This window comes from Xenopus laevis, chromosome 3L (genome assembly GCF_017654675.1).
Source record: "Xenopus laevis strain J_2021 chromosome 3L, Xenopus_laevis_v10.1, whole genome shotgun sequence".
Classification (NCBI taxonomy): domain Eukaryota; kingdom Metazoa; phylum Chordata; class Amphibia; order Anura; family Pipidae; genus Xenopus; species Xenopus laevis.
The window spans coordinates 108,648,184-108,792,362 of record NC_054375.1 but is presented as its reverse complement, the minus strand read 5'-3'; positions in this window follow the sequence as shown (position 1 = coordinate 108,792,362).

Sequence of the window (144,179 nt, the reverse complement as noted above, 5' to 3'; positions counted from 1 at the left end):
TTTAATATTCATTTTTTTTTATTTTACTTTTTTTATTTTACTACCGCTGTAGTAGTGTATAAGTTGACCTTTTAGGCATTATTTGCCCTGTAGGCATTATTTGCACAGTGTTTTCTTCAACCCGCCATCTAGCTGTGTGACCTTGTTCACATTCTGTCTAAATATCCATAATATTACCGTCTCCAGAAAAAACACCGGAGTGACTTTTTTCAAGCAGCCATAATATATTTTACGTAATCCGTATCCACCGCTGTAGTAGTGTATACGTTGACCTTGTAGGCATTATTTGCACAGTGTTTTCTTCAACCCGCCACCTAGCTGTGTGACCTTGTTCACATTCTGTCTAAATATCCATAATATTACCGTCTCCAGAAAAAACACCGGAGTGACTTTTTTCAAGCAGCCATAATATATTTTACGTAATCCGTATCCACCGCTGTAGTAGTGTATACGTTGACCTTGTAGGCATTATTTGCACAGTGTTTTCTTCAACCCGCCATCTAGCTGTGTGACCTTGTTCACATTCTGTCTAAATATCCATAATATTACCGTCTCCAGAAAAAACACCGGAGTGACTTTTTTCAAGCAGCCATAATATATTTTACGTAATCCGTATCCACCGCTGTAGTAGTGTATACGTTGACCTTGTAGGCATTATTTGCACAGTGTTTTCTTCAACCCGCCATCTAGCTGTGTGACCTTGTTCACATTCTGTCTAAATATCCATAATATTACCGTCTCCAGAAAAAACACCAAACAATGCCTACAAGGTCAACGTATGGCAGTTGTTTAAAGAGAACAGTAGATTACTAGCCAGCAAAGCTACCTAAGCTAAAATGTCCCTCAAATCCCTGCAGACTTCTGTCCCTCCAATACAGAGCAGTATCAAGCAGATTACTAGCCAGCAAACTTACTATCATCTGTCCCTGAAATCACTAACAGCTCTCCCCCTACACTATCTCTTCCAAGCACACACAGGCAGATTTTTCAGATACATTTTTGCCCTTGATCCCCCTCTGGCATGCCACTGTCCAGGTCGTTGCACCCTTTAAACAACTTTAAAATCATTTTTCTGGCCAGAAATGTCTTTTCTAGATGTTAAAGTTCGCCTTCCCATTGAAGTCTATGGGGTTCGCGAACCGTTCGCGAACCGCTCGCGTTTTTGCGCAAGTTCGCGAATATGTTCGCGAACTTTTTTTCCGACGTTCGCTACATCCCTATTTTGGAGCACAATAACCTGTTAGCCACCCAGCTGAGCATTCATTAATCCTGTTGTTTAGAAGAACAGGAAGGAGGGCTTGGCTATAGCAAATCATGCCAAATAATAGTTATGTTGTTATTTGTAATTGTATTGAATCACAAGACAAATAAATATTATTTTAACAAATAAAGTCTCTAAAATCCTACATTTTCTTTTTCAAATTCGGGGTAACTTATATGATAGACATAATTTGATATTTATCAACAGACTTTGTAGCGTAGGTTACATGCTGCTAAACATGCTTAACACATTTTTTAAAGCAGATAATGAGGGTTGTGGGACAAAAAATTAAAAAGAGTTCCTTTCTAAGAAATGTAAAATAATTTTTTAAAAATGTTAGGACATTGTGTAAATCATCATAGATGATTTACAAATCACGAACCATATATTTAATTGCAAATAGTACAAAGACAACAGATCAAATGTTGAAACTGAGAAATGTTGTTTGCATTTGACATTTGCTTTTGAAAAACTTCAAAACTACTGGTGGAACATCTAATCAATTGACAACAGGTCAGTAACATGATTGGGTATAGATGAGCATTCGAGAGAGGCTGGGTCTCTCAGAAGTTAAGATGGGGAGAGGTACACCACTTTTTTGAACACTGTGCAGGGATTCAGGGGATCTGCAGAAATCACTGTAAGCCAGGACAATGCTGAAAGTGAAAATTGGATCACCATTATTTCGGGCCCCTAGGCAGCACTGTATTAAAAAAAGATGGAATTCTGTAGTGGAAATCACTGCATGAGGTCAGGAATACTTCCGAAAACCATTGTCTCTAAACACAGTTTGTTGTTACATCCACAAATACAAGTTACACCCCCACCATCCAAAGAAGAAACCATACATAAACATGATCCAGAAACACCACCAGCATCTCTGGGCCCAAGCTCATTTAAGATGAAATAAAGCAAAGTGGAAAACTGTCCTGTGGTCTGACGGTCTGACAAATAAAATTATTTTTGGAATTCATGGATGTCACATCCTCTGGACTAAAACAGAGAAGGTCCATCCAGCTTATCAGTGAAGAGTTGAAAAGTCGAAGAAGAAGCAGGTGGTGGGTGTCCCCGACGCCCCAATAAACCAACAGGTACTCTTACAGGTGCATAAGTGCACATGGCATGGGTAGCTTGCACATCCAGGAAGGCACCATTTAAGCTGACTGATATATATATAGGTTTTGGAGCAACATAAACTGCTGTTGATACAATATCAGGGACATTGTACGGGGAAGGTATTCTTTCGGCAAAAAAATGACAAACAATATTCTGCACATATTATAACAGCTTATCCCCAAAGTACAAGAGTCCTGGAGCTAAACTGGTTTGCTTGCAGTCTAGCACACTATAAAACAAAAAACATGACCCCAAACTGCTGAGTAGTTGCAATCTTATATCAGACAAGGATGGAACAACATTTAACTTTCAAAACTACAGGAGTTGGTCTTCCCAGTTCTCAAATGCTTGCACTATTTACAAAAAATCTAAAAGTAAGTATTGGAAAGTATGTTACTATTTATTACCATTTTATGTGTTACATCTCTTGATTCTAAAAGTATGGTGGCAACCATGTTCCATCTTCTGACCTGTCACAGAAACTGCATTGCCATGACACTTTCAATGCCTCTTTTGTTAAAAACACATTCATATTTTAAGGACATTCTTTTATGAAAGCAACACACTTTGTTATATGACCATAAAACATAAAAATATTTGTAATAATGCACAAATAACCTGTGGGGGGAGGGGGGTTCTAGCAGAGCAATTTAATTAATATTATTTGAAACATTTTATAACTCACATCTTGCTGCTAGCATTGTTAGTCAGGTCTACAGTAATTCAAAAATAATAAAATGTTATCTCTGATACCCTTAAGATGTTTCTTATAAAAATACAAAGTCTGGACATCTTTTGAATTTATCATGCACAGGTAGTTTTTAATTTATAGTCTGCACAATGGCCTCTGACTCCTGTCTGTCTCATATATAAGGGGAGACTTCTGCAGGGGTAAAATATTCTGAACAGTAATATGAAAACCAGCTGGAGAAAAATTGTGAGGTTACAAGCAGCAGACAAATAGGTAGTTTACACAAAAGGTGCACACAACTGAAAATAAGCTGTTTATAATTTTGCAGCAAATAAAACTCTGAAATGAACAGCATGGCAGCTGAATGAAAGGATATTTTTTATTAATTAGTAAGCGCTTCAGCTAGTTCAGATTTGTTTGTCATTCAATTTATCATGTTCTCCAAAACAAAGGAAACTAGTTGTTAAATAAATGCAGCTTTTTATCATTCACTAAGGACAAGTACAAAAGTACAGGGTAAAAATAGAAATTATATTTCACTCCATAACTATCACAGCTGGCAAAAGCAGTAATCACATGGGGTTAATGCTGCCAGTAATGGAACCACAGAATTTTTTCTTGGTAGACTTCATATTTTCAGCAGGCAGTCAAAGTTCTAGCTAAATATGCATTGACTTGGTTTGTATTAATAATGGTATGCCATAATCATAATAATTTACCCTTTCAATTTAACACTTTTGCTTGGGGGGTAACTAACCAATGCCCTTATCCCACCTATCTCCCCTGCAATCAATCTTAAACTCTGCTACTAGGGTCCTTCTGCTCTCTTCCAAAGAGGGAACCTGTTCAACCCCAAGTAAAATCTTTAGCATGGCTACCTGATAAGATAAGGATAGCATATAAAACCCTTCTGCTGACATGCAAAGCCCTTCACTCCTCTGCTCAGGCTGTCTCCTCCACTTCTCTCAGAGCCACTGTCTTTTCACACCACCCACAGACTGCCACCTCTTGTCTTAAACCTTTCTATCTTGCTGCTCCTTACTTCTGGATTTCCATCTCTGTATCCCTCCGTAAGGAGTGCCCTGTCAATATCTTTAAGAACAAAAGAGCACTAGAACGTTAGTCTAGTCCTTAGTAAGGGACAATGTCTTTACCTTGTGCACTTTTCCCTTCCAATTTGTGCCTGTATGTTTTCCACCCACTTAGATTGTAAGCACTATGGGGCAGGGACCTCCTCAGTAGCAGAACTACTGGGGCTGTAGGGGGTGTGACTGCACCAGGTTTCACAGCCCCTCGGGTTCAACCGGCAGTTCACACTCTTGCGAATCCAGGCTTCCAGAGGGGCGATGTGGGACCCCGGCTGCATAACCCATACCCGGGCCCCATCCCTGGTAGTTACTGGATCTTCTTCCTACCTCATCGTACTGTCACTCATACCACATGGCATTGTGAATTCACAGTGTAATAGTTTATTAGACAATTGTAAATGCTGTAGCACATTTTTAAAATTAACATAAAATTGTGTATTTATATAGTGCCAGCAAGTTACACAGTGCTTTACATGAATTTATAACAAATAGGAGTCTTAAAATAAAGTGACATACAAGGGCTACAGAATAAAATGAGAAGAGAGAATATGTTGGAGGGGATATTTAAAAATGTAAATTATATTTAAGTTTGACTGGACCGAGCAAAACATATTTGCATCACACATATTATTTATATCTATTATATACAGGTACTTATTTATGCAAATTTTACCTATACAACTTTTATTATACGTATCCCATAGTGTTAGCTAAATTCGACACATAATGAACAGCATGATGGTTCTAATGAAGACTTTTTAGATAGCTGCTGGGGTGGAACATATCGAATCAATTAAGAAATTGGATGGCAGGGCAATTGCAATTTAGAAGAAGTTCCTTATTGAGCTGGTGGAAGCTCTTAGATATGTAGATCTCCTGTGGTGCATTAACAGGAATTGCCTGTGTGTATGGTATTTATGGTTGTTGTCTATTGAAAAAGGGCCAAGTGAGGCCTGAAACAGTGTGGTGCTGATCATATCGAATCTCTGCTGTATTTGCTGGTGGGAAGTGGCCACTGGAGAACCTGCACCCATACAAAGTAAGAAGATTTAACAAAGTTGTGCTGACTATTTTGATTATAGATTGGTTGTTGTCTATTGTTCAGTCTATAAAATGGGCCCAACACTTTTTTAGGCCAATTTTGTTCTTAAAGGGGAAGGAAACCTAGTTGGCGCAAAGCCCCGACCCCCCCTCCCGTTTGTTGCCCATCCTCCCTCCTCCCCCCTGGCCTACCCGTCCCGCTGGGCAAATGCCCCTAACTTGTTACTTTCCCTTCTGCGCAGGTCCAGTCCAGGGAGTTCACAGACGACATCTTCTTCCACGCAATCTTCTTCCTGCTGTGAACGGCGTTTTGGCGCATGCGCAGTAGGATCATTTCGCCGGTACAGATCTACTGCGCATGCGACAAAAGTCACGCGCATGCACAGTAAATCGTACCGGCGAAATGATCCTACTGCGCATGCGCCGTTCAAAGCAGGAAGAAGATCGCGTGGAAGAAGATGTCGTCGGTGAACTCCCTGGACTGGACCTGCGCAGAAGGGTAAGTAACAAGTTAGGGAAATTTGCCCAGCGGGACGGGTAGGCCAGGGGGGAGGAGGGAGGGTGGGCAACAAACGTGACGGCGGGTGGGGGGTTTGCGCCGACTAGGTTTCCTTCCTCTTTAAAGATATAATGACACTAAAAAACTACTTTTAAAATATGAATGTACATTAAATGTTACCTATAGGTTATGTTGATAATTTTGTTGCGGTGAGGTTTTGTATTGTTAGTTGAAGGTTCTAAAACTGACTGTTTTTCCAACCTTACTGTCCCATCTCAGCCCCTCAGTTAGAGATTCTAATGCTAACAGACTCCTGCTGCACAAATATGGCAGCCCCCTCATACAGGAACATAGAGCATCAGACTTCAGACATCAGGTAATGTAAAAGCATTGTGCAAATACTTTATGGCAAAGTTATAAGTTGCTTTCAAAGGCAATATTATGATAGATGTAAAAATGAGTTTAATTTCTGGTGTCAGTATCTCTTTAACCACAAACATATATAAAATATCCTGTAACACTGAAATATAACACGAACAGCAGGCATGATAAAATCTAATAGATGCAGCTTGACTCAACCCAGTGCCCATCATAACAATAAATAAAAAAATCTAATTTATTAAGATTCATTTATTAAAATTCAATAGTAATAAATAACATCCCAATGTTAGTTAAACAGAATTTTAATTCAGGTTTGCAATGCCAGTATCCAGTAGACCTCAGTTTTACCTAAAAGTCAAAATTGGGCCTTTCCTTGGTAGAGCAGAATACACATTTCCAGTGGTGACTTTATATTCCTTTCTCAGCGGAATGTAAATGCTCATCGATCCAGTCCTTCAGTTTATGTGTACTATATCCCATACCTTGTTTGTAACATCCCATTCATTCAAGAAGACGAATCACAAAAAACAGACAATATATCCCCTTATTACAGCATTATGTTTTCTCCAAAAAAGTGTTAATAAAACTGCACCAGATATATGAAGAAACCAGACAACATATTATTGGCTCACAACATATTTAAAGGTACCACCATCAAGCAATGAATTCTCAGGCAAGCAAGAGGCCTACTTGTAGGCGCTACTATCCGTATAATCCTCATATATAGACACTGAGCCAATATAACAAGTGTTATGCTGGAAGGGTTTATAGCGGAGGTCATTAATGAAAATTATTTCTATAGGAAGTAAGTGGAAGGCTGACTTGAATGCTCCAGGACATGGAAAGAAAAAGCAATAAGTATATAGTGCACATTTACCTGGGGCAATAACTACAATCTTCCTCTACTTTATTTAATGTTAAGTAAACTGTTCAATTTGGTGGCAACAAAGCTTGTACAGTATCTAATTATCAAGAGCAGACACAAAGATGTTAAGAGATACCGGTATTAACCCACACAGTAGAAGGCAATGGATTCTATAGACATAGGGAATGTAATAAAAGTCGGTAACGGAAAAACTATTCGCAATGTGAAAAGTTATGCTTTTGCGTGAACAAATTTTACTTTGCGCATATTTAATATAGCTTTTGCGAACCCGGAAACTATTTAGCGACCACTTCCGAATTTTATAGTTTGCACCAATGCGCAGTAAATGTAATAAAACTTCTTACTGAAAAATTCGTTATGTTTGCGCCAAAAAAACTTCAAGCACTTCTTAAGAGTGCGCAATTAAAATTCGCAATGTGCAATTACAGTTAGCAATGCAATAACAGTTTAAGGAACAATATTAAATTGCGAGATGTGGATTTTTATTGTTATTGGTGTGAATTGTTTTGCTCTTTTGCTCTTTTAATTACATTCCCCCCATAGACCACCCACCTACACTACCTATAGTGAATTAAAATAAGGTCCCTATAAAAAAACAATATGGAGTCACTTATTATATTGAGGACTAAGGTATACAGTATTTGAAGTTACATAAGCCAATGAGTTATGACCCAAACTATAATAACCAGAATATAAAGAAATTGATGAATCATCATGCCCAAGCTTATACCTATATAATTTCATTCTGAATAGTAGTATAGTAGTATTTGCTTTTGAATTTTGCACTAGTAACGAAAAGGATTATTTGTTTACTAGTCACTTGGGGAGGTTGTTTTACACTTTACAGGGGTGTATACAGGTTTAAATACACTACCACAGAGCAATACATTTAAAATTTTCATCTTGCAAATTGGCAAATAAAAGGACATGGAAATTACTGCTATAAAAAACAAGATAAACTGGATCCTGAGGAGTTCACTAGTATTCTAAACGATAAACACGATTCTAAAAGATAAGGGACCCATGGGTACTATATGCTGCCCCGTCTTGTATAACCCATCCTCTCTAATTAGATAATTGGATAATTAGATATGGAATGGTTCCTAGTGCCAGTAGGCACAAAGAAAACCAGAAAACAGGCAGGATTACAACCTAGCACCACCAACCAAGAGACCTTACAGGACAGGCAATAGTTAATGATAAGATACCCAATGGAGATAAACAACAATATGATTACATAAAGGAATATTTCCCCTACTAGAACTTGGAGGCCTCAAGAAGAGTTAAAGGAGGCACCATATTGCATTGTTTGAATGTTGCGATTATTATGAAAATGTTTTGATAATTGTTTGACTTGAAATTTTGATTTCTGCTCACCCTGGATCCATAGTTGGAAATGATCCAGGATTTGATTATTGGAAGCAACCTGAACTATCCCTTTTCCCAATTATATTATCTTTCCCCCCTCCACTAAAACAAGAGACATGAGACACAAATCTTTAGAACAATGCAAACTTTACCAGTGCTTCCATCTATACATGTTTAAGATGGCATTTAGCAAAATATTATTATTAGTTTATCTTTAATGAAAAATAAAAAGTTTAAAAAAAAACAAAACAAAAAAAAACACAATATTATACTGGCTGTGAATGAATGAGTATTATTTTCCAGTGTGGCTTGCAAAGTGATATGTGAACAAGAATTGCCCAAACAGTTGATTACATAGTAAACAATAAGATAAAATCATCACTGATATAATCTACACATTGTTCAAGGCATTCACTGCTGTCCCCCAAATAACTAGTAATTACTGCTGTGTATTGTTTATATTACTCAGCATGCGGTTTTCTGAAAAAAAAAGTGAAATAACAGGTTGAATGCTTCAATTTATTAAGAAATGGATCCTGAACTTATTTTCCTTGTGTTTAATTATTGCAAATATGTAATTATATGTCATTATTTAGTTTTTTAGGGACTTTCTCTAAGACTGTCAACTTGCCAAATACAAATTCTGCTTTGGTTGTAAAGATCAATATATACAATGTTTATCCCATAATCCTCTATATCCATTATGGTCCTCGTTTCATGTGTAATAATCCCTTGACAAAATATGGATTGGAGGCATGAAATTGTGGATGGGGTCAGGTCTACTGAAATTCTGGGCATAATCACAACCAAAAAGATCAGTAACAGCAGAAAGCTTTCATTGTAAATATGCATAAGCTCCTATAAGTGTTGTAGCAACACAGGGAGGAAACATCAAACTAGGTCGAGCATATGGATTCTTCTGTACTAGTTACTGTTAAGCAAACATTTTATTTCAAGGAAGAGTACAATTATATTCATAATAGCAAAGGACTACTGTGCTTAAACAGTAAACTAGGGCACATGTGTTAAGAAGTATATTTAGTACAGGTATGGGATCCGTTATCCAGAAACTTGGCCATCTTGACATGGGGCAGCTGGGAAATTGACAACATGTCTAGCCCCATGTCAGATTTCAAAATTGAATATAAAAAAATCTGTTTGCTCTTTTGAGAAATGGTTTCAGTGCAGAATTCTGCTGGAGTAGCACTATTAACTGATTCATTCATGAAAACATTTTTATTTCCATGACAGTATTCCTTTAAATGGTTCTACATATTTCCTTTCACATTCCCAAATATCAAAAGCAGTTATGGGAACCAATTGTCACAGGTTATTTTATCCTGTATCCATTAGTCCAGGTTTATATTAAAACTGAAATTTGGGATTTTTAGTGGCAAAGAACCGATCATCTGTGAATCATATAACTGCATTCATTTTTAGCATTCCCTCAGTTCCCCTTTTTATAAGTTTCTGTTAAATTTCTGAAATCTGACACCTACATCTCTACAGTAGGTATCACTTAGTTAGTTGCCAAGGCTCTGGCTACAACTAAAATTAAGTTGGAAATTGAATTAAAAGAAAATTAGCCTCTCTGGTTTCAGATTAGACATAATTATCTATTTCAAAGAAATTGAATAATGCATATTGTGCAGATCATTATTCCAGTCCTGCCAGAGCTGTAAAGAGTTCAGCAAACTCAATTTTGCAGTTTATTAACAGGAGCTTAACAATTTGCTGTCTCTTCACAAGTTCTAATAAGATAAAGGGTTAAAAAAAGAATGACAAGACTGACCAACAGGTAAAATCTTTCCCTAAAGGCTGCTAGCATGTCACACCCAGCATATTGAGGTTCTGGATGTTATTTTGCATTTTTGTATATAACATGGTATTAAACTAAAACTGTCATCAACAAATTAAGTAGGATTAATTTGACAGCTTGTTTTGCCGTTTCAATAGCTTAGTTGCTCAGCAAGAAATCTTAAATGTTAATTCAGTCCTGTGAAATAAATAATCTAGTCCCTATTTTCAATGCCTCGCCTAAAATTCTCTGTTCAAGAGCCAAATTAGACATACGCAGGGGCAATACAGATTGCGTAACAGTAAATTTAGTTCTGTTTCATCCCTATAAAAGTATTAGGCTCAGAAATAACCTTGGCGATGTTGATCAAAAAGTTTGACTAAATTAATTCACAGGCCATTTACAGAACGCATTTAATACTTGCTGCTATGAAATCTGGTTTTTGCGAGCTTTGCATTTATGGTGTGCATATATCAGTCATACAGATTCTCGTAGGGCCAAAAATGAGTAGTAATATGACATATTCTCTTAATATGAGTGTGTTAGAATATTTTCTCTGGCATCAAAGCATAATTGACTTTATACCAAACATCATCAAGTTCTATGGATGTTTTCTACTCTGTTCTGCCAGTTAACACCACCATACATGTGTGCCTGAATATTCATTCAGCATCAAAGATGCCCCTCAAAGTAGTATCAGCAGTTTAATAAAGTATATATTTAAAATACAACCTCAATGGACAATGGTGTTTTCCCCAAAGTTATAGATCTGATACAGGAAATCAGCCAGCCTGGTTAAATGTAATCTAAAAAAATGGATGTTAACTAATTCAGAGATGTCCTCTATGCACTTTTGCAATTTATATTAATTTTGTATTTTTAGTATCAGGAGTTTTAGGCTGCTAATAACAGGCCTTTAGCTCACAGCTTTCTTTAAAGGTCAGATTGTCAGCAACCCTAAAGGTAGCTATACATGAGTGATTAAAGTTGACAATTCAGTCCTTTGGGACCATGTCAACTGTCAAACAGATACCTGACTGAAAATTTGGCAGATATCAATTGTGCATGTTTAAAGATCTCATCAGGCTGATTGACTCAATGAAGTGGCCCTAGCCCCTACAGCCTGCATTTACCAACACTGTGATCCGTTCATTTAGTCCTAAAGGCGGTCATATCAGGGAAAAATCCACTGGTTTGGTGACCTCACCAGATAGGCAAATCTTTAAGTGTATGGCCAGCATTACCACCTATGCACTCCCCGTATTGAGTTAACACTAGGGTTGCTGACTGTCAAGCCTCAATTTTACATACCCTAATTTTAAGTTTTCCCTAATTTTACAATATTTTCTGTGGTCCCACCAATATAATGTATAAGCATTTCTCTGATTTTTTCCAAATTTTATACCGTTTTCTATTGTCCCATGGAAAATAGGGGGTTCTACTGTATTATTTTAATTCAGAAATTAATTTAGAAATAGAAAATGAATTTTAACAAAAAAAGTGCTCAGAGAAGACCTCTGAATAAGTTTACATAAATTCATGTTTTGGGTTTATATGCCCTTTAAGGAATGCAGTTGACCTACAAAATACAACAGTAGTGACATGTAAGTGGACTTAAATGCAGGTATGCCTCTGCCCACCTGGGACCCCTAAAGGATCCAGAACCTAATCTAGGCATAACTTTAAAAACCATATCTCGCAATGTAATATTGTTCCTTAAACTATTATTGGATTGCAAATTTTAATTGCACATTGCAAATTTTAATTGCGCACTCTTAAGAAGTGCTTGAAGGTGTCCTAATCTTTGGAGCAAACAAAATGACTTTTTCAGTAAGAATTACAAATTTTGTTTTTCAAAAAGCAGAGAACTGTGGTATATAAATTGTGCTTGTTTGAGGGCCCAGTAACTGCTGTGAGAATACCTGGTGGTATAGTTGGCGGGGAGGTGGGGACACCTCCTCTTCTGTACCGCTGCACCGTTGTGCGTCATTTTATTTTCGGCACGGTACACGTGAAGTCATCGTTGATGCAAAATTCTATTATTTAAGGGGGCCGCAGCCAATTACTCATTGCTCATTACTATTTCCTGATAGTTCCTGGGTGTGATTAAATTCTGATTACTGTGTTTTGACCCCTGCCTGTCCCGGACTACTGCTTGTTCGTTGCCTTGTGACCTGACTTTGTACTCTTTGGTTTGACCCCAACCTGTGTCCTGAATATGCTCCTGGTACCCGATTCTGTACGGCAGTGCCTGATTGTTATTGACCTTGCATAATTGAAAAAGAAAAATAGTAAAGACAAACTGCCTGTTTTGCCCACTAGCGTACAACAATCCTCTTCTAGAAGTTTGCCTTTGTGCCCACACAGGTCTTATAAAAATGTAAAAAAAATCCTCACAAATTACAAATCATGTTTGAAACACACACAAAACTGTGTGATAACTTTATATAACCTTTAGGGTTACCATGTCATATAGAAACAAAACCTCGTTGAAGCTGTACCAATGTCATGCAGAAAAAATAATCGCTAATAATGACAAGCTAAAAATTATTAATATACTGTAAGCATTCAGATATAGAAACCAATTTTATAACCCAAGTTAATACTATATTAAGCATTGCTTGAGGAAGCAAAATGAAAAGCTTTAGGAGATTTATGAATGATATTTGAAAGCTTTGGATCAAAACTAGCTGTGGGGCCACCCAAGTTCGCAGGATGGCATAAAGCCAAATACACAGAATCCAGAAAACCCCTAGCAAGCCCTAGAGACCTCGTCTATTTTATACTAAACATGAAAAAACACTTCAATGTGAATGGCAATAACAGAAGCCAGATAGATAATGTCTATGAAGATATACTTAAAGGTTTAGTAGGGATTGATAGTTTTAAAAATAATCATCAAATTCAGACATATAAAAAGCACCCATGAGCACATTTGCCCTAGGCTATGAATTTATGTGAGATAAAACCCCCTCTTGTCAGAGTGTTGTCAGGCTATTGACCACTGTTTCAGGCCAAAAAAAGATTGTCTCCCTTCAGTATCTCAGTGTGGTTCATTTAGATATCATGCAGATGGTGGTGGTGGTGTTAAACTCAGAAAATACATATGCTGGGGAATGTAATAAAAGTCGGTTATGGAAAAACTAAAAAAAGTTTTCTTTGCGCAAATTTAATATAGCTTTTGCGAAATCGTAAACTGTTTAGTGACCACTTCCGACAGTGGAAGACCGTTTGCGAATTTTATAGTTTGCACCAATGCGCAGTCAATGTAATAAAACTTCCTACTGAAAAAGTCATTATGTTTGCTCCAAAGATTAGGACACCTTCAAGCACTTCTAAAGAGTGCGCAATTAAAATTTGCAATGCGCAATTAAAATTTGCAATCCAATAATAGTTTAAGGAACCATATTACATTGCGAGATGTGGATTTTGTATCTTATTGGTGCAAATTGCTTTTCTCTTTGCGGCTTTAATCGCATTCCCCCTATTGTCTTCTGATGACAATCTTTTATAGGATTGTAAAAACTTGATTTGGGCCGCTCCTTAGTTGCCCTAATTGGCACTTTTACAACAAAATTTTCTCTGACAGGTCAGGAAAGTGTTAATACATATGAAAACAGTTGAACTGCTGGGAATCGAGATCAGCTGAATGTTCAGTCATCTGCCCCTAAGTGTTTTTTGGCTTTCATTCTTATAAAATATATATTTTTGTGTATGTTTGTTTTTTAATTATTTAGCATCTTTATTCTGTCTGCATGCTGTGCATTTGGCCACCTCAACCCCTGCTTGAACTCCAACTCCATGATGAAATGTTATTTGAGATGCAGCCATCTAAATAAAGTAATAGTGGACAACATGCTGTTGCATTATTTGTGCCTTTGCTACTGGTTTAAAGGTCTCTATTTGAGTAGTTTTTGTTCTGCCAAAGAATAATACTTTGCAAAGAAAAGCCTAACTTCATTCCCCATGTGTAAGCTGTATTGAAACAGATCAAAGCAAACACGTACATGTGGCAATCAAAGTCTCAAAATCAATTTATGAATTTTTACATACCTTTGTTTATCATCATTATTATTAATAACAATTAAACTCCACAGAACTGTAAAATAGAAGTGTATATACCCTGAAAACTATATAATATATACACTGAAAACTATATATATATATATATATATATAAATTTCCCTTTTAGTTATATAAGTATTTATTTCATAAGGAAAAGGTTACAAGTTTGTAAGGAACCACACAGTCAAACTCTGCTGCTTCTCTTCACTGAAAATAAGTATTCTAGTGAGCCGCATGCTGCCATATTGTTTCCTGTCCTGACCAGACTACCTGCAAGTGATTGCTAGTAGGGATGTAGCGAACCGCCGATAATGTGTTCGCGAAAGCCGTTCGCGAACACCGGCAAAAAATGCGAACAGTTCGCGAACAGTTTGCGAACTTCGAACATCCGAAAATCGTTCGATTCGAACGATCGAAGGATTTTAATTGTTCGATCGAACGATTTTCGTTCGAATCGAACGAAAATCGTTCGATTTTAGCGATCGAATGGTCGAATGGTCGAACGATTTTGACGTGAACGCCTATTGGCGAACGTCGCGCGACGTTCGCGAACTTGCGGCGGACGCGAACAGCCGATGTTCGCGCGAACAAGTTTGCCGCCGAACAGTCCGCGACATCCCTAATTGCTAGGAAAGATGATGGTGGTGTGTAGTGATGAGCAAATTTTTTCGGCAGCATGACGAAATTCCGCATTTCGCCATCTGCGATTTTTTTTTCATGAAACTGTGGCAAAAATTTGCAAGTGTAAAGATTCACTGCGACGAAATAATCGCCAAGACTAAAAGTCTCCAGAAGGAAAAATGCCCATTGACATGCATTTGGACAAAAAAGTCACCAAAAGAAAATACGCCGATTGACTTTAATGCATTTGAAGCGAGAAAAATTGTCAGACGTGTAAAAGATTGTTTGAAGCCTATTGACTTATGCTCACGCTAATTTTCCTTACCTTCACAAATATTTTGGCTAAGGGACAGATTCACTAGTCACTAGTGGTGTATTTTTCAGCACAGAAGAGGATTGGCCTGGGTTCTGAGTTAAGCCATTGACTGTCACTACTATTTGTTGGACATAACTTTTGTAGGATTGCTGTCTGTCAATTCATGGCCTGAACATCCACTGATTTGTTATTTCTACTACTTTATTTAATCTGAATGGTTAGTTGGGGTTAGATTGCACATCTATGGCCAGTTTTAGTTAGTAGCTAATTAGCCTTGCAGTAGCTTATTTAAAGTTGATTTTAAACCTGTGACTAAACCTGTCATTTATTTTATTGGAGACACTTTAAAAATACCAGTGCATTACGTATTATAATTGTTCTGCCATGATGTTTTCACAAGACACTCTCTAGTTAATACTGAAGGAATTGTTGGTTACATGTAGGGCAATGTACTAAGGTATACATTTAGTCATGTGTCAGCTAGGGTCATGTGGGGCACAACACTATGGAACTGGACACATTTGCTCAAAAATCTGCACAGATATGCTTGTCAGTGACATTGCTTCACACTTTGGAAAAACGCTAATGTGAACCTGTCATGTTAGCTATGTGTTAGCATAAGCATATTGACAGCTAATCCTATTGCACTGAGCATTTCTGCCATGTGTGCAGTAAAGTCTGACTTAAAGCATCTCAAAGGGTGAGTAAATCCAGTCATGTGGTTCTTGCTCTGACGCAACTGGGAACGAGACATACTTGAGTCAGGTATAGTTAATACAGGTTTACAAATGCACCAATATTTATTTCACTAGACTATCATGTGCCCTACCACAACAAACTGAAAACAAGTCCAAAGTTACTGAACAACTTTCATGGAGCTTAATGTCACTTAAAATCATCACTTATCAATATTTCCCTTTACACTCCTACTGCAGTTCCAAAGTTGGGAAGTAAGCAATCACAAATACAGGTATAGGATCTGTTATCTGGAAACCCATTATCTAGAATGCTCCAAATTATGGAAAGGCAATCTCCCATACACTCGACTCCATTTAATCAAGTAATTAAATTTTTTAAAAATTATTTCCTTTTCTTCTGTAATAATAAAACAATACATTGTACTTGACCCCAACAAAGATATAATTAATCTTTATTGGAAACAGAATAATCCTATTGGTTTTATTTCATGTTTAAATAATTTTTTAGTAGACTAAAGGTATGGAGATCCAAATTACTGAAAGACTACTTATCCAGAAAACCCCAGATCCAGAGCTTTCTGGATAATAGTTCCCATACATGTACTATCATCTGCAATACCATAGCTTGTGCAGATTTGGGTCATCTCTATTCATGAGTAGTGAATTAGTCCATTTTTTTTTTACGCTGGTGAGTTTTCGCTGCGGTTTTGTGAATCATGGGAATTCGCCGCTTCAGTATATAGGCATGGGCCCAAACGTCATGAAATGGATTGTGTCCCTATATACTGAGCTGACTGCCAAAATCAAAATAAACAACTCTCTTTCAGAACCTATCTCACTTCATAATTGTAACAGACAGGGGTGCCCCTTCTGTTTATATTATCTTTGGAGCCTCTATTGTGTAAAATAAGAACTAATCCTAATATCCATGGTATTTCAGATGGCAAGATACAACACAAAATATGTGCATAGGCAGATGATTTGCTTTTCACGCTCACACAGCCTATTGTCATGCTGCCTAATTTGTTGCTAGAAATAAAACACTTTAGCAGGTTAAGTGATTTTAAAATAAATTATGATAAGTCAAGCCTCTCTCATACTACCTTTACGGCACATACAGACAAGTTTCCCTTTAAATGGGCAAAGGATAAACTTGTATATTTGGGTATCCAACTGACCCTGAATTTCGCAGATTGGGCTCGTATTAATTACCTTTCTTTGTTGCAGACTATCAAGAGTGACTTGAATGATTGGTCCAATAAGGCGTTGTCATGGTTTGGCAGAGTTAATACAATAAAAATGAACATTCTTCCACGATTGCTATATGTATTTCAGGCCCTTACGATGAAACCTCCGCCGACTTCTTCAAACTTCTGAACTCCTTGATCCGGAACTTTGTATGGAATAACAAAAACCCTTGTATAAAATTTGAAATTCTGACGCGCCCTAAAATTTAAGGGGGTATTGGGTTACCGGATTTCAGCATGTATCATCAGGCAAGTGTATTGCTAAGGATTTTGGACTGGACTTACCATGGCCAATCTAAAGCTTGGGTCTCTATAGAGCAAACCTTGCAACTTCTTCCTTGTCTATCTCCAAAAAATGGAAATATTGCTTTAACACATCACCTTTTTACCTATGCTCTCAATGTTTGGGATATGCTCAGGACAAAAAAAGGTCTTATGTCAGCGAAATCCTTGCTCACTCCTCTTATACATAATGCTGACTTCCCTTCAGGCCTATCTAAGGGTTATCTGACTCTTTGGTAACAAGGCACAATTACACAAATCTTTCATTCAAAGGAATTCTACCCCAATGGGTGCAAATTAAAGAGTCATTACAACTGCCTGCGGTAGAACACTTTCGATACCAACAATTGGCACTTCTACTTTTACAGAATTTGAAACCTTATGCTGTCGTGCAACTCCCGCCAGACGTAGCATCTCATCCATCTACCGGATATTTTTAACAGGTACGGCTGAGCAACTGCCTTCACAACCACATCTTACAAAGTGGGGCAACACCCTCAACCATCCATTTTCAGAACAGGAACAAGAGGAGATGATCCTCAAATCTTGTACTGGTCCTAGGAGTTGTCACATCTTGGAAAGCAACTATAAGATTTTAACAAGATGGTACAATACCCCTACCAAATTGAGCAAAATCTTCCCAGGGGTTTCGGATATCTGCTGGCGTTGTGGACTTGGTCGGGGCACATTGCTCCATATTTTTTGGGACTGTACAGTAATTCAGGAATATTGGACAAAGATTCTGTCTATATGCAAGGACCAGCTCAAACTTGATATTGAGATGACAGCGGCAGCGATACTGTTGCACCACAATAACACTTCTACACACCTATACAGTAAATCCTTGGCTTAATATGCGTTGAATGCTGCAAAAATCCTGATTCCACGCAAATGGATATCTACATCTGTGCCTACTGTCTCTGAATGGTGGACAGAAATGGAAGAAGTCCCTAAGTTTAAAGAAATACATGCAGTAACCCAAACAGCCATTTGGAAGCATTGGGCCACTTGGCTACTGTGGACTCAGTATATGGAAGGGGCTAGACCCTGTGGTTAAGTCGACTATTTTTTTAGAACATACTGTGTTTGCTAATATTTACATCTGTCTCATTTGGTAATTTTGACCCACCTAACCATATCTGTAATGTCATAATATTCACTCTCTCCTATGACTTGATACTTTTTCGGAGTATATACTGTATATAAACCTGGAATGTTTCCCCTCTTTTTTCCCCTTTAAATAGTTCTAGATCTTAAGTTGCACAATACAATAATTGCATATTACTGACAGCGCACCGAAGTTAGATCTATCTGGTTTATGAAAGGATTAGTGATGGGCGAATTTGCGAAACGGCGCCAGCGTCTCGTTTTTGATGCCGGCACCCGTTTTTACGATGCCGGCGTCCGTTTTTTTTGCAGCGAATTTTCGCGGGCGTTTCGCGAATTTATTCGCTGGCGGCAAAACGTGCAAATTCGCCACGAATTTGCGCCTGGCGAATAAATTCGCCCATCAATAGAAAGGTTACATTGCTTAACCTATATCTGCGATTTTCTATCAATATGCAAGAGGTGATAATAACAATAGCAACATATGTAAAATGTTTTAGCAATGTTAGGCTCATATGCTATGTCTTTGATAAAATGTGCAACTGCTATGATGTCTTTTATGCTTGACAAAAAAAAAAAAAGCAGCTTGCTCTGGTCAAAACGAGAATTATTCATGGCCCTTACCTCTATACCTATATATGCACATATGTTTAGGCTTAGCCTCTCTATTAAAAGCCATCTTGTTTTAAACTGTACTGTTGCTTTAACATGTTTATTCCCACACCATATTTCGTAGCACAGATAAACAACCAACACTGGTATCTTCATCACAGTATCATTTCCATCGCTCCGGGACTATGGATGTGAAGCTGCAATTATATCAGGTGCCAAACTGCCTGGATGCATTTTAGAAACGCTAACAGATGGGACATATTTCAAGGTCACAGTCAACAAAACAAAGCTAAAATTGAGTAAATAATGCAAACTTTTTGTTATTTAATAATGAAGGAAAACAGGAAAGCCATTTTGGGATTAAAATAAAATAATGGAAATGAAGAACATTATTTATTTTATTTATAATTGTAGCATTTTTTTTGTAGCATTTTTTTAGATGTGATTGCCATGTTATTTAATTTGTAAGGCCTAGCTTCAGGTTGTATATAGTTTTACGACAACTAAGCACAGTTTGGTAGGAATGGTTGGTCGGTAGTTTTATCGTTTTTATTTCTAGTGATCTCAACTGGCAATGAGCTGTTGAGCTGCATCAATGATTGACAAACACAGGTTAATAGCCCTTGCCTCAGACTATTTTATCTTTAGGATTGTGCCACACAAGGTATTTGCCATAGCACTTAAACTAGTCTTACTACTGAAATGGCAATGTGGTGTGGAAGTGAGAACAGTGAAGTATCTTTATCCTGGCCTCTGTCGGGAAGAGATCAAATGGTCCAGTAAGGAGGTAAAATTTGGCAACCTGCAAAATGTTAACGACAGGGCCATGCAATTATTTAGCCTAATGTACCTAATAATAAATTAGGCACAATGTCTTGTAATAAGTAGAAGGGGATCAAATGAGTTCCCATCTTTTACCACAGCTGCTGAACAGTAAAATTTTGTTACATTACAACCGCTCCTCTCTTAGTTGGGTAGGGAATGGAAGGTTTAGGAACATGGTTTAGTAAATGGTAAGTACAGAGGCTCATGTAAAATTACAGTAGAAGACAGTAATTGTGAAGGATTATTCTTAGAAGTAGAGAGAAACCCCTCCAATGGAAGCCTTTCAGGGATAGTGTCTATTTTCTCTAGTATACGTTATGTGCTCTGGGAGACCTGCACAGCTTCCTACATTTTGTTTCTCCATTCCCCATAAGTATTCTTCTTCTAAGCTTCCATGATCTTCCTCTATGCCAGGTTTCCTTGCAGCAGTGAATCGTTTAGTAGGGTGACTTGCAATGCTTTTGTGTAAATGGTCAACCATTTACACTCCTTGCTGTCTGACCAGAACCTTTTCCTGATACTGAAAAATTTTAGCCTAGAAAATTAGAATCACTGTGGAAAGTTCAGGGGCCACAAAGGGAATTGATGAAGACCATTACTAGTGGGGATTTCACCTTCTAAAGTATCCAGATATAACTGGTTGTTAAGCACAGGTTCCTCAGGTTCCTATCATGACAGTATGAGTGATACTTCCTCGCTACTCCTCCGTAGTGGAACAGATGCTGCTCTTGCAAAGATGGTCCATCAAATTCACAACTTGTCATGTATGATGAACCTAAACCCCAGGTGGAGTGACTGGTCAAGGCTTGCTCTTTTGCCTGCAACAGCCACCTTTGGCCTCAGACCTAGCCTACTCGGGTGTCTACAGGTCTTACCATAAGAGAATCCAGAGACTCCACAAAGGCAAGCAAGGGAACCAAATGTAACCATAGAAAGGAGCCATGAAGGCAAAACTAAACATTGTCAGGCAGGCCAGGTCAGTGCCAGAAAACAACCGCAAGATCGTGAGACAAACCAGAAGCCTGGGACAAGCCAGGGCCAAAATCAGGAACTAGATCAGGCACCTAGGGACAAGCAAGCTTCTCCTACAACAGACAGTGAATGAGCACAGAGCTGGCAGCTAACTAAGCACCTGTGGCCAGATTAACAACATCTGAATTCATTATGCCTACCTAGAAACTAAAGGAAACACTGCATAAAGCTAAGAGCTTAGCTGTCTGCTCAACATTGGTAAGGCCGGCTGCATAACAAACAGCAGGTCTTCAATTTATATCCTGGCAGAATCCAGGCACAACTTCTTTAAGAAACTACTATTAACTACCTTTATTTCTTTCATGGGGCACCTATCAGGTTGCTGGTTTACTTTGAGTCTAAACTTAACACTGGGGTATTATGTTCCAGGCTCTCAGTGGATACTAAAGGGAAGAGCCATGTGCACTCTCTCCTTATATAATCTAGGAACATGAACTGGCCACAAGATCCCTGGGCCAGTTTGGCGAAATGTCAGTCCCACAGGACATAAATAACAGAACTGGGACCTCCTGAGCCAGTAGGAGAGTTAACCTTTGGGTCTGTATAGTCTGCTTTTATTTCTCATTTCAACCATCACCATAAATGTACAAAAGCCTGTGAAATGTAACAATGGAGAGATTTGCCAATTAATTATAAGACAATCTTTCATATCTATAGGGAGAAAAAATCTATATAGTGCCACCCATCAAAAAACAGTTCAATAGAGAAACACTGGTTTTTCAGTGGTTTTCAGGCCCCAATAATAAATGTGCCCCACAGGATTTCTGTCCTTCCTCTGGTGCTTGCTATTAGAGTCATATTACCCAATGTGTGTTTTTTAACCCCAAAGATTAGTAAAAATGTAACAAAAATCATCATCGTCAAAGCTGACTGCTACTTATAGAATCTATGCACATACAAAATTATTTCCCTGCAACATCTGACTTAACACTGATTGTCAAATTACAATTTATTACCCATTTCATTTGTAAGCTAATTTGGTGCTCTGCATATGCAAGTTTGCCTCTATGTAAAGATGATGCATCCGCCCGAATATCTGCTACTATCATTGTTGCTTTAGCTTGCCCTTGAGCGTCCAGCTGTACATAAAAACAATCATTTTCACTGCTTCTGTGAGGATCACTCCCAGTGACTACTGTCTGTGTATAGATGTTCTCAGGGTTAGCTTGCTCGTGAGGCACTTTAACCTTGAGTCCCTGGCGTATATTAAATCAAAGATAGTAGTGGCACAGCCTAGAAAACCAAACCTGAAGCTCATATAGCATGGGGATTATTTTCTATCTACTGTTGTTATTCAGATATGCAGCATGGGTTATAGCATGCAAACAAAACAGAGCTCTTCTACAACCGCAAAACACAAATAATATGCATAGTTGCTCTTTAAGGACTCGAGGGAAAGTTGAATTAGTCGAGGAATGTTTACTGATGGAGATATATGTATCCATTTCAGATGTCTCCATATGTTTGGGGGTTGTTTTTGTTTTCATACTTTAATATGCACATGATATACTGTGTACAGAGATTAATGTAAGCACATATTGTATAACCACATCTCTGATATTGATATCCATGATTTGACCTGTTAGAAATATATTGGGATTTTTTTTACTACATAGTTATAGAGAGCTATGTGGGTTCATACTATGTTACATCGTAACACTGCATAAGATCAAATACTTTGCTGATAAAGATGCATTTAATTATTCACCACCATAATGTTTTGAAACAAGAATTTATTTACATTTGCTTTGCTTTTTTCCCCGTTCATGAGAAAAGAACTACATTTTCTTGTCTGAACTATTAATTTTGTGTATTGGAACCATCACATTCAGCACGGATTCTTTCTTTTCTGATTCAAACATTGGAGGAAAAGTGCGGAATATAGACTGCGATTGCCTAAGGGATTAGATTTAATTGGTAACCGAGCATCAGAAAGGATTTTTGTCGAGGAACAATGACAGATTAAAACTACAGCTTCGTCTTGTGCCTGTTAACTATCTTTTCTCTTAAAAGTAGTGGTTTGTACTGGTCAGTCGGCTTAAATTTGCTCTATGTTTAGTGAATTTGCTCGGAGTATATTAAGGCTTTTTTGCCAGATGGGCAGAGAACCAAGCCCAATGGTTCTAGATTTGTAGGGATCAGAATATATAACCATGTAACCTGTTTTTCTACTGCAAAGCATTTTTTCAATTGATCCCTTTGTCTCTGTCATTGCAAAGCTTTTCCATGGAATATACTAATAGAATGTTAGTGTTTCAGCTTAAAGGACCAGTAACATAAAGTGATTTTTACTTTATCATTGAACATTTTCAGCTGTCATTGGACACCTACAAATAAACAATTTCTTGGCAACAAAAGGCCTATTTTATTTAAGAAAGGTTTTCATTTTATAGTTCTGTATCTGCTATACAAGCTTGTGCTCCACAAGCCCAAGTCCACCTTACATGTGTAACTAGGATTGCCACATCACCCCTTTATTATCAGCCACATATTAAATCCACATCCTGCATGGCTAAGTAGCAATTAAGTTAGATGCATGCTGCAAACTGAACTGATTTATGTGCAGCCATGCAGCAGGCATCTAAATTGCTAATTAGCCATGCAGGATTTAGATTCAATATGTGGCTGGTATTAAAGGGGTGAGGTGGCAACCCTACATGTAACAATCAAACAATTTACACAGTGAGAAAAAAGTTTAAAGGGGTCCTCCACTAAAAAAAATATTTTTAAAAAAATTTAGTAATAGTAACTCCTCCTTGATGACCCCATCCACTACACTGTGTACACCCCCCAACGTAATCAGCCCACTCTATACCTGGTTTTATATATGAGCAATGGGTGGCAACCAGATATGTATAAACGATCACAGATTTAGCCAAGATTTTAAAAAAGTAAAAAAATAGCCATGCAAAATGACAGAGGTTCCTCAGTGCTCCATGGTCCCTGAATTCCTTTCTACTAGGTTTTGAATCATTGGACACCTCATCAGAGTAGTTGTATACTCTTTATGCAACAAAAGGCCTGTAATAAAAGCCTTTATATGAGAGTTTTTATTCTATAGTTTTTGTGCCCTTTTTGTTGGTAGTGGCCCTTTAAAAGTCTGTTTCTAAGAAAAAGAAAAAGAGCTTAAATAAACCTCTCACTGTCATCATTATATCAACAAATATATGTGCTGATTTTGAGCTTGTTTAAAGAGCTTGCTTTATGTAAGCAATGTAATTATGTAATTCCCATTACGTAATTTTTTTCAAACCAAGTTACATTGCTTACACAGACAGCAAAATGAGCACAGACAGCATCTATTTAAATGTATACATTTAGAATTACACACCTCCAGTGTGCCGATTACATTCTAATAGTCGACTGTAGTGCAGCAAACTGAAACACTCGGCACCAAGATATTTATTTCACTTTCCTGGAAACAGGGCCATCTTCTAGAAACTCAGATCACAATGATCTCTCTTCGAAATTAATTTCAGCCCAAAGATTCCTGAGTGCCACTGTTTGCAAATTATTTGCTTAATGGGAAAATGATAAATGCAGAGTAAAATGGTCAACTCTACAAGCAAGCATTTAATCTGCTAAAAGACCTTTTATGCTGCCCGTTAATGATGCTTCGGTGCCTACGAAAGAATAGATTGTGCAGAACATAATTAAAGAAACCTGATTAGGATACACTGCTTCTTTCATGGTTTGATAGCAATAAAACCTCTGAGGCAGGGAGCAGAAAGAGAGCTGGCACCCTTTGCATGAACACCGCCAACCAAATAAAAGACATGTATTGAAAAGGCAGGTGTAGATAAATACATTTATCAATAGGCAAACACACGCTGTGTGATCAGATTACCCAGTCAATTGCTCATGCACTTGCTCTCTCTTTGGCTTCAACACCTGTACACACATTTGTGTTATCTGCATTCGCCCACATTATTTAGGCAAAGGTTAAGTCTTTCCCCAAAAGATCCTGTGTGTATTTACTAATTCCACATTATCTAAAAATGACGCCACCAAGCAAATCCCCCGCATGTCCTCCTTGCCACCAACCCACTGCCAATTTCTTACACATTATATGGGCATGCACAGTCATTGAAAACATTTGGAGGAAAGTGATCCAATGTCTTAGTGACCAACTAAATTGTCTACAAAACCTAGTAGACACGCTTCAGGAAAGATGACTTGAGGCAGGTCTAAATGGTCACTGACCATTTAGACCTGCCTCAAGTCATCTTTCCTGAAGCGTGTCTACTAGGTTTTGTAGACAATTTAGTCCCCTACAACCACACCAAATACTCTACCATACTTTTTTTACGCAAGGAAAGCTATCATTCTCCACTGCCTACAACCTAAACCGCCCTCCTTTATGTTTTAGCTAAACTTAGTCAACCACATACTTCCATTAAAGGAGAACTAAACCCTAAAAATGTATCTGGTTAAAAATGCCATATTTCACACACTGAACTTATTGTACCAGTCTAAAGTTTCAGCATCTCTATAGAAGCAATGATCTAGGACTTCACACTTGTTAGTAGCAGCTAAGCTTAGGGGTTGTTGCAAATTATCAAGCAGAAAATGAGGTTTGTATGTAATATAAGCTGATGCTACAAGGCTGATTATTAAATTCTAATTCAAATAGTGCTGGTTTCTGAGCCGACATGTATTAATTATCTGTATTAAGTACTAGTCTGCCTTATATGGTGACATTTTTATTCTGAATAAACAGTATATATATATATTTTTTTTTGCGCTGATTCCTAAGCTCAGTAACTGACAAAAGCGCAGAGCATGTACAGTGAATCAGCAGAAAAGAAGATGGGGGGTTACTGGGGCATATTTGGAAACACAGATCTTCACTGCTAAAGTGCTGTGGTTGCCTTGGGCTGCTATAGATGCCCAAAACATAATGTACAACATTTCTAGTTACTTCTTTAGTTGTAGCTCCTTTAATTAAACCTACATATGAGGCACGCGGATCACCAGATAAATTTATCTTCATGTTTACCCACTACCAGTTTACTTGTAAATAGTACCCTATATATAACATTTTGAATGTGTAGACTACTATTTTGCGATTTCCCTGTATTGATATCGGAATGCGAGACCATGCTACATTGCTTTGTGATATAACCTTTTCTGCCAACTGTTAAATAAAAAAAAACTATAAAAGAAATGACGCCAAGTAATGAAAGAAACTGTTGAATCGGACACAAAGCTTACAAATATTTGCCATTTTGTTTCCCCCCCCCATGTACAGACCATCATTACAGATGATAAACAATATTTAATAAACTCATTTTGAGAAATAAAGAGACTATTAAAAGATAAATCTTTTGATACAATTAATTAGATTATAATTGCTTAACAATGACTTTAAAGAATTCATTTTAATATAATACAAGATCCCACTGGTAGCTGCTGACAAAAAAATTATATATAGCACTAGCAGCCCTAATTATCAGCTTCACTTAATGTGTTCTGAGGGGGTGAAAGATGAATAAATAAGGTGGGGAATTAAAGAATGGGGAGGGAGAATAAAAGGGAAATACAAGATGACTGTGGCAGGATTACAATGCATGAGTTAAACTATCAACAACTAAGTCTTTCTTCAAATAAAGGCCTCAGAGAGAGGAGTGTGTGATAGCCAAGCTGCTCATTATATAACATATTCAATCATGCTTTTCCAAGCTGTTTCAGCCCTTGCAACATTGAAGGGATTAAATAAGTAGTTAACATTTCTTAGGAACCATCTTTGCTTGTTCAAATAAAGTACACCTGCATAACAGTTGATTCTGCAGATTAACTTCATTAAAGGTACAACAATACTCATAGGTCTATTGACAGAAGCACAAAAAGCAATTGCGGTTACAACAGAAGCATTAATGTAAAGATTGAGACTGCCAGAACTTCATGGAAAAGAATCTTCAAATACCAAAAAAAAAAATAAATCCAAAATTACATTATGTGTATTTTTAAGTGCTGCAAAGAATTAGGCAAATATAAACCACTGGTCCATGTTCAAACTAGTTTCTAATTCTGGACTGAGATATAAATGCACCCTACTGAAATTAGGAAAGATATACAGGTATGGGATCTGTTATCCAGAATGCTTGGGACAAGGGGTCTTTCTGTAATTTGGATCTTTACTACAAAATAATTTAAATATTAATTAAATGAACTAGGATTGTTTTACTTCCAATAAGGTTTAATTACATCTTAGTTGGGATCAAGCACAATGTACTGTTTTATTATTACAGAGAAAAGGAAATCATTTCTTAAAATGTTAATTAAAATAGAGTCTAAAGGAGAGTTTTGACTCCCCCCCATATGTTTTAAAATGCGATAACTTTGCTCAGGTGCAGTAACTGACAGCAACCAATAAGATGACTATAAGGATTTTTATTTTAGAATTACTTATACTAAATAGAACCAATAAGATGTTTGCTTGTAAACAGCTAACAAGCAAATGCCAGCTGAATAGTTGCTATAGGTGACTAGACGTGTAACAAACATTGCACTTTTTATTACATAACCCAATGAATGTAAAAAAATGTATTTCTTTCTATTGCTTTCTATTTTCTATTTGTGAACTTTTCCTAATATTGAAGATAAAAGTTAAATTTTTCACTTCCTTATTTCTTTCTAAAGCAACTCTGGAAGGGGGTCACTGACTATAAACTGTTCTAAATGATACATTCAATGATACATATCTTATCTTTGGTCCATTAAAGCAGGGGTCCCCAATCACCGGGCCGCGGCCCACAAGCGGGCCGCGGACAGTCCTGCACTATTCCCGCAGCTAACGCCGGCGCGCCAAATTGGACGCACAGTTGCTGCTGGCCCCCCAAAACCCCCAACCCCCCCAGTCCTTGCAAGAAGGTTGGGGACCGCAGCATTAAAGGTTACATTTGATATAAATGTTCCAGAGATGCTGCTGAGAAATATATCAACTAATGTAGCAAATTGTAACAGTTCAGAATCTGCACCTGTCTTTAAACAGACATCCGGTTCTAAGGATATTTAGGAAATCAATAAGTGCTCACCTCATACTAAATGGCCTGTGATTTCAGGAATATATAAAATATCAAAAAAAACTGTGATCCCAAGTATCACGCCAATTGACCATCAGGCTGCTGCACAGCCTCTACTTTGTGCTCACCTGGACCTCCTTCACCTCACTGCATGTAATCCATCAATAGAAAAAACACTATGCTTACAGAAAGATTTCTCCCTATTGAAATATGCAGGATATAGAAGTGTAACCAGAAGTTATTTTTTATTGGCCCTCTGATCCACTATGCTGCTGTTGAACCTATAATCGGGCAATGGTTACGGGGCTCTGGCATCTATTTAAAGGTTGATTTTTGTGCCAAAACGAACGCACTGACATCTCGTTTCACACACTGATGCTGCACATTTTAAACATCGTGACTTGCTATGCCTGCCCGCTGGGTATCGCCATCTTGCTGGCGTCACCAAGAGGAAAGCAGCGCCACCAGCGCTCCCTACAGCTACAACTGCTTTTTATAGCAGAAAAGAAAGACTCATGTTGACAAATTTGACTGTGGTTTCCGACATACTGGTGTAACGGGAACTACTACCACTACTACACTAAGTCATTAGCTTACTAAGCTACTAACTAATACATCTGACATTTTTCTCCCACATTAAAATAAATAAGACATATACGTATGTGTATTGAATCTGAAATACTAAGTTATGTATTGTTACATTACAGTCATTGAGTATAATCACGGTTGTGTTAATACGCCAAATAACTGTACCGACTGAGAAGTCAAATGAATATATAGCAGAAAAATGTCTTTACTATAAATAAAAGCACAATGGTGCTTAATAGAAAAGATATACACATTTTTACATAGCAGGAGGAGGGGTTCCCCTAATAGTCAGGTAAATGGCTTTAACCTCCTAAATAGCCTGCCACAAAGGGGGGAGGAGATTTGTGAGAAGGGAGGGATCAATCAATAAAACACTCAACTGACTCAGCAAAACAACACCCAAAACTCAGCAGTAGTGTGTGCGCCAATACACACAGACAGACAAACAAACAAATGTAGCCCTAAGATTGACTCTCATGGGGGAGCAGGCAAGCAGAAGAGGGAAAAATAAACGAAATCCACAATTTCTACTTGCACTGAATCAAATAGATAGCTTTACAAACACCTACTCTTCATTTTCAGAATTTTGCCCTGTTTAATGCAAGAAATAACCCCCCCTCTAATTAAAACAATAGGAAAAAAGTATGTTCAGCACTTGCCTTATTGAATGCACCAATGTTGAAAACGTGTCCATTTAATATAAAGCTATAGATTGATATATTTAAAAAGTCCTTTGTAAATGTGCAGTCCATGTGGTAGGAGAACATTATTATTCTTTTAACTTTTTCAATGTTATATATAAGGGCAAACAGTGGAGGAAAATCCATGTTACTACTGCTCTTATAAGCATTTAGATATACTGTACATTTATAAAAAAAGGACCCAACTTAAGCAAGGTCATCTTGCACTGGTCCTCTGTTGTCACATCATTTTTAAATTTGCCTGTCTTTCCCAAAACCTCCTTCACAAAACCTCCTTCAGAAATAATGATACTGTGCATTAGTTAAATTCTTAACCAGCCCTAGTGAAGCCATGCTTCCCTACCATCAGTAAGAAAGCTGTCCTGTACTAATGGAAAGTGTATTTATTAGATCCACAGAATTACTGAAAAACTGATGTAATAATCTAATTCTTTTACATAAGGGCACTATTGAGCTTCTTTGTTCTACGTGCATTTATACAGTAAGTATTAAGCTCATTTATGAAAGCTGTGCAAAAAAGTTTGCGTAATTTGATGTTATTATTGTCAGGCACGGATTTGTGGTGAGGCCTCAAAGGCCATGGCCTATGGTGGCAAGTTCTTAGGGGCGGCATGCTGCCCAGCCACAATCTAAAGAGCACTGGGTGCTCCAACACTCGTGAGGGTGCTGGACAATAGGACACATTGAGCCTAGGGGCACACATGCCCAAAATCTGGGCCTGGTTGTTGTTTGTTCTTGCCCCTGCATATGTGAACCGCGCTATCCGTATGTGCCAAAAAAATTTTTTAAAAGCAAGTCTCAGGAGAGGAGGTCTGGCCTGTTTTTTGTCTGACGCTGAAGGATTGTAATATCATGGCTGGGCTTTGACTTGATAAAAGACTGAAACGTTGTTGAATGTTTTAATGTCTTAATAAAGGCATTTTAAAGAAAAGAAACCCGTGAATGGTGCTGTCCATGATACAAAATTTGCTGTAACAAGTTGGAGGTGCAATCTATTGGACGTGCACCAGATTGATGCAATTTAGAGGGCACAAGTGCTGACTAAAGAACCTGTTGAGAGGGCTGTGCATATCACACTCACACAAAAGATACAAAGTGCTTTCACATTACCATATGGTCCAGTAAATGTTCTGCATTTTGTAAATAGCTGTTAAACTATGAAAATGGCAGAGACAGAAAGCCTAGTGGTTAATAATTGCAAATTACAGTATGTTTTTTTAGCATAATAACCATCTAATTTATTTAGGGTTTTTATTGTCAGAATTAGACAAATATCACTGGGAAGGTTAGTAAAGGGGGCAGGTTTAACAAAGTTAAAAGTGATGTTAACATTTAAATAGATAAAGAAGGCTTGTGATTATCTATAATTTTGTCCTTAATTGCTCATGGTAGCATTCTTGAATGTATCTTGAATGCCAGAAGTGAGAGAGAGTTAAAAAACTGAGCAGGAGAATCTGAAGTGTAACAGTAACTCAAAGGAAAGCCCTGGTGCCATGTATGCAGGGGCTGCATGGAAAGGGATCTGAATGACCAGCAGCCAGATTACACTGGTTTATGTTTGAGGGGGAACTATCTTGAAAATGAAATTTTAATATAAGCTTCATTATACTGAAACAAGAAACTTTCTAAATACAATCAATTAAATGTCCTGCATAGTTTCTGAAATAATGAAGTTTATCTGCACTATCCCTCTCTCAGCATTTGTTGCTATTCATTCTGTCTACTTGCAGCATTTGGGTGTCAGATCTTCATTGACCATTAGATCAAATATATCTTATAGGAGGGCTTCTTTTCCTAGCAGATGAATTAGAGCTCACTCAAATAACTGGTTTCAGTACAAACACAAATCTAACAAAATAACTGCCTTTTGCACAAATTCTGCATGTAGAGAGACACGATGATTTTAATAGAGTGAGCTCTAATACATCTTCTAGGCAAAAGGAGCCCCCCTAAGATATATTGGATCCTACTGTCAATTAATATCTGGCACTTAACTCTTGCATGAAGAGAGAATGAAAAGAAACAAATGCTGAGAGAGGGATAGTGAGGATAAACTTGATTATTTCAGAAACAGTACAGAATTTTTAATTAATTATATTTAGAAACATATTTTACTTTTTTAGTATGCTGAAACTTATATTAAATTTTCATTTTCAAGATAGTTCTCCTTTAAAGACTGGCTGAATCAGAGGTAGCTGTGATTGGATGATAGGCATTGAGTTAAGGCAGGGAGAAGCTGGGTTGGGGGTGGAGAAATAGAGGGATATGAGGTCAAAGAAAGAAGCAATTCACTTTATTATCTTCTGAGTAGGTGCTGTAGAAACTTCCCACTGTTAGGAGTTTTCCCAATGTCAGGAGTTTCTCTTCTTATGTTTTCATATTCTCTATTAATAACGAATGTGGATGTTTTTCTGCATGCATTGTTATATTGTGGTTTAGGTACAGTTATACAGTATAAATGTGAGAACATGCATAATATCATTCATTTATAATGAATGTCAAATGCTTGATCCTAGGAAATGTTTCTGATCGCCATTGGGGTCAGGAAGGAATTTTTCCCCTTGAGACGTAATTGGCACTAGCTTCAAGTTGTTTTTTTTTGCCTTCATCTGGATCAAAACAGTAGATAAATGTACTGTATGTATTTAAGTTTTGTCATAGCAGCGGTAGGACCTTGCCAGAGTACTGCCAAGGAAATTTTAGAAGGGAGAAAGGAGGTTTTCTCCTGTGACTGCACAGTGCGTTGATTGATACATACTTTATGCTACTACTGCTTGTGCTAGGTGACAGCCTGCTTGCATTTCCTATCATCGACACATTGCAGATTCAGGACTGGGAGCATAGCTGTTGTACTTCTCTCATGGTGGGAGATGCAGCTCCTGTTGGTAGCAGAGTTTGGGGACCATTCTCTCTGTAGGTAAAGGCAGCCTAATGGTGGATATAATGATGTAGAGCTGTTCTCACGTCTTCAGTGAGGAATGGCAGAGCAAAGTAGTGATCACTTATGGAATTCTGGCTTTAGAATATTGCCTTGGGGTGAGGTTGGCAAGAACCTATTTATTTGATAAAATGTGAATAAATGCTGTGGACATCTTACCCCATTTCTGGCTCCTGGTGTTTCATTAAGGTATGTAACAATGGGGTTCAGCGGGATGGCTACAAGCGAGGGGGCAATTGAGGAATCCCCTTGTCAAGCTAGAGTATGTATTGATGAATGTTTTGCATATATTTTGTATATTATGTATGTATTGGGTACATACATATTGTCCATAATTTTTACGCAATCAGAAAAGTATGAGAATGGCACATTTTGAGATAGAGGAAGGGAGAAAAGGGAGCATGGCATGAGGAGTACAGAGAAATGTAGGAGAGATTTGCACCAGGAAAGGAGGTGAAAGGCCAGAAAATGGGGTTAAGAAGACTTTCAGAAGACAGGTGGAGCATGGAACGGGACATATTGGGTTTTGATTAGAAAACTTAACACAATCTCGACTCTTTAAAATATTTGCTTTTACTTAATTTTTAATGCATTTGAAATTCATTATTTAATTCATAAGGAGGCCAGCTTCCTTTGTGCTGGTAACTTTCTTTTGTCATGAATAAATGACCTGCTGTGTTTTGCTATAGAAAGCCAGAGCACAATGAAATATATATCAAATATGTTAATATTAAATGTGTCAAAGGAATAGATGGCCTTTTAGCATGACTTTCACTGTAAGTTACAGTATCTAACTATTGTGCCTAATCAGTATTAAGTATTGAACAGTGTCGCTGCTGTACAGCATTTATGGCACAAAAGAAAAGTATGAGGTTCGAGTATTACATATTGAATTTCAACTGGTACTGAATGGTTTGGAACAATTATGTTAATGAAAGGCATATAGGGCCTGGCTGATGCCATTGTTAGCAATAGGGTTAGCAGAACAGCTGCTATCATCACCTATAGACTTGATGGGGGTACACAGAGTTGTGTCATGTTGACCAAATCTGGTTTCTACCAAGTATCATAACTGAGCCCAGGCATCAAAGAGACAGGACATGTGTATATCTGTAACAGCTCTGTGCAATTTGTTGGTGCTCTAAAAATACTTGTTAATAATATTAATAATAATATACATATGTTTTTTCTTACTTAGGTTTTTGTTCAAATGATTTGTATGCAGGTACAGGTATGGGACCTATTATCCAGAATGCTTGGGACCTGGGGCTTTCCAGATAATGGATCTTTTTGTAATTTGGATCTTCATACCTTAAATCTAATAGAAAATCATGAAAAAATGAAAAACCCAAATGGGTTGGTTCTGCTTTCAGTAAGGATTAATTATATCTTAGTACAAGGTACTATTTTGTTAAAACAGAGAAAAAGGAAATCAATTTTGAAAATTTGGATTATTTGGATAAAATGGAGTCTATGGGCGGTGGCCTTTCCATGATTCGGAACTTTCTGGATAACGGCTTTCCAGATAACAGATCCCATACCTGTACAACAAAAATATCTAATGTAAATATCTAATAGGAGTCCCTTGAGTGTCTGCCTTGCTCTGCATTCCCATTAATTGGAAAACTGTTGCATCAGTACTAGATGCAAGTGATTAATAAATGGTATTTTATGTACGAGAAGTCTGTTAATATGACCCAATTTGTCATCATCCCTTTTTGATATTAATATTTTAGTATATGATTAATCATGGGCCATCTTAACTCTGACTACCCATCCTAAAAAAAAAAAAAACATTAATAGATAATGACAGACCCTTTATTCATCCTTGAATGTAGAACTGTACACAACTTATGACTTATATTGCATTAAATTAACATTTGAATAATCATATATATCACGGGGCAAATTTACTAAGGGTCGAATATCGAGGGTTAATAAACCCTCGACGTAAAATCCTTTTACTTCGACTATCGAAGTCAAAGGATTTACCGCAAATCCTACGATTGAATGATCAAAGGAAAAATCGTTTGATCGAACAATGAAATCCTTCGAATCGAACGATTCTAAGGATTTTAATCGATCGATCGAAGGATTTTCCTTTGATCAAAAAACCCTTAGAAAAGTAATGGGGAAGGTCCCCATAGGCTAACATTGTACCTCGGTAGGTTTAAACTACCGATGTATGTAGTCGAAGTTTTTTTTAAAGAGACAGTACTTCGACTATCGAATGGTCGAATAGTTGAACGATTTTTAGTTTGAGTCGAAGTCATAGTCGAAGGTCGTAGTAGCCTATTCGATGGTCAAGTACCCAAAAAAATACTTTGAAATTCGAAGTTTTTAACTTCGAATCCTTCACTTGAGCTTAGTAAATGTGCCCCCAAGTGTTACATAATAAAATGCTTTAAATATATTTTTTATGATTTTAATGGGTAAACATTGTATATTGGACACCAGTGGACATATAGCATTTTAACTGTATTAAATAACAGTGAAGCCTAAATGGATACAAAAAAAAAAAAAAAGACAAGATTTAAAATAACCATTAATCATTTAGGTCCTTGTCAATGGGACATGATTTTGAAGCCCATAAACCTGTAAATGGTCTACCATTACCATCACCACTGAAAGCTTGCATCCCATGGGTAGACAGGGGTTCCCTCTTTTAAAAATACTCAATCTGGAGGGGCGTGGCCGACCACGCAGCTAAGCGGCCGCATTTTTTTGGCACTCTCGGGGCTCCAGCCTTCATCCAAGCTTCACCCACCCTGCTTAACCCACCATCCACCTACCAAGGCATCTCAGAAGGGTTGGGAGCTGTCCGGTAGTCAATCCTTGCCACTCCGACCTTTACAGCACCTGTAGAAGCAGAGATCCGGTCGGGGCCTAGTGGTTTGCCTGAAGCCGCGGCCTAGAGTACTTGCGGACCCGCCCGCGGCCCTACCATTGGCGCGGTTCTATCTAAAGAATATCGGACGCCACAGAGGAGACGCCAGACAGTGGGGTGAGTGGGGCTGGAGCCCTGGGGACCCATTTACAGGCAGAAGCAGCCCATATATAGCTGTTCCAGCACTCAGGGCCCTGTGCATAATACCTCATCCCCACTGGCTCCAGATAGCATAACTCTGCAGGATAGTGGCCTCTTATAAAAGTGGGGGAATGCCCTAAGGCACTGTTCTTACCCCACACCGGAGTCCTCCTGCTGTAAAGGGAAATCTGCCCTGCACACATTAATCCTTCACTCGGAGCAACTATCCGTGACTATACTAAGCAGTCATACTAAAAAGACTATACCATAGAGTATACACTCTCTTCACCTGAGTTGTACAACTGCACTCCTGACACCTATACCAATTTCCCAGGGAGTAATCTGCAGGTTGAGGATACTATCCTTTCCCTAGTTACCTGCCAGTTTGCGGCTTAAAGACTGAGACTCTGGGTGGATACGGTCCATTTGTCATGCTGGCTATTTGAACTGATACTAAACCCGTGTGCCCATTGCCCAATAGCCTCCAACAACTTACTATCAACTTACCTAAACGTATAATATACCTGTAACCAGGGGGGCGTGTCCACACGCGAGCAGGACGGAAGCATAGTGGAATAGCTCCGTGCCCGTGCTTAATTTATCCTGACATAATCCGGTTCCCAGTGGGGATACAAATTTCTAAGGGATTACAAACGCAACTGAAGACTGTCACAACTCTCGATGGCAAGCACAAAAAAGAATCGCGGACAGGTGAGCCGCAACGGACCAGATCTCTTGCACGCTGGTTCCCAAAACGGCACTTGCAACTCCGCAGCACCCACTAACACAGCACATCGGCTCCATAGTGCTTCTGAAAGCACTGGCAGAAATATAGCAGCTTCCACGGCTAAGAAATTAGGGAAATATGCCAGGGACCAGATGGAGACCAACACAGCTCAAGACAGTGGAAATGCTACCACTCCTCCGGCTTCTCCATATAACTCCCCCGCACTCTCCCCATATCATGACCAAAGTGAGGACTCTCAACAAGCTATACCAGGCCAGCCCACGCTAGCAGAGGTAATGGCACTTATTTCTGCTAACCATGCAATCACGATTAGCAAATTTGACGACCTTAAAGCAGATCTCGCCTTACTTAAACATGATGTGCAGAAAATCAGAGAGCGCACCACGGAAGCAGAACGACGCATAAGTACTCTGGAAGACACCATAGTTCCCATACCTGACAACATCCATAATATGACTCAGCAAATAAGAGATCTCACAGCAAAAACAGACGACATGGAGAATCGCCTGCGTAGGAACAATATCAGACTGGTGGGCCTCCCTGAAAGGGCAGAGGGGGGTAATCCTGAACTGTTTGTTGAGAATTGGCTCAAGGAAAAGTTCGGAGCTGAGTCTTTCTCCTCATCTTTCATAGTTGAGAGGGCACATAGAATTCCTGCCCGCCCCCCTCCGCCAGGTGCACCTCCGAGGCCTCTCATTGCCCGTCTTCTAAATTACAGAGACCGTGACCGAGCACTCTCCGAAGCCAGGAAACGTCAGGAAATTATACATGACAACGCAAGAATATCCATTTACCCAGATTTTTCCATTGAAGTACGCAAACAACTCCTGAAATTTACCGAAGCCAAGAGAAGATTGCGCCAGCACAATTTGCCCTACGCCATGTTCTTCCCGGCCAGATTAAGGGTCCAAGAGAATGATCAAACACATTTTTTCACAAGACCAGAGGATGCAATTCATTGGCTCGAGTCAAAAGCCAATAGATCACCACGCCGTTAAAGCATTCATTTGTGCAATACCTACAACCTTCAGTTTGCCCGATCCGTTGGGAATGATTATTTTACCTGTGAGCACGGGACACAATGCTCAATAGACTCCGAGACTTCATATTCCTGCTAAGTCAGTAGACCGTGTCCATAAGTATATCTGTTATTTTTTCTGGGCGATAAATCCACTTCTAATGTTGGGGTCAGTGGTGGATGGGGTGGGGGCAAGGGTATGTTCATGGTTTATGTTTTTTCCCCAATTTCTCCTTACCTGCGTAATTTCTAAATGTGTGGGGTATCAGTACTTGTCTTCACAAATTATGCTAAGTAATACTGTGCTTTGGTGGCCTTTACTATGCTTTATATCTTCTATAATATACAATGGCTAGATTGTCTTGGAATGTCAGGGGTCTCGGCAGCGCTATAAAGCGTAGCTTGGTGTTTCAATTTATTAAACAACACAATCCTCATGTAGTGTTCCTCCAGGAAACACACTTAGACGGTAGCAAGCTCATGACACTTAAAAAACGATGGGTGACAGCAGCATACCATGCCACATACTCAACCTATTCGAGAGGAGTTACGATCCTAGTGAACAGAACGTGTCCCTTTACTCTGCTGCATCTAATATCTGACCCAGAGGGCAGATTCCTAATAGTCCAAGCCCGCATTACGGGATCCTTAATTACCCTGGTCAATATCTATGTCCCCCCACCATTCTCAGATGCACTACTATATACTATTATGTACAAGATAGCTAACCTACCTGATGCCCCGCTCTTATTAATAGGAGACTTTAACGCAGTGTTGGATGAACAAATTGACAGGCTCCCTATACCCTCCCGAACAGATAATGCATTTCATAGATGGTTCGATGCATTTGGGCTTATAGACTTGTGGAGATATAGGAACCCAGGGGTTGCTCAGTTCACATGTTACAACCAAGCACATTTTACCTTATCACGCATTGATATGGCCTTAGGTTCACCTGAAGTTAATCAGATAGTGTTGGACATTCAACACCTCACAAGAGGGATATCAGACCACTCCCCCATCTTCGTGAGTGTACAAATGGGGCGAGAACCAAGCAATAATATCTGGAGACTGAGTCAATACTGGGTTTCTCATACGGATCTATGTGATCACATTGAATCTAGTATTAAAGAATTTTTACGCATAAATGAGCACACAGCTGAATATCCGGTAGTATGGGATGCTCTCAAAGCCTTCATAAGGGGGGAATATATTTTGCACATCAAGCGCCTCAATATACAACATAGGCTAGAGTTAGCCGATCTCACACAAACTGTGGTGGATCTGGAGAAGGCCTATATTCGAACTCCCACTGAGAATACCAGAATAGCTTGGCAACTCTCCCAAACTAAGCTGTTGACAGCTCAAACGGAAGGGGTCAAAAAGTCGCATATTTACCACAGAGCAAATCTGTTGGAATCTGGGGATAAATCTGGGAAATTATTAGCCCAACTAGCAAGAGACCCAAATCATATTACAACAATACCGGGCACACGGGATGAGCAGGGGAATGTTTACACACATCCGGGGGAAATAAATGCTGCCTTCTATAGCTACTACCAATCCTTATACACGACTAAATTAACTATACCGGAACCAGCTATCCAAGAGTATATCCATGATATTGATATGTCTCCCCTACCAAACACGGATAGTGATAATTTGAATACGCCCATAACTGACCAAGAAGTAACCGAGGCCATCAACTCCTTTACATCTGGGAAAACTCCGGGCCTAGACGGCTTACCCATGGAGTGGTATAAAAGGTTCTGTCCGCTCTTGGCACCATGCCTAGCAAAAATATTCAATGCCATTTGTGATAATGGTACCCTACCAATCTCTACCAACAATTCTTTGATTATCCTGATATTGAAGCCAGGTAAAGACCCCATGCAATGTGCATCATATCGGCCTATATCGCTTATAAATAGTGATGCAAAAATATTGGCTAAAGTGCTTGCCCGGAGATTATCCCCTATCCTTCCTGCCATTATTCACCCAGATCAGTCCGGATTTATTCCAGGTAGATCAGCGGATATTAACCTGAGGAGACTTTATACTAATCTAGCAATCAAACATGACAACTCAGGCGAAAGAGTCATTGCTTCATTAGACAATGAGAAAGCTTTCGACTCGGTTGAGTGGACATATCTATGGTCTATCATGTCATATCTCAAATTCCCTGTTAACTTCCTGAAATGGACGAAAGCCTTATACACTGCGCCTACAGCATGTGTTAAAACTAATCACAATGTCTCCTCAAAATTTGCCCTCACAAGGGGCACGAGGCAGGGATGTCCGTTGTCCCCCTTGCTTTTTGCCATTGCAATGGAACCATTGGCCTGCCTCATTAGAAAGGCCCCTGAAATTGTTGGACTTAAATTGGGCCCGCAAACAGAAAAATTGTCCTTGTTTGCGGATGATGCACTCCTATATCTGGCCAACCCTACCTCAGACTTAGAAGCGGCTCTGTCTATTATCAATAAACACACAACCTATTCCGGCTTAAAAATTAATTGGGCAAAATCTACCTTGTTCTTTATTGACACCCCTAATTCTCCAACATCGTCTGATCTGAAAGGGCTGCAGCTGACCCCATCCTTTAAATACCTTGGGATTACTGTCCATACAGATCTTAAACAGTTTATGGATCTTAATCTCCAACCTTTGATGCTCATCCTGGAAAACAAAATCAAAGCCTGGGATCAACTGCCTTTATCTCTAGTGGGACGTATTAATTTATTTAAAATGGTTATGTTACCAAAATTCTTGTATATCTTCCGGCAAACCCCTATTAGTATCCCGTCACAATTCTTCCAGAAGCTTAAGTCGCTCCTGACGCATCTATTTTGGGGGGCTACCCAACCCAGAGTAAAAGCAACGAAGCTGCAACTCCCCGCAGACAAAGGTGGACTAGCAGCACCCAACATGTTTTTATATTATCTAGCAGCCAGGTTAACGACAGCATGGTGGTGGGCCTCTCCAACAAGGGAAAACCCATCTACTACTTTGGAGGCTCGGGTGATAGGATCATACGAGGGACTAAAAAACTTGTTATATAGAGGCATTACCAGTTCACGCAACATCACAGTACCAATGAAAGCGGTGGTGCAGGCCTGGCGTACAGCTCTTCAGCTATTCCCGAGACCTCCCAACCACATGTCACCCTATGCCCCCCTTTGGTGTAACCCAAACCTATCACAGGTACAAACAGTGCCAGACCCCCAACTGTGGGCCAGTTTCAATATTAAGTATGTTAAAGATGTTTGTGTAAATGATGCTATATGTGATTTCCAGTATTTGAAAGACAAGTTCCAAGTCCCGAACTATATGTTATTTAGGTTTTTCCAGTTAAGGCATGCCTTATCCGCTCAAGTCAAGGGCCACACCGTAGACACATCCTCGAGACGCATAGAAGATGGGGTGCACAACCCTCAACTCACTAAACCACTGTCTACGTTTTATGCCCAATTAATTTTATCGTACTCAATCTCAGACCTTACTCCTCTTCGTCACTGGTCGCAGGACATTCCTAGTATAACTGAGGAGGTCTGGCTAGATATTCTGGACTCACACCACGAGTATCTGGTTGCAGCTAGAGACAAATTACTACAATTTAAGGTTCTGCATAGGACCTATCTCACTCCCTCCAGATTACATAAAATCTCAATGCAATACTCGGAGGAATGCCCAAAATGCCACCAGACCCCGGCAAATTTTATGCACATGTTTTGGTCATGTGACAAAATCCAACAATTCTGGAACTCTGTTTCTGATTACACATCCGAGGTCATAAGTATCCCAATTAAACCTGACCCATTGATTATGTTACTTAACCAAGTGGAGGAATTGGTCCCAACAAGGGCAACAAGAACTCTCTTAGCAATCTTATATACTACGGCCAAAAAATGTATAGCTATGAAGTGGAAGGCCCAAGACCCTCCATCACTTGGCATGTGGCAGAAGCAAGTTAACTCAGTAATCCCTCTGTACAAGCTGATATATATTAGAAGGGGATGCCCCGAAAAGTTTAAAAGGACATGGGACATGTGGCTAGAGGCTCAACCAACTCTCACAGTATAGGGCAAAATATGCGATTACATGAAGAATATACAGGGATCTAGTTATTCCTAATTTTAGATAACCCCTTTGTAATCTACTAGAAGGTCCACCCCAACTGGTACAGTGAAGCAATGAATCACATAAAGTGCCAAAGATTCTCACATATTCTTTAGTTATCTTAAGCAGGTGTTAAAAATCCCTCCCTGTTAGTTAAGGTATAAGTATGAGTCCTTGTGGCAAGTGGGTATGTAACTCAGTCGCATATACAAACTCCTATACCACCTAACAACCCATTTACCCAATACACAAGGTAGATACAGCAAGGTGTTAGTTTAGCTGAGGCTTATAACCTGTATGTTATACATACTATCATCGAGTGTACCGTTGCAATATGACTTTGCGATACCTACCTGTGTCATACTGATGTTATTCTGATATACTTAATAAACTTGAATTGTTAAAAAAAAAAATACTCAATCCAAAATTATGTTTGTTCTTGTCTGTTCTTATCCGTCGCTTGTTCCCAGTCTGCTCATGAATTTTCCCAATTTTATATTACTGTTTATACTCGAGTATAAGCCGTCCCGAGTATAAGCCAAGGTACCTAATTTTACCTCCAAAAACTGGGAAAGCTTATTGACTCGAGTATAAGCCTAGGGTGAGAAATGCAGCAGCTTCTGGTAAGTTTCAATCAAAAAATTGAGGGTTTCTGCTCCCATTGAAGGTGCCGGCGTCTCGTTTTTGGATGCCGGCGACCATTCTTGGACGCTGGCGAATATTCTTGGAGACTATTCTTAGGCGCCGGCGACTATTCTTAGGCATCGGCGACCGTTTTTACGCTTGACCCGAGTATAAGCCGAGGTAGATTTTTTCAGCATATTTTGGGGGCTGAAAAACTCGGCTTATATGTATGTGTATAAATTGGGGTGCCTCTACAAGAAATCTTTATTTACTTTTAGTTCATTAAGAGTGGGATGTGTGAGATTCAGCCTCCTCAGTTAATTTTACTCAAAAACATATTTTATTATCTTTACTATGTATAAAGTCCTCTATGTTCAACTAAAATAAAATGCTGTTTCCCCCTAATTATTATAAATAGCTTTACAGATTACTCATTTGAAAAACAAATCCCTTTCCAAACCCATAACTTTATGGCCTATTTTTATAGTCTTGTCAAGGTAACTCTGCAATAATTTACAAACCTATGCAGGAAAATGTTTTCAGCTATTTTATTATAGTTGGAGAATATGTGGAACAGATGTCATTGCTGTAAATGACACACACTTGCACTCCAACGGTGTCATGAGTTGTCACTGACGATTTTTTTTTATAAACAATATATATCTGCTAAGTAATGCTATATTTATCCTCTAATGTTACGTTAAGCTCAAGAACATGGGACAAACAGTATATACTCTCACACCTTTTTACAATGATCCATTACAGCAGGATCAGATCCAAAGGTACAGGAAGTCTAAAGGAATACATTATGCCAGTTAGTACTTCTTGTTAAGGAACATGCAACTTCTAAATCAACTATTATTCTCTCCAATGGCCGAACAGTCCAAAGGCAGTTCCATACAGAAGAAATGGCTTTTCCTACTTGCCAAAAGTTATAGAGTTTTGTAAAGTGTCTGAATGAGACTTTAAGGGGCAAATATTACACTGCTTTTCAATAATATAAATTGTCTGCACATTGTAGGTGTCAACAATACATAACGTGAAAAAAAGCTATTTTTCTACGTTAATTTCTTTTTGTCTTTGCCTGGGTAAAGGTATATGTATTCAAGACAGTGATGGCCTCATAAATTCGGCAGTTGCTAATTCATGGCAAACTTCTATGTTTTCGCCGCCGGCGAATAAAATTGCAAAACTGCCACAAGCATCAGAATTTACGTGGGCATCAAAATCCCCATTTCGCAACTTTTTAACCATTTTGCGAATTTCGCGGGAAACAGGACAAATTCACCCATCACTAATTAAAGAGGATGTAATCCCTCCAAAAATAAGAACCTTTGCAAATAGCATACCTTTTCTATTTTATTTTTCTATTTTTTTATTCAGCTACCCAAGGATTTACTGAATCCAGGCAGTACATAGACAGTACAAAGACAGTTAGGGTCACTGACACTCTCAGCCTTCAATAAAACGAGCTGAAGCCTGCCTAAAACTGCTAATATTTTAAGACAGAAAATCAATGTAAATTTCAGAAGTGCTTAGGGGACCACTGAGTACACTTACACCAGTTCAATTTTGTGGCGGTTTAAATCCCCTTTAATTGAATAGTTTAAAGGTATAACTGTAGAAATAAGTAAAACCAACTGCACTTGTTTTGTTTTTAATGAAGATGTTTCACCAGTCCTCCGACTGGCTTTCTCAATTCAGATCAGTTAATTTGACTTATTTCCACAGATATACTGTATATACCATGACCTGGATGAATGAGAATCTTTACAAACATATTGAAAAGTATAACTTTGTTTTTACCTTTCTAATTTTAAAAAAAGCAGAGAAAAGCTGCATAACTGATTACAAGTCGATTTTTTTTTCATATTCTCCTCAGGTTGAATGAAGGGCATTGCCTACCCTAACAGTTAAAGCCAGCCGTTTGCTTGTTTTTCAAGCACAATAAATGCTATGATTATGGATTGCTTTTTACAGAACACATATGACAGTTGTACTTTGTTATAATGAATTGGCTCATTGTTGTTTAACACGGAAAGTGCATTCACTTTTCCAGCAAATTCTTTTTGATTTGTGACAGCCTAGACAATAATTTGCCAGATAAATTGGTCACCCAGCTAGCTCATTTTATAAGAATACACCAGCCATTACACTCTTGCCCAGTAGGATTCAGCTGTCTTGGCAGGCAGTCATTACACTACGCTTAAAGCTTTGAAGGACATACTGTACAATTCAGTCGTTAGTACATGTAAGAAATACCTAGTTTTTGGCTAAAAATACAGTCTTGTTATTAAATATTATCACCTAGTTGTCTGTTGGTAATATTGACTTTTCTACTAAGATACAAAAAGGGAATATAAGATAGGAAGGCTGGGAAATAGTGTGAAAAAAAACTGGCAGCATGTATTGTACTATGCTGTATACTACAGTATGGAATGAATTACCCTAAAAGTTAAGGAATTGGGGTTTTCTAGCCTTTTACATGGAACATCATGCCTTAAGGCTACTACAAAACATTTAATCATTAAAACTCTAGAGAATTGTTGCACAAATGAACACATATTTATGTTACCTTACTTATTAAGTATGATTAAGTACATTAATACATGACACACACTAAGATTCAAGGAGATTAGTCGCCCAGCGACAAATCTCCTCTTAATGGGGCGACTAATCTCCCCAAACTGCCTTCCTGCCAGCTAGAATGTATCGCCAGCGGGATGGCACTCGGAACGCTTCTTTTTCCGAAGTCGCCCGAAGTTCCCTCGTGAGGCAAAGTGTTCCAAGTGCTATGTTGATCATTTTTCACTAATAGACCTGTTATTTTTACTTGAAGCTCCTAAACCTGACTGTTTCTTCTAATGCTAAAGGCCTACTGCTGCACAAATATGGTAGCCCCTTCATCGAGGAACATGGGGGATCAGCTAGATAATATAAAAGTCTTGGCCAAAAACTCTCAAAGCAACATTATAAATAGCATGCAAAGACATTGTTATGATAGATGTAAAAATATTTAATTTCTGGTGTCAGTACTTCTTTAAATATGAGTACCATCTAGTCATTATGAAGAAAAGGTTAATATTCAAAAAAAATTTCTAGGCAACAGTTTTCCAGATGTTAGATCCTATTCCTGTAAAAACGTGTCTGATGGTTATGATAAAAGAAATAAAATAAACCATATTGGTACTAATGTAAGATAAAAGTAGATAGAGGATGCATTGGAGGGCTTTATTATCTGCACTGTGTCATATTTATGAAAATGGTTTATTTACATGAAGCAGGGTTTTACATATGAGCTGTTTTATGCAATATCTTTTTATAGAGACCTACATTGTTTGGGGGGTATAGTTTTCCTTTAATTCGCACTTGATAAAAGGCACTGAGGGGCCCCAAACATGTTCTACTTTAGTCTGTAATAAATATTACTCTTCTCCTTTATCACATATTGTTTTCTAAGGCAAAACAAAGGTCTTCCAACATGATTATTTGCAAACTCTTTCTTGTTCAGTGTGCAACATTAGAACGACAGTAGAGCTTAGGGAGCTCAATGCATGGCTGAAGTTTCAGTATATAAAAAAAAGTTTGGGGTTTTGAACACAGGCCTGATTTTACTTTGGATACAATCTCTATAGTTGGGATGGATTGCACATCTATTGAAAGGGTCTGGACTCCTAAGGCAAAGGATGGCAGAGAGGCTGGAGGAATGTTTAAACTAAAGAGGGGGTGAGTACTTAGAAAACCAAGTAAAGACAGGGACATGTGATCAGATTTGGGACATCAAGGATGTTATAGTAATATTACTAATTGTCTATGTGTAAATGATCAGGCAAAATTGGATAACTTGATTTAATTTTATGTACAAAAACCATATTTGTTGTCATTGGTAAAACTTGGTGGACTGCAAATTTAGGCAGGACAGTGGGAATTACAGTCATGAAAGGATTTGTCTAAACCACATTTCTGTTATTTTGGAACAGTTTGCTTGAATACATTAAGTAGGCATGCACGCACACACCACTATGTTTGACCTAACTCTGAGTCAAACTTTGACTCCTTTATGAACAGAGAAAAATTGCTAAAAATGTGTATTTTAAATAGCAACTTGATTATTTCAGAAATCCCATTGTATACTAGAGAGCTTATCTGTTATAAGCTGTATATCCTGTGCCTTTTTCCTTTGTCAGCTTTAAATGGCTGCCCCAATGGCTATACAGTAACTTGTTTATATAAATTATAGTAGTAGAGTTTCTGAAGCAAAGCAAATCAGTTGTACCAGTGCAGTGCAACAGTACATTTTCATTGCTTTAATACACTTTAATTTTTTAGTGTTACTGTTCCTTTAAGAGCCAATGCCCAAACCTTTGTGCACTTTGCCTGTATGTTATCCACCCACTTAAGCTGGCCATAGACACACCGATAACATTGTGTGAAATTTTCGTACAATATTCGGTGCGTGTATGGTGAGAGACTAGCTGCCTGATATTGGCAGAAGACTTGGATATCGGTCGGCTTGTCAATCAGGCTGGTCAGAAAATTTTGATTGGGTGCCTTTTAAAGCAACTGATAAGCAGCCATTGTAAGTGCTGAATCATCAGATATGGGTGAAATTCTATTGTTAATACCTGTATATCAGATGCTTCAGCTCTACACGTGTGTGTTGAAATGAAAGGGATACTGTCATGGGAAAACATTTTTTTTTCACAACGCATCAGTTAATAATGCTACTCCAGCAGAATTCTGCACTGAATCCAATTCTCAAAAGAACAAACAGATTTTTTTATATTCAATTTGAAATCTGACATGGGGCTAGACATATTGTCAGTTTCCCAGCTGCCCCAGTCATGTGACTGGGTGTTATTTCTCCTAATTTATGTAACTGAATCAGTCTCAGGGGGACTTTTACTATTGAATGTTGTTTTTAGATCTACCAGGGAGCTGTTATCTTGTGTTAGGCTAAGGCCACACTAGGCGATAGCGCCGCGATTTGACTCGCGGCGACTTTTCGCCGCGACTTTTAAGCCGCAATCGCTGGGGAAACTTTTGCGCTGGCGTCTATGGGGAATCGCCAGCATAAAAACACACGCGGCAATCTTTTTTCTATTGTCGCTCGAAATCGCCTAGTGAGGCAATTTCGAGCGACAGTAGAGAAAAGATCGCCGCGTGTGTTTTTACGCTGGCGATTTTTCGCGATTCCCCATAGACGCCAGCGCAAAAGTTTCCCCAGCGATTGCGGCTTAAAAGTCGCGGGCGAAAAGTCGCCGCGAGTCAAATCGCGGCGCTATCGCCTAGTGTGGCCTTAGCCTTAGGGAGCTGCTATCTGGTTACCTTCCCATTGTTCTGTTGTTAGGCTGCTGGGGAGGAAAGGGAGGGGGCGATATCACTCCAACTTGCAGTACAGCAGTAAAGAGTGACTGAAGTTTATCAGAGCACAAGTCACATGACTGGGGGTAGCTGGGAAACTGACAATATGTCTAGCCCCATGTCAGATTTCAAAATTGAATATAAAAAAATCTGTTTGCTCTTTTGAATGATGGATTTTAGTGCATAATTCTGCTGGAGCAGCACTATTAACTGATGCGTTTTGAAAAAAGCATGTTTTCCTATGACAGTATCCTTTGAATAAACTTTCCTGGAAACATTTTTTCCAGGAAAGATTGTAATTGCAACTTCTATGGCCACCTTTAGACTGTAAGGTCAATGAGGTCAAAGAGTCTGTCATGGGTAAATATAGACTAATACAGATTCTGGTATATATAAGTATTTTCCCTTAGGCACATTTGTTTTATTTGTCTAGCTATGAGGTGTCACCACAATATTATATGCGATGGCAGCATGTGCATTAAAAGCATCACAAATATATATTTTTTATTTTTATAGTTCACTATATTCAGTTTAAAAACACAGACATTTAAATTGTGGTATATGTATCTCTGACAAAGTCCGGGGATTCATTATGCAAGGTCCCAGATGTGCTATCAAGTATGTTATTAGATATGCTTTGCCTGAGGAGGCACAGATCCAGAACGAAAATAATTGTATGATTTTAGACTATTGAAGTCATCAGAACTGTAATTTGCTAGAACAGTTGTGCAGAGTCTAGTCTATACCCAGAGTGCTGAAAATTACTTTATATTGTAATTCTTTATTAGCAGGCCACATATACACCATAATAATCATAAAGCGATAAAATTGTACTTTTCCTTAGCATGGACAATTGCCAAATTTGGCTTAAACTTTGTGAAAAACTTCAGGTATACTTCATAAAGGTATTAGGGCAAAACATAGCCACTGTATGCATCCCCAATACAAAAAAAAATACAGCCATGTTGTGCATGCCACAAATGGGGACAATAAATGGGCCCTGTTCACTTTAACAATAGTGTTTGTGTCCTGTTTTTTTAGTCAATTAAGGAACATATAGCTGTATGGGACATCCAGCGAGGCTGCCCAAAGCTAATTGCTGCCTCAGTTGAAAATTAAAAGCCACAGGAATTTCCAGTCTGTTCTCAAACATTTTTTTGAGTCCCCTCCTTCATGCTTGGTTAACTAAGGGGGGATTTGTAGTCTGATGGACTCAGGGATTGGAGCATGAAAGAGTAAGGGGTCTATTTACCATGCTGTGTAAAAGGTGGAGTAAAAAAACAAAACATTACTGGTGCTGTTGCTCATAGCAACCAATCAAATATTTTCATTTGTTTTCTAAACTAAAATCTAATTGCTGATTGGTTGTTCTGGGCAACATCACCGGTAATCCTTCACTCACTTTTTACACAGCATAATAAATAGGCCCCTAAGTGATAGTTTTGGCATTTGCAAAAGCAAGGCCAGAACTAGTGGTAGGCAGAAGAGGTGCCTGCTCTACGTCGATACGGTAGGCAGGAGAGGCACATGCCTAGGGCACAACGCAAGGGGAGCCACTCGGCATGCACCTCTTCTGAATGCTTACCCCTAGTATGTGCCCTTGTCCCCCCTCCCACTGCTGGCTCATTACTTGTCTTTGACCCCTGACACAAAGTCATCACTTGTGTGCTCCCCTTTGTGTGCGATCGTTAAGCTGTGCGTGTGGGGTGTTTGTGGCGGGCGAGGTGGCCAGCAGGGTTTCCTAGGGCACTGGGCCTTCTAGGCATGTGCAAAAGTGCAATGGAGCCACAATAAAAGGTAATGAGTAGGAAGGCTTTAATAAAAATAAGTTTGTCCATATTTAGTAATCCATAGCAACAAATCAGATCCTTGATAGCTGAAAAGTAAACAATACCAGCTGATAGATCACCAAGATTGGGTTTGTTACCCAATTACACTGTTACATTACCCCATTAATTTCAAAAGGGACTGCTGCAGAACAAATAGTTACAGAGTTCAAACCTCATAAATTTAATTCAAGGTGAACATCTTCAGCTAATGAGAATAAAGCTTATATAAACATCTAATAAACAAGGTTTGCTGTCCGTCTAAACTTGCATCAGCTTTCCTATTATACTTCAATTAAATCTCAGATTTTCTTAGCTTAATGTTCGACATTTTGAAAGCATATGCTTAAAACAGGCAGAAAGAAACATAAATGTTCCTGTACTATAAGCCATAAATTTTACACAGGTACAAAAATGTGGCATTACTATGGGAAAAACTGCACTCAGCATCTGGGAAGCAATGTCTTACACTGGAGAAATGGACAAAAATACATTTCTCTTTGTTTAATTACAAGTCAAAACATGATGTTGCATTCAGCCAGCATAATAGAATTATGGCAGAGTACTTGAAAGTATGATATCAATCTGGCAGGCCAGGAGTCAGAGAAATAACACAAGAATCTAAAGATATAGTATCATATTGATTAAGGAGTTTAAATGATTTATTCAAAACATTTTAGAAAGTGGTGTTTTTTTAAAGCTCTGTTGTCTTTACACTTGTCATCCATCATTACAAAAATCATTCAGTACAATTATAAACGAATTGTAGTGCAGGTATGGGACCTGTTATCCAGAATGCTCAGGACTTGCAGTTTCTGGATTTCCATAATTTGGAACTCCATACCATCAATCTACTAACAAAAATCACATAATCATTAAATAAATAATGGAATTGCTCTGCCACCAATAAGCATGTATATCTTACTTGTGATCAAGTACAAGGAACTGTTATACTATTATACAGAAAAATAATTATTTGATTAAAATGGAGTCTATGAGAGATTGCCTTCTTGACCCATAGCAACACATCAGCAAATAGATTTCAGCAATCACATACAAGTTAGAAAACAAAAGTAAAGATCTGATTGGTTGCTATGGGCAACATCACCGGTGATGTTTGGCTCCCATGTTACTAAATAGGCCCTGTAGTGTAAAGCCAGTGGGACAGGTAGCAACATAATTCTGGTGTAAAAGTGGCATTAAACTCATACTCTACTATACATACATTACACAGATTAACAAGTATGAAGGGTTTTATACAATGTACCATGTGTAATTCATCACTAGGGCTGCACATTTCCCCTCACTGGGTACAAAATATTGTACCAGGTATAAAAACACATACGATTAAATGTTTTTTTTTAAAGCAATCAGAGAGAGAGCTTCCTGCTGATTGGTTGCTATGTTTTACAAGACCTGGTACAAAGTTTGGACATTTTCATTACATTACCTATTTATGACCTTGGATAAGTCACTTGAGCTTTCAGTCTGACAAGAACTGTTTTATATTGCCTTAGCATGGTTGCCACCTTTTGAAGCAGGGAAGTCCAGGCAGGGGATGTGGAAAAGTGACACAAGGGACAGGATAGGTGCTATTTTGCAGGCGGGTCAGTGACATTAGGGCCCCCCTTTATGATGTGGTGATCTCTGATTGGCTGAACACTGCATCATTCACTTCACAGACCTGTGTAGATTTTCTAATTTGGAAATCTGGTCCGATGGTTTACATCCAGAACAGACAGCCCTTCAGAAAACTGAACAGGTGGCGACCCCACCACAAGAAAGTCTTCTTCAAGAACATGATGATAAGAGGAGAAGACAAAGGTTGATTAAAAAACTGTAAGACACACTACATGAGGTGGCAAACCTGCAGCCCAAGTATAACCAAATCTCCTAGTATCCCACTAAAAGCTTAAGTGGGTAAACTTAAACTTAAGCTGACCAGGTTTCACATCTCTCCCTGGTCACACCAATTACTTTTCCTGGTCAAAACTGCTTTGTTATTGTAGAGGTATTTTTAAGTGCTTCAGGAAACTTTTTCTTTTACTATTTTGACAAGACAGTAATACAGTATTCCTTTGAAACACCAACATATTAAAGTAGGCACAAAAGTCAAGACTGTAATGTGTACTTGAGATTATGATACAGCTACACAATGCAAAATACCATGAGCAGGAGTTGGCAAACTACCCAATAATCTCTTGTAGTCTAATGTGCAGGGGTAGCAATTGAATTTGCAGGGGTAGCAATTGAGAATGTTTCTGTATTATATAAAACAGTGATAATTGTGTAGGCTTTACCAATTTGTAGCTTCTTAAAATGATGCGTCTTCGGGCAGGTTGTCACAAACTTTGCTGAGATCCTGCCAAAGGACAGAGAGAATATTGAGCAGTCAGAATAAGGCAAATGGTTAGGTACTTTCCAAACAAAATCATTAAAATGTAAGAATGAAATAGCCCACAGCAGGTTTAATTTGTTTGAATGTCAGGCAACTTCTTATTTTGCACGATATAAGCTGTACAGGCTAAAAATAATAACTAGAGGACATTTTTTAAGCTTAAGCTAAGTCTTTCTGTGCCCCAAAGACAAAACAAGAGCTCTAGATAAGAGTTCATTACTGTAATGCATGGCTAATTTTAATAAAGTCTACTAGGCAGTATGGCCAACAAAAAGGCTCAGCAACCAATCAAAAAGTAATGAAGCATGCAGCCAGACACAGTTCTATTTAATTTACAACCTTAGGTGCTTTGATGTTTTCGAGAAAGCACTTCCACCCCTGTTAGTTCTAATATAAGCTTACCTGCTTAGATATCAGAACTGTATTGTACCATGTATAAAAAGCTACATTCCAATCACTTTAACCGTCATTGAAATTAACCGTTTCAGGGCTTACAAGTTTGAAAATAAATCAAAGGCAGAAAATAATCATGATGAATTTTTACTGCTTGGTAGAACCTAAGGGGAGAAATGGGAAGATTACTTGCTCAATTAGAATTTTTATACTATTAACTTAAGGGAAATTGATACTTCTGTTTTGTTTTTGGATTATTAGAATATTTCCAAAATGGGCTAGTATTAATCAATCAATTGCAACTGGATTCCTAAATTACCCCTATGGAGTTGAAGAAAGAGTGTAAGGACATAAAAGACAAAATAAAAAAGGGTAGAGTTGAGGGAAATGAAAAAAGGAATGATAAAAAGAGAAAACTGTAAAGGTGGCCATATACATTTGTTGAGGTCAACAAATTAATTTATCTAGGCTCAATTTGGCCACTCACATCAGGCTGATCCAATTATTGGCCCTAGGGATCATCCTTTGGAGTGTGCAGGGCCTGCCTTTAAGAGAATAGAAAGGCAGAAGAGGAAAGAATAAAAATAATGTCTGGCGTACTTTTTAAAGGTTATTGTGTATGTTTCTTTAAAGATTCCTGTAGATCTTTTTCTTTTTTTTTTTTTTTTATAAAAAAATATGCGTTCCCAGCAACTGTGCTACAGCCAGCTTCTTTCCAATGAAATTCTCAAATTGACAAACAAAAAAGTAGCTTGTAAAATAATCTCTCTCTGGCATGCTAAATTCCTTATATGAAGTGGACTGTTCAGTGGTTGATATAACAATTTGATTGATGGTTACATTTCTTTGTCAACATTGTTTGTACGAAATCACCACCACGCAAACTGGATTTTAAATTTAGTGAATTTTTACCATTCACTGATAATTACCCGAATCATTTCCGATTCTCATTTTTCAGCATGTTGCATTCTAAAGCATGCGGGCAATCCATTCTGTGCATGTAATTAGGTGTGTGTATGTATTGAGCACAAAGTAACCAATGATCTTCTACTGGCAAAGTCTAAAGGTCACTATTCCATACTAATCCTTCTAGATCTCTCTGCAGACATTCTATACTCAGCTGGCATTCATGACATTGCTCTTTCATGGTTTACATCTTATCTGTCTGACCATTCCTTTAAAGTTGCCTTCTCTAACTCTACTTCTACTACGTTCACTCTCTCTGTCTGAGTTCCTCATGGCTCTGTTCTAGGCCCTCTGCTGTTCTTGCTCTATACTAATTCAGTATCACCTTTATGCTGATGACACCCAACTCTACTTGTCTACTTCTGACCTCTCTCCTTCTGTCCTTTTCTAAGTTCCAGACTGCCTCTCTGCTGTCTCCTCCTGGATGTCACAGCGCCACCAAAAACAGAACTCATTATATTAACTCCAAGATCTTCCCCTATCCCTCAGATATCACTCACAATAAACGACACTACCTTTCATTCTACCACACAGGCACGCTGCCTAGGAGTTCTCCTAGACTTGCATCTGTCTTTTTCACCACACATCCAAACACTTGCAAAATCTTGTTGTATGCAACTGCGCAACATTGCCCAAATACGACCATATCTCAGTTCAGAATCAACCAAAACACTTATACAGTCTCTTATCATCTCCTGCCTTGATTACTGCAACCTACTACTCGCAGGTATTCCAGCAAGTCGCGTTTCACAACTCCAATCTGTTCTAAATGCAGCTGCTAGACTCATTCATCTATCTCACCACTCAATATCATCTGCTTCCATATGCATGTCCCTTCACTGGCTTCCAATCTCCTCTAGAATGAAATTCAAATTACTTACTCCCATTCAAGGCCCTTAACAATGAAGCCCCTCTCTATAATTTATCTCTGATCTCCAAATACTCTTCTTCATGCAACCTTCGTTCTGCTTCTGACCTTCGCCTTGCTTCTCCTCTCATCACTTCTGCCCATTCCTGTCTACAATACTTCTCTCTGGCTTCTGGTTTTCTTTCAAACTCTCTGCCTCAAGCTGTCAGACCTTGTCCTTCTTTCCAAACTTTCAAACGCTCTTTAAACACCCACCTGTTTAAATAAGCTTATTCAATGTACCTTAATTAATCAATCATTGCTGTATCATAAATCACAAAATTGTTTCTAAAATACTAATGTCTCAATTATACCCTAACCTTTAGTTTGTAAACTCTAATTTGTAGGGCCCTCTAATCCTAATGTACTCTGTGAACCCTTGTTTGTTATCTACCATTTATTCCCTGTTTGTTATAACTAAGGTAAAGCACTGCATATCTTTTCTGCGCTATATAAGAAATGATGATGATGATGATATAAAATACAGCCGTCCCGTGTGGTTTAAAATTTTCACTGCAATATGCCATTCTCTTACTCTGGGTCCCACATAACTAAAACAGCTTCTGTTGCCTAGGGGTGAATGTAAAAAAAAAAAAAAAAGTACGAAAATATGCACAAGGTTTCCTCTATGCAACAAATGTTTTCCTTTGCTCATTGTTAATATGTGTTTTTGAACATAAAAACTCAATAACCAACAGATGAAAACATTGGGCATTTAGTCTTTGGAGGCAGTGAACTAATGAACATAATTACAATACAAAAAATGTTGCCTTATTGCCCATAGTGTTGACACAAACGTATGTCAGTTTTGAAAACAATTAAACCATAGCAGCAATACGCAATGCATTATGCCAAGATGCTAGCTGTCTTTATTGCAGAAAAATAGCCATTATCAGTTGTGTTTAACCAAATGACTGGCAAATATGCTTTTATTACTTTGCAGTCTAGTAACAATGGAAAGCGCAGACGGGCTACATTGTTTTTACTTCTTTCACTTTGATCATTTCATTAGCATTGTACATTATGAAATAGTGTGGTTTCATTTTTCTTGGCCATAAGGTTTTCTTAATACAAGTTATTTAAAACATTTAGAAATGTGGATTTATTGTTTATTCTTTATATTCGTATAGCTTTAAAGGAGCACTAAACCCTAAAAATTAATATGGCTAAAAATGCCATATTTTTTATACTAAACTGATTGCACCAGCCTAGATTTTCAGCTTCTCAATAGCAGCAATGATCCAGGACTTCAAACTTGTCACACCATCTTAGAAAGGAAAATCCTGTGGCCATAAAAGCAGGGGCTGCTTGACAAGGGATCCAAATGACCAGCAGCCAGATTGCACTGGTTTATGTTTAAAGATTGGTAGAATCAGATGGAGCTGGGATTGGGTGAGAAGGAATGAGTTAAGGCAGGGAAAGCTGGACTGGAGGTGGAGAAATAGAGGCAAGTGATGCCAGGGTTTAGTTCTCATTTAATAGTTCATCATTACATGACTTATTTAGATGAGAATGAGCAAGAATTGCATGACTGAAAGAAAGTAGCTTTAAGGTAGCTAAAGAACGTTTCTGCATGTTTGCAGCACTACTCTTTTCTCTTAATAATAAAACATTACCTTGTACTTGACCCTAATTAAGCTACATAAATCCATAATAGTGGCTAAACTATTCTAATGGCTTGTTTAATGTTTAAATGATTTTTAGCAGACTTTAGGTATGTTGAGCCAAATTATGGCAATATCCTGTATCCAGAAAACCCCAGGTCCCAAGCATTCCAGATAATACATTTTTCCAGCCTGAATTTCCTGGGCAGGACCAAAACAATGCAGCAGTAAGGGCCCATATACATGAATATGCATTGAATGTTGAACGCATTAAATCACATTCAATATTGCATTTATAAGCATTTTTAAATTCAAACATATGTGCATTTTTATTCTGCAACACTTCTCTGCTTTAAAATAGTCTGGAGGTATATCGAACTGAAGCAGGTCTAAATGCTCGTGGAACAACCAAGCAAAATAAAATCTTGCATTTAGGTTATCTTAAACACACACTTATGAAAGATAGGCCTCTGTTTAAGGTCCCTTAAATAAGTTTTACTGCTTTTATGATTATCATTATTTCTAATAATTTAAGTCCCATGGAGTGATCTCCAGTTGGCTTTTTTTATGAAGAAACAAGCTAACGTGTTTTCTGAACACGCACATTATGCAATATCTATCTATCGATCATATCTATCTATTGATCTCACACTTTCTATTGATACACAAACAACATCTTTGCTGTTAGATTGGGTTCCTGCAGAAATACCTCCCTACTCAGAACTGCAGATGTATGACCTTTACAGTTTGGCTGTTGGCAGATTATTCTATGCCCTCTGTATTTCAACATAAAGTCACTAACAGGCTACTAATGAGCTTATGATACTCAAAGGTGAGAGGTGTAAGTGCTACTTTATAGTTTATAGTAGTTGAACCTGGATTTAATTTTTTTTGCTATTTTGCAAGTTGCTTGCTTAGATATTTGAGTAAATGTAAACATTACAACACATCTATCAAATGATCACTGTATAAAACAAGCGACCAATCTTATTTAAGCACATTTTAGTCACACGGTTTCTTGCTTAAGGCTGCTGACGCTGATCAGTTCTCTGCATATGCCTGTGAGAAGCCTGTGTGGATCAAAATGATGAATGCACCTTTGTTCCGTGATCCATGTTACATCATCACGTGATATATATATATTTAGTAATGATAAACACAATACCTCTTCACATGAGTAGGATAGACAGCCCTTTAATTCTTGTGCCCAGAAAACACATTCTATTGTTTAAGCATATTTCAGGTCAGGCAACAAACGGATCAGCTAAAATCTTTAAAGACAAGGCAGCATCACAGTATTTTATGCTAAAGAAAAACAATGCTAATTCAAAAAAGAAACCTCTCTCTTTAGATTTTTCTCTCAGGTCATGTTGTCAAAGGCAGAAGTATTAGATGTAGATGCAGTTTTAACCCTTCACTCAAGCTTAGGCCACCTACACGGTCCAGTGTATGCTGTGCTTAACAGCAGTTCTTCCATAGTACCTGGACAAAGGGTACACATGAGCCACTAATAATGGGGAGCAGACTGTTAAAACTGGCAAGGCCACATAAAAGAATAAGACGTATCATTACATATTGGTTCCCTTGAAAGAGATTTATGTTCATCAAACTTAACCATTCATTAACATAAGTTTTGAGCGGCCTCCAAATAGAATGTGGACAGCTAAAAACAAATTATGCACCAGCAGCTATTAAAGAATTTGTTCAGCATAAGGTATACAATACCTTGCACTCCATCTGTAGGGTATATTTGGCAGTTAGAATGAAAGTCTGAGACCTTGACTTTAAACAACAGTATTGATAGCTTTATTCTTTGTTAACTGGGACTATATATACATGTTTATAAAAAAATATATATTTTAATCAGCAATCTGAAATTCTGCCACTTGAAATGTATTTCTGAACATTCTAGCACAGGGTCCCCAAACCTTTTTCTACCTGTGAGCCACAATCAATTGTAAAAGAGTTGGGGAGCAACACAAGCATGAAAAAAGTTTGTTGGGTTGACAAATAAGGGCTGTGATTGGTTATTTGGCAGCCCCTATATGGACTGGCAGCTACAGAAGGTTCTGTTAGTTTTGTATGCAACCAAACTTTACTAAAAAACAACAAATTGAAAAATTAGCTCCTGCTTTGAGGCAACATCGGCAACAACGGCCCGGCGTCTCGTATTTTGGACACCGGCTCACATTCGACGGCGAAAATGCGCCATATTTTCACCAGCAAATTTTCACGCCCGTTTCACGAATTTATTCGCCGGCGGCGAATCACGGAAATTTGCTGCAAATTCGCGCCTGGCAGATAAATTCTCGTATCACTACTCACAAGCCAATGGTTAGGGATCACTGTTCTAGCGCATTCTCACCCATTCTTAGTTCTCATTCACCTCTGCATTTAATGCCAAAGGCAGACTGGGTTTTGATCTATTTGGGGCACTCAAATCTGTTGTATAGTGAATGTCACCACCTGGCTCACCACTCCGTCCACATCGCTCCTGCTTCTCTCTTTTCAAAACCCATAATTGCCTCCAAACAGGTTTCCAATATCAAAGTTTAAATATTGTAACTCATTTAATATCTCTATAGAGTATTAATCCCAATCCGTTCCACAAGAAATCTCTTTGAGCGGACCATACTTTGACATATTCTTTTTATGCCTTATTTTTTAACACTTTGCTTATCATGGCCCAGATTCTCTAACCATAACAACCAATCAACAGAAAGCATTTGCCAGACACCCGTTTAAAAGAAACATTAAAAATACCATATTTTACATACTGAACTTATTGTACCAGCCTCTCAATAGCAGCAATGATCCAGGACTTCAAACTTCTCACATAATGTACAACATTTCTACCTACTTATTTAGTTAGGCTTTAGTTTTTCTTTAAGTTGGGTTGAAAAAAAGACCAAAGTACATCAAGTTCAACATGACTATTAAGATTTTCATTCATCCAGGTCATGGTATATCTAGTATTAGGATGTGACCACAAAATACATATAGACAAATACAAGAGGTCCTCTGCACTCAACCCATTATCAATATATTTAAGACAGAGACATTTTGTACATACTGCTACTGAAAAATGCCTTACCCTTTAAACAAAACAGGTATTGTTTGCAGGTAAAACTTAGTCCCTTTGTAAAATGTATAATGAAGCAGATGAAAATAGAGCGGAGGACTGGCCAGATATGGAATGACTTTGACGTAGTTGGCCAGCTTAAATATATTGCAATATATGGACAAACAATCCCTGTGTTGTTTAAAGGGTAAGGCATTTTTCAGTAGCAGTATGAACAAAATTTTCAGAGCCCCACCCCAGATCCCGCCCACTCCACAGTACAGTTAAAAGACCACATAGACATCAGTGCTAAAAAAGGTAACCCCCCCACACACACAAGTTATAAAAAGCTATTGATGGTCAGGCCCCCTTATAAGTTAAAAAAAACTGTTGTGCCAGGGCCCCCATAAAAGATTTTAACGTTATAAAAAGCCATTGGTGATCAGGGGCCCTCTGCAAGTAAAAAAAATGTTGATGGCCTGGGCCCCCCCACAAGATATAAAAAGCCATTGGTGATCAGGGGCCCCCCTGCAAGTAAAAAAAAAATTGGCCAGATCCCCCCAAATTTTAAAAAAAATTGCTTGCCAGGGTTTTGTGTCTAAGGGGGGGCCCGGCCATGCTTCACTTACTTGATTAGCCGGACCCCCCTGCTTTTAGCATGCTGCACAGCAATTCTCTGTACGGAAGCTTTTCGCCTATTAAGGTTTCCTGTACCCTCGTGGTCCTTTAAGAATAAATCCCGGTAAAGCTGTACAGGGATTGGATAAGGGGATCCAATCCAAATGCAGATTTACCGGGACTTATTCTTAAAGGACCAATGAGGTTACAGTAAATCTTAATAGGCGAAAAGCTTTCGTGCAGACATCTGCTGTGCAGCATGCTGAAAGCAGGGGGGCCTGGCTAATCAAGTAAGTGAAGCATAGCCAACCCCCCCTTAGACACAAATCCCTGCGGGCCCTGGACAACTGTCCCCCCTGTGACCCCCTGATGGTGGCCCTGTATATAGCAATATCTATACTAATTGTAGATTCTATCATCACAATAGCCTATGAAATTATATCACAACATCCGGCAGGGCATTCCAAAACCTCACTATCCTCACTGTTCAGAAACACCTACGCTGCTTCAAATTAGTCTGAAGGGGTGGCCTCTCATGCCGTGATCCTTTTTATGGGAAAAAGATTCCCCACTATCTGTCTATTATGCCCTCTAATGTACTTGTGAAGTATAATCATATCCACTCGTGGACCATGACAGTCTACCCTTATAATTTAAACCTTTCCATCCCTCTTTGACTCCATTTTTGTGGACAGATTCCAAGGAGGAAGCCGATATCCTATTTTTTTGAAGACACGCAGCAAAGCTTTAAACAAACATAAATACATACAGACACATAATTACACAAACATTCTAAATTCATTCCAAATTCATGGTCTTATGTTATTCAGTAGTCCTCTAAGCTGCAAAATGTGCTTCCAAATCTTCTTACTTTGAAGAAATTATCTGAATTAAGAGGTACATTAAGCTGTCACTGTAGCTCTTTTCTGAGGTTTTTACTTTCTAACCTCTCGCTTGACTTATTCACAATGTGATTCACAATGTAGAATTTCTTCATTTGCCTTATTTTTCTTCCTCTGTCAAAATTGTTTCTAGTCTACATTTGTGCAACCTTGTGGTTCCTTATATCCTACTTCTTTTATATTTTCAAAGGAAATGTATATTAGCTTATGCTCAATATATTTTATTAACAATTTGTACTTGTAGTGAACTTGGAAATCTAATACTTTGTAAGCAGGATATTTCTTTTTTGTATAGGTTGGATAGTATAGGTTGGCACTAGCATATCCCTTGCTATGGTAAAGTATTTATTTTAAAATATTAGAAATACAATATATATAGGCCATAATACAGTGTAGTGTATAAGCCGTGGAGAATGACTTAGCTAGGGCAAGTAATATGGCAGAATCCATTCATAAGGTATGAGTAACAGTAAATCAACAAAAAAGTATCATTGTGAATTCAGGATAAGAATTGCCACAGACATCCCTATATCTTGAATGCAAAACCGAAATTAAGTCAAAGTTTTTTTTGGTCGAATAGGTCTGTTTCGATCTAATAGGTCCAAAGTAATAGCACATTCGATCGAATTCGGTTCAACGTTTTTGACTCCAAATAGGTTCTAGGAGGTCCCCCATAGGCTAAAACAGCAATTCGGCAGGTTTTAGATGGCAATGGTCAAAGTTGAATTTTTAAAGAGACAGTACATGATAAATTTCAATATTCAAATTTTCAAATTCAAATCAAATTTGGACTATTCGCTAGTCAAAGTACAGAAAAAATAGCTTGAAATTCTAATTTTTTCATTCAAAAATTGACCTCTACCTTTGATAAATCTGCCCACGTGTCAGCAAATAAACTTGGTTACGTTAATAATAATCAACTTGAAATACCATATGAAAACATTCCTAACAATGACTCTAGGTCAAGTATTTTTCATGAAAGATGATTCCATTGAGAAGTTATTGATGGTTTAGGCCATTTCCGAGATGGTATCAGGTCATACTTGATGGATTAGCTAGCTTTGTTAAACACAAACGATCCATTTAGCTACAGAATATACAACATTGTTCAATATCTATTCAGCATGCAGTGTACTTTGCTGTGTGTTTGGAAATGAGCAAATCTAATCAATTTACTTGATCCTGCTGATGTGTGTTCTATGACATGTTAAAACAATAAACATGTAATCAAATAAATTCAGGTATGCCACACAATACTTGATGCCAAGGTTATCTTGTACTGCATGCTACTAGTGCAGGTGGCCATGTTAACCTTGACATTGACAGAAGAGACCTGAAAGTCACTTAGAGAGAAATGAGGCAAGTAAAATCACGCAAATGAAGGAAAGGTGGAAAAGAAATTAAAAGGAAAGAGAGAGGGTGGGTAGTATAAATGTAATGGAGATGTCAGGTGTGTGTAGGGAGAAGGTGTGGGAGAGATAGAAAAGGTACAAGAGGTAGATAAAGATGATAAGAAGATAGAGAGGATAGAGGAGACACACAAAAGGAAAAACAGGAAGAAAGGAGGCCTTGCAAGACAGAAAGGAAAAATAAATGTGCATTTATATATTAAGTTTCGAGAATCCTAGGGTATGCAATTCTGTTATTATTTATAATGCAGCTGATAGTATATATGGTACACCAACAGGCCCACAAGAGACTATGATACGGCCACTACCAAAACATTTTTCAAAGTATTAAAAATATACAATTCACATTGGAAAATAGCCAACTGACCATCTTTCTCTTTTCCGTTCACAGGTAGCCAGGCAATCTCCGACACACTGGGCCATAGATGAATAACTATGTCAAATAGCACATTATTTATTCAGAGCAGTTTTAATTCTGCAGGTAACAAATCTACGAGATGCAGCTTATAAATGCTTTATAGCTCCCTCTGCAGACTATGGAGAAAGCAAATACTGTATACTGTGCCTGTATTATACACCAACTTAGATTTCAAGCTCTACAGGTCAGGGACCTCCTTCCTACTATGCCTCTAACCACGTGGCATTTGTATATACATTCATTCGGATCTATTCTGCTTCTTCCTGAGTGTAATTTCCTGTATTGTAAAATTGCACAGCTCTGCGTATCTTAGTAGCACAACATAAATTAAGCCACACACACATATACATACATACATTACAAACATGACAAATGTATATTATGCTGAATGGTTGATGATTTCTATCTGTCCACAGCACATGGCATTAAACAATAAACAGTTTAAACTAAACACTGTAAAGAAATGAATATTAGATTAAGAATATTTATTACGTTTACAGATGTTTTATTATTATAAAATGATCAACCATTATTAGATTGTTTAGGTTTCTCTCTAAATAATGATCATGGTGACAGAGCAATAGACAACACAGGCAGAGAATGAGTCAGTTCTAGGAAAGGACCCAGCCTATCTTTATGCCCTTGTATTTAAACTGTTTTACAATACTGAGCTAACAAGTACGGAAAGCAACTTTTTGGATTCCTATTTATATGCCTTACAGTCTCTTATGCATTTATTCTAACTGTGCTAGCTTCTATGCAAGTTCCCTATGCACCTGGCACACATTTGCTATGCTGAATTTGAATTTGACCTACCCTTATATGGTATACCCTGGAGTATAAATGCCATAATAGAAATTATAATTTTACTCTGCCTTTTTTTTTTTACACCACATTAAAAAAATGCCCTTAAAAGTTAATGCTGAATGAATTATTCAATATATTCAATTACCCAAAATACAAGGGTGGGATAAAGCTTACATAGTAATTACTTACACTAAAACCCCTTAATTCTGGTACATTTAATTTTAACTCTGTTCTAACTAAGGCCATGTTTGCTGCTTGGTGACCGAGACTTTCATTTACAACCTCAGTAAATGAACTGCACTGTTTGGGAAAGAAAGGTGAAACAATAGCAATCACACTGTGAACTGAATAAGCAGAAAGACCACGGAGTGATTTAGTGCTGCAGCCAAGTCTGTGGGTAACAAAAGCGCTCTCTGGTGTTGCTGGGGTGATTAGTAAATATAGCTGACTTAGTGTACCTGCTGCTTTTAAAGTTTTGCCCACAAGATGTACTAGACATTCTGGCTGGAAAAGCCATTACTTCTTGTAATGCCATTCGACATCAGATGATAAATAATAAATGATATTTATACATAAAAGAAAGCAGAAAGCATAAGAAAGCAGAAAGATAAAGCTATTATTAGAGATGCCATAGAGATACATATTTTTGTATCGTATTTGTATGTACTGTATTTGTCTTGAATGCTGCATTAAATATATTAATACACAGATCCAGTTTCAATCTTTACCTTAATTGCAAAGGTATGTATATTGGGTTTTAATACTATATTAGAAAGGGGAAATCATACCCCTTTCAAAAGAAGTCTACCTTACTTACTCATACTTCCCCAGTTAAGACCAACAGTGACGTACAGTTTACGTTGTGCCAAAAGTGTTCCTTCTCTGCATATTTGCATTTTATTAGATTTCCTTTTGTAAATTATGGATGGAGTGTACTAAAGAGGAGAAGGACAATGCATCTTATCAGCTCACAGTTGAAAAGCCAGTGGTAGAGGGGTGCATTAGTGCACATTTGTAGCTTGTACATCTGGAATGGCAGCATTAATGCTGAAACTTATTCTGCACATATAACAATAGCATTGCTCTATAGTAAGAGAGAAGGTGCTAAACCGGCCTGCCTGCTATCCTGACTTGTCATCCATTGAAACCACTTCGTACATTATGAAACAAAAAATAACAAAAACATCCCAAAACTGTTCAACAGCAGAAATCCTAAATTAGGCAAGAATGGGAAACTTTTCACTTTCAAAACTACATCAGTTGAACTCCTCAGTTCCCAAATGTTGTTGTTAAAAGCAGCGGTGATGCACACGCACAGTTATAAACATATCCATGTCTCAGTTTCAATATTTGATTTGTTGTCTTTGTACTATTTGCAGTTAAATATTGGGTTTAAATGATTTAACAAACCATTAGTTTATTTTTTATTTTTATAGGATCTAAAAGATGGATTTTTTTAACCCTTTTACTATGCAGAGTTGATGTTCAGCTAAGCTTTAAACATTCACAGAATGGCCACTGCATTTTTCCTCTAATGACTTCCCTGGAATTCAATTCTTTAGAGCAGCAAACAGCTATTTGTAAAGGAGATAGCAGCTGCTTACTTTTAGGTGGTCAAGGATGAAACTGCACAAATCACATTAAAGAACTGACAGACACAGTGACTGTTGCCGCCATTAAAGACCAGGGCTTTTGGGAAAGCTAAAATAGGAAGGGAAAAAAAATTGTCTATAAAAAGCACTTTGCACACTGACAAAAATCTTGCTAAATACACATTTTAGTTTTTTTTGCTTCTGCTGCTCTCAGCTTGAAAAGTTTGAAGAACAAGGCTGGAGAATGTTTTGAATTCTAAACAGCCCTTTGCAATTTTGTACATGACAGGTACCTGACGGAACAAGATGGGTCTTTTTGTGCTCAGACATTTTCACTAGATCATGTAACAAACAAAAAGATTATGGACTTGATTCCAGCATCCAAGTGTATTCAAGCTTTTCAGAGCAAAGCTTTGCTTGTTTGTGGCACAAATAATGAAGTGACGACGCGTTAAGATGAAAGGTGACAGAAATTAAACACAGTGGTACCTAATGATAACAAAAAAGCTATAGTAGTTCATACTCTGTACCCTGACATAGAGATCTGTTAAATAAGACATGTGGTCCAGAGTTCTTTGTTTCTCAAAAAGAATGGTAAAATTCTTTACTTTCTCCAAAGCAGATAAAATATATTATGTGACTCATTATTTCAAATGCTATTTTTAACCCTCAGTCTTCTATAACATTCCCAAAAACCATACCTTAAGATTTCAGCTACTAAAGCATGCATCTTACAAAACCAATTTCAGGGTTTTTTTTAACCTGATCTTCTAGTCTAAAAATGTCTTCTTGATTCCATTCTGTTTTATATTTTACACTGTAAAATACTGTATTTGGGCAGGTTCCATCTTTTTGTCTCTTGATACCTGACACGTATAATTGATTTTTAGACTTCTAATTTATTACTTACACTCTAGAATCTCACATTGCAATTATTTTTAAGAAATTTATTTTAAAATGAATCTTAAAAATTAGTGTTTTTCCTCTACTATTGATTTAGAATCTTGATCTGTGGCAGACGAGATAAGACTGAAAATGTACAACTGCTTTAACATTAAAAGACATCTTTTTTTCAGCAATTGTTCCCACAAATGTTTTTCTTTTCTAATAATTCAGAGACCTTCTGTGGTTTGATGATTTACAGTACATTGTAATGGATCAAACTTCTTTTGGTCAGTAAAATGTACAGTTACCTTTATATGCTAACGAAGAAGTTTATTGCCAATAGATTAGCCACAATAGTGCAAGCTATAACACTAACGGGGGAATGTAATAAAAATCGCTAACGGAAAAACTATTCGCAATGCGAAAAGTTATGCCTTTGCGCGAACAAATTTTGCTTTGTGCGAATTTAATATACCTTTTGCGAGCCCGGAAATTATTTAGCGACCACTTCCGACAGTGAAAGACCGTTTGCGAATTTTATAGTTTGCGCCAATGCGCAGTCAATGTAATAAAACTTCTTACTGAAAAAGTCGTTATGTTTGCTCCAAAAGATTACGACACCTTCAAGCACTTCTTATGAGTGCGCAATTAAAATTCGCAATGCGCAATTAAAATTCGCAATGCAATAACAGTTTAAGGAACAATATTACATTGCGAGATGTGGATTTTTAGTCTTATTGCTGCAAATTGTTTTGCTCTTTGCGACTTTTATTACATTCCCCTGTATATTTATTGTGCAGAATGCTTTACCATACCTGAGTAAACAGCTCTAGAAGCTCTCACTGTTTGTTTAGGATAGCAGCTGCCATATTAGCTTGATGTGACAGCGCTTCCTGCTTGAGTATCTCCCTGCTCACCCATAGCTCTGGGCTCATATTACAGCAGGGAGGGGAGGAGTGGAAGGGAGGGGGAGAGAGGATCAAACTGAGCATGCTCAGGAGGTTTAGCCCTGGAGGTTTAAGATAAAAGAAGGAAGTCTGTTATGTGTACACAGTAGAGGGAAATAAATGCTGTGTTTCTTTTGACAGAGGACTCAGTGCAGTATTTCTTTGAGGATTTACTGGTGTATTTATATAGACCTTTCTGATAAAGCTAACTTAATTGTAGCCTTTCCTTCTCCTTTAAGAGTTCATTTTTTGGTACAGTCCACAGAAGGTCATGTATGGCTTTTTTCTGCTATGATTTTACCCTGGCTATAGGTTTGGGAAAGGAATAACACACCATGTTGAAGATCATTAGTTCCAGTAATGGGTAATGACATGCTTTTGTCAGATATTGCCTGCGTAATTTGAAAATTTACAATAAACCTATAGGAAACTAAATGCTTTGAAATCCTTTTCATCTGTGGAATTTATGCCCATTGTCTGTCTGCTTTTATGTTGGGACAATTTAAACAAAAAGAACAATTATTGTTCCCAAATGTTTGGATATGTTCAGAGTAGTCATAGAGAACATGTATAAAGAGGGGTCATTAACCCAGATCAACAATAATCTTCCTTTTGGGTTTGCCATAATGACATTTTGCATGCATATTTAGTCATAATGCAATGTTTTTTTTCTTGTTCAAGCACTGGAATGATGTGTTTATCACAGCCTTATCACGCAATTAGCAGCTGATACAAACCAGAAATTTTTTTAGGCTAGTTGTTACTTGCAAAAAATAAAAATGTATCTATTTTACTTGATCAAGTCCTGAAAAAGACAATCTGGGGATGTTGCTGTATGCATAGTGTGATTAAATGCAACAACTTTTAATAAAAATTTAAATCTCCCTTTTTATTTTCAAATAATTTGCAGTTATTAAATATTGAGGCAACACTACAGGGAATGCATATTTCTACAACAAAACTCCATGGCTGTGGTGCGTGTCATTAGTTCATAAAGACTACAACAGGTCTTACTGTACATACACAATGTTGACTGATGTATCCAAGGCCCACTGGCACTGCTGCCTGGTTGCCCCACACTCCAGCTACTGACCCTTTCCCCCTTTTCTAAACACCACTTACATACTAAACCCCTTAGCAATGCAATTGCTGGTGGAGCTCCATGATTGGTGCATACAGTTCCGGAAGCAGTTGACCTGGGTCGGCGGGGCAACAGGCCCTCTGGGTTTTTTCCACAGGATGGAACTGCTTTGAGACAGCTATTGTTTCTTCCCTTCTCATTGTACTTCAATACAACCGAAGTCACCTACTGGTAGACATGAGAAAAGCAGCATTTTTTGGGCTTTTAGTAATGCAAATGAATCCTTCAGCAGAGGTGCCAGGTAACTGCTACCTGGTTACCTGCCCATTGTTCTGTTGAAAGGCTGCTGTGAGGAGGGGGGTGATATTCCTCCAATTTGCAGTATAGCAGTAAAGAGTGACTGAAGTTTATCAGAGCACCCATGGTTGTGGCACCTGGGAAATTGACATCATGTCTAGCCCCATACCAAATTGCAACATGAAATTCTGTTTGCTTTTTTTAATAAATGGATTTCAGTAAATGGATTTGGAGCAGCACTATTAACTAATGCGTTTTGAAAAACAGTATTCCTTTAATTATTGTTCAATTAGATTTTTCTCTGTGACAAGACAATCCTATCTCTTTGCTTATCTTTATCTTTAAACTCAAGTGCTTGGTATTCAACCTGTCTTTCTGATCATGGATTGATTGACCCAGTACAGTGTCATTTTTGATCAAAGCGTTGTGTAATAACAGACACATCATTTACTCGGATGCAGTAACATATTGCTGCCAATCAGCGGGTGTTATTTTCTGGTCATGTGTTTCAAAGCAAACACTTAATTGGTTGCTATAGTTTACTGCACCTGGACAAATGTTACCATTTATTACATATGGGAGAAACTATTCGAATATGAAGTGTCACATCTTTCCTGAAATCTCCATACCCTTTTCAGTAAGCTTAAAGGGATACTGTCATGGGAAAACATCATTTAATAGTGCTACTCTAGCAGAATTTTGAAATATGACATGGGGCTAGACATGTTGTCAGTTTCCCAGCTGCCCCCATTCATGTGACTTGTGCTCTGATAAACTTCAGTCACTCTTTACTGCTGTACTGCAAGTTGGAGTGATTTCTAGGGATGTAGCGAACTGTTCGCCGGTGAACTTGTTCGCGCGAACTTCGACCGTTCGCGTCCGCCTAATGTTCGCGAACGTTTGGGAACGTTCGCATTTTGAGTTCGCGTTCGATTCGAATACAAATCGTTCGACCATTCGACCATTCGACCGCTAAAATCGAACGATTTCCATTCGTTCGAGCGATTTTCATTCGTTCGAACGATTTCCATTCGTTCGAACGATTAAAATCCTTCGAACGTTCGATTCGAATGAAAATCCTTCGATCGAACGATTAAAATCCTTCGAACGTTCGATTCGAATGAAAATCCTTCGATCGAACGATTAAAATCCTTCGAACGTTCGATTCGAATGAAAAATCCTTTGAACGTTCGAATCGAACGATTTTAGCGGGTGTTCGAAGTTCGCGAAATGTTCGCGAACGTTCGCATTTTTTGCCGGTGTACGCGAACGGCGTTCGCGAACACCAAATCGGCAGTTCGCTACATCCCTAGTGATTTCACCCCCCCCCCCAGCAGCCTAACAAAAGAACAATGGGAAGGTAACCAGATAACAGCTCTCTAACACTAGATAACGGCTCCCTGGTACATCTAAGAACAACACTCAATAGTAAAAGCCAAGTCCCACTGAGACTACATTAAGTAGGAGAAATAACAGCCTGCCAGAAAGTAGTTCCATTCTAAAGTGCAGGCACAAGTCACATGACTGGGGCAGCTGGGAAACTGAAAATATGTCTAGCCCAATTTCAAAATTGAATATAAAAAAATCTGTTTGCTCTTTTGAGATTTGGATTTCAGTGATGAATTCTGCTGGATTAGCACTATTAACTGATTAGTTTTGGAAAAAAACATGTTTTCCCATGACAGTATGACTTTAACGGAACAGGCCCCTCTACATCTTCTGTATCAGTTAGTATTTATATGTAATTTTTCATGTACATACCTTCCTATTGTACATAGCTACAGGATGTCAGTTCTGTATAAATATGTTATCAATAATAAGGATTTTAACAAAACGGTTGTACATTTTCACTACATGTAGTTTTTGCATTTTCACCAAAGGCAGAGAAATGGTGGCGTGTAATTGGCAGCCATATTTACACATGTTTTGGCTATCATTCGCAGGGAAAGTGTGGACTTTGAAAAGGGCTAGTACTAGGTGCATATTTACTTATATGCAAATTTTCGCTTAGGAAGGCTCCGCCTTACTTCGCGCAACTACTTCAGACATTATTTTGTGGCAAATACATGTATTTATCACAATGCAAAACTTTGTCTCGGCAAATTAACACTGGCGTACTTTCGCCAGCGAAAGTTCATCATTGTGAAAGTTTCTAAGCTCTAGCAATACTTTCTTCCTTGTGAAACTTCGTTAACATATTTACACTTACGTCAATTTAAATATGGCAAATGCATAAAGGTCATATGTGTGTATTTACTAGTGGTGTTGGTGAAATTGCTGAAGTGGCCACTTATTAAAAATGTCCAAGGAAGCAAAATAAAGACAATAGGGATCCTCTATTGTCCTAGACATGAGCCCATCCTAAAACAAATGTGGCATGAGCTTCAAATGGTTATAAAAGTGTAAATAACATATATTTAACAGTTACAACTTGTAAACATAATCCCACATTAAAATATGAAAAAATGCCAATGTTTTGCCTTTTTTCAATTACATCTTTGGAGTACAGGATGTGATATCACCGACATAATGTTGAGGATGTAGTTTCAGAACCTGGCAGAACCTGGTGAAACAGACAAAATGGGTAACAGTTCACACTGACAAATTTGAGGATTAACGATTATTTACCTGAGAGAAAATTTGCCTGGTGCAAAACTTCTCTATTGCTGAGCTTTTTCACTAGCAAATGGTGTTCTTCACCATTTAGTAAATTGCCAATGTCCCTGCAAATTGTCCTTTTGGCAAGTTTTCGTTAATATAATGAGCTTCAGTCTTTAGTAAATTTGCCCCAAAGATGGAGACTGCTTAACATTGTCGTATTTCAAATGTCTAAGTCGATGATGGATGGAGTTGTGGGGGGAAAGTATATACTAAGCAACAACCAGTCATTCAGTCAGTATCTGCATACACATTTTAAGATTTTTAATATATTTATAAGAACAACAAGAGTTGTAAACATTTCTCACATGATGAAAACAATGAATTTCACTTTTCATGAATGTAAAGAAAAATAAACGACCTGTGGGGAACACCATTTATTGAAATCGAGCAGAGGAAGAAACATGATCTTGGGTAAAACTGCCCCTAGAGTGCGAATGCTAACTGCTCAAGGTTTTCAAAAAAAAAAAAAAAACTCTAACACTTTAAGCGCAACCAGGCTTATTTTATTTTCAACATTGCACCTTGCCTATGCAAGTGTGATATTACTTACAATGACAAGCTCATAGCTGCAGCTTACTCTTTGCCATGTTAATTTAGTATCATCTTAATACATCATCATGAAAGCGTTACATCTGGGCTGTTTATCTCAATTTGCTGTTCATTAATTAACCATGCTTTCATTGTTTGCAGTTTTACAGCAAGTGCTACAATGTGTCTGCAATAGTATCTGTTTAGAGCATTTCATCTTTTGGAAAATATCTATTTCAATAACTAGCATAAAGGGAAAATATATTCCAGCTATTTTTTACAACATACAAATATTATTTTGTAGAGTTTGTTCTTCATTCACATCTGTTTCTGCCCAAGTGGATTTTACAGTCACAGGTTAAATAGTAATGTTAGGTTAAAAAAAAGACCAAAGTCCAACAAGTTCAATTCCTCCAATGATCCTCAGTGCCATATATAAGCATGCACATAGATAAACTCCTCTATACCCTCACATATATACACTATACATCGACTGTAAGAGATGTGTTTAAAATGACCACGATTTTGCATATATTTCACAGGTGGTAGACTGGTAAACAGTTAAACTCCAGGGAAAATGTATAGTGCTGCAGCAAGTAAGGCTGTATTTGTGTTATAGCTCAGGAAAAGCCAGATGAATGGGTCCCTGGAGTGAAAGGAGGAGAGCAGGGTGGCCTTCCATTCCTTGCTCATTGAGTGTTTTCAAGAGCCCAGCCAGTGTCGGACTGGGGGGCCCGGGGCCCACCGGGACTGCTGTCCAGGGCCCCCCTCCCCCCTTGCTGCTCCGCACCGTGCGGTGCACTGCCTTCCTTCTGTTCCTCGCCGGCTCGTATTTTTTTTTAAAATACCACGATTGGTCTGGCCTGGGGGGGACCATGATGGGTCGGGGCCCACTGTTTTTTTTTCTGGTTTCCCACCGGGCCAGTCCGACCCTGTGCCCAGCTAGAGGCATGGCCATTCGTGCGTGCAAGTGCGTAGAGGTGCATTACTGACGTTCGCTCACAAGTCTAGTGCCAGGTCCAGTCTAGGGGTAGGCAGAAGAGGCAGATGCCTAGGGTGCAACGATTTGGGGCTGCTGGGCAGCTACCTCTTCTGTCTACCCCTAGACTGGACCTGCCACTAGACTTGTGATTGAACGTCAGTAATGCTTGTATAAAAATGAATGGTATTGGGTTAGGAAGGGCTTTAGCATTAAAATGCTGACATGCCCTTGGCCGAACCATAATAAAATAAAAATCGCAACTATGCAGTAACCCATTCATTATTCTACCTGCACTAGATGGATAAAAGCTTATTACTGGTTGGATTGGTTGCTGCACAGGTGCACACTCATACCCACTGTATATGTTTGTGAATGGAGGCCAAGTGCCTAAAGTCAGCAGTTTGGAGGTTTTACAATGGCAGTATGTCACAAAATGCAAGGCAATACAGATTTAAAGGAAGCTTCAGCGAGATTTATTGGGCTGCTTTCATAAAACCCTTTTTTTTGCTTTTGAGAGAGAAAACCTTATTCTTAGTTGTTGATGAAAAAAAGTGTTTTATGGAAATAGACACCATGCATTGCACATAATCATGATATATATTACTCTATTTCTTTTTACTGCTGTGAAGGTTTGATATACACTGCCGTGCCGAATGCGTTCTTTTATTTCAGTTTGTTTGCATTTCAATGCCATTTTACCTAGTCACTTCTAAAGCAATACACTCAGCAGTTGGGTTAATGTCAGGTCAATAACTCCCCTGTGCATCTTATTCAGTGATTGAAAAATTTATTGGACACATAAATGAAATTGTGTCACATTTACTGATTCTGTAGATGTAGACATCTGCAGAAAAAGATATAATTTATGACTGACAAAGGATATGGCTACTCATTAACTGCTACATATCATTTTGTATAAACATGTTTTCTGGCTCTAAGGTTCAACAATTACAGAGGTGTATTCATGAATTTGCAACACTTGATGGCAACATTTCTGTTGCCTACATCACTTTCCATATACTGTAGGTACTTCTTGAAGAATTCATTATTCATTTATTTTGATGTCATATTCTGAACTACAAATCATTTTTTTCTACTGACTACACCTAACCTTTCCTAGAGGAAGTCACTTGGCTGGAAAATATTTTTTTTATCTTATCATATAATGCAGTTGAATTTACCACATATTTCACCTTTCTCATCACCACTCATCCCTTTTGAACTACTACCAATGCAACTCGCAAAAAGTTAAATATACCAAATACTGAAGGGTAATCAACTCGAAACCTTTTCTGCCATAGAGAAGCATAACGTCATAACATATCACATCAGGAGTTAATAAATATTCACAGGTCCATCACTATTCCTTGAAATGGCTCACACTGATGAATAGACCTGTGACATTTGGGAAACTTCTACACAAAGAGGGCACATCCACCTAATACAAAATAACTGCAGCAAACTCATACTCTCAAACAATCGTAACTAGACTGCAAAGCACCCTGCATCTACTCTATATATATATATACCACCTGAAACAACTAGGAAAATTATGTTCATATGGTATCTCACACCAGACAAGCTCAGTTATGTACCGAACATGTGCTGCAAATAGTGAGGAGGGATTTAGTCCTGTTCTAAAATAAAACTTTCCCTTTTACATTATACATTATGAAGTTTAATGGTGAGCACATCTTTTAATTTTTTGCTATAGTTTATATAGGAACAGTGACCAGCTCCCTCGTGTGCCTCCCATCCTTTTCAGCTATAGTCAGGTGATCACACTGGTGGCCAATAAAAGGTCAACCACGTTTGGGAGTAAAACTTAGTCCTTGAGTAAATTGTATATGAAGACATTTCCTAATAAATCAGATGAAAGTGATTATATGACTGGCCAGTAGTGATGGGCGAATCCCATTTCAAAACTGGGCGATGAATTTTTTTGACACGCAACATTTTTTTCACCCATTAAAGTCTATGGGCATAATTTTTGTGGAAAAAATTGCCAAAATCGCTACTGGCCAGACCAGGGATTACTTTGACCTTGTTGGCTAGCTTGACTATAAAACAATATATATATATATATACACAAATATATAACCCTAATTTGGTTACTGTCTCTTAAAATAGCAATTAACCCTTTGTAATCCAGGACCCTGAATCGGTTTTGCATATGAAACGTACTGGGAACCGGAATTTACAGTGCCTCCTGAACACTGAGGAGCACATCTCAGGAGGTTCCACTAGGAAAAATTAAACAAACAAGTTTGCAATGAGACAAATATAACTTTATGTAAAACTGTAGTGAAAGAACTTGGGTAATCTAATACATAATGTACTCCTGCGCTGTGGACATATGGGACCTACCTAACTCACTATTAGGGATCACTCTGACTGTCTCTCCAACACAGTGTAGGGACCCATAGGGATAATGTGCCCCTATGGCTTTAAATCCCCTACACTTCCTGATCTCGCTAGTTGCTGGGCAGATGCCTATGTAGGTAAGTGTAATTTACATATCCCAGTAATTGGCCAAGAGGTGTTGTGACCATATCCTGTCACACTTTGGTATAGTGAGTGAGAAAGGGTAGAGCTTCCTCTTTGGATCCTGGTGTCTGACCCATCTGGATGTTTCCAGGGAGCCTGGGTACACCAAGGCCCAGTAAAGCCATTCTGCCCTAGAGGCACCTGAACCTCTAGTGTCCAAGTAGGGGAGCAGGGACCCCGTGAATGAGGCTCGTGAGTGGCAGGAATATAATTGTTATAAACAAATAAAGTTATTTTGTTCTGTTTGATTGGAAGAACCTCCTGGCATCCATTTCTTTATTGGTTTAAGCACAGTAGCCTGTGGGAGTTGTAGTTTCACTACACCACACCTTCAATACTTCCCTTTTGCGAAGGCCCTGCCTGAAATGATAGAGTCCAGTGTAACCCATGCTCTAGTTTTCTAGCTGGTGATTAACCCCATTGGCCTGGATAGTCCAAAAATATGTTATAACAGTCCCTTTTATTATCACAGTCCCAATCCTCTAGTAGGGGTTAATAACCACACAGTTCAGTTCAAATGGAATGTCCATTCCCAAAAGTACCACTCTAAACATTCAAATCAGGGCCCAATGCTTGGAACCTTGCCAATATTCTCCCTTGGATGGCTCACTCACTGGGTTGCTCTCAGAGGCAGTCACACTGGAGATTACAGGCAGCTCTGTAGCAGGGTCACTCTCCACAGTGGAACCTTTCACCTCCCAATTCTCTAGCAGCTTGGCAGGGAACAGGATGGATCTCTCTGTACTTCTAGAGATACAGAACGCTCAACTAAAAATACAGAGCATGAAACAGCAGTCTGTCTACACTCGTGCACAGGCTCACACAAACTGGTTTTGGCTCTGCTGCCGCCGGGGTTCCTTTATAAGCTCTGTCTGTAACCCTGTACATTTGGCTTCAAAGTCAGGCACTCCCCCTCTCCCAGAGATGTACTGTGGCGCCCAGCCAATTAGATGGCTCTCCAGTCTGTAACCGGGCTGGATGATGTCACAGACAGAAAAACAGGGGAAGGACTTTTCTGATCCTCTACACATACACACACTCCAGGACTTCACACTGCAGTGAAAAGCAATATATTACAAATAAATATTTGTTAACGTTTTGGTCCCTGCTCTGGACTTTTCTCAAGACACATTTTTTTGATAAAGCAAATGGGCTTTTTTCTCATGTTTTTTTATTTCGTGTGACAAACTAAATTTTTATATGACGAGGCAAAATGGCAAAATTCTAGAGCAGATTTGCAAATACTTACACCAACTTTGATAATGTGAACTTCACAGCGAATGTGCATCAGCCAAAAATATGTCCTTATCTGTGGTACAGTCAAGTCGAGATTGACTATTGATATATGTTGCTTATAAAACATTAAACTGTACATTCTCTTTTGCTTGGTTCTGTGCAATGCAATATATTTCATAAAGGTGAAAAAGTATTGTTATGTTTGTAATAACAGCAATAGCTTTATTACTGCCTATTACATTATCATTAAACACAGACATTTTATGTATTCTTGCCAAATAATACGTCTGTGACTAAACAATGGCATATACAAAAACTGTGGGTCTGATTTACTATAAACATTTATGTAACATATAACAATCAATAGAAATGATTACACTTCAATAACGCAGACTAATCAATCTTTTTGATCAATAATTCAAGGCATGGACAATGTTAAATGGAAATTATTACTTCAAAGATTGATCCATCTTGGATCTGATCAGTTCATTTAATATCCTTTCAGTTTTATGGAATACCTATCAGTGACGATATTGATGGAACCCATGGGAAAAAGAAGCAAAAAAAATGACCATGGCCTATTGTGGGATTCAATATCTCAGACCAATAAATCTTTTGGGAATCCAAGAGATCAAGTCTGGAAAAGGTTCAGCTACTTATATGACAATTGTTTTCAAACCTGATTGAGTTTTGCAATTGATTTAATTGAATTAATAGGATACTTTAATTGATTCAATCAGAATTCCTACAAATACGTTCAAATACATTGATTCAATCAAAATTCCTACAAATACTTTCAAATACCCCTGCCTCTACATCTCTTAATGAATAAAAAAAAATGCAAGAAGGCAAAAAAAAAAAAAAAAAAGGCACAACAAAGTGTTTCCTACAACAAGCAAATGAATAGGGATCCCACATTTGATCTTTGATCCATCTGCCCTATATCTCCTGAACCATAAAAACAAATGCAAAAAAGCTAAAATCTACACACAAACAAAAACACACCCAAGTTTTGCTGATTTCATACAGATTCAACAGTTCAGCAAGGTTAAACCTAAATTATTTAAACTTTTCAATATAGGAGAGAATGAGTTGGATGAGTCTATGCCTGTATGTCATATTTGCTTGATGTGATTTCATAATAGAAACACATTCTTTAAGGATACATGGTCAGAATGTTAGAAAGGTATTAAAAATAGAAAGACATGAATGGCCCTGTTTTCAGAGTACAGCAAAGGAATTCCAACGGCACACAGGACTGTAAGAAATCTTCAAAATTTATTTCAAAGCGGAGTGCGATGCTTGACAAAGGGGTTTTACTCCCCGAAACGTTGCATCGCACTCCGCTTTGAAATAAATTTTGAAGATTTCTTACAGGCCTGTGTGCCGTTTGAATTCCTTTGCTGTACTTTGCTGTGGGGTTGCCGAACCTCTACCATTGTGCACCAGGCAGATTGTTGTTATCTATTGGGTGTGCGAGATCCTGCCTTGTTCCTAGCCTGTTTTCAGAGGAAATATGGTGTGATTTTCTCTCAACACATTATGCAAGATTTCTTGCTTAACTTTCCACCAATCTTGTAATATTTAAGGCACCTTGTTAAAAAATATTGTTTACCAGTGTGCGCTACATGCCTTCTGTTATCTCAAGCCTGCAAAGAAGATTAAATAATAGTTTGCATACAATCGCTGTGCAACAAGAAAGGTTACTGTCCATGGTGCTGTAAAGTCCACCGTGATCCAAGGACATTAGAGGATTCATTTATGGAATGCTAAAAAGTCCCTGAGCAGATTGTGTTGTGTGTATATGGTCTCTGCCAACTTCAAAAGGAGCAAGGTCAGTTCTGTACCCAATTTTCCACAAAAGTGTGTTATTTATATAAAGCTATATTCAGATCATGCACACGTTTAGGAATATGAATCGGAGAGGATGCATTAGTGTGTACTGTATTTTTTTCATTGTACCCCACACACACCAATACTTCATCCCCATCTCCACGGTGTTGTTGTTGCTGCTATCTGAATACATAGTGGATTTTTGGTCAGATGTTTGATATTTACCTCAGCCACATGCAATTGGCTGCAAAATCAGGTACTTACTATAGGGTAAGCCCGTCCATTATAGCAACATTGGCCTTGGCTGCAGATGCGGCTGCATGAAATTATGAAATTTATATAATGTAATGTATATAATACAGGTATGGAATCCAAAATGCATGGGACCTGGGGGTTTCCTGGATAAGGGATCTTTCTGTATTTGGATCACCATACCTTAAGTCTGCTACAAATCATTTAAGCATTAAATAAACCTAACGGGGTTGTTTTGCCATGAGCAGGGAGTCACACAGCCTTGTTACCATCAAGTAGAAAGTACTGGATTATTAATACAGAGAAAAAGGAAATCATTTAAAAAAAAAATAGAATTATTTGCTTAAAATGGAGTCTGTGGCAAATTTAAAGGGCGTAGTGGCTAACGCTAGCGAAAATTCACCAGCGTGACGTCATTTTGCCACTTCGCCGATTTACTAACAGTCCCTGTCGTAAATTCGCTAGCGAACTTAGGCGAAGTTGTGCTCTGGCGAAGGGACAGAACTACGCTAATTCACTAAGTTGCAGATTTTACTGAACGTTATCTCTTGCACCAGACTTTACTTCTCCAGCTCAAACCAGGCAAAGTGCAATAGAGTAGATAGGAGTTTCTCTAAACGCTGGCGTTTTTTTACTTTTTACTGGGTGATAGGATAAAAAAGATTGAAAATGTTTTTTGGGGTACCCTCCTTCCCCCTTACATTTGGCACCTAAACTTTAAAGTGGTCACATGTGTAGGGCAATATAAGACCTCTATTTAATTTTATTAAGTTTCCCTGGCCTTGTGTAGTGTAATGTATTTGCTGCAGCATATACGTCCATTGTACTTTAACTGCACGCCGTATGCTAATTAGGCATCGCTAGCATAAGTTCGGACTGCTTATCGTATTATCGAAAGCGCAACTTCGCAACCGTTTGGTAACCTGTGCGCAACTTCGGATCTTAGTGAATTTGTGTAGCCCTGTCGAAACTACGCCTGACGAAGTGTGGCGAAGTTCGGCAAAGCCGACGCAAGCGCACTTTCGTCACTTAGTGAATTTGCCCCTATGGGTGATGGATTTCCCATAATTTGGAGCCTTCAGGACAACAAGCCTGTACTTTTTGTAGACACAACGCTGTACTTTTCTAAAAATCATTCTGTTTATTGATGTTATTTGTCACTGATGATATCTACAGCTGAAAAGCTTATCGTCGTAATACTGGGGTTTTATTTTAGTATTCTCTTCTGCATTTCTGACCTGTGATGTAATCAATAAGTCAGACCCTGCTGTCTGTGATAATGAAATCACTAATATTCAGAGCTAGCTGACATCTCTTTTCTCTTACTTTGGACAAAAAAAAGAAAGCTTTATGAATCTTTTTCCAGAGATGCTTATAAAAGAATAAAAAAGCTTTTATCACATGTGTAGTAAATCTACATCAAAAACATACAATAAAACATGTTTTTGCACATCTTAAGAGGTTTCCAGATTTAACAGGTATTGCTGTTTTCCTTCCAGCTTGTACTGTTCACACTTCAGCTTAATGCTCTGTCTGCTGCATCTGACCCAAGGGCAGAGATCAAAAAGTGATAATGCTGCTGGGTAGGCATGAAGGCTGAAACAGATATGCTACCTCAGTCAGTCTGAACACACACAGGAGGAAACTGTATTTTTCAAAGTAGAATATTTTTTAAACAACCTTGCATAGACTAAACGACTGCTTTCTAAACTAAGGTCTGTTTGGCTTAATGAAGTAATTTGCACGTGGATAGGAAACTGGCTACAGGATCGGGTACAGAGGGTGGTTGTTAATGGGACATTCTCTACTTGGAGTAAGGTTCTTAGTGGGGTCCCCCAGGGCTCAGTATTGGGTCCACTTTTATTTAACTTGTTCATTAATGACTTAGGGGAGGGTGTTGTAAGTAATGTATCAGTGTTTGCAGATGACACAAAATTATCCAGCCCAATTAATTCCATCCAGTATGTGGCATCCTTGCAACAGGATCTCGACAAACTGGCAATCTGGGCAGCTAAGTGGCAAATGAGATTCAATGTTGATAAATGTAAAGTCATGCACCTGGAATGTAAAAATATCCAAGCCACTTATACCCTTAATGGGACTGCACTAGGCAAATCCATTATGGAAAAGGACCTTGGAGTCCTTGTAGATGATAAACTTGGCTGTAGCAAGCAATGGCAGCCAGCAGCATCAAGGGCAAATAAGGTCTTGAGCTGTATTAAAAGGGGCATAGAGTCAAGGGAGGAGGGGGTCATTCTTCCACTGTATAGAGCACTTGTAAGGCCCCATCTAGAATATACCGTACAGTTTTGGTCTCCATCACTCAAACAGGACATTATTGTATTAGAGAGGGTATAGAGAAGGGCAACTAAGCTGGTAAAAGGTATAGAAAATCTTAGCTATGAGGAAAGACTGGCCAAATTGGGGATGTTCACGCTGGAGAAGAGGCGCTTAAGGGGTGATATAACTATGTATAAATATATAAGGGGATCATATAATAATTTCTCTAATGCTTTATTTACCAGTAGGTCTTTCCAGCTGACACGAGGTCAACCATTCGGATTAGAAGAAAAGAGGTTCCGCCTAAATATTCGGAAGGGGTTTTTTACAGTGAGAGCTGTGAAGATGTGGAATTCTCTCCCTGAATCAGTTGTACAGGCTGATACATTAGATAGCTTTAAGAAGGGGTTGGATTGCTTTTTAGCAAGTAAGGGAATACAGGGTTATGGGAAATAGCTCATAGTCCAAGTTGATCCAGGGACTACTGATTGCCATTTTGGAGTCAGGAAGGAATTTTTCCCCCTCTAAGGCAAATTGGAGAGGCTTCAGATGGGTTTTTTCGCCTTCCTCTGGATCAACTGGCAGGTAGTTAAAAAAAAAAAAAAAAAGGTTGAACTCGATGGACATGTGTCTTTTTTCAACCTTACTTACTATGTTACTATGTTATGTTATACTAATGATGCACTCATAATTTAGATATTGGTGATTGGAGGAAAGGGTATGCAAGACAATTCAAACATACTGTATGTTGCAAATATTCAGTCACTTAAATACAGTAAGTACATCATACATTGATCCATAACCTGTTTAGTGTTAAAATGAAGAAAAAAACAAAAAAACAATATAGTTAGCCAAAAATGTAATCTATAAAGGCTTTAGTGACTGGGTGTGTAACATAATAGCCAGAACACTACTTGCTGATTTTCAGCTCTCGAACCTGTTACCAGTCAGTTACCAATCAGTGACTTGGGATCAAAAGCAAACTAACTAAACAGTTGTGTCCCCCGCTTATGTGGCCCTATAGTCATTGATTAAGAGGTTAGGAAGCTGCAAAGCAAGAAGTAGGGGCAGATTTACATAGGGTCGAATATCGAGGGTTAATTAACCCTCGATATTTGACTGCCGAATGTAAATCGTTCAACTTCGAATATCGAAGTCGAAGGATTTAGCGATATTCCTACAATCGAACGATCGAAGGAATAATCGGTTAATCGAACTATTAAATCCTTCGAATCGAACTATTTTAATCCATCGATCGAAGGATATTCCTTCGATCAGAAAATTGTTAGGAAGCCTATGGGGACCTTCCCCATAGGCTAACATTGGCCTCGGTAGGTTTTAGGTGGCGAACTAGGGGTTCGAAGTATTTTTTAAAGAGACAGTACTTCGACTATCGAATGGTCGAATAGTCGAACGATTTTTAGTTCAAATCGTTCGATTCGAAGTTGAAGGTCGAAGTAGCCTATTCGATGGTCGAAGTAGCCAAAAAAAAACATTCGAAATTAAAAGTTTCTTTCCTCTAATCCTTCACTCGAGCTAAGTAAATGGGCCCCGTAGTGTTCTGGCTATTATGTTAGACATCCGCTCACTCTGACCTTCATAGATTACGCCATCTGAGGCCACCTATTGGAGTCCTTGAAAGAGACTGCCCTGGGAACTAGCCTCAAACTACATTTCTTCTTTACAGAACAGTACAGCTCATACTGGCTAGCATACATCTATCTTATATTTTTGGAGTATGCAAAAACAGGGGCAACGTAATCCTCATTATCAGGGTCCCCTTTCCCCTAAACTCCTGAAAATATGGTACCAGGTTAATCATAAACAATTGAATACTCAAACAAAACATTGCTAGTATATACTGTATTTTATTGTGCTGCTTGATTTTGGCTCGGTAGAGGCAAGATGTTGAAACAAAATAAATTATTATTTTGTAAAGGAGTGCTAGATTTTGTCATTAAAATAAGTGTATATATGGAACATGTACCCATCTTGTAAAATAAGGATGTTAGATGTCCTTGACCAGTTACATGATACATATAATTGTTTAAGGCTGCAGGCATGATGTTTTTATAAAGATGATTATAGTCTAATTTTAGGAGCTTGTATTCGGTAAGGACAAATAGACTCAACAAGAAAAAGGTCCTTTGAGTTTTCAATCACATACCACCAAAAAAATCCCCCCAAACATCATGACGGCTAAAAACATCTTCAAATGGTTCAAGGGACTTCTACATGACGTTGACAGGTTTAAGATGGAGTATTTTCGGATTTGAGCTATTTCCAGCTTTTTAAATCCCATTTTTGTTTTTTGTTTTTTTTAACCTGAAAATTTTAGTTTTTACTAAAAACTACTCGAATTTTTTGGGAAAACAGAACTTGCCCATTGATAACCCCCTAAGACATACTGTATACTAAAACATTTACATTTTTAATTACAAACCCTGATTAACACAAAGCAACTTTGGAAAGATCAATTATGATGTATGCTGGAACAGTTTACACTATGATTGTTTTATTTATTATTACAAAAATACAATTAAACGCAGTTCCCCAATGTCAAAATCAGACACAAATATCTCATACATAAGCAGTTAGCAGCACAGGAGCCAGCTAAATGCAGTTCCACAGCATTCAAAATTGAATATTATAGTAACTGCATTTAATTAGCTAGCAGCTAACTAGTCTTGCACAGCCCTTATTGTCCTTTGAGTATTTGTTGAAAAAAAGGAAATTAGTCTGTATTCAAATAAAGGTTTGTTAAAAAGTATTGCTGAATCTGAGTTACCCATTTAATCCTTTACCTTCCCAAGGGAGGTGGGAGTCTCGATATTAGCCGACCTGTCATTTATCTATAACAAAGAATCAATACTTCATGTTTAATTTCTTGGTTTACATCAAATTTAATATAAACCATTGTATTGGCTATAATGTTGAAATCTGCACCAGCAAATATACATTTGTTTGTCAGTCTTTCCAGGGAAATAATCTTCCAGCTTGATGTGTAGCTGTTACAAAACATATTTGACTTTACCATGATTGTTCCTTTAAAGAACAGGAATATGGTTAAGAGGATTTATGTAAATATAATGCTGAAGCTTTCTCTAATCACCCCAAAGATCTTTTTTTCTGACTTCCCTGGGAACATTGTATAACAGGATTCATGAGTCGTTCCTCCCGAGTTGATTAAAATTCAGAAATGTATACAACGCAACCAAAGAATTGAGAGAGCAAACTGCTTTTTCCACAGCAGCTATTTGCTTTAGATTGTGAGCAAAATATTCTAATAATTCTTTGCTGTGATTTCTTCATCCTAGCAGCTAAGGAATTAGGGGAAATTGCATTAGAGAATCTGTTCAGTCTAATGGCTTTCATGAAATAGTAGTTCTCAGATACTGCTTCTGCTTACAGAGGTTTTTCATAATGAAGAATGGACAGCTGCACCAGCTTGGAGCTGGACTCCTAATGCTCAGAGTAATTTAATACCAACTGCCTTTCATAAAAGCTATCTAAATTTTCTACAAATCCAAATTCAATTACCTGAGTAGGAACTAATCAGTGACTATACAAGTGTTTTGTAAGTACCTGGGAAACTGCTCAAAGCGGAAAATCTATGTTCCTTTCATGAGTTTCCATCCTGCAGGGAGGCCTAAAATATAATAACAGCCCTGCCTTTAAAGTTCCCAGCTCAACGTTTTCCATCTTTATTATCTTATTCAGAGCACAAGTAAAAAGAGAGCTAACAGGGTGGAGGAATATATGCTTAGGTGGCTGAGGGAATGTGGATAATTACATGTTATCACAGGACAGAAAAGCTGGAGAAGAAAAGGTCTGGGGCTCAGCTGGAGAGACATCTGTTTATATCTGTTCATATACATATGGAACGGTTCAATGTGTCATTCGGCTTTCCATCGTTAACATATCTCCCTGCTGAGACGGACATTTAATACCAGCATTTATCAACAATCAATTTTTAAAAAAACGCCTTAGGTTGACTCAGAGGTGAAATTGTATGTCAAAAACTATTATTAGTCTTTGATAGTATAACTCAAACGCTGCATTACAGACAGCAGGGAATGAATGAGCACTATATAAAAGAAATATATATATTCCTGAACATGAACATTAACTTGAAGCTGCATGCCGCCCTGTTTAAGTATAGATATTTTGCATTGACTTCTCTTGATATGTGCAATGGTATGACAGCGATTTTGCCAGATAAAAGGTGGCATAAAAAACAGTGCTCTTGGGCCAGTTATAAAGGAAAATATGTACTTTCCTAGGTTTAACTCCATACATTTTATTGCTTCCCTTGAAAGGAAAACTTTACAGGAAGTTACAGGAACCAGAGACAAGATCACAGCAACAGCTTAATGAAAAGGTCAGGGACAATCTTATAAAGGGTCAGAATTGAATGATGAGTTACAGAGGGCAGGAGTATAACATGATCAACCAGAATTCAGAGCAAATTAACACTAAAGACTTCCAGTGGCACAACAGGTAAATGCATGAGCAGTTCTACACAATTCCAGAGTTCCAAACCCTGTAAGTCCTAACAACTAGGAACACTGAAGAGCCTTAGTAGAGTGTTTGTCTTTAACACAATCAGAACAGATATATCATTTAATATATGTAATGAAATGCAGAGGAGCTATTCTACTATATTATAATTTTTCTGTGGTCCATTTTCCCATAATATGGCTATGCAGTATGCATCTCTACATTAATTGCATTTCTAGTTTTAGAAGAAATTTAACAGAAAAAAATAACCAACAGCCATTTTGTACTCTATTGTATGGGCTGGCTTTATACTCAAAGTGACTGGAATTCAAATATTAATTTAAAAAAAGTACACTTTCTTAAATTATTATACATTTACTGTAGTTGCTAAGTCATTTACAGACATTTATTGCTTATCATTCATTCCATTTACCTGTTATTGTAAATCACAATGGAACACTATTCTGTGCAATGGGGTGTTAGAGCTCAGTGCAGTCAAATCAATAATAAGAGTTAATAGGGGCATTACCGATTTTAAAAAAGTTAATTTGCATGATGGAATAAATTATTCTAGTGCAAAAAGATACCTTTATTCTATTGTATTGGTACGGAATATAATCTGTTGTTTATGATCAATAAAAAGAGATGAACCATAAAAAAAATACATTTATAAAATCAGCCCTGATATGTAACTTAGTACTTGAGATTCGATGTGTATTTTATGCATAATGTAAAAGCAATAAGTGAATTATCATATGCACACTGTAAAAGCAGTAAGTGTACATTCAGTATGTTGTTAGCCTAAAAGGTATGTGCTGTATATAGAAGAAGTGTGTTTCATATTGTAAGCCACACTCTCACTTTACTGCAGTCAGTATTTACTGTGAAAAAGCCACATTTTATTTGTTAAACCTAAATTATAAACAGTGTGTGTGTGTATGTTTATATTGTTAGCCCTGACTCAAAATAATGCGGATTGTATAAAAGTGACTTTTATTATCAGTCTCGCAGCTGAATAAACTGTCAAAATAAAAAAATAAGACTACCAATGTTCTGAGTTTAGGAGGAGGCTATTGTGTTTTAAATCACAAATTCTACTTGTGCTTAAAACGTACCAAAAAGAGGAGTTACATTTCTAGTTCCTCATAGGAGCAAACAGGGTCTTCAGGACTGACTATAGATTTTGCTTAAAGAGAAACCAAAACCCCAAATAAGTATCTGCATTCTTTAAATGTGTGCAATAATGCACCTAGCTTAAGGCATCAAGCATTCAATAATAACCATTCCATTCATGGCTATCTACCACAGCACTAACATCAGTAGGTAGGGTACATGCAGACTTCACATATTAGGATATTCTTATGTCTAACGGATACAAAATATAGTAACCTTACAGAATTATGTTTGGTGCTTATAACTTTTCTATCATAGGTTTCTCCTGAGGGCTCCCATAGCATAACAATAAAAAACAACCTCAAGTTAGCTAAAATAGAGCTCGGGTCTTCCCACCCAAACCTAAACCTCCACCTACTTTTACTAGCACTATTACTATTGATGGCATGACCATTAATCCTGGTAATTAAGCATGCTACCTTGGACCAGTCCCTTTTATTTTCTAACTATAACACCATGATTTTTCCTACACATAAACACACAGACAATCATATCCTATCTAGACTACTACAATCTCCTACTAACCAGTCTCCAAGGCTTTCCTCAATCAATTTTACACTTTGCTGCTAGAATCCTACTAAGAACCTGTTCATTCACTGGTGAAATCCCTATTATGGCTGCCTGTAACGCAAAGGATCGCATACACAATCATTCTGCTAATATCCAAAGCCCTTCACCACTCTGCTCCTGACTACATTTCTTCACTTGTCTCACTGTACACTCATGGTCATCTCCTCCGCTCCTATCTCTTGTCTTACTGCTCCTTACCTATGGAATTCTATCCCCAAATTCCTTTGTAGGGAAGGCTCTCTAAATCTCTTTAAAAAGAATAGAAGGTCCTACCTTTTGTGAGCACTTGGTTAAGGTATCATTTAAGTCCAAATTCTCTTTAATTACCAATGATAATATTGCAGTCTATCTTCTCTAACTGGTAATAAGCATATCCCCTACTTCCAGAAATAAGAATCAGTTTGCATCTGTATTTATTTCTTTAGAGTTAATGACTTGCAATTACACAGAATTACATAACCATAATAATAACCAAAGTGAGCCACATTAGCTGTCACTGTTTCCATACAGTAGTGTAATTAAATTTACATTTATGGCACCTATTATTTTGTTTCTTATCAGTCATAAAAGTCTTAGAAACACAGTGATCATGGAAATATCAGCAGGGAAAGTGTGAAAGAGTTGATGCTATATTTAATCTGTTCAGCAGCACATTACAAAGTCTACATTTAGCACATGCAAGTTGATATTTGGAATTTATTTCTTTTATTGACTATTGTAAAATATATTGCATTAAGGCCCGAACAAGTGTTATTCTTCTATAGATAAACCCATTCATTCATGCTGTAAGCAGAGGCCAGAGAAGCAATTAGATTGCAGACAGTTATGCCTGGATAGGAAAACTAATCTACATTAATTCTAATTGGCAGTGTTCTGAACTGTACTGTTCTGCACCATTGCTCTAGGTAAAGAGGCTCTCCTCCAGTTAGAAAGCTGTAAGGTCACCTAACTATAGTACCAACACACAGGTAGACTTTCAGGAGTTTACTAATTTTCTTAATCAATACCCGACAAACCGATTGCAGCTCACGTAACTTCATTTGAAGACATTGGACAACCAATATCAGTACTATCCGTGGCTGACCTTAATACAAATTAAAACAAGACAGTTTATAGACTGATATAAGATCACTTTATACAGAAAAATAATAAAAATAATTGAACACATATTACTGTATGACTAAAATTAGAATTAGTCATTTGACTAAACTTAATCAAGACTCTAAACTTTATGTAAAACAAAATGCAAACAAATTATGTTTTATCAATGAGTTATTACCACAATCAAGTAAGGATATGCTGAAAACCCCTGCTTTGAACCTCACAATGTGACAGCACAATTTCAAGCCTATACAGGTACCAAAATACAAACCTGGACATTCATGATGTGCATTGGCTTTCCAAGATCAAGAACCATGAAACTACTATAAAGAAATTCAGGGGCTCATAAAATCCAATAATGCTAGCAATAAAACTGAAATCTAAAACTTTAAATTCTAAACTGGAGAGCTGCAGAACAAAATAATAAATCATCATAAATAATCGTAAAACAATAGAATAATAAAAGAAACCCAATTATAGACAATTTTGGAATACCACTCACTTCATTATACTTTAATTTTAGTTTCATGCTGAACCATCCCTTTTATGTTTATAAGAAGGAAATGAGCTTAATCATTTTACAAAGAGGTCAGAAATGCCTACATGTAAAAGGTTAAATGGAGATTAATGCTTCACGCACAGCTTCATGCACAGTTTGAGGGTAATGACCCTGCTCCAAAGGGTCTTAATGAATACTGTCCTTATTTATCCTAAGCACTTCAATATTGGATGTTTTGATCTTTTTAGGATACATATGCCAACTGAAATTCCTTGTTGTCCTTTACATTTAAATCTATAGGTGTCAGTATGGAATTCTGGCATTTAATGATGGGCATGTCTGATGAATGGGTTGCACAAAAACATTTAGAAAAATAAAAAACATTATATACTGGGGTCTTGAGGTTTACATGTAATTCAATGTTTAATTTACTTTTGTTTCTATGATCAATTTTAGTAAAAAGCATTGCACAAATTTCAGTGTGGGATATAAAGGTGCATTTTCTTTTAAACCATTCACCTTTGAATAAAAAAAAAATGTGGGAACAATATTGCTATATACATAGAATTAAGACTGTGGTAACCCAATAAATGCTATTGTGCTCAGTAAACTTGGACTGAGCCATCCTAATCTTTCATCTGGTGCACTAGAACTGTCTTCACTCTCACATTAAGCCTGAGTTAAAAGACCTATAATTATAGGATAAGCTCAAACCAGCCTCAGATCCTAAAATAATAGCATGAATGGATGGGAATGTTGAGAGCTCTATGGAATATATTGTATGGCATGAATTGATTTAATAAATATGTCCAGAGCTACACACACACCTCTCTTTTATGCAGTATACACATACAGGCTAAATGTCCAAATGTTGGAATACATTAGTGCTCTCACATGGAGAGTTAAAAAGAAGCCATGTTGGAATGTTTTAACCATGATAAGATCAGTATATTTTTCACCAAGCTTTGCTTCAAAAATTATCCCCATAGCCAAAAATGTGTCAAAAATGGTCTTAAATAGTAGAAAAAGAATGAGGTGCTCCAGAATGAGATGTAAAGTGACTCACCAAACAGTGAAAGTGGTCCAGGTGCACCAGCCCCAGACCCCCAGCTTTAGGGAGCGGTACAGCAACGTATATGGAAGCAGGGCTGACCGGCACTCAAAACAGATCCACAGGACCAAAGGAATTCAGTTAAAAATAATTTTATTTTTAGAAAAGTTAAAAATATATCAGCATCTCCATATACCCTTCGCTTTTCGCAACCCCTAGAGCGCTTAGAAAAAAAAAATTGTCGCCCATAGACTTCAATGCATTTAGGTATGGTCTGATTCAGATCTTTCTATTGCCACATTGCTTGTTCCTCTATGTGCCTTTCATGTTTGCATGCCTAATGGTTTTCCACATGGCAAATCCTTGCTGCATGCTTGTTTGTAACTGAGTGAGCACAGTGAGCTGGGGAAAACAATAAAAAATAAATTAAACTAATCAGTCTTCTCTAATGGATATCAATGAGCTTAGTCAGTCCAATCTAAGATCTAGCGGATATATATATATATATATATATCCACATATTTACAAGGTTCTCTTGTAGTACTTTCAAGTGAAACTACACTGTGCATCCCAACCATCCATTACAAATACTAATCAAGGCATATATAAACCTTTGTTATCTTTTATTTTACACTAACACTGACATTGTTTTAATTTAAAGAGTTCAACACGGGGAGGCACATTTATCAAGGGTCGAACTTCGAGGGTTAATAAACTCTCGAAGTTAAATCCTTCGAATTTGAATATCAAATTCGAAGGATTTAAAGCAAATCCTTCAAATCGAACTATTTTAATCGATCGATCGAAGGATTTTTCTTCGATCAAAAAAAAACATAGAAAAGTGCTGGGGAAGGTCCCCATGGGCTAACATTGAACCTCGGTAGGTTTAAACTACCGAAGTATGTAGTCGAAGTATTTTTTAAAGAGACAGTACTTTGACTATCGAATGGTCGTATAGTCAAACGATTTTTAGTTTGAACCGTTCGAATCGAAGTCGAAGGTCGTAGTAGCCTATTCGATGGTCGAAGTACCCAAAAAAATACTTCGAAATTCAAAGTTTTTTTCATTTGAATCATTCACTCGAGCTTAGTAAATGTGCCCCTTAGTTTCACATAGATTTTTTTAAATTGTTAAGAACTACCTTTACACCAACCTTTGTACTAAAATCCAGCTTTTGCTATAATATGTATTATACATTCTATTTGTATTATACTGTACATACACCACTTTTGAACTAACAGCCACCAAATACATCACACATCACCAGTGTAAAATCAACCACCCACCTTGATAAATTTCTTTTACACAGCTTAGTACACCATTTATTCGGGATTAATTATTTTACACAGTATACTATATAGGACCAACAGTGTAAAAAGCTATAACAATCAATGCCACTTTTCACACTTGCTTATTTCAGGCTAACATTTCTTCTTACATGGTGGCATTAATGTGGTAATGCTCAGTGTATTTCCTAGAGTACTACCAAGTATAATAAATATTCAGCTTCTGTTTTAAGTAGAAAGTATCTTTAAACAGCTACTGCAGCTGGGGCTATTCCGTCCAAATCATTTGTCCAAAAACAAAAAAGCCTAAGCTGTGTGAATTGGAAGTGGCAGAGCATATTTGGAAGTGGCAGGGTATATTCTGCTCCAGCTAAATACAAATCACAAATGAAACGTGAATGTTGCTGTAGTGAAAACTGTTACTGTATTTAGAGGCATTGCTGAATGAAAAGCTCAGGTCATGTGTCCAAATCGAATGCACAGTGGCTCAGGACATGAAAATAGTGTAAAATTATTATATGGTTTTCTGGGACTATAGGTTATTACAGGGGAAACACTCACTAGTGATGAGTGAAGTCAATGGGCGTTTTTTTTCGTATGGCAACTTTTGTGTTCAAATGTATTAAAGTCAATAGGTGTTTTTTTCTTAAGGTCATTTTTCTCTGTGACTTTTTTGTTGCGGCAAATTATTGCCGCAGTTTCGAGAAAAAATCTTCAGATGGCGAAATAAGGAATTCGTTCATCACTAGTCATTGCATCTACTGACTAAACTGAAAGAGTTCATTGCAGTTACTGCAAAAAACAACATTATTCATATTTAGTAATCGGTGAATCAAAACCGTTTGATTCGCCAAAGAATTTGCCAAATGCATTTTTACTTCTAGATTCAAAAGTGGTAGCTCAGACAGGAAAAGTGAAATGAGTTCTTTGCCTGATGTGTCTGCCTGAGGTTGTTTTCTAATGGTCTAAAGAAAATTATTTTTTTTGTGGTTTGTATTCTTTTGACCTCATAATAATACCAATGCCAGAAGAAGTTATATTTATGAGCTGGTTCAGACAATAGGAGCAACTTCTTGTTTAATTTTACACTACAACTTGTTTTACCTTGCAAATATTAAATATGAATAGGGGTGAAGGAAATATTTTGCTGAATTTTGCCACGTTTCAGCAAGTAAAAAAAACACCCACACCCTCGAATAGTATATATAATAGGATAGTAATGGGTGTTTTTAAATGGCAATTTTTCTAATTGTGTGACATTTTATAGACAGCGCAACATTTTTTTTTTACTATCCTATTATATATACTATTCGAGGGTGTTTTTTTTACTTGCCGAAACGTGGCAAAATTCAGCAAAATATTTCCTTCACCCCTATTCATATTTAATATTTGCAAGGTAAAACAAGTTGTAGTGTAAAATTAAACAAGAAGTTGCTCCTATTGTCTGAACCAGCTCATAAATATAACTTCTTCTGGCATTGGTATTATTATGAGGTCAAAAGAATACAAACCACAAAAAAAATAATTTTCTTTAGACCATTAGAAAACAACCTCAGGCAGACACATCAGGCAAAGAACTCATTTCACTTTTCCTGTCTGAGCTACCACTTTTGAATCTAGAAGTAAAAATGTTACATGCTCCAGGCAGTGGTCTAGAATAGAATTTTTCTGAATTACCTTGTGCAGGTTGATGGGCTATAACCGCTATAATTGCTTCTTTTAGTGTAACAGTAAGTCATGGTATAATCTACATTCAACCATTACATTCACAAGCACCTCCATTATGCTAAAAAACTGCTGAGCATTTGTGCAGTAACTTAAGGAAAAGGACCAACATTTTAACTTTCTGAGAAGTTATTAAAAATAAAATATACACTATTTTAAAGTTCTATTTTCAGTTTTTCCTTTAGAGAGAAAGTTTGAGCACCTAGTTTACCAGATATACACAATCTTACACAATCCCAAACATTTGCACGTCCTGCCTCCCTTATTGATATGCACTGGAATACTTGGTTGAGTCATGTTCCTTAGACTTTGATAAAAGTGCTCTATGCAGGCGTGTGGAAATGGATTGTACTATTGATATTGTTTTTACTGGGTCATCACCAATGGAAGGCAACATTGCAGTACCTACAAATAAACTGCTTCTTGGCGGCAAATGTGCCTTTTTATATGAGAAAGATTTTCATTTTCTAATTCTATTGACAGCCATAACATTTTTGACCCTTGTAATCTCCCTGGCTGAGCATTAATACCATTGTAATATACACAGCTTACATTGGCTATGTAAATATGTGGTTAACTTGTCACCATGCCTATATAAAAGCTTTTTTACATAACGTACACTCAAGTAACTGAGAATACAATATACTTTACTTCCTAAAAAACAAAATTAATTGGCTGGGGAGCAGGACAGTAGCCTGGAGGTTGATGGTAGCAGAAAGTCTGGAAGAAGGAGAGCTATACTTTTGTGGTCCCCCGAAATAGGAGGAACAATGAAACACTTAAAAAGACCTTTGGCTTTAGCTTCCATTTTAGGGGACAATATGAAACTTGCTTTGAGATGCCGGAAGGGAGTTACCCCCACTGAGCACTGTTTGAAGAGAAGCTTGGAGTTCTAAAGTCCACAAAATAGCTGCATGACACACATAGCAACTGGATACCTATACCTGTATGAAGATATTCAAGCAAAAGGGACAGCTTTGAGAATGCACAGTAATTGTACTACAATGTTTACATTACATTGTTTTAGGCAGCTTCCGGTTGAAAATCTCGACTTTAAGAGGCTAAAGAGAAAGTAATAAAAGTACACACAACAATAAAGTTTACTCATTGCTGTTACTGTTCAGTCCCATGATGTCTGACTGACAGAGAAAATTATGAGATTGAGACTATGAAGATTTTCATTCATCCAGGTCATGGTATATCTAATATAAGTAATTAAAAAAAAAACAACTGGACTTGCTGATTTATTATTAAAGACGTTTCACTTTAGTTCGACTGACTATTGTGGGAAGTTCTCGGCATATAGACTCTTCCACTAATCCAATCACAACGGCACTAGGATTACCAATGTTTTATAGAGTAACAGAAAAGTATTGCTAAGTATCCACACACCCGAAAGTTAAATAACCATAAATGTATCTATACATGTAGCATTTGAGGAGTTGCCCAGTGGAAACAATTGTGTCTTTTGTCTCCACCATGCAGTCATCCAGTTACCTAGTTCAGGTGCTTAAATAATTAAATCATTAAAATTCAACTTTTATTTAACTTGCTTAAAAAAGCAGACCACGCTGCCTAATACACATAACTCAACGCTGAAAATCCATTTCTGTGAAGCTGGACCATGTCCATAAAAATACACACAATTTAAAAACATAGGATGGACGAGTGGGGATATCACACAGTGGTAATTAACCAGCCACACACCATAATGGTGTTCAAGATAAATTAACTACAAGCCAACTCGCTTCAACACATTCTGTATCTGATTTTATTCTATGTGCTGCTTGTTCAACACTTGAAATGCTGGAGCTGGTTAAATATACCCAACTGAACTACATTTTGATGTATAGAACCATATTATTTATAAGTCAAAAATGAAAGGACTTCTCTGACTGACGTGGCTGTATTTTTCAGCATTTAGCTGTCTCATGACAGACTGGAAGCTTTTAAAAGTACCCAAGCTGCTTGGTCTAATTGCTGTGCTTGTCAATTCAGTCATCTTATTACAATTATTAACCTGCATAAGGATAAAATATCAGAAATGTAGGCTTAAAATAGAGGAAATTGAGCCAATTACTCAAGTTCATCTCTCTATATAAATCTGAATTCTCAAACTTGTTTGAAACGGAGCAAAAAAAGAATGAAATAACTTACTTGCAAATCAGAATTGTAGAAGAGTCAACTGTCTTAATTTTGTCACTCTACTGTTGCTGGTGTAACATTTAGAATGTATGGATCAAGCATAAAAATGTGCCAAAGGGTGGTAAAGTAATTGAACAAACTTAAAATGAAAGACAAGAGGGACCCTTTTTAAATCAGGGTGCATGATTAAGGATTGACTGGCAGATATAAAGAAATTTCGCCTGATAAAATACTTAGCAACTCTGAAAAAAAAAAGTCACAAGGGATTGGAACTGCATTAATGTGCTAGACTGCTTAGGGACAAGTGGTAACGCAATGGTGATCATCCTAAAAATCTCTGGGCCCTGCCCTGCAGTTAAAAAATTGCTGCAGATCTCTGCACTCCAAAGCACACATGAATACAGGACTGCCTGCCTTTACCAACACTGTAGTCATGAGGGGCAGGTGGGGAAACATGTAGATGTCCCTGCTCCGGTTGGCATGGATCTGATATCTGGTAAAATCAATAAATAAATAAAACCTAACTCTTATTTAATTTAATACAACTAAACTTTTAGGGGCAAATTCCCTAACCTTCGGAAATTCGTCAGCAATGGCTTCGCTCACATTGCCACACTTCGCCAGGCGACAATTTGGCAGGACAACGCTAATTCACTAAAATGCGAAGTTGCGTCCAGGACGCCGAACGATGGCGAAGTTTCGCTAGCGTTAATTCGGCAAGCAAAGCAAAGTTGCTCTAGCGTTGGCTAATTTGCATATGGCGGGAAGTTAAATTTCAATGGACGTATATGTTGCAGCAAATACATTACACTACACAAGCCCAGGGAACCTTAATAAAGAAAATCGAGTTGTTATAATGCCCTACAAAATGTGCCCAGTGTATAGTTTAGGTGCCATATGTAAGGAAATGTAGGGTGGAAGCCGCATACCCTAAAAAAATTTACAATCTTTTGCAGCCTATCACCCTGAAAAACTGAAAAGTCGCCAGCGTTTTTTGGGACTTAGAAAAATGTTCAAACTCCTATCTACTCTATTGTACTTCACCTGGTCTGATGTGGCGAAGGCACGTCTGGTGCAAGAGGTAACGTTCATTAAAATCCGCATCTTAGTGAATTTGTGTGGTTACGTCCATTCCCCAGAGAAAAAATTTGCCTGGCGTTAGAGTGTGAAGTAGCGCTACAGTCTATCTCCTTCGCTAGCGAATTTACGCCAGCGGCCATTAGTAAATCGGCAAAGTCCCGAAATGATGCCAGCGTTAAGACACTTCGCCCTTTAGTAAATTTGCCTCAATGACTTATTTATGAAAGCCAAGGGCAAGTATAAAGCACTAAAATGGGTGTAGAACTGAGTTCGTCCTTAGAATCTTGTGGCAAAATACCCATTTAGCTTGATCTAATGATTTGTGAGAAATTCCACACGTGGATGCAGGGGAACAATGGACTTTGCACAGTTGGTAATGCCAGGGCTCCCTGATTGCACTGTACTTATACAGGTATGGGACCTGTTATCCAGAATGCTCGAGACCTGGGGCTTTCCAGATTCCTAATTTTTCCATTATTTATACCCTAAGTCTACAAGATAGGCATATAAACATTAAATACACACAATAGGCTGGTTTTGCTTCCAATAATGATCAATTATATCTTAGTTTGGATCAAGTACAATGTACTCTTTTATTACTGCAGAGAAAAATTTAATAATTTTTAAAAATTTGGATTATTTATATAGAATTGAGTCTATGCATGTACACCCAACAGACTTGACTTGAGTGTAGGGAATTGTATTAGGCAGTCCCCACACCATTTTCATATTGCCTATTTTTTTCAAAAACTGTTGCCTGTTGACACAACTAAATACAGCACAAATTAAAATATGAAATTCCCCTCGATTTTCTAATTGCACCATACTTGTTTCATTCAATACTACATGCATTATCAAAAAAGAGGACCCCAACAGTCCTAAATACAAAGAGAAAGTCACGCCTCAACTGTAATCAAGCCAAAATAGTTAAGAATAATCAAAAAGTACAAAAGAATAATCACTGCGCTCTTTCACACAAGTATAACAGACATCACCCTGGATCCTGCCACATTACAAACAGTCAAGCGCCTATTCTTTCCAGTGCATGATATTATCACACATCAAAAATGTTGTTAGTACAAAGGCGAGGCAAGTCACTAGACTAGAGGAGAATAGTCCTGAATCCAGACTGTACACAACCAAACCATTGGCAGTAATCCCCAACTAGTCACGTATGAGTTATATTTGTAGCAAAGAACACAGATCTTCAAACATTTTCAAAGACATAAATAGTAAATCTTTCAGGATACAATCTTAATGAAGTTTATAAAGACAAACCCAGGGCATAATCTTTTTAGGGGGGCATTGAATAAAAGTTGCTAACAGAAAAATAATTTGTGACCCTTGTCTGCCACTGGAAGAAAGATTGTGAATAACAAACATATATGTTTCTACAAATTTCTTGAATTCTATTACAGGTATGGGACCTGTTATCCAATATTTCAGGACCTGGAGTATTTTGGATAAGGGAGTTATTCTGTAATTTGAATCTCCACACTTTAATCCTGCTACAAATAATTTCAACATCAAATAAACCCAATAGGACTGTTTTGCCGCCAATATAGATTCATGCAAGGTAATGATTTAGAAAAAAATTAAATCATTAAGAAAAAAATTATTTGTTTAAAATGGAGTCTATGGAAGATGGACTTCCTGTAATTGAGAGTTTTCTAGGTAACATATTTTTGGAAAAGGGAGAACATACTCATAATATGTTGAATGTGTTGCATCTATCTTTCTCTTGTCTCTGTAAAGGTTAGGACTACACAGGCGTTTTCTATGCGATCCGACTCGCTGTGCAAAAACGCAGGTGTCAAATCGCATGCGACGGAAAGAAGGTAAGTGAATGCATTGTCGGATGGTGTTGCAGCGTTGATCCGACGCAACACGACTTTCGGATGCAGACGCAGCGCATTCACTTACCTTTTTTTCTGTCACATGCGATTTTACGCCTGCGTTTTTGAACAGCGCATCGGATCACACAGAAAACACCCGTGTAGTCCTACCCTAAAGGTATGATCCAGAAGAATATATATATGCACAGTTTTATTCCTCCTGCATTTGCACAATTTGTATGATTTTATATTATTCAATTTCTTTCATGTCTTAGATTATTTAAAGATAGGAAATGCATTATAGCAAACTTTTATGTAGTCAGAACTCTGTCTTGGCACATACAGTAAATAACCATAAACGACAACCAGTAGTAGTTGTGTTGATTTACAGTGGTTATTTTGAAAATAATTCCTCTTGGTTTCAAGTTAAATAACTGGTATGCATTCTGCAATGTATTCGTAGATGTCAGGAGTCCCTTTCTTTGCAAAAGTAAGTGGCATTTTTAAGATGAAAAACTGCTTTCATTGAGACCTACTTTTAATATTAAAAAGATAACAGCAAAAAGCTCTGCAAATAGAGAAGCTGCAGCATATTTGCTTATTTGCTTGTGCCTTTGCCTTGCAGCTGCCAACAAAATGTATTAAGTCCCTCTCTTACATTTGCCTTTTTCAGTTATTTCTGTTTATGCAATAGGTTTACTGTTCTTTAGGCTACTGAAACACCAAGATTGGATGACGGTAGTACAAACTGGCATGCAACTACCTACTTTGCGTGCTTTAGAACACACAGATGGACAGTGTTTTTGGGAGGAAACATCTTCCTTAATAATAAATGTTTGAACAAAAGTTGTAATGGATGAGAAGAAATAATTTTTAGTATCGTTAATAATATTCTTCTAGGGAGTCAGGACCTGGGAATCTCACAGATGGATACAATTTTTTATGTTATACCTTTGTCTATTTTTCATGAGGGTAGCAAAACTGGAATTGTACTTATAGTCACATGCATGTATGCCATACTTCATGATAATGTGTTAACACATGCTTGATCTTTTTTGTTCCCCCACTTGTTGGAGGAGGTGTAGTGTGCTCCATAGAGCCTGGAACAGAGGAAGATTCCAGTATAGGAGAAGTGAGTGCAAGGATAGTTTTGTAATAGTTCTTTAGGAGTGGAAGTCAGGATCATGGTACAGTAGTTGTCAGAGCAGTCAGAGGCTCAGCAGTGATTATGCTCTCAGTATAGGAACTCAGGGATAGATACCTGGTGTAATACATCTCTGTGAGCTTCGTCTAGCATTAGGGATTGTTCACCAAGGCAGTAAGTACTAGTTCTGGGTGTTGCAAACACGATCACTGTGTGGATGTATAACATCACATTTAAGACTAAATCATTTACTGATTCAGATTTTGTACCATCCAAGTCAGAATTTGTGTAACATTCACCAATAAAAGGTTTCATCTGTTTTTAAAGAACCACTGGTGCCCAAGTTTATTGTAAAGCTTTGTGTGTGGTAAACCTTTCCTCCTACAGTAAGCGAGGGCCCACCTGAGAAGGAAGAGTAACATGTAACTCCTACAGGGAGTTTCTGGGAGACAGACCCAATCTACCCAGGTCTGAGGTACATCAATTTGGGTAGCAGTGATTTTAGGGCACCCCACCCCATCTACTGTACTTGTTGCAATTATAGACAGCAATACCAAAAGAAAACTCGCTTTTTACAGGGTACTGGTGGAGCACAGTTTATTTTTATTCATTCCTGATACCTAGTTGTGTATCAAGATGGTTTTATAGGTATAGTAACCCCTTGAAATCCCTTGATAATTGATACTAATTTGGACATGAACCTATTATCAAATTTTGTTCAGGGACAAGGATCAGCGTTGACAGATATAAAGGCAGAATCCAAGTCTGTAGTAATGTCCCAGATAACCATAGTTTAAACAAATATAAACAGTAAAATTAGTGATGCTCTCTATACAAAAAAAAACAGACAAAATTTTTGGAAAAAAAACTATTTAATTTCCATTGCACCCTTTCTCATTCTGTCCTATTTCTCAGGGTAATGTTCATGATCAGCTTGCTATTGTAATAAATGAAAATTAAAATGGGCTATAGGGGAGGTCCAATGGGAGCCATCATTCAACTAAAAATTGGGTCATTCATTTTGCCACTACTCTACTTTACATTACTATTGGAAAAATGCCTGTGGCATTTAAGAGTAGAGACTGTACTGCTGTTAGAGAAATAAATAGCAGATAAATACAGGAGCTGTGCTACATGTGATGATCCATTGGATTAATCTGTGTTCTTAACATTCCACATACAAATGATATTGGGATTGCTCTTATTTTGGCTCCAAGTGTGTGCTTGTATTATTGTTCAGAACAATAAGAAATCTGTGCTTGGTGAAGAAGAAAAATACCACATATGTTAGGAAGGCCTTAATAAGAGATGAGCTCTTCTGTAGCTTACAAAGCCCCTGGCAGTACTTACAAATCAAGTAAAAAGTTGCAGAGTAAGTGGCACTGCTGCTTAAGCCACTTAGTCCATATGAATAAACACTTGTGGCTAAAGCAGTTAGCAGAATAGGTATGAGAAATGATGTTTATCATTTATTTAATACTTACTGACAAGGCTGTAGGGCAAAAACTAAAAAGCAATGTCAACAGACAAAGGATCATGCCATAGTTATCTACCTAGCCTTCTCTCTTTTCCTTAGGCAAGAGTCTATGTCAGTTCTCTTACAATCAATCTCTGATTCAGCCATAGGAATACCTAGCATGAATGCAATTTGAGAGGATATACTTCTGGGGAAAGAAACAAAAAAGTAATATAAATCTTTTTTTTCCAGTTCCAAGCATTCACCCTCCAAAGCACCTCCAGCAAGATGACTTCCATTAGCGTTAGTGTAAATTCAGTTGAAAGAACAATTTCTACTACATTATTTAAATGTAACCAAAGTGGTTACCTGTGGAAGACATTGGTTCAAAAATAATACTCCTACGTTAACTCAAGAAGGACTAAGAGAAACTCAAGCAATATCAGGAAGTGCTGAAGAAATACAAGCAAAGCTGTATATTTATTAGAGGTCATGGATATGTTTTCAAAAGATACACAACAGCTCTGTATAGGGAAAAGCAAGCAAATGTATAACTTGCCACACCGACTTGTTTTTGTCTTTAATTGAACAAGCCACTAAAGGAAACAGCAGATGAGCCTGAGAAAATATGTGAATGCTAATGCAATGTATTGCTTTTACTTTTTGCTAATTGCTTGGGTTGATTCATTGGGGTACTTTTTCAGGCTGGCATATTGGGAGTTACTCACACGGTTCCCATTACGAGCAGAGAGGTGATGTGTGAAATTCCCAAGCACAGCACCAAAAATCTTACACCTTACTGTGTGAAAAATGCAATGTGTTGTGAGAATCCTGAGGAGATCATTTTCATTCTGGCTGCAGAGGAAGTTGAGAGGCAAACAGGCAGCCAACAATGTGTGTTATAATTAGCAAACAATGCCTCCATTTTACAATAAACACATTTGAACTCACATTTTTATAGCTGTCTCTCCCTGTGCAAATTTCACTATCTGCCACCACTTCATCAACACTGGCTGAAAGAAGGAGCAGTAGCCTGCTAAGTCTCTCTCCTTTCTGTTTGCATTGTTAATTACATATTTATTAGGTCCACAGCTTTTGAATCTGCTGAACAGAGCCCTGCAATCATTCAAAGGCTGCTGAGACAAATTTGTCATATACTGTATTTCTTTTGGACGTAATGAAAGTTAATCTATCCCAAATATATGCCGGTCTGATCGTGGCCAAATAAGAGGGCTGGTATATTTCATTTACTGGAACAGAGACAAAAGATAAATGAAATCTTGCCTTTCCTTAGGATGTAAATCTTGTACGTTGAACTGAATGATGGTACAACAGTAAGAGAGCTGATGCCACGTCCAAAGGTAAAAGGTAATGCAAAAAGGAAAGGACTTATCCGCGCTACTGTATATGAAATAAATAAAAAACCATGACACAAAAGCAGAAGAATTAGCTACAAATATTTTTGAGACGTGTGGGAATTTCACTCAAACTTAGCAATAACCGAAAGCAAAGACATTCAGGTCACTTTAACAGAAATCCACAAGTTCTATTCACATCAGAGTTTTCCAGAGAACAGCATGTGTTCCAAAAGTAAAGCAACTTACATTTCTTATTCAATAGTAAGAACATCCCTTTACAGCTACATTTTAGTCCTACTTAGGGGTTCAGTCCATACCCTAGTCTCCAACAGATTTGGCACAGGAATATCTCCAAAGTTAATTTGCCTCAGAGAGCTCTTACCTCACAAACTTCCTGGTTCCCTTGCAGAGAGTTCCCCATCCCCAGGTGATGACATCACTCCCCACACCTGCAGTTAATGAGCACTGCACAGTTCCACGCATCTGTAATTCTCTTTACATTCCGAGTCTCACAAAGCATTCTGGGAGATATGTGCCTTCCCTACAAAGGTCTCCAAGACACATGTACTAAAAGGGGTGAAACTGTAACCATTAGGGATAATTCAACCTAGTGTTTTTCCCACAGTCCAACATTCCTTATCATAATTAACGTGTAGCATCCCCACATTCAGGCACAGATACTAGCAGTACAAAGAGTGCATTTGACTTGAATGTATACCACAGCAACATGCAATAGGTGCTCTGTACATATTGCCTGGTAAAGACAAAATGTAGGTACAGGTACCAGAGTACACTGAATATAATGGCACCTAATGTGCCATTGTAAGTTCCTTGTAAGTCAAAGAGAGAAAGTAGAATACAATGCTCATAGTATGCCTTATGTATTGTAAAATACAAAAAACAAAACTTTTCATGCAATAGACAAAGACAATATGTACAACTAAATGGTAAGCTGGCTACATACAATAAAACCCTGTCCAAAAAATTTGAGATACGGATAGAGAATATTAAATATATTATATAAACATTATTACATACTGCATCGACATATATGATTAAAAAAAAACTATAATTAGTCAATCAAACAATCAAAATAAGTGATTTAAACCCAGAAACTGACATGGCACACATACAAACTAAAATTGTGGCTGGTACAGAACTGAACTGCCCAACAGAACTGCCCAATGTAAATGATATTGACTTGGCCAGTATATCCTATAACTGAGATCCTCCATCCCTGACTTGACCACAATATGATATATATATATCAAATCGAAGGACCCGCACTCACAGGACTTAAAATTCAAACTTTACTTTATTTCAGAGCAAAAGACTAGTCTTTTGCTCTGAAATAAAGTAAAGTTTGAATTTTAAGTCCTGTGAGTGCGGGTCCTTCGATTTGCTATGGAGATTATTTACAGATTCTGCACCCAGGCAGACTAATGGCTTTATCGTGAGTGCCGGTACTGTGGGGGAAAGAATATATATATATATATATATATATATATATATATATATATATATATATATATATATATATATATATATATATATATATATATATCTTATATTTTAAATCATTTACAATCTTTTTAATTCTTTAAAGGAGAACTAAAGCCTAATTAAAGAAGTAGGCTACAAATGCTGTACATTATGTTTTGGGCTTCTGTACCAACCCAAGGAAACCACAGCCTTTTAGCACTAAATATCCGTGTCTCCAAAGATGCCCCAGTAGCTTCCCATCTTCTTTTCTGCTGATTCACTGCACATGCTCTTTGTGTTGGAATACATGCAGCAGCATGCTTAAACAATGGAGTATTAAAATGTTCACAAGGTGGCGCTGTGAATATTGTTAATGTATGATTGCAATGATCTATGCTGTTGTATTTCTGCACTCTGATGTTTGTGTTTCCTTTTGTGTCTCCACCATATTGTCCTTGATCTTCTACACTGTTAAATGTGCTCTGTATTATCCCTGAGTGATTCACAAGTAAATCCAAGTTGCTGTGCTGAGCATCAGAATTTAATAATCAGCCCTGTAGCATCAGTTTATATTACAGGCCAACCTCATTTTCTGCTTGATGATTTGCGATGACCCCTAAGCTTAGCTTCTCAACAGCTGTTCAGAGCCCACTGAGCATGTGAGTGTCACAGACACTTTCCAAGATGGTGACCCCCTGGGACAAGTTTGAAGTCCTGTATCATTGCTGCTAATGAAAAGCTGACACTTTAGGCTGGTGCAATAACTTCAGTATATAAAACATGGCATTTTCAGCCACATTAATGTTCTCCTTTAATGTACTACTTGTCTTCTTGAGGCAATGCTTGCACTACAAGTTGTAGATGGGGCTTTACCAGCTCGTATGTACTTATATGAGCAAACGTTTTCTGCTATAAAATTTAACAGATTATGATCATTTCCTGCCTGTATTTTTTTGGAGTAAAACCCTAGGTGAAAACGCTTGCATGGGGAGACACACATTCTTACTAATATTGTCCTGGTGTCCAGGTCAAACCCAAGGACCTAATGACCCTAACCCAGAAATGTTTATCAGTATGCCAGTTTGTAACCCACAATTTGACAGCTGACTTACAAAGGTAAATGACTGACTTCAATAAAAAAAAAAGATGAAGCAAGATACCTTGTTCTACTGGTCTCAAATATACCCTGCTGGTAGTAAACCATACACTATCCCCATATTTAATAGAATTAAAAAATTTGCACAGGTGTAGTTATTCATAGCAACCAAAAAAATATCCAGTAAATGCTACCTGCTGATTGATTGCTATGGGTTACTGCACCTGGGCAAACTTAGCATCTTTCATTACATAACTCTAACCTTAAATGTAAGTATTTGGACACAAGTCTTAAATTCTAAAAACATTTCAAAATATAAGATCCATCCTATAGATCTAAATAACTATCATCTATTTTGTTTGTTTTTTAAATTGGAAATAAAAATAATGAAAATACTTACCTTATATTAATAACAAAACTCGCTGAAGTTCAAATCAGCATGCTCTGTCTGGGATTTACTAGCCACTTCTTTTAGCAAGTATACCTCTTAAAGCTTCTAAATAGTGACTATGTTAAACCAAATCCTCATTCAGATAATTATTATACCATTATGACAATTGTGTTGACTGCTAAGTTCTCTCTACTGCAAAACTTGCATTGGATGGATAGTTCAGTGATTGGGATGTGCAAAATATTTTGCTGTGAAAAAAACACCCATAGACTAATGTATAGTAAAGAAATGTTGCACAGTTTGAAAAAAGTTGTTTCAAAAAATGCCCATTGTCTTCACTGCCTTTGACCAATTTTTTGCTGTTTTGCAAATTTTCAGTGAAGAGAAACGGGTCAGATTTATCCATCACTATTCAGTGATTGATATAATTTATGTTGCCAACTGCAATATGTCCATGACTTACGTATGACTCAATATCGTTGATTGACCCTTTATTTTAATAAAACACAATACAACATTTTGGATGAAAAAGGCCACAGCTTGTTTTTATTAAACTCACCAAGCTTAAGAAACATTATCCACCCACATACCCACATTATTATTATAACAAATGCATAACATGAATAAGCTGTGACATTGTAAAACAATAGCCGCTTAAGGCTGCATAACATTCAACAATAGCTTATAATGAATTCACATTACTCTTCATAACCGACCCGTTCTCCAGCCTAAGCTCCAGCCTCCACCTTAAGACTCCAGCCCCCTTTTTGGCTACCCATTAGGGCTGCCCCACACTGCCAAATCTGCGACAACCTACCCCTTATCCTCCTTGATGGGCAGGCAGGAAACACTGCTTCCCTTGACTTCCAACAGGTAAGACTATTCTCCCGCACTTTATCCCCCTCTTATAGTCTCCCTTGCCCCTCCTTTGCTCCACCTCGCCTACAATCCCCACAATGCACCAGCCAAACCATTCCTCAATTCCTATTTGTCCCTAAGTCATGCCGTATTCCGTTCCACCTGTCCCAAGGTCCCTCCATAGGCCTCTTGTTATTAAGTTATCCCTTTCTACTTTAGATTTTTAAATTCAGGATGCACGCATTTTGATGCTTGCAGTAATGATGCATTCAACTTATAACTGATTCATTGATACAAATATGGCCAATGAAATCTAACCTAATTAAAATTCACCCAGGTTCTTTAAATCAGAGATTCAGAGAGTATATGTATATATGAAAGTATGAGGGGACATAGTGAATTCTGACCTTGGCAGAGACAGTGGTAATCTTATTAAGACTGCTCTGCCCAGTGGCATAACTAAACCCCCAAGGGCCCCGGTACAGAAATTTGCAACTGGCCCCTCCCTAAAGGGGTTGTTTACCTATGAGTTAACTGTTAGTATGATGTAGAGAGTGATATTCTTAGACAATTTGTAATTGGTTTTAATTTTTTATTTTTTGTGGGTTTTAAGTTATTTCGCTTTTTGTTCAGCAGCGCTCCAGTTTGCAATTTTAGCAGTCTGGTTGCTAGGGTCCAGATTACCCTAGCAACCATGCACTGATTTGAAGAAACATTACAATTGTATGTTGGTGTTACATTACCTGCTAAGTTCTCTGTGTGGCTCTAAATGAGGTACCTGGACTTGTTGCAGGGGGAAAGTAGGCATTCCAGACCAGACTGATGAAAAGAAGGTTTAACCCCCCCTGTACCTTCTTAACTGTTTTGCTTCACTAACCTCCATGATTTTAATCACTGGCAATCAACACATGAGTGCAGACACCAGGCAGATTAAAAATAAATGTGCTAGCATGGCAGATAAGCTGGTCTGTTTCCTTGCTGATTGGGAATCAATGGAAACAGTTTTACTAGGCCTTTCCTTACTGAACAACCAGGAGTTTTGCTGTGTTGCATAGGGTTTCAGGGCTGGGTGGGCAAAAAGTGCCTGCCTTACTTTAAAGGACTACCCATAAACATTCCTGCTGTATGGTAAATAGTACAGGGGAATACCTATGCTGACATATTTTTATGGGATCTCTCTGTACAGGCTATGAGCAAACTTAGGGTGCTGTTCCTGCTGAATTGTGCTAAGTACAGGGAAATACCTATGCTGGCATTGTTTGATGGAATCTCTCTGTACAGACTATGAATAAACTTAGGGGACTGTTCCTGCTAATATATATTTTATCATGCTGTCTATGTAGCTCATTTACAAATCATAACTATCGGTTTTACATTCCCCCTTGGGAGGTCCAGCCTGAAGGCCATGTGTAAGATTTAATAACAGGGCCTTTTTACCCTACTAAATATATATATATTTTTCTTTTTTCTTTTTTTTTTTTTTTTTTTTTTTTTTTTTCTCTCTCTCTCTCTCTCTCTCTCTCTCTCTCTCTCTCTCTCTCTCTCTCTCTCTCTCTCTCTCTCTCTCTCTCTCTCTCGACTGGGTTACTACACTTTGCTCTGGGCCCACCAGCCCTCGCCCTCTCCCAGTCCATTCTAGCCCCAGATTACAGCAGCGCTTCTCTCCCTTTCTCTCCCTTTATGGAGTCTGCCGCAGCCCCCACTTACTGTGATGGTCACTTCGTGTTTCTTCAGCCTGGACTTCAAACTCTTCATGATTCCCTTGTGTCTCCACACATTACGATTTTCCGGTGGGATTCTATGGACATACCGTTTGTTCCTCACTCTCTCACTGTTTTCTCCTGTGGCTCTGCGCAGATCCAACCAATCGGAGCTCTCATCTACGCTTGATTGACATGCTATAAACCAATCACAGCTGTGAAAAATTTGGGAACTTTTTCCTCAGATTTGGGACACACCTTTTGGCGTGAGTGCGGTGCTATAATGGCTAGACAGAGGCATGGAGCAGAACTATTGTAGTGCTCCAGTATAACCACAATATTCAACCAGAACCCGCCCGACCCACAGGCATTGGGTCAACCACATCACTACTTTCTTGGGACATGGCGGGCCCCATAAAGGGTGCAGGGGTGCGGTCCCTGGTGCAGTTTCACCTCCTGCACCCCTGGTAGTTCCGCCACTGGCTCTGCCTAGGCAACCATTATGGTAGATACTTTTTATATATATATATAATGTAAACATGCATAAAAATATCATGTCACATTCAACTTTTTAGGAAAAGTAAAGGAAAAACTCACTATTTGGAATGGGTTACATTTCTTTTCTAATAAACTGGATGCTTTTTGACCTTAGGTATATTTAAGTATGCACATAAAGCACAATACTGTATATTATTTACTTTTCAAGGTACTATTTTATATATAAAAGCATAGTATTACGAATGAATCCGCTATTAGTAATTACTTGTACAAAAGATGGCAAATAGGATATTTTGGGATATTGCCTAATTATTAAATTCACTTATTGCAAAAGCATTGTTTTTTCCACCACATTTCCATGAGTTTGTTGATTGATATCCCTTTTCATTAGCTTGCCTTTAGGACTTCTCTTATTTAGAATGTCATGAAAATAAATATTCAGAGCTCCTAGCCAGAAATGTGTTTGGCTGTTTTCTAGCAAGACATCTTGCTGACAAAGCTGCAATTAGTGTCCTTAGCACTTTATGCAGTGCCACCAGGACTGCCAAGTCTCTGGGAGAAAAATACAGCTTAGATTGAAACCAGCAGCACTGACATGTAAATTAATGAAACCTATCTTTGGCATATCCTGTGAACAGCATGATGTAAGACAGAAGGGGAGTCGCTTAGAATCTGGATTAAAGGTGCATATGTATTTATCAACATATCTATACACATACAATCTATAGTCTTATGTGTCTGGAGGAGAAAATAGTGTGCATGTGTTTATGATACTGATGAAGGTTTTAATTCATTCATGATATTAAGTATCTATTAAATCTAAAACAACTAGACTTGCTGAGTAATCTTGAGTAGATTTCACCAATCACCTGAGCAGTTCAACTTAAGAAGTCCCTTTGATGAGTGATGAAATGTTTTTCAGATTACTCACTAAATCCTATTGATTTAGACTTCAGTCTAGAAGTCTATAAACTATGTATGTTTTTTTTTAATTCTGACTTCATCCCAGCCAACTTAACTAGGAATGCCTAATCAGGAACCACTAAGAAGACAGTTCTAAAAAACACCCCAAGTGCAACATCTCAATGTAACATGAACTATGCATCTCAATGCAACATAAACTGTTTATTATGTCCTGCTCCTAACTTTAGAACAGTGCTGTTCAACTTCTGTGGTACCAAGGGGCAGATTTTTTCTTGCCTACATGGTGATAATGGAGGGCTGATAATGAAAACCAGTGTTGAGCACTCCCTGTTTTTAAACCACACTCAATTTAAACCGGAACCATGTTACCACAAGAACCTTTAAGACATTTGCACATTAATGGTTATAGCACACCAAAAAACCAAATGGCTGGTTCTCACCACGATATCACCCATCACTCATGTGAAACATTTAAGCCATATAAAACATAAAACATACCCTTAAATCCATATGCCTCCCTCCCTTGTGGATAACACAGCACCCCCCTCCCCAGCACATGATTAAACAGTTTAGGGGCCCCTAACAACAATTTACAAATGCTAACAAACCCCCAGAACAAACTTTACCAGGCTCACGTCCCACGGCGAGTTTAGGGCAGGCATAGTATGGCACATACAGGAAGCATAGGGCAGACATAGTATGGCACATACAGGGAGCATAGGGATGGCAGAGTAGCAAGGGGTAACAGGTGTGAACAATGAAGGAGCATACTGTCTGAATTTGGGTTGTAAACAATGCAGGGGTCAGTTAATCTCAGTACTGATGCCTTTTAAATCTTACACAAAGTAAGCAGTCTCAGCAGGCAGACTTTCATGTGGGGGTCCACACAAGGTGGGTTTATGGGCCAGATGCAGCCCACCAGTTGGACAGCACTGCTTTAGAACATGATTCTTTCCTAATAACACAAACATCAGAAACAGGCATCTTATTCTGGATAACATTTTGTAAAACCAATTATGAATATATTAAATAGGTCAGCATGTATCCCTATCCTATAGCCAAAACTGTACCCATTCTAGAACATTCAAGTCCATTTCTATCCTTTGTAGTTTGTACATCAACCTATTTTTTTAAGAAAAAAGTCAAAAACATACTTGCAATATCGTCTATTTCAAAATAATCCAAAATGTAGGTTGCCATGATTTTCTAGTGGTAAATTATTAACCAGAACCTTCAAGGGGCATTTTTTCTTGGCAGTTTTAATTTGTATTAAAGTAGCAGCAATAATATATGGTAGGTGGGTAGGCTGGGGTCGTTGCCAGTTCCGCTTTTTGAGGGAAGTGACTTTCAAAGGTAGACTTAACCACATTGTTCTCTATCACAGACTATGCAAGTGACATACTGTGATATTAATTTGATTGAATGGCATTAACTACTATACAGTTGTGTAGCCTGCTATTTTCAATACCCATGCAGCATTTTAACCCCTTCTCCCCTGGCTTATTGGTGATTGGAGTCATCCCTTCAGGCGATCATCCTGACCTGTTTTATTTTAATTAGTTTCAGTTCCCACCCTTTTTTTTGCAATTGTACTATACAAAATAAAAGTTATGTTTTAATAAGGCCATTCTGCTCAGGTCAGACAGACTGAGATGGTGCAATTCTCTAAAGGTTACCTTTTTTTTCTATCTATTTGATTTTTGACCCTGCAAATCACTCTACCTTTGCATGGCGCTGTACTATCCCTATTGTTATTTTATGCAATAATATATGGGCAGGTGCTTTTGGTGAACACGACTAGCTTGCAACTTAGTAAGAATTTCAGCCTTTCAATACTCTTTAAAAAACGGTTTAATGAATCTCTATGAATGTAAATGGCTTAAATTCTCTTAAAACATACGCTGATCTTTAAAGAATTTAAGATATGAAGGGCTGACAGTATTCATTCTGTAAAAAGTTGAGGAACACACAGAAATAATCCTAATGTAATCTTTAAGGACTCAGTCCCCATAGAACAGAATCAGAACACAGGTCCTAGTACTCAAGGTATAGAAACGTCCATCTCACAGAAAGTAAATTGGCCCCATTCTATTATAGTTGTATCCCAATCAGTAACAGTTATGGAACTGGCCTCCCATCTTGAAAGTCTGCATAATGAGCTTACAGGCTCGATTACAATCACAATTAGAGTTGCAGTCACGGAACTGAAAACAGAAATTGCTTCTTTGGCTGAGAGGACAGATAAACTGGAAGCCGTGCCAGATGAGTTATTATAAAGGCAGGCAGTCTGGAAGATAAAAGAGCTGCCTTGAGAGCGATGGTGGCAAAAAGATCTGGAGAATAGGGAAAAAAGGAAAAAATGCCCACCACAGGTCTGCAAAAACCATTACAAATCTGTCTGTTCACACTCTCTGAATAAAGCTTTTCCTCCATAAATGAAAAAACTAATTTCGAAATAAAATAAAATCTCCCGTTGTAATTCAAATGAATAAAACATTTAAATTACAGGTACAGGGACCTATTAACCAAAATGCTCCAGACCTTGGGTTTTCTGGATAAGGAATATTTATGTAATTCGGATCTCCATACATTGTCTACTTGAACATTATTTTAACATTAAATAAACCCAATAGGATTGTTTTGCCTCTCATGAGGATTAATTATATCTTAGTTGGAATAAAATACAAGGAATTGTTTTGTTACTACAGAGAAAAAGAAAATTAATTAAAAAAAAAAGTGAATTATTTGATGAAAATAGAGTCTATGGGAGATGGCCTTCCCATAATTCTGAGCTTTCTGGATAACAGGTTTCCGAATAACTGTACTATATGTATTTTATACCCTACATCTGCAGGGCCCTAAATGCATCTTGGAAAGCTATGAGGCATCTGTTCTAAATATTATCTTGAACAGAAAAAAAGACATAGGGTCACAATTCACACATTGCGAACACAAAGATTTCTCATATGATTTCTCAACTTTATAAAAAACTGTAAAGTATATTATTAATTATTAATATACAGCAGCACAAGGTAGTTAACCTTTAAATTCACCTTTAGGGGCAGATTCACTAAAGGGTGAAGTGACTAACGATGGCGAAAATTCCTCCAGCGTGACGTAATTTCAGCACTTCGCCAATTTACGGTAGCTGGCATAAATCCACCAAGGAGATAGATTCTGGCGCAACTTCGCACTCTAACGCCAGACGAATTTACGGTCTGGCGAAAGAGTGTTACTACGCAAATTCACTAAGTTTTTGATATTACTGAAACCTCTATCGCCAGACTTGCCTTCGCCACCTCAGACCAGATCGTAAATTTTTTTTTCGGGATATCCTCCTCCCCCCCTACACTTGCTAACATATGGCACGTAAACTATACTTTTGGCACATGTGTAGGGCATTATAACAACTTTTATATCATTTTATTAAAGGACAAGGAAAGGTTAAAACTAAGTAAGCCTTATCAGAAAGGTCCATCTAAATTTACCAGTAAACCCCCAAAGTAGTGCTGCTCTGAGTCCCCTGTCAAAAGAAACACTGCATTTCTTTCCTTCTATTTTGTACACATGGGCTTCTGTATCAGACTTCCTGCCTTCAGCTTAAAGGAGAAGGAAAGCTCCAAGACTGTTTATTGCCAACAGATTAGCCACAATAGTGCAAGCTAGAATGCTATATTTATTCTGCAGAATGCTTTACGATAGCTGAGTAAACAGCTCTAGACACTGTCTCTGTTTGTTTAGGATAGAAGCTGCCATAAAAGCTTGGTGTGACATCACTTCCTGCATGAGTCTCTCCCTGCTCACTCATAGCTCTGGGCTCAGATTACAGCAGGGATGGGAGGAGGGAGGGGGAGAGGAGCAAACTGAGCATGCTCAAGCCCTGCCCTGAAGGTTTATGCTGAAAACAGGAAGTCTGATACAGAAGCCCATGTGTACACAATAGAAGGAACTAAATGTGATGTTTCTTTTGACAGAGGACTCAGAGCAGCTTTACTTTGAGGGTTTACTTGTATATTTATATAGACCTTTCTGATAAAGCTTACTTAGTTTTAGCCTTTCCTTCTCCTTTAAACCTCCTTGCCCTGGGCAAGAGCATGCTCAGTTTGCTCCTCTCCCCCCCCCCCTCCCTTCTCTACTGTAATCTGAGCCCAGAGCAGGGAAAGACTCAGGCAGGAAGTGATGTCACACCACGTTAATACTGCAGCTCTTATCCTAAACAAACAGAGAGTTTCTAGAGCTTTTTAGTCAGGTAGCTTGCACTTTTGCAGCTAATCTATTGGCAACAAAATGCCTCTGTAGCTTTCCTTCTCCTTTAAGGTTCCCTGGCCTTGTGTAGTGTAATGTTAGCGTAACTTCGAACTGCTAAGTGTAATTTCGGTATCCTGTGCACACCTTTGGATCTTCGTGAATTAGCGTTGTCCAGGCGCAAAGCCATTGCTGGCGAATTTTCACCTGTTAGGGAATTTGCTCCATATGAGAGAGATATTCTGAGGCAATTTGCAATTGGCATTCATTTTGTATTATTTATAGTTTTTAGGTTATTTAGCTTTTTATTCAGCAGCTCTCCAGTTTGCTGGTTGCTAGGGTCTAAATTACCTTAGCAACCATGCAGTGATTTGAATAAGAGACTGGAAGAAATAGGAGCGAGCCTGAATAGACAGAAACATAATAGCAATAACAATAAATGTGTAGCCTTACAGAGCTTTTGTTGTAAGATGGGGTCAGTGGCCCCCATTTGGAAGCTGGAAAGAGATAGAAGAAGAAGGCATATAATTAAAAAAACGATAAAAAGAAAAAATGAAGGCCAATTGAAAAGTTGCTTAGAATTAGCCATTCTATAACATACTAAAGGTTAACAAAGTTGAGCCACCCCCTTTAAGGGTGTTATACATGAAAAATTATACACACAAGAGGGACTGAATATCAATAAGTACAATATAATTCCCATTTTCTGTTCAAAAAAGTCAAAAAGAAAAATAATTAATATGATAACCTTTTTGGTTTGGTACAAAATCTGAAGAAACTCAAGTAAGACATCTTTATTCACAGTTACAAGGGAGGACATCTATCAAATAATGATGTGATGGTATCATACCCCTCCCTTCTGCAAAATTCTTTCCCCAAAAATCCATACAGGGTTGTTGGGGGTGAAAGCAAGCCAAGGGCATAACAAACCGTATTCTAATATCATCTGTGTAGCTATGTAAACAAAGCCATGGGTTCAAAATGTGTTATTATAGAAATTATGACTGATTTCATGCCTAGGACCCCAGGGAAAATGTTTATATCGCAAAACAATAACAAACCTCATGTTAAAATTAGCAGCTACACTAGTTGGAAAGCTGAAGTATACTGAGATATAATTATGTTTAATTTATGTAGCTTTAAGCCTTGATTGATCTTTGTGTATCATGTTGGAAAAGTTGTCCAAATGCTTTTAGTCATGGTTTATATGGTTTATTAATATTATCTCTAACTAGTAGGCTGATTTTACTTATCAGATTTCAGTAAGGAAAAGTCCTAACTAGAATTTTGATCCACTCTGCAGAGAATCACATCCATTTTAGAATTCGAGAGTTTGTAATTACTTGTGTTCAGCTTGGCTATATCTGATTTGTACTCCAGTCTTTCTACCATTTTGTCAGATAGTCAGCTTCTTTCTGTATCTCCAAAGGCTCACATAATCAGACTGAAGCAAGAGGATTCACTGGGCAATAACCTAACGGAGTTCTGTTGCAACAGGGCTGTTTATCATAGTCTGTGACACAACACACAGTGGTTATTTACTACAACTTCAATTAATCTCAGTTTTTTTTGGAAACAAAGTCAACCAAACTCCCTTTCACAAATTGAACTCCCTTTCACAACTCCAGGGACATCTGTCATTGACTTCTACACAACCTCGACAGGTTTGAGATGGAGTATTTTCGGATTCGGATTTGTAGCAGCTTTAGGGTATAATAAATCTCTAAAAAAAATGTAGGTTTTTTTTACAAAAAATGTTAGTTTTGCCCCCTTAAAAACCTTGACCAGATAAATGTGAGGTTTAATAAATGGGCCCCATAGTTTTAACTTAATATCACGCAGAAATAAAGGCATATATCATGCTAATACTTATTTGGATGATGCAGAATGCAGGTCTCTCTTCAGATATTGTTGAGTCTCTGTTCTGTGGCCTAAAAGAGTCCTGCAAATGTTTCTGGCATGGTTGGGGCAGAAGTGTCCAGTTGCAAGTTTTTTTATTAAGAGCCATAATGCTGTAATTAGAAATTCTGCCAGTGGCATAGCTAAAGGTTTATTGTTCTAGATCAAAATGTGCCATTGGGCCTACCTTACCCCGCCCACCTGCCAGAAACTTTCCAGACAGATTTCTGCAGCACTCCTCTTAGGCCAACCTTAGAAGCAGTTGTACCTTCAGCTCTCTCCAAAGTTAAGCCACTGAATTCAGTTTTGGTATCTAAGACCCAGGGAGACTAACCTTAGTGACTTACTAAGGTCATACATATTTGTGGTCGAAATGCATGGGGATTTTTTGCTTGTATTATTAACCAACTTAATAAAAAAATATGTTTTTTGGCTAGACTGGTGTTACATAGTTACATAGTTAGTTAAATTGGGTTGAAAAAAGACAAAGTCCATCAAGTTCAACCCCTCCAAATGAAAACCCAGCATCCATACATACACCCATCCCTACTTTTAATTAAATTCTATATACCCAAACCTATACTAACTATAGAGCTTAGTATCAGAATAGCCTTTGATATTATGTCTGTCCAAAAAATCATCCAAGCCATTCTTAAAGGCATTAACTGAATCAGCCATCACAACATCACCCGGCAGTGCATTCCACAACCTCACTGTCCTGACTGTGAAGAACCCCCTACGTTGCTTCAAATGAAAGTTCTTTTCTTCTAGTCTAAAGGGGTGGCCTCTGGTACAGTGATCCACTTTATGGGTAAAAAGGTCCCCTGCCATTTGTCTATAATGTCCTCTAATGTACTTGTAAAGTGTAATCATGTCCCCTCGCAAGCGCATCTAACCAATTTAGTTGCACGTCTCTGCACTCTCTCCAGCTCATCTATATCCCTCTTAAGGACTGGAGTCCAAAACTGCACTGCATACTCCAGATGAGGCCTTACCAGGGACCTATAAAGAGGCATAATTATGTTTTCATCCCTTGAGTTAATGCCCTTTTTTATGCAAGACAGAACTTTATTTGCTTTAGTAAACACAGAATGACACTGCCCAGAATTAGACAACGTGTTATCTACAAAGACCCCTAGATCCTTCTCATTTAAGGAAACTCCCAACACACTGCCAATTAGTGTATAACTTGCATTTATATTATTTTTGCCAAAGTGCATAACCTTGCATTTATCAACATTGAACCTCATTTTCCAGTTTGCTGCCCAGTTTTCCAGTTTAGACAAATCACTCTGCAAAGTGGCAGCATCTTGCATGAAACCTATAGTTCTGCACAATTTAGTATCATCTGCAAAAATAGAAACAGTACTTTCAATGCCCACCTCCAGGTCATTAATAAACAAGTTGAAAAGCAAGGGACCTAGTACAGAGCCCTGTGGTACTCCACTAACAACACTGGTCCAATTAGAAAATGTTCCATTTACCACCACTCTTTGTAGTCTATCTTTTAGCCAGTTCTCTATCCAGGTACAAATACTATGTTCCAGGCCAACATTCCTTAATTTAACCAGTAACCTTTTGTGTGGCACTGTATCAAATGCTTTAGCAAAGTCTTAGTAAATCACATCCACTGCCATCCCAGAATCGAGGTCTCTACTTACATTCTCATAAAAAGTAATTCTACTTTCTTTTATATGCATTTATGGAGGTTGTCAGGCACTTGCCAGAATGTGAGCACCCAGCATTCTGATTGTTGTAGATATGGGGTGCCAAACGTACCCATAACTAAAGCCTTCTTTCATTGGGGGCAGATGTATGGATGAAAACCAACCTAGGTGCTCAGTGACAGTCAGATTGTGTTCATGCCTTGTTGGCACTCTAACAATAAATGTTAATAATAATACCTCTTGCTTCACACATGGGACCATTGACTCACATGTTACTATAAAGGATAGTAAATTGGACATCAAAGGAATAAGCAACTTTCTAATATATGTCTCTACATAAAGAACACATTCTTTATTATTCTTTCAGTTACGTTAATTTAATTAACCTCTCATTAAGGTTATAAAGGATTTATTTTTCTTTTATTTGCAAAGATTGATCTTGAAAGCATTGCAATACATCAGATGTGCATGCATGCTCGCTCGCAAAAGAAGCATTTATTTAACTGACAATAGCTCCATTAATATAGCCATAAACATAATCAAGCCAACTGGATTGCTGGATTCCAGTTTAATGGATGCATAGATTATAGATAACACCCTTCCTCTAACTAATAAGACTGCTAAGTGATTCCACCCCCTGCAAGGACACAATAACCTACACTTCTAGGTTAACTTGTCAGAGGATGACATTACCTCTCACACAAGGTCATTGGGAATGAGCTGATAGTAGAACTGTAGAAACTTCAATTACCGATGCGATAATGGCGGAGCTCACCCGGAACACTACGTCACCTGTTTGATCGCTGCTCTCGCGATACACCGGTCACTCCATGCTGGCTACTGCACCAAACTCACAAACCGCTGCAGAGCGCTGATCAAGAACAAGTCAGGAATCTGACACAGGTAACATCAAAATTCGGCTTTAATCAGATGCATGTGAGGTTGACAGTGGAGGGTGTACAAATCGAACGCGTTTCATGCCCCATAGCTGGGCACTTCATCAGAGTAGAACTGTAGACACTGCAAGAAGCATCTAGGCACAGGGAAGCAGAGTATTAAACTAGTAATTATTGGCAAAATGATGGGGTTGAGATAAAAGGCAGCATGATGGCCCAGTGGTTAGCATTGCTGCCTTGCATCACTGTAGGTTGTAGCTTGAGGTTCAATGCCAGCCAGTACACTATGTGCCAGGAATTTATATGTCCCCCACCATGCTTGTGTAGGTTTCTTCCAATAATTTAACAATATGAAAGCAAGTTGATCCTAATAACTTTCACCATAGTGTAAGTGAATATGACAGGGGCCTTAAGGTTGCCTTAAGTGATGTAAATGAAACAATGTATAAGCACTGTGGAATATGTCTGTGCTGTACAGAATAATAAATCACTCCACTGGAGTTTTATAATATGTAATTTTACGAAAACAAGTTACATATGAATGAAATTAAGGATGTTGAAATCATAATTTTGGAAGATATTGAAGAATTATTTTACAGCTTTTTTTGTAAACATGGATATAAAACACCTTTTCAAGTCTTTTCATCAGTTAATCTACTAATTAGTTAGAGGCACAGTCTCTCCACAAACTTAATTTAGAAACATGGGGTACAGATTTAGCAGAGATTGAATGGGGAGGTGCTGCAGGATTTCTGGTCACTTCATCATTGCAGAAGGATAAATTATCCAATTGATAGGTAGTAGGAAAATCCACATCAAATCAAAATTTAATGGTGAACCCTTAGAATCCCATTAGACTGATAAGCCTACAAACATCCCATTTTTGGTCTGAGAGCTTAACAATTGAATGAGCTGAATTTGGTGGCTGGCCAAATCGGGCAAAGATCTACATGTTTGGTGACCTTGTTAAAGAAGCACATCTGTCACGGTCGGCACCCAACACCAGAACAAATGCCAAGCACCCTGGTCGTGCTCATGCTTCACCTGTAGTGTGACCTCCTTTGGCCTCGGGAGGAGCCCTCAGCTACTTGGATGCCACCAGGACTTAAATGAGAGGTGCAATGCTAGAGGTTCTGGATAGACAGAGGGGCACGAATGTTAGCTAGAGTCTTAAGGCCAAGGGTCATGGTACAGAAAAGGAAACCAGAATCGTCGTCAGAACAGGCCGGGTTGAGGCAGGCAGATGTCAATCGTAATCAGGCAGGCCGAGGTCAAAACCAGGTAATCAATCAGACAGGAGGGTTCAGCAGAAGATGTAGTCGATATTCAGGGAAGGGTCAGATATAGAAGTCAGGATAGTCGTTTAGCCAGGCAGGGGTCAAATCCAGAATCAGAATAACAAAACCGAATCACAAACTAGCACAAGGCTCAGGAACCACAGGAAACGATCCTATCAAGGGCAAGGTCTGGAGACTAAATGAACCTATTTATACATTTGAAATTCATGCCCTTGCACACTGACGTCATCACGCCAGCGCGCCTGCACCTTTAAATTCCACAAGAGCGTGCCACGCGCCACCCTAAGGCACCAGCAACTGCGGGCAAATGGAGGCCGCATCCCGCCGAGGGGGTGGCAGGTGTCCCTGCCGTATCCCCACTAGACCACCAGGTACTTTTCTCACAACATCTTTTTGTGAATGGCCAGATTTACTATTCATTTTCATTGGCCTTACCATACAATAAACTGAAAGGTAACGTTGAATTTTTGGTTTTGAAATGTGTAACTGTTTTCAGTGTAAAATATTTGACTAAACCTGAGGACTGGAATTTATAAAATTCTTTAATGCTAGTGTTTGTCAATGTTGTAAAAGTATAAAGGTCATAATCTGGCAAACCAATACCTCTTAGCTGTATATTATAGAGTAGCAGAACTGAAGTGTGGTTTCTAGAAGATTGTGAAAAAGTATCTCAGTTGTCTGGTGTTTGCAATTGATTTCTCAATGAAAATGAAAGCAATTTTTTAAAATGGCAACTTAGGTATCTATATAAGCCAAACATAGATTGATGATAATAATAGTGTGAATGGAAAGACATCCAAACTAGTTTATCAGTTTGGGATCAAGAAGTCATAGAAAGACTGCATAAAAACATGGTAGAGGGAGAGCATTGAGCAAAGAAGATAGAGTTTCTGAGTCCTATGATTTCTATGTTGTATAGAAATCATACTGGACAAGATAATCTAAAAGCTTTTTGCCGCAATGAATAGAGCAAGAACCTCTTAATCTGTGTGAGAGCAAATGGGCATAGAATAATGAACTTAACTATCATTATATAAAGCTGAAAATAAAAGAAATAAGAACTTATGCCACAGTGAAAAAACACATTCCCATTTATGAGTAAATACTGCAACTAAAGGTTCCTAGAAGATGTTGGCATTCTCCATACTATGCAATATGTAATGTGAAAGTTTAACATTAGAATAACTCTACTGTCAGAACATTATGTAATGAAATACTGTATAGTGGGGCACAATTAACACCAGATCCGTGTTCACTCAGAGGGGTAAACAAATAATCAAAGATCTGACATTTCAAAACAGAGGAGCCAAGTGTCATGTTTAACAAGTTACATAAAAAGCAGTTTGTAAAGAATGGCTGCTTAATACTGGCCACACAATTTTCGAGCTACCTACAGGCACATTCATCACATTTGCAGCCATTCAGGGGCACTCTGGCAATGAGGCGAGTTGAGGTACTCGCCTCAGACAGCAGCGCCCCCCTGGTTGCCAAGGGCAGCAAAAATTTGGCTCCTGGTAACTAAGAGCCAAATTTTTGGTTTTCAACATGGAAATTTGGCTCTTCTAGTGCAGAGAGCGCAAGCGATGTGGACCCCCCAACCCCCGTCTGGCACTGAAGGTGAGTGCCGTGGGGGAGGCAGGGGGTGGCAAAAACAAAGGCTGCCTCGGGTGGCAAATTGGGCAGGATCACCCCTGCAGCCATTAATCTGCATTGCTTTGACAAGGGAACAACTCAATGGACCCTTTGCTTTTAGCCATCTCACTGAACCCCATTGTTACATACCTTAATGGAACACCAGAAATGGGGTAAAATGGCCACACCATTTATTCACATTTTATCAAATAAATTAGGACCTTGCCAGCCTCATCCAAGGCAATATTCAAAGACCAAATTCCATAAGAGATTGCTACTATGCTCTGCCATTCCACACTGAGTGTTAGGCTGCCTCTACCTACAGAGAGGATGGTCCCAAACTCTGCTAATGGTAGGAGCTACTGGTCATGAATCTGCAGTGTCTCGATGATAGAAAACCCATCATCTGTATCAATCAACCCACCATGCAGTCAAAGGAGAGAACCTCCTTTCTCCCTCTTCTAAATTTATCTGTGCAGTATTTTGGCAAGGTCATACTGCTGCTGTGAGAAATAAAATGTGTAATACATTATCATATATCCACTGTTTTGATCCAGATGAAAGCAAAATCCCAGCCTGAAACCTGTGCCAATCATGCCTCAAGAGTGAAAAAATTCCTTCCTGACCCCAGTGGTGATCGGAAACATTCCCTGGATCAAGCATTTGACATTCATTTAACATGAATTAATACAATGCAGACTCTCACATTAAAATGGCATAACTGTACAAAAACTACAATATACCAGTGCATGCAGGAAAACATCCACATTTGTTTAATAGATAATATGAGAACATAAAGAACTCCTGAGATTTCACAAAGTATGCAAAAAAGGAGGGGAGGTGGGAGGAATGTTTCAACATGCTCAGAAAATAAGGAAGTGAACGTCTTCTTCCCTTGACATCACTTACCTCTATTTTTCCAGCGTTTATAGCTCCAGGGCTTTCCTTTCAGGCTCTTTCCAAATCATTTTACATTCTATCATACAAACTGCTGCCACTGTTAGAAGTTGGCAAAGAGGTATAGTTTTACCAATTTGACCAGATACAGAACAATTATATTTAACAATTGAATTTTGCTAAAATAAGATTTACTCTACATAAACAAGAAGGGGAAACTAAATTCAGCCTGATAAAAATGATTGCTTTTTAGTTGTGCCTGTGTTAGTAAGCCAGTATTATATAAACAGTAGATGGGACTTTTGGATAAACAGCAACAGAGTTACTAAAAATAGTAGTAGATACCATTCAACCAGAGGTGATGGCAAACATCACAGACATGTTTTTTAGAAATATGTTTTTTTTCTGTGTAGCAGTATACTGAGCAAAAAATTAATGTTCCCTCCCATTGACTCCTTCAATTTGGCAAATTTTGAACTGTTTTGCAAATTTTCCCGTAGTTTCGCAAATGTTTTGGTGAAGCAAAACAGGATAGATTCGCTCATCACTAATGCACTGCTTATTTCGCCATGTGAGGCAGAATAATCATCCTTTACTTTATTCCCAGACTTTGGTACATGAATTTAGAAACAAAACTAAAATGGATTATATTACAGGCATTGCAAGTTATAAGTTAAATATTTTTGTCCTGTATATATAACGAAATAATCCAACCTTTTTTCAAATAATTATTTCATTTCTCAATTTAGCTTAGCTTTCAGGTTTGCCTGTTCTGGTACTATTTTTAACAAGGAAAATCATAGTCCAAGCAACAAAACCAACAAAACTGTATATCTCATTAGATCTTCTAGCTACTAAAATGCACAGCCATTGACATCCTAGTATTTAAGGCAACAAAAAAGTGTCTAACCCATTTTGTAAAAACAGAAAAACAGCTACTGTATGATAAGATATTAAAAATAAATGTATTTGCAAAGGGCTGATATTTAAAATCAACAGTTAAAAAAAAAAGACATGTAGCATTCATTTACCCACATTTATGTCGTAACCCTAGAGAATTCTTCCTCTGTACTTCTTTTATTTTAAACGCTTCAGATATTCAGGGAACAAAAGCACTTAACAAATATTAAAGTGCCCAAATGGGACTATTCTCTAAATCTGTTAAACTATCAGGTGCTTGGTGAGTGAAAGTGCCTTGTTTCAAAGGCAGGGAATTATTTAAACAAAAGGTCTGATTAAAACAAAAAACGTTTCCATTTACAAAGTCCATTTTCTTGCACATTACCTATACTTGATTTTGAATACTTGAACCATCATTTTCAACAAGTCTCTTCTGGAACATTGAGCGATTTTGTCTTTTTTTCCCTTTTTTTAATTTGAATGCCGGTTTCTAAACATTCTCAGTTGAAAATGGTTTGTTGAAATAGTGCCCTAGCACTTGTGTATTATACATCCAAATGTACAGTAGTAAAGGGAAAGACTGTTATATACATAGCTATCCTTGCAAAACCATTTGATACTGTTTCACATGGCAAATTGGTTCTTGAAATAAGTGGACAGATAAGGAGACTTGGATTGAAATTAAGCACAATGCAAAAATGCCAATGCCAGCATGGTGCATGCCATTTAGGGTAATGGTAACTACCTCTCAGTGGGGCTCATTTATCAACACTGGGCAAATTTGCCCATGGGCAGTAACCTACAGCAACCAATCAGTGGCTGGCTTTCATCAGCATGCTGCTGGTAAAACAATAAATGCAACAATTTCATTGGTTGCCATGGGTTACTGGCCATGGGTAAATTTGGTCAGTGATGAGTGAAGTTTTTCACGTTGAAATTCGTCATTTGTGAATTTATTTCGCGAAACTGTTTGCCATGACAAAAAAGTCATAGAGACGAAAAAGTTGCCACAAGAAAAAACTCCTATTGACTTTAATGCATTTGGAACGAGAAAAATTGTTGCACGTAAAACAATTTTGACGCCCATTGACTTCAATGTAATAAAGGAGAGGTGTTTCTTAGAAGTGCTCAGAAAGAAAATACACCAAATTTAAGCACTAAAAGTTTTTCTTTTTTAAGAATGCAATAAACACAATACAGAGTTATAAAAAAGTGAAAAGCCTCTTATTTCATCTGGCCCCCTTTTCCTCTTAACAGTATTTTTACTTTTAAACAACACCTTAACCCCTGGATTATGCCTACTGCTAATGAATAAGCACTAGTGCTAAAGGCTAAGAGTGAAAAACAAGTCAGAAATACCCCAGCAGAGAAGAATTATGTAACCAATGACTGCAAGTGAGACAGGCGAGCGCAATGGCAACATTTCATCTGAGAAATAAAAGTTTCGACACCTGAATATAGCGAGTTAATATTTCCAATCAAGGGTTTTTTGTCTAAGATTCTAAAGAAATATAACAAGCAGATGTAAAAAATATCTGAACTTGTCATGAGGGGAAAGGTATATATTAGTGATGGGTGAAAAATTTGTGAACCGAATTGAAGTCAATGGGCGTCCGAATAATTTGGACGCGTGACTATTCTGATGCACGTCCAAATTTATTCAATACGTTGGATTTTCCGCAGGTGAATTTTTGCTGCAGTTTTGCGAATTTATTCGCTGGTGGTGAAACGCTGCAAATTCATGCCTGTCTAATTTATTCGCCCCTCTTTAGTATATATTTTTTATACAAACTTTTTTATGTCTTTACAACAAGATCATGGAACATGTAATCAGCTGCATGGGTTTTATGTGGTCTGTGCATCATCAGGCTTGATAAAGAGCCCAGTGTGGTCTGAAACGTTGCCAAACTTTGATGCCTACTTTGAGCCAATAAAAGCACTTTTGCATTACAAAAACTGGACCGGTGTGCTGCAGAATCCTTGGATCTTTCTATGACTTTTTCTGACGCTGAAGTCTTATAGACTGTTTAGCACCTGGAACCTGAAAAGGTTTATTGGTAACATGTGAAGCACTTTAATTTTGTGTGGATGTGCATCATCATTAGTGAATCAGCAACAGTATAGAGTAATTGCCATGCTAAGTAGACCCTAGATCTATTTAAATATGGTTCTGTTTTAGATTTAATCAATAAAAAGATATATGTGTATGTTTCTAATGCAATTTCCTTATCTCTGTTTGACTGATCAACATATCTCCTACTATTTGACAATGTTATTATAACACCTATGCCAATTTTAAGCCCTAATATAATTTCCAGGTAAAAGTCAGCTAATGGAGAAGATCAATACGGCAGCTCTTCTGCAAAGTGGTAGCATGTCAATGGTGGGATGATAATGACACATTAAAGCCATAAGTACTTCAATGAATATTGATAAACCAAGACACTGATATAATTACTGGGTGTGATTTTCATTTCGCTAAGCACAGGGACAGAAGATGGAAATAACTTCAGCTGTGACACCTTTTGATCAGATATCAGAAAATAAACATTTTTGCCATGAAGAGTGCAGTTTGGTTTTACACCAGCAGTTCCTTTGATTCCATGCTAGTACTAAGGTTTCTAAAATAGTGTTTTTGTGTGGACTGCAATCTAAATCCCTATAGTTCACTAATGCAAGACCTCACTATTGGTCCCTTTTGGTTTATCTCAGACAGTTGTACTAAAAATTATAATAGTACTTAGAGAATTTACTACTTAGACTAAATATTGAACTCAATATTCTAACCATACCAGAAATGTGGATTGGATGGTAGGAATCAGTAACCTTTATGGCCAAGTCTAGTTTTGCAGCACAATATGCATTTTCTCTAGTTATGAAAATTTTAGAATCCACACAAAAATTTCACCATGCATTTTGTTTCGCTGGAAAAGAAAACAGAGTTTTTGTACTGGAAAAAAAATACTCATAAAAAGGGAAATGTCATTATTATGGGAAGGGGACCAGAGAAATCCTTCCCCTGTTTTTCTGTCTGTGACATCATCCAGCCCGGTTACAGGCTTGAGAGCCATCCGATTTACTGGGCACCCCAGTGCATCCTAGGGAGAGAGGGTGTGCCTGACTTTGTAGCCAAATGTACAGGGTCTCGAACAGAGCTTTACAGGAGTGGTATGGTGAAAGACCCAGCCAGAACCAAGTCTTGTGAGACTGTCCAAGCTGTTGCATCTCTAGAAGTACAGAGAGAGTCCATCCTGTTCCATGCCAAGCTGCTAGAGCTGCCTGTAATCTTCAGTGTGATTGCCTCTGAGAGTACCCCGGTAAGTAAGCCACCCAAGGGAAGATCCTGGCAAGGATACAAGCATGGGGCCCCAACTTGAAGACAGGTATTGTGCATTTACCTGCTACATGGGAGCGGCTCTCCAAAGGGAGAGGTACTTTTGGGAAAGGTAGACCTAACTGGGGTTTAAGAGCTCTGGGGAAGGGACATTCTATTTGAACTAAATGATATGGTTATTAACCCCTTCCAGAGGATTGGGACTTTGATAATAAAAAGGACTGTATTGGAGAAACAGTAAGGTACCTAATAGTGAGTTAGGTAGTGTCCCACATGTCCCCAGTGCAGGAGTGTATTAGATTGCCCAAGTTCACTATTGTGTTTATTTAAATGTTGTGTTTATATCTGTTAAATTTACAAACTGTGTGTTTTATTTTTCCTAGTGGAAGTTCCCTAGGTGGAGGCACTGCACTGTAAATCCCAGTTCCCAGTACTTTTCATACGCAGAAAGGGACTCAGGCCCCCTGGATTGCCAAGGGTTAATTACGATCTAAAGAGACAGTAACCAAATTAGGGTTACATATGCATCCCTTGTCTCCCACATGAACTAATCAGATTAGAGCCCTCCCCTGTCTGTCTAAGAAGCTGCCAGGGATTGTGATTGGGAGAACTGGCAACATGAAAGCCTTTTTTTCTATGAAGAACAGTTGTAGAATAATGTAAAGCAACTTCTCTGACAAGGTAGGACAATAATGCCTTGCTACAATTTCATTTCACCTTCCCATTGATTTAAATGCATTTGGTAAACTTTCAGTGTCACCCCAAGTTTTCTGTTTCAGCAACGCCAGTTTTGCTCATTAGTAATCATCAGCCAGTAATGTGTCTATCAGTGAAAACTCTTAACCTCATATCTAGAATGATATTCGTTTGAACCTAAGTCCGCACATAATTTAACAAGGATATAACACAATACAATTTAACCAGGATCCTTTTTCCAGAATTCCAGTGTTTAGTAGATACATGTTATTACATTTAGACCAAATGAAAGTATGCTGAGGTTGCTTTCTGTATTAGTATATACAATAAATATAATTAGTACTGTAATGTCCCCAATCCAGCTACTCTTCCTATAAATTTAGACAACACCAATACACCTCCTGGATTGTCACAGAAATAGTTAATATGTACAGTATAAAAATAAATCCCCCAATAGAAGAAAAACAGAGATGCTTCAAATATGATCTTTATAAAAATTATAGTACAGCTTTGGGCATTTACCCTACTGTTTCATTTCATTTTTACCATTAGAGCAGTTGGAGAAAACTCAGTAGGATAAAAAAAGATTAAAGAAAAGTCTGCTTCCCACACTCTCTCTCTTCTGATTTAAGATGACTATTTGTCTGCATTTTTTTCCCTGCTTAAAATAAATATTATATTTAAGCAGAAATGAGTTCTGAGAAAGTCACATCTATTGGCACAAGATGTTCTAGTGATAACATTTAGGAATGAGCTCCTTTATATTCTCCCTTGCTTCGGACACACTGGAATGGGCCAAAAACAGATAAGCAAATCTGACCCTGAGAGTGAAATTAACAAGTGTAGAAAAATTCTTAGGTACAAATAATTATAAATATATAATTATGAATATTAATAATATAATTATGAATTAACTGTCGGGGTGTCCATCAAAAACAAATGCGGCCTTTAGAAATTAGTGGATCTGTCCTGTTTCTCCTTGCTGAAAAATTTGTTTAACAGAGTACAGAGGGAAAAGTCAACTGGTGTTTTTCTTGCAAAATACTTTAAAATCAACAGGTGTTTTTTCTCTGTGAATTTTTCCACTTAAACTTTATTGGAGTCAATTGTACTACAAAGTTAAAGTTTCTCAAAAAATAGGATACATATTCTGTTTATAACTGCTGTAATAAATGCATGTTTATTTTTAATCACAAAGTAAACCAAAACAGAAAAAACCTGCCTGGAGTTACTTTGGCAAAACTTAAATATTTTATTTTGTAACATGGATATAGAATGTTTCCCTTGACTACCTATCCTCTGTGACACATCAGTCTAGATAATCCATGAGTAGGAACAAATACAGTATCAAGGTCAATGTAACATTGTAAAGTCTCTATACAGAATGCAAAGCCTTGCATTAATAACACATAGCTTTATCATTTCTTGTTTCTAAAATGTCAAGCCCCGTCGCTAGACCTTTTTGAAAGATCCATGTAGCACGCTGCTGGTAGGCCTCATTCACCAATCAATATTGAGAACATAAGTCTTTCAAAGCTGGATTTCTGGTTTTTATGATAATTATATTTTCTCTTTCAACCCTTGTTCTCGGTCGAGCTGTTTCTGTAAGAATGAAAGCCAAACAGTAAAAAGAATGGCCAGTCAAAGGATTCCTTGTAAAATGGCACAAGTGAGCACTAAAAAAAGTGGCAAAAAGAAATAATGGAGGCAAGAAGGCAGGATTAAATAAAAAAACTGGCACTTCTAAATGTAAAAACTGACTTTATAATTAGTCTTCACCATGACTAGAATCAAACTCCTTAATAAAGAAACCATAAAATTGCACATTTCATATTTGGAGTGAGATTAGATTTAACACAAAGTATAAATGAGCCCCCTGGTATATCATTATCTGTCACACTATAGTATACATACTGTATACTATAGCTACTACATTAGCTTTATTCTGTATCTGTTTCCTGATACTTTATATTAATACCTGCATAATTTATATGTTAAATATGTTACCCTGTTTTTGTAGAATAGTGTTCTTGGCAAGTTTCATTTACTGCACTTTAACATTCATTGTCTCCTAGTGGATTTTATTGGATATGCACTGGCTCTGACATTCATCATGTTTTATAGCTCGTGCACAATCTGTATGCAGCACTAAAGCACATTCATTTAACTAGTGTACAGCTCATTGTTATTCATAACATAAGACCACATAATTCAGCAACAAAATCAATGCTCAGACTAGATAATGTAGTTTCCTGTCCCCCCACTAGCCTCCTACAGGGAGGAGGTGAGACTCCTTACTCATTGGTGTCAGGACCGGATTTAGTCTGCCGAGGTCCCAATCCATAGCCTGCCCACACCCATGCTCCCACCCCCCTCAGGATCATGTGTACGCATGGGGACAGGACAGGCAGCCAGGTATCTGCAACCGGAAAACACACAATCGCAATCAGTAACAGAGGGGTCAGGAAGCACAGAGAACTCTGCTCCTAGACCCCAGAGTTCCACATGTACAGCATGGCCTGCTCTCAATTTCAGCAAAACTAAAGAGCTGGACAGGGATTTCAAGAAACATGATCTGGGTCATGCTCCCATCTACATTCAAGGGAACACTGTGGTGAGGGTCAGCAGCTTCAGATTCCTCGGGGTCATCCTCAGTGCTAACCTCAAGTGGACAGAGCACACAGCAGCTGTCACCTATAAGGCTCACCAACGCCTTCACTTTCTCCAGCATCTGAGAAAATCCCGGATATCCACCACAGTTTTCACCAGTTTCTACAGGTGCACTGTAGAGTCCATCCTCATAGGCTGTATTACATCCTGGTACTGAGTCTGCTCTTCACAAGAAAAAAAAAGCCCTGGAAAGAGTGGAGATGGCTCAGAAAATAATTGGCACACCACTTTCAGTAATTCAGGACATTTACACCACACAATATCACAGTGTCAGGGTGGCTATCGGCTCCCAACGGTAGAAGTCCGGACCAAGGAGGAAGCTTTGGGTAAAAGTCCAAGTTTGCAGTAATCAATAAGGGATTAGGATTCAGGAATAATCACAATTTCAGGCAAAAGGTTAATAGGCAGGCAGATGAGTAGCAATATCAAAGTCCAAGCAGGGTCAAAGGTTCAGGAAACAGTCAGGACTCAGGAGTCATTTTAGAAGCACCCAGGAAACACAAAAGGAAATCCTATATTCGGGCATTGAACCTGTGACCTTGGCATATTTTTATTTCAAGTTTTCAAACCGGATGGGTGACGCTACTCATGTGGCGGCCATGGGTGCCTCCATCTGGGAGCAGCGCCAATGGAGACAGGAGCGCCATTGGGCACTCCAGACACTCCGAAAGGCAGAGTGCATCATAAAGGACTCTAGTCATGCTGCACTGCCACTTTTCTCTTTCCTGCCCTCTGGCAGGTGACTCAGGTCAATCCACATAGGCACTGCTAGATTCAGGGACAGTTTTTTACCCCAGTGCGATCAGACTGTATAACACACACCAATGTAATAAGTGACATATAGAGACTGTTGAAAATGTACAATAATAGATGTTCATACAATATAATGTGCAATATACAGTATGCTAAGCAAATGCTAAAGACTGTTAAACACTATATTTTACACTTGCACTTTAAAGGAACAGTTCATTGTAAAAATAAAAACTGGGTAAATAGAAAGGCAAAAATTAAAAAAAAATTGTTTCTAATATAGTTAGTTAGACAAACAATCTAATGTATAAAGGCTGGAGTGACTGGATGTGTAACATAATAGCCAGAACACTACTTCCTACTTCAGCTCTCTAACTCTGAGTTAGTCAGCGACTTGAAGTGGGGGGGGGGCACATGGGACATAACTGTTCAGTAAGTTTGCAATTGATACTCAGCATTCAGCTCAGATTCAAAAGCAACAGTTATGGCCCATCTGCCCCCCCCCCTCAAGTTACTGATTACCGAATCAGTGGAAACCAAGAGCATCTGTTTACCCAGTTTTTATTTTTATACTGAACAATTCCTTTACATCCCCTTTAAGGTTATGGTCATTTTGATAATAGTAACTGGAGTAGCTGTGTAGTAGTATGGTGTACGCTGTATATATGACAATAAAACTTGAATCATAAACAGATTCTAGAAGTCAACTAAATTGCTTGAATATTGGGTTGGCTACTTCTTTGAAAGTGCTGGACACTATCCATCAATAAATAGCATCCTTTATTCTTCTACTCCCTTTATCATCACTTTTTCTTTATCCTTCTGTGTTTTTTTATTTTTCCCCATCTGATATTTTATGTTAATTTGTGACTGTATTGTATGTAGATTCCCGGTGTCTTTCTAATTTAAGTTCTAAATTAAAATACAATTAAAAGTGACTTGAAGTGAAGAATAAAAATTACACTTAAAAAGGGATAGCCTACTTCTGGCTTCCCATCTGTTGCTGAATGGAAGCAAAACTGGAGAAAAGTCTCCCACAAAGCTATGACTCTGCAAAGCCATTTATTTAAATAAATCATGTAAAGATAGCCAACAATTCTTACATTTCACTATTGTCCTAAAGTTATACCAGCTATGTTACTGATTAAAAAATGAGTGTGTTAAATTGAATTATTTGTTTAAATATTAATTTACTTACACAAACAAAGTATGCACAGTCATTTTTTTAATGTGACTGTCAAATACTTAACATTATTGATAAGTATAAGTGTACTTATTCTGTGCCTAGGAATAAAATTAACAACTGAATGCAATTGGGGATGGGGGTGTAATAACAAATGCTCTCAATTCCTTATCTGCAGATTCACCACGTACTGGCAGGTGTGATGCCAACAGATTTGAAACCATGCAATTGAAATCAGCCTATTTTTCCTTGTAGGATATTTTGGATGGGGTGTTGAAAAATGTTTTATTACAGTATGAATGTCTTTAATCCTTGTGGTTAGCTCTCTGACCTATGTCATACATTGCCTCACAAACAAATGGCATCCTAGATTAAACAAATGACTGGACTATACTATGGCTTACAAAAAAAGAATCCTGCAAATACATGTGTTTTAGGAAAATATAATCCAAAGAACTGTTTATATATATATTTTGTAATTAAAGCTCCTTTAAAACTGGCATGTTGGAAAGTTTAATATCTTAAAAAACAGATTTACAATCCCCTCTTATACAAAACCACATTTTCTTAATTATCACTCCCTACATTCTTGGCAGCTGGTCGTTTTAACTTCAAAAAAATGTTTTTAAATTATAACTGAAAAAGGTTTGTATTTATCCCGAGGGTTCAGTCTTCAAGGTGATAATGAGCAGCAGAAAGGAAAGTGCAAAACAACGGCAGCATTTAACAAACCAAGAGGTAAGCTTCACCTACAGAACAAATCAAACAGCAAGCATATGGATAGGAGTTTACTACACAGACTGTTTATTTAGTGATATATTCCCTAATTGGAGAGTAAACGTCAAAATGAATAAGCAACTGTATGTTCTATACGGAATTCCCCGTTAGAAACATTAATAGCAATGTGCAATATTCCTTCTGCTCTATCATAAGTACATTTTTTGTTCCTCGCCTAGCAGTTTTCAGGAAAAAATGAAATACAGGAAGAAAAAAAAAAAACTGGTTTTACTTTACAGAAGCCACAAACTAAAAAACTACAAGAATTTGGGCAACAATAGTGAAAATGTTTACACAGGTCACTCTTTTAAACAAGAATAGGTCACAATGATTCATTACTGCCTATATGACATTATTTTGCACGTATTGTGAATATGGGAAGTTACCATAGTTGTGATATAGGCAACAGGTCATTAGCACTATGATGGGGCTTGCTTCATATTATCACAGTATTCACTGCCAAACAGAATCTGTATTTTACATGAAAACTTCAGAACTTTAGAGATGGAAGCTCAAGACCCCTACCATTGGCATAAAAAGAGGATGTAACTTCCATATTAACCCAAGATGTAAAAACATCATTGATTCATGGTCACTCCTGGCTTCACCTTCCATTTCAACTGAACCTCAAAAAATATATCATATTTGCTTCCAGCCCACACAACTTTTACATTATATAACAAAACACATTTTGTTGGAAATATTCACACACAATATGTCACACACAAATAAATACAATATGTGGGAGTGGGGCTCACACTATGCTTAAAAGCTGACAAAGGGAACAGTAGAGGTAACAAAGTATACTAAGGGGTCTATTTACCATGTTGTGTAAATAGTGCAGTAAAACATTACTGGTGGTGTTGCTCATAGCAACCAATCAGATCTTTGCTTTGTTTTTTAACCGTTGAAATGTAATTGCCAATTGGTTGCTCAGGGCAACATCACCAGTAATGTTTCACTCCACTTTTTACACAGCATGATAAATAGGTCCCTATTCGTCATTCCTTTAAAGGGTTGGGTGCCTTTGAATGTTTTGAGTATATCTTGTGCCTTAAGATGCAAAATACAGGCAATTTTTTAAATAGTCTGAGATAAGTATACGGTCAAAAACACACTTTAGTTCTGTGCTCCATCAAGGCAGCATCCCAGGCAGCATCCATCAGAGTACAGACTTCAGTTGGGTAGGGCTATGGGAAGAGTGCATTCCCTTACGAGACCTTTACTTGATATTTGCTGCTGATGGGCACTTTGGGTGAGATTGAGGAAACCATATACCTCCATTGTGTACTTGTTAAAAAGTGAAGAAGCTATTCATGTGATATGTTTGTGGAATATATTGAAACCATCCAGTGAAGTTCTTTTTTGCTATTTGTTATTTAATAAATCAATTACTTCCCTGTAAGAACCACTGGGGGTCATTTATAAAGTTCACACAGTGCATATTTTTCGCAAATGATTGTATTGCGCATGTTTTTTCCTGAGAGCAAATATATTGCACTGCTCTGCCCGTCTTTCCGGTTTTTGCGAATTCGCATTGTAAATAAATTCTCGCAAATAGCGCGCAAATGAGACAGGAGTTTGCACGAGCGCACCCAATATGCGAGGTTGTTGTGCGCGAAAATAGCGTTGACAGCAACTTAAATTCACAGTTTGCGAAACTGTTTTGCGAATATTTTATCCGCCACCAAAGTTGTGGCATAATTGAGTCGCAGAGTGTGCGCATAAATATTCGCAATTTGCACATTGTGACATATTTAAAAAACTCCTATAGACATTCGCATTGTGAAAAAAAAATTTGCAATTCTGCTTGCACCGTCTTATTCAGCTTTATAAATATATCCATGCGCAGGGCAAATATATTCACTTTGCGAACCAATCTGCCCTGCGCAAAATTTATAAATGACCCCCACTGTTGTCTAGTTTATTTAAATGTTACTGGTGCAGTATAGAGTGTAACAGTTCAAGGGGAACTATCACAAAATTAAAAACTCAATATAAACTTCTTCATACTGAATGACTATGAAGATGTTCATTCATCCAGGTCATGCTATATCTAATTTAAGTAATTATAAAACAACTGGACTTGAAAAAGTTTCACTACTCATCCGAGCAGCTTCTTCAGTTCAACTGGCTGGAGTTCAACTGGCTGGTGTGGGAAGTTCTCAGCATATAAACTCTTCCACTAATTCAATCACAACGGCACATTGTAACTCTTCAGAGAGGCGACATCTAAAATTCACAGAGTTGTAGATTCTGTGTAGTTACTGTGATAGGATTACCAATGTGTCATGCAACTCCTAGAAACAGGTGTTACTTGTGAGAGTTGCATGAATGGATGGTTTCTCCACCTTGACATGAATCGCCTCTTTCACGCCTCGTTCAAACCAGCGGTCTTCTTTATCCAAGATTTGGAACTTGCTATCTTCAAAGGAGTGTCCCTTGTATTTTTGGTGTAGAAAGACAGCTGAGTCTTGTCCTGTAGAGTTCGCCCCCTTAACCGGGCCATTCGCTTGGTGAGCAGTTGTTTAGACATTTTCTAAATATAATCAATTAAAAAATCTGTACCATTTCTGAAAGTATCTCTTTACTTTTTCCCTCTCAATATCTGTCTCTCTTCATTTTGTCTTTATGCAGAAGTCTAATAATGCCTTTGGTGTGGGGGACTCCTTTTACTTAGAAGTTTTAGAGCTAACTTGTAAAATAACCAGAAATCCTGTCTCTCTATATGCAGGATATGTGCCAAAGTCAATTATTGTTAGGTTCTGTTGGTACTGGATTCAATTATTTGAGCATTATTAGAGCAAACTCCAACATGACTTCTAGGAAAGGGTACTCCTTCCAAATTATATATTTTATCTGTCAATGAAAATCATTATGCCAACTCCTGCATGAAAAAAGATTATAGAGAGACAGATGCTGAGAGGGATATATTGAAGAGTAATTTGATTATTTCAGTAAGTTTTCCTATTTCAGTGTGATGAAGCCTATATTAAATTTTCAGTTTTGCAACAGTTCCCCTTTCAGCTACATCCCCTTTCCTCCGGTAAGTTCTCAGCTGGGTAAGAAGGTTGCAAGTAAACCATGTTCTACTAGTAAAGCAGCTGTGGCAGGATGGGATTTAATTTGACCCCTCTTTTCATAAGGTTACACATTTAATGGAGAAATTGCTTTGAGATATTAGAATAGTGATTTTCTTTACACACCAACATTAATAAAACTTACTATAGGAATGCTGCCAATTTAAAGCTGGTCATAGATGTTCAGGTTGTATTCTTTGTCTGGACATTGGTCATTTGTTTCAATTAGAGATGTCGCGAACTGTTCGCCGGCGAACTTGTTCGCGCGAACATCGGGTGTTCGCGCTCGCCGGAAGTTCGCGAACGTCGCGCGACGTTCGCCATTGTTGGCGCTTTTTTTTGCCCTCTCACCCCAGACCAGCAGGTACATGGCAGCCAATCAGGAAGCTCTCCCCTGGACCACTCCCCTTCCCTATAAAAACCGAAGCCCTGCAGCGTTTTTTCACTCTGCCTGTGTGTGCTGAAGAGATAGTGTAGGGAGAGAGCTGCTGCCTGTTAGTGATTTCAGGGACAGTTGAAAGTTTGCTGGCTAGTAATCGTTTTGATACTGCTCTGTTATTGGAGGGACAGAAGTCTGCAGGGGTTTGAGGGACATTTTAGCTTAGGTAGCTTTGCTGGCTAGTAATCTACCTTCTACTGCAGTGCTCTGTATGTAGCTGCAGTGGGCAGCTGTCCTGCTTCTGATCTCATCTGCTGACTGCTGCAATAACAGTAGTCCTTGTAAGGACTGCTTTTATTTATTTTTTTGTTGTTTTACTACTACTACTACTACTACTATAAGAGCCCAGTGCTATTAGTCTAGCAGTGTTGGGGAGTGGGACTGGTGTGCTAATCTGCTGCTCCTAGTAGTTCAGCAGCACCAACTTTAATTTTTTTTTTTAATATTCATTTTTTTTTATTTTACTTTTTTTTATTTTACTACCGCTGTAGTAGTGTATAAGTTGACCTTTTAGGCATTATTTGCCCTGTAGGCATTATTTGCACAGTGTTTTCTTCAACCCGCCATCTAGCTGTGTGACCTTGTTCACATTCTGTCTAAATATCCATAATATTACCGTCTCCAGAAAAAACACCGGAGTGACTTTTTTCAAGCAGCCATAATATATTTTACGTAATCCGTATCCACCGCTGTAGTAGTGTATACGTTGACCTTGTAGGCATTGTTTGCCCAGTTTTTTTGGCCGCAGCCACTGAAGCACAGAGGCCAGAAAAAATATGCCATATAAATGCTGAAAATAGTCATTTTTTGCCATACGTTGACTCAACGTATATGGCAAAAAATGACTATTTTCAGCATTTATATGGCATATTTTTTCTGGCAACTGTGCTTCAGTGGCTGCGACCAAAAAAACTGGGCAAACAATGCCTACAAGGTCAACGTATGGCAAAAAATGACTATTTTCAGCATTTATATGGCATATTTTTTCTGGCAACTGTGCTTCAGTGGCTGCAACCAAAAAAACTGGGCAAACAATGTCTACAAGGTCAACGTATGGCGAAAAATGACTATTTTCAGCATTTATATGGCATATTTTTTCTGGCAACTGTGCTTCAGTGGCTGCGTCCAAAAAAACTGGGCAAACAATGCCTACAAGGTCAACGTATGGCAGTTGTTTAAAGAGAACAGTAGATTACTAGCCAGCAAAGCTACCTAAGCTAAAATGTCCCTCAAATCCCTGCAGACTTCTGTCCCTCCAATACAGAGCAGTATCAAGCAGATTACTAGCCAGCAAACTTACTATCATCTGTCCCTGAAATCACTAACAGCTCTCCCCCTACACTATCTCTTCCAAGCACACACAGGCAGATTTTTCAGATACATTTTTGCCCTTGATCCCCCTCTGGCATGCCACTGTCCAGGTCGTTGCACCCTTTAAACAACTTTAAAATCATTTTTCTGGCCAGAAATTTTTTTTTTAGATGTTAAAGTTCGCCTTCCCATTGAAGTCTATGGGGTTCGCGAACCGTTCGCGAACCGCTCGCGTTTTTGCGCAAGTTCGCGAATATGTTCGCGAACTTTTTTTCCGACGTTCGCTACATCCCTAGTTTCAATGCCACAATCTCAAACAAACAATTCAGATTTAAAATAAATCAGATGATGTTCTCGTCATGAATTGACAGCAATTGCACAAAAGTTATGTCCCGAAAATAGTAGTGACAGTCACCCATGGATATCACTAGGCAATACATGCAGAGATATTATCGTTATCTAACAAATTGTCTAACATGTCAAAACTGTCAGGATGATTGTACTACAGAAATCAGACGTTTCATACAATTTCTGTACGTCTATGGCCAGCTTAATAGTTTACCGCTAACTACTTTCTTGTTGATATATTTGTAGCCTACTTACCTTTGCCTGTTTACACTTTTATCACTCCTGCTTGTTCTGCTTTGGTTATAAATGCAACTCTTATCCTGTAGAGTTCAGAAGGATCATCATAGGATGGCCGGTGAACCAGACAGAAGACATTAATTATGGAAAATTTTCAAACTGCACTTTTACTATCCAGATATTTGAACACAAACATCTCATTTGTTTGTATGGGTTCTTAGATCTAGGCAAGCATTGCTCATTTTATTATGCTACTCTATTAAAGTTCTAGAATTTCACGTTGGTTTCTAGGAACCAGAAGTCAAATATTCAGTACTCCGTGGGGGTCATTTATCAACACTGGGCACGTTTGTCAATGGGCAGTAACCCATGGCAACCAATCAAAATGCTGCTTTCATTGTTCTACTTGCAGCTGGCTTCAAAAAGGTAATCACTGATTGGTTGCTATAGGTAACAGCCCATGAGCAAATTTGCCCAGTGTTGATAAATGAGCCCCAGTATATTTATTCCAGTATTTGATAGACCCCACACCAATAAATTATGAACTTTTATTCAAGTTTGATGTCAGCTGATTAAGTACAGCCAGAAGTCATTTCCACACCTGGTGAAATGTGATATCATTATGGCCCTATTGGTGGATTCATGATTTCTTTGGACTGGTAATTATTGGTATACATCATTTTTGGTCAGGTAATATACATTTTTGTTTATAGCACAATGCACCTACAGTAACATAGTGAATGATAATACCAAGAATGAAAAGATTGGAATTATATATGCTAATATTTATTTTCAGGAATGAAGTACACATGGAAATATATACAAAATCAAATACAAGTCATTTTTTCCCCTCTACCTTTGTTATCCACTGAATCCGATCAGTTATCTAGACCCCTGTGCCATTTAATGCCAAGACATCCCCTTTGACTTGTAATCTATTCAAATACATGACGTGTATGTGTAATAATTAGGCCAATATTGCTTTTAACTACAGGGATATTATAAATTTTTTGAAATAAGCAGCTTTTTGATGACATAAAGTAGGATTAAACAATATATCCTATTCAACCTTAAAACAACAACGTTTGAAGCAAAATTGCTTTATGTGCCAGTTTTCCAGTAGAAGCAGACATCAATACCATGCAATTAAGATGATAAATTGTTGGATTCATAGAAGTTTCTGTCTTTTGCAAAATATTGGCATTATATTTTGTTTTGTTTTATTTGTACAGCGGCACAGAGCAGCTTTTTTATTACCTTCTCTCGAGCTATATCTTTGCAGTTCACCGAATTGTCCTTGACTTATACAAAAGATACAAGTCATTGATCATGAGCTTTCTTTTTCCGTCTGCAGAAGCAACTGTAACACTAACCTGGAGCTTCTCCTGAACATGATATACATCGCTCTTACAATTTTACGAAGTTTTTCTGCAAATGATCTGTCTAGTTCACAAGAGAACAAGGGGATATTTTTCCAACTGCTAAGATGTGGTAGTCAGTGGTTTGGGATGATTAAAATATTATCAGTGATGCAGTAGCTGTTGCTTTCTCATTGTTTTTTATTTACTCTAAAAATAAGCACGGCTCTAAGTTGCCACATATTTGTAGGACATTCATTTATACATTAGATGGGAGTATGTAAGCTACAGACACAAAGCTGGAAGTTCTGTTCACTGGATTCTAGAGACCAATTCCAATTTTCACCCCCCGTAAATATTTTTGCAAAACTGCAGCAAAAATTTGCAGGCGAAAAATTTGCCGGCGAAAAATTATTGTGCATCAAAATTATTTGGACAAAATAGTATTGAATCAAAATATTTTTGACACCCATTGACCAATGCGTTTTGCAAATTTTTTGCCTTTTCGCATATTTTTCAGCAAAGAGAAATGGGTCAGATTTGCCCATTACTAGTTTATTAATGATCTACCTAGAGACTAATTTTTATTAAGCAATGTTTTAGAATATGTCCTTTCTTCTAAGCATAAAACCACTTTCAAAAACACAGATAAATCAAAAATTTAGTCTTACCTGAAATTTTCCTTTTCTTTAGTCCGAAAGGCAGCACATCACAATTGGGTAATAGATTCCATTCCCCCTGATAGGACAGAATAATAAACAAGCTTAATTAACCCCTATAAGAGTCACCTCCTCCCCTCAGGCATCAGTGTTCATTTTCTAGCTTCTTAAATAAAAACACACCACTACTTTAAATTTATCGGGAGGGATTATTGTGCTGCCTTTCGGACTAAAGAAAAGGAAAATTTCAGGTAAGACTAAATTTTTGATTTTCTTTACGTCCTACAGGCAGCACATCACAATTGGGATTTAGCAAGCTAAACACAGGGAGGGATCATTATTTCTCTGCCAAGGCCGATAACCAAACTGTATTGCTAAAAGGCTGCTTCTTGAAAAGGCTGCTATGTCAAGCTTGTAGAACTTTGCAAAAGTATGTACATTACTCCAAGAGGCTGCTCTGCAGATATCTCAAATATGCACTTGTGGTCTTTCTGCCCAAGAAGTGGACACTATCCTTGAATATGCTTTTAACTCTGCTGGAGGTTTCCTCCCTGCCATATAAGCTTTCCTATCCAAGGATCTTTAAATGGTGACTCTTCCACAGGAATTGCTGTTCTTTTAGAGTCTTGCGATCAAAACATCCACCTGAAGTGGCTCCTCCCAGGGTGCCTCCTTAGCATCTATAGGAAACATCAATTAGAATCTTTTTATCAATTTGGGTGTGTTTTCCACCTAAAATAAATAAAACCGTTCCTTAGATTTGTGTTGTACTAATGAGGAAGCATCACTATCAGCAACTGAATCAAGATTCTAAACTAGATTACAAATCTCTAGAATGTCAGCAGGTGACATACGTGTATTTATATTTGATCTGACTTCATCAACATATTTTGACAACAGTTTCTTGAACCAGCTAACAAACTGTTCCTTGTTATTTACTGGCCACTTGAAATACATGATTCACGATTTGACTGAGAATAATCTTCAGGCAATGGCTGATCACATCCTGAACAAATATTATATCTGGATTTTCGCTTTTTTCTGGAAGATCTTTCTCCAGACACCTAAAATATATGAAAAGTGAGCATAAGTACACATATTAACTTTGTAAATGTGACCCCAGTAAATCTGCTACACATAGTACCTTTAGCAGCCTAATCACAGTCTAGCAGCTTCCGCTACAGGAACGGACACACAAATGGCAAATGCTGCAAAATACCTGTTTAAGGGGATACCGCAGCTGTGAGTTTCCTGGAAATATCTTAAACTCCTCATACTCACCATATTTTGCATGCATGTGGTATAAATGATGCTCCCTAACCAGTAACAGTTGTATACTGGTAAAGGTAATAGAATGCAGGACAGCCTAGGAATGGTAACAGCAATGATAATTTGCAATCATTTGAATATCACATTATAACAGATTTCTAAACACTCATTTGAAATTGTAAACTGCAGATGCAATACCATAAAATATAACTGTAAAGGAGTAATAGGATATTTGCAACCCCTATATCTTTGTAATATAGACAATAAAATTCAAAGTTTCCTGAATGCATTGCCCTTGTACTCTACAAGGTCATGAATTAATGGTGGTGAACTGCAGTGCCGTCTAAAAACTAATGCAGCATAATGGACAAGGTACCACTAGCTACAATCTACACCCACATACCTCGCATGCTGAGGGATTATAGGGACTTTAACTACATTATATTAATAACCCCTTAACTAGAACATTAGTTAAAGTACAGTTCTGTATGTTTGGATCTATATGTCACTTAAAGCTAGTCACTTACAACTGGGTAGTTGTATCATTAGAATAAGACACAGCATTATCTATTTAGTATCCATATATTTTGGAATTAACAGATAACCTGCCAAAATCCGCATCCATAAATGTAGTAAAGTTAGTGTTGATATACTTAGCTATTGAGCAAAGTCAAGATTACCTACAGAGTACACCGTAGGATAGAAACACGGAAAAAGCCACAAACACAGTACAAATACTTCAGAAATTGGCATGTGATAGTAGCTGGAATAACCTAGAGAGATACTAAGTACGGTAGTTGTAGAAGGAAATAAAAAGACCTGAGGCACTATGTTAATATGGTGCATAAACCAAAAAATTCAGACAATCCATCATGAAACTATTTTCACCGCTGTAATGTAATGAACTTCTGAAAATGTTTACTTTTAACATTTACATAGCTATTGTAATAGTGCTCATTTCTGCAGAAATTGCAATGTGGTAAACACATTGTATTCATCTGCTTAAATGCTGTCAACTGTAAAGATTGCAATATGTTAATATTTTGAATTGCACAGTACAAATAATTCAGCACCTTGAATGGTTATACGATAACTTTGGTTGCAACCTAACTTGTAGTATAGTAAGAGTGAACTGCAGCTGTGCACATAAGATCCATAAATTGAATGTATGACCTTATGGACAGGTTACATGCAGATGTCATAGTAAGGCAACAAGTGAAGTAAAGGGTGCCCTTAGTATAATGCAAGGGGATGTTAGTAAAACTGAATGGTTATATCATGATAATACTGATGTTTGCAGACCTATATAGTTGTATGAACTACAGGACTTCAACTGGCCTCCATATTCTCAATGACTATCCTGCTAGTACTGGTTAAATGCAGACATTCCAATATGGTAATAGAGAACTGTAGGCGAGTATTTAGTACAACACTCTGAAAGGCTATACAATGATAGCTTTGATCATATCATTACATAAATTGTAAATAAGTAATAATGAAACACAGAAGTGCACTTAATATCCATATACTGAATGGCTATTCTGCTATTACTGGTAAAATGCAGACGTGACGATATGGTATTATAGGGAACTATGGAAGCACAACACACTGAATGGCTATACAATGATAACTTTGATTACCAATAGCATATAGTTACATAAGTTGTAATATAGTAATAATATCTGCAGAAATGCACGTAATCCAAATGCTGATGGACTATTCTGCTAATTCGGTTTTATTGCAGCCATTACACTATAGTAGAATAGGGAGCTGTAGTTGAACATTTAGTAGAACACCCTGCGCAGAAGTGCACTTAATCCATACACTGCATGGCTATTCTGCTAATCCTGTTTGAATGCAGCCATTACACTATGATAGTATAGGGAGCTCCATTTGTTGCATGGCAGCATCATGGTATCACAGGTTAATGCAGATGTTGCCGTATGGTAGCAAAATGAAGATAGCCATGCACTTAGTTTGAATGCGGTCATTACATATGATATGTTGTATGATGATACTGCTTAATACAGGTATTGTGGTACAGAATCCTGGTGGGGAGCAAGGGTGTGATTAGTGTAACACAGTACACTGTATGGTTATATCATGATAGTACTTATGTCTGCAGACATAGTAATAATAATAATAATAATAATAATAATAATAATAACAACCATATATGCTGTTAGAATTCATATGCTGAATGGTAGACATTGTAATTCAGGAATGAACAAACATTTTTACACACAAGAAAAATTGCAGGTAAGAACCACCGCTTGAGGATTAAATCCTGCAATACTCACTGCTTCATGGTGAAATTGGAGTCTCATGTGGTCATTTACCACCATTTCCTACTAACCATAACAAGTAACCGGTTTAGTAGCCATGTTGTTGGGAAACACTGTGTTGAGAAAGTGACAATACTGTGTATATCCCAGGGATTTGGTTAACCATACCCGCAACAGTTCCAATGCTTTTACTGAGATAGCCGAACAGCTAATTTGTTACGTCAGGCTCAAATACCTGCAATCCCAAAAAGCTCATTTGCATGCCAGAGGCAATTAGTGCACCAGGCTCCTTTGCATTAGGAGCCTTTCCCTTAAAGGGACAGCACATTTGCTGATGTAGGCTGAGGAAAAAAAAAATAAATAAATAAAAACAGCGAATATTACTGAGGCTAGTTTACCAAACTTTCCATAATGATGTGGATCCAATCCACTATAGTTGATAAGGCTGCACAATCTGAATGCTATCTGGCAGACTGCAGAGAGCACAGTGAGGAGAGGCCCATACTCCTGTTTGGATGTAAAAACCAAGTTATTGTATGCATGTGATTCCTCTGAGTACATGATTTACATTGTGAGTGGGAATAGTTATTAGGCAATAGTTCTTCACATCCTATGACCCATAGTAATTCTGCTAAGACTACCCATTGTACCTTAGCAGCCTAGTCAAATTCTAGCAGCATGGCAGCTTCCGCTCCAATAACTGACCCAAATGACAAAGGCAAGATTACCTGCTTTCCATAAAGTTCCTGGTTTATACTGCCTTGTCCACTTAGACGTGCACCTACACAGAACGGTAGTGCGACGTCATCAGCATACGCCCGGTAATACCGGCGTGTAGCGCTGAACCACATCCAGACACATTCTTCTTCTCTCTGCAGGTCCTCACCCTCTCTCCCAGCAGTCAGGTTACTAGTGAGGACTCTGCATTGCCTAAGGGAGTTTTTCCTGCCTCCCCGAAGTGACCCACGCTGGCGTGGTCACTTCTACGGCCTTCAAGCTCTCAAGCCTGGATCTTCAGCCTTCCGGCCATCTTCTACGTCCTATCCTGGAAGGACAGAAAAAAAAAACACTGATACCTGAGGGGAGGAGGTGACTCTTATAGGGGTTAATTAAGCTTGTTTATTATTCTGTCCTATCAGGGGGAATGGAATCTATTACCCAATTGTGATGTGCTGCCTGTAGGACGTAAAGAAATAAGGACTTTTCCAAATAAATGTGGGTATTGTAATATCTTTGCTCCAAGCATTTTGGTGCAACAATTGAAAATTCATAACCATTTATAGCTTCTGCTCTATGGAGCAAGTGGACTAGGCAGGGGTGCTTCACCAATGAGGCAAGTTGAGGCTGTCGCCTCAGGTGGCAGCACCCCACTAGGTACCAGGGGCAGCAAAAATGCTGCTCCTGGTACTTTAAGAGCGAATTTCCAGGGGAGAGGGGGCAGCAGAAACTGCTGCTGCCTCAGGCGGCGGAGGGGCTAGGATCGCCCCTGGGACTAGGCTATAAAAAAGGCAATTCATCTGTCAAATGCTGTGGTTTCCAAACATTTTAAGGCCTGCCTTCCCACACTTAGATCATTAGCTGGTTACAGATGTATGACTGGCCTTTAGTCTTAGCAGCCCAAGGGGGCAATCCTGCAGAACTACTGGTATAATGTGAGATGAATGAAGAACAGTTTCTGAAGCTATCATCATCTGACAAAGTGATTCCTTTGTCCAGAGAATGTGATCTCTAAGGTCTAGCAGCAATGGATGTAGGAGTCAGTTATTGACTTTATGCACTTGGGCTCAAAGTGTTGCTGTAACAGCAAAGCTTGTGCATAGCCGACTTTTAATTTCTTTGCTGGCTGCTCTGTTCCGCCCTTTTAGTGCTAAGGAACAAAAAAACCCTCCAGCTGATGTTAACTGTAATTCCCACTGCTTAGCAATATATATATATATATATATATATATATATATATATATATATATATATATATATATATATATATATATATATATATATATTGGAATTCAATGATCAGTTCAGAATTCATCTTACGGTACATACATGTCATGCATGCCAGAGGAACTAGTCGTGCCTTCTATAATTCTGTTTGGTATGTTATACTCTGTATTCGATATTGTCTAGTTAGTCCAATGTCATGCTGTATTTTGCGAAAAGCCTTGTATATTCATTCATTATGTGACTGTCAGCCTCTAATTTAAAGCCCCATTTCAATTTTAATTCATACATCACATACAACAGTAGTAAATGTAAGCATTAGTACAATGTGTAGTCAGAACACCCTTTTATTCTTTAGTATTGAGCCTGCATTTTGATGAGGTTATTGAAGTGTAAATGCAAAGATGAGAGCCCTATAATATCAATTCACATCAGGATCACTTTCCAGAGAAGTCTGCTCTTTAAAACTGTTAAGTACACAGCATTATTTAGATAACTAATGCAAGGTCTCAGCCTAATATTCAGTAAATTAATCCATAATAACCTGAAGAGACTTCAGTTTACCAATATTCTGTTGTAAACCTCTCTCTCTTAAATGAACATGCTCTTAGGTAATGATTGCAACAGCCTTTCATTTATAGGGCACTTACAAAGGGGTATTTGTTGGTTTCTGCATTTAATTCAGAAGACACATTCAAATGTATATATTGTTTTTACGTGCCTTTTTATATGCATTTTGTGAGTTCAGCATGTATTTCCTATTTTAACATATTCTAAGCTCACATTAACACATGAAAATGTAGCGTATTGTGTTAAAAAGCAATTAAACTGTGCTAAAATGCAGATCTAAAACTCATGGATACAGCAAATAAATAAACTCTTGTGCATCACAAAATGCATGTCAATTAAGTTAAAAAATGGCTGTGTAAAAGGGCCTGTAAACAAAAGAAGATAAACTAGAAAAAAAAATCGACAGTTGAAATTCAAGCATCCCTGAAAGTTCATTTAATAATCGATGA